General features: G+C 47.1%; 2 pseudogenes; both read left to right on the top strand.

The window, feature by feature from the left end:
• The first annotated feature begins 41,417 nt into the window (after positions 1-41,417).
• On the top strand, positions 41,418-41,977 carry LOC149355936 (uncharacterized; annotated as a pseudogene).
• Positions 41,978-64,097: 22,120 nt separating this feature from the next.
• Positions 64,098-84,280, top strand: LOC149355935 (sterile alpha motif domain-containing protein 3-like; annotated as a pseudogene).
• Positions 84,281-141,999: the final 57,719 nt, after the last annotated feature.

The following is a 141,999-nucleotide window of genomic DNA, read 5'->3' as shown; positions in this document are numbered from 1 at the left end:
GCACACGCTCTGGTACCTGTCGGATAAATAACTTTTGATCAGGGTCAACGCCGGGCCTGTAATACCATAGCTTTCGAGTTTAGAAAAAAGAATGCAGTGATTAATATTATCGAAGGCTTTGGTATAGTCTATGAAGACAGCGCCGGCTATCATACCGCTGTCAAGTTGTGTTTTGATCCAGTCAGAAAAATATAATAGGGCACTTTCCGTTGAATGACCACGTCTAAAACCGAATTGAAAAGGAGACAAGATATTAAATTTGGCGTAATAGGAATGTATTTGTATTTCTAGTAGCTTTTCTACAACCTTGCTTAAGAAGGGAAGTATAGAAATAGGGCGGTAATTCTGCATTTGTGATCGGTCGCCTTTCTTAAATATTGGAACTATCTTAGCCCGTTTTAATTGAGTAGGGAAAACTCCTGTTTCAAAGATGACATTGATAACGTGACAAAGAGGCTCGCAAATTAGGTGCTTGACACTTTTAATATGGGAAGAATGTATATTGTCTAATCCAGCACCTGTGTTATTTAGGTTGCTTATTACACCTAAAACTTCCTGAGGCGTGCATGCTCTTAGAAAGAAGGACTGTGGCTGACGTGATAGAACAGGAACTTCAACGCTTTGAACTGTTTCAGAGGATGAAAAATATTCACAAAACGCATTGGCTATTGGTAAGGGGTCGCGCAGAGCTGAATCATCTTTCTCGATAGTCTTAATAGATTGTTGACTAGGTCTCGTGTTTATGAATTGATTAATCAGTTCCCACTTTCTTTTCGCATTACTACTGCTTTCGATAAGCTTGGCTTCAAAAAACTTTTTTTGCATTTTTAAGAGACTGGTTTATTTGTTCAGATAGAATCTTGTAGCGATGTAAAAGACTCGTATTAAATGGCTGTCGTTTTGTTTTTCTATATAAGTTCTCTTTTTTCCTCAATGATTCCAGTATATGTGGGGAAACCCAGGGACAGCGAGGTGCGCGATATCTTTTGGTCGTTATATGTCTTGTACAGGATGTAACTGCAGCTGTTATGAGACTTGAGAACATATCAATGGCCTGTTCAGCGTCTGAGCTTGAAAAAATTGCTGAGAAATCTGCCCGTGTTAATTCATCACTGTAAGCCTGCATATCTAGTTTCGTCTGAACATAATTAGTTTTGTAGTCATGAAGGGAGGTAAAGTAAAAAAACACCGGATAGTGGTCAGTGATGTTGACCTCTGCGACTCCAACATTCGGCGAAAGCTCAACATTAGATAGAATAGTGTCCAACAAAGTATATGGATTATGCGGCACGCATCGGGTCGGTATGTTTACAAGAGACTCAAAGCCAAATCCACTAAAGCAGTTAATGAACTCTTCATAACCTGGGCATGTACCATCAAGTAAATTAATATTGAAGTCACCCAATATTAGCGCGTTCTTGTTTTCGATAGATATTTTTTCAAGCGTAGCAGAGAAAGAGTCGCAAAAGTCAACAGTTGAACAGGAAGGGGAGCGATAGACAGTGCCCACAATTATTTTCTTTTTGTTGTACTGAGGCAAAAAATTTTCAATTTCCAGCCACAAGGACTCACACTTATTCACGTTAATGCTTAAATCATCCCGCCTATTGTATGAGAGGGAGGATGAAACGTACATGGCAACGCCCCCGTGGGGACTGCTACTGCGATGGAGAAATTCAGCATTGTAACCTTGTAAGCAGAACAGTTTTTCGTCTTCTGGGTGAAGCCAAGTTTCCGAAAAACAGATGATTGAAAAGTGATGGTTTGTTAACTGTAGGAAGGTAGCAACCTCATCGAAATGTTTCCTTAGGCTCCGGACATTAAAATGTAGAGCCGAAGTAAGATTGTTTCCGCCTAGTTTATTTGTCAAATCTGAAGTTGAAAAATAATGCATTCACTAGACGGCTGATGCGGTTGAAGTTTCAGAAAAAACCTGCAAATCCTTCTCGGATGTTATCCTGAACACAGTGCTCTCTGTTGACTGACGGGCTCTGATGACACAATTGTTCGTCCAAAGGAACATCCATTTTTTTTCTTTTTTTAGTTTCAGCGCCGCTCCAAACAGCCTTTTGTTAGATGGTGTGAGGTGTTCATTTACATACACAACATTTTCATGCAGGGCCGAGTAACCAAGACTTTTCGTTGTCAGCCGCGTCTTCCGAGCCTTAGCGAAGAACTCATTTCGCTTTTCGCGGGAACGAAAACGTGCTATCAGATTCTTCTCGTCAGAACGCGTAGGAACCCGATGCACAACTTCAAAATCCTCAGTCCCAACAGCACAGCTGATCTCGTCGCCCACTTTCTGCATTATCTGGATGCAGTCCTCACCTTGTGTCAGTGGGATGCCTTTTATCTCAAGATTGTTAAGACTGGAATACTGCTCTAGCTCAGCCACACGGTGAGCGAGCTGCTTGTTGCTATCAGCAAGCTGCTTGTTGCTATCAGCAAGCGTTTTGCACTGGGCGTCGATGTCAGCTCGCGCGGTTTTTAGTTCTTCAAATGTTTGATTCATAAAAGTCATGCTTGACCTGAAACTTTCAATCTCAGCTTTTAATAGAGCCGAAATCGAAAAGAACATTACGGGTATTGGAGTTGAGGGTTCAGGACAGGAGTGCCGCTGAGCGAAGAGGTTCGTAGATGGCGAAAGGAGAATAGGTTTATTTATATTTTTACATCATGGTGGTTAGAAGTGAGACGATTCTGCCGCATTCGTTGTCGAGTTTTATACTGTCCTCGTTCCCTAAATTCCCTAGGTTGAGGACGCCCACGCCGGGATGGGAGGGGCCTAGAGCACAAACTTGTGCTGACAAACTCACCACTGCACTTATGGTCACGCCCCCTTCAAATGTGGAGTCTGAGGGAAAGCAGGTTTCCGGCGAGGTAGCGTCGACTGCGGTGGGCGAGGGTTTCCGGCCAGCCGAAGGTTCCCGGGTCATCGACATCTGCTGTTCATTAAATGACACTCGCCGCTCGAGGCCGGAACGCGAGGTCACGAAAAGGCCGAAAGTGGTTCCTCGTGCTTGGAGATGTTCGCGAGGGTCGGAGATGATGCCCGCAAGCTTGTCGCGGTGCTTGGCTCGTCAAAGAGCCACAGGAAACGAAGCCCTTTGATCCCCGGCACGGTCACGGCAAATGGGGAAGATAACGTTCGTCTCCCCGAGGCGGCGGCGGCGGCGTTCTACACATGCAGACCATTCGGAAAGGGCGTCTTGTTTTGCTTAAACTTCAGCCCCTTCGTTTTGGTCCTGCACTCCAACCGGGCAAACTCCGTAATTGAAGTCAGCTGTCACCTGGGTCCTCTCCGTGCGTGCGGTCCATGGCGGCAGGCCCGAAAGTAATCACACTCAAGTTGCTCGCAGCCATACACAGTAGAAGCAGGCGTGCTGGCGGCCACCCGGCGCGACTTGTTGTCGTCGTTCCTAATACGGGTCTAATTAGTGCTACCCGAATATTACTCCATCCAATGTTCTGATGTCATGCCTATGCTGGGAACCCAAGGAAGGTTGTCACCAGAGAAATAATTATGCACTTTTTCTTTATATCATTTGTTAGCACACGGAGATGAAGTACCGTGCACGACACGTCTACCCGGAATCATCGCCTGTTATCAGCACCTTGACGCAGGCATTTTTTAATTTCATTTACTTTCAAATTGTCTCGCGCGTTTCAGGAGTTTTTGAGACGGATGCAAGAAACTAGGACGCTAGACTTAGCTTTACGGTGTTTGCAGACTGTTTACGCACGCTGCGAGTCAGCGAGACAAAAACTGTACCACTTGAATAGAGAAACGCGGACACAAGCGCCTTCCAGCCGGGACAAGTGCAATATGAACTTGTAGTGCGTGAATATGAGGACGGGTGAAGTAGAGGACATGGGCTTTAGGTGAACTTTTTGTACTATTTTTATAACATAATTCCAGCAGGTTATCACAGTGCGGCACGGTACATCGCACCGGTTACTTATTTGTTTCAACGGATATCTTTCTTTCAGTGCGATGAAGACAACACTCGCACACTTATCTTTGTTTTTGTTTCCAACCTCCACAATACCACGAGTTACTTGTTATTTTTTCCTCCTTTCGATTTTGCATTCCTTGAAAGCCGAATGGCACCAATCCGGCGTGGACTACGAACAGTGTTCGGCAAGTTCCATTATTTTCAGGTTTTTATTGTTCTGTTCGCTTCTCAAACAGCTTTCCGTCTGACCTATATAGAATTTTACCTTGACAGTGGAAGGGAATACAAAACCCCTACTGCTGATTCCACACGTTCTTTTTGGTAATTTGTTTTGAAAGTCCCTTTACCGATAGCAAAATGATCAGTCATACTGCGCACGTTTGTAAGTTCATTAGTCCTTGAAAACAACACCTTAAAGGGCACCTGAAGAGGTTTTATAAATCGAAGAGTTTAAACGCGCTGAATTTGTGAAACTTGCAGGTAAAGCATGCGAAATCTTATTGCGCTAGCAGTTGAAGTGGTGACGTTATGCGTACTTAAGCTGTGTTGGCATTCAGGCTTCTCTGCAGTGCAGAGGCACAGCCAGAAGCCGCAATGATGACGTCACGTACGGCAGCGCTCAGTTTCTAGCGAAGAAGCGGTTTTTTCGAGGAAGAACACGAATACCCGCAGGCAACGGAAAATTAGCCTGAGGTGAAAGTCCTACAGAAAAACCATCCCTTACCAGAATCCAAATCTTTTCGTAATCACGCCAGCAAAACACTTCAGAAATGACTTTTAGGCTTTCGGAGTTGTCACCTCTAAAATGGGAACCTTTCCGGCTCTCTTTCTAAAGTAGCATCTTTAAAATCCTTACAGCGAAGTTCAGTGATAAGGATAATTCGACCCTTATTGCATTCCTTGCCATGAATCAAGACAAATTGTATGTTTTTCAGCAATTTCCCTTCATAAAAGTGTAAGGTCAAGTTAGAACCCTTACGTACCATGCAAAAAAAAAAGATCAGAGGACACTTAAGCTTCGTATTGAGAGAAGACACGATAGCGTATTTCTAATTTATTCCTTTTTCTAATTTGTGGACGATTACCAGTCCACATCACAATTACCGTTGACGGTCTTCAATTCCAATCGCCTATAGTCTATCTCTTATCACCCTTCTCTGCCTATGCGTTGCGTGCCCGTCTGTCACGCAGAGGACCGGGGTTCAAAACCGAATGGCGGCTATATTCATTTAAGGATTTACATATCTATATTCTGGAAATTTTTCTGACGGACGCAGGACGACGGCCGACGCCCGGTTCTCAGAAGAAGCTCCTCGCGCTACTGCGTAATAACTGAACGGAAATTTGTTTCACACAAAATTGTACGGCACATTTAGAATCTGTGACAGAATAACCTGCTTTGGAAGCGGACGTTCGCAACTGCCGTGAGCAAGAACCTGCATTTTCACTCTGCAACGACGTCGCTATTGCATCACGACGAAAAGAAGGCGCCGACCAAAAGAAAGCATGGGATGACGCTTCGGCTCCCCCGCGGGAGCCTTGTTCGCAATGAGGCATAACGTAGCTGCGTCGTTTATTTATACACGCCGCATGAGCGAACCCAGGCACCTGGCGTAGATTGGGGGCAAATTTCCGTCATTCCGATTAAGCGTATGCGCTGTCATATGAATAATCAGCGATTCCTGATAGAGCCGTGATTTCTTGTCCCTTTCTTTTGCGATCATACGTGCGATCATACGTTGTGTGCGGCGGACATCGAATGCTCGGCATTTTGATCTACGCGCCAGTTTTTGACGTCACTCTGGTGATCACGTATTCTTCGCTGAAAGTCACCTCACTCGCTGATGTACACAGATGGGCAGTCCGCACATGGGATCGAATACACAACACATGGGAACTTTTCCTTCTTCAGCTTGTCTTTGACTTGCACAAGCTGACTCCTCAGTTTTCGAGCTGGAATATGCGCGGTCTTTACATTGTAGGACTAATATGCGAGCCAAACGTTCGCTGATGCCAGGAACATAGGGAATCGCGGCTAGTTTCTGTGTAGCGGGATTATCTTGGACCCTGGGACGTCCCATTTGGCGATGTACAGAGTCGATGACGTGTACAGGATAGCCACAGGTGGATACGTCACGCCGTACATGCACATCTTCAGCAATCCGGTCTTCTCCTCTGGAACACATTTCTTTTCGTCGGAGGAGCGATGACACCACAGAACGTTTCTGGCAATCATGGTGAACCGATTTAAAATGGAGGTAACGGCCGGTGTGCGTGGGTTTTCAGTAAACGGTGAAATTTAGACGTGAGGACTGTCTGGAAACGAGAATATCTAAAAACGGGAGGCGGCCGTCCATTTCCTCCTCAACAGGGCTAGACACGACGCTACGTTTTGTTGAAAACCCGGTTGGCTGCATTCAAGGCGCACCATAAGTTACACCTCGCCTGCAAAAGCCAAGGTTTGATTGCCCGTTCCTTACTACTGCATCCGCCCGTTTGTTCAAGGTTTGGCTTCAGTGTAGTCGACAGCTTCTACAGCGGAACGATAGCTTCTACATGCCAGGATCCTGGAATGCAAAGACAAAATACAGAAAACTTGAAAACGATGCGTTTTTCGCGAAACTACGATTAGAATTCAACTGCCGGGAAGAATTCATTAGCATACAGCTGCATGGAAACTTCCAGCTGGCCTTCGTTCGCTGCAAGGTAAGCTTGCTCACGAGAACAAGTTGGAGAGGCTGTGGCTGAGCCGAGGAGAAAGTTCTTCGGATGCCCCGAAAGCGTTTGTGAGGAACCTTTCCTCCTATCAGCCGAACAGGGCGGAAATGTCTGTGTTGAGCCTGGGCCTGAATTTCAACACTGGCACCGCCCCCGACACCAGGAAGGTTATGCGTGCTGCAGAATGCTTTGAACCAGGTTGACCCGTCGCAACGAGACGAAGCCCGCACACGCGTGGTGAGCGTGCTTTCCAAGCTACATTTGCATTCATCGGTCTCTCCCCTTACGCGCCAAGAAAAAGAAGCTATTACAAGCCTCCGCACCAATCCAGACATTCCAATACTTCCGGCCCACAAGAAAAATGCCACTGTGCTTTTAGATATGTGCGACCCCAAAATGAAAATGCTGACCCTCCTGGAAGACGGTAGCGCTTGCGCTCATCTCGCTCGAGATCCGACGGCCAAGGTGCAGAGAGAACTACAGGAATTGCTGGCCGATGTCTTTCGATTAGTGTCCCCGCAGCACAGGTCGCTGTATTTCTACCTGTTATGTCACAATGGCTAAGCCCCGGCGATGTACGGGCTACCAAAGATTCACAAGCCTGACGTCCCTCTGCGCCCTATTGTGGGTTTTACACGTTCGCCGCTTGAGAATCTGTCCAAGTTTCTGTAGAGAGTTATTTCCGCTATTATTATTTCCAAGCTATTCCCGCTACAGAGAAACTAGCAGCGATTCCCTATGTTCCTGGCATCAGCGAACCTTTGGCGCGCAAACTACGGTCCTACGATGTAAATACCCGCATGTTCCAGCTCGAAAACTGCAGAGTCAGCTTGTGCAAGACAAAGACAAGCAGAACAATGAAAAGTTCCCAGGTGTTGTGTATTCTATCCCATGTGCGGGCTACCCATCTGTGTACACCGGCGAGTCAGGTGACTTTCAGCGAAGAATACGTGATCACCCGAGTGAAGTGAAAAACCGGCGCGCAGATTAAAATGCTGAGCATTCGGTGTCCTCCGCACACAACATAAACTGGGCAGAAGCACGTGTGATCGCAAAAGAAAGGGACAGGAAATCACGGCTCTATCAGGAATCGCTGATTATTCATATGACAGCGCATACGCGTAATCGGAATGACGGAAATTTGCCCCCAATCTACGCCAGGTGCCTGGGTTCGCTCATGAGGCGTGTATAAATAAACGACGCAGCTACGTTATGCCTCAGTGCGAACAAGGCTCCCGTGGGGGAGCCGAAACGACATCCCATCTTTTCTTTTGGTCGGCGCATTCTATTCGTCGTGTACCATCCCGACCAGACGGCGTTTCCGCCAGACACTAGAAATTATTGCATCATGGCAGAGCTATTCGAGAGTTGTCCAGAGCTGCATTCGAGCTCGCGATGAGCGCAGTGCGGCAGAGAACATTTTTAGTAAGCCTTGCAGGCAAGGCAGAAGCGGCAGCAATAAACAATGCTGCTTAAATAGGTGTAGCTGTCACTGCAAAGCTTATACATAGTCAATGCTGAAAACGTAGACAAGCGGACAAGTAGGCTGAGTATTAGATCGTCAAGAGCAGGCTGTGTTTTGGGATAAATTCCGACATCAAAAAGAGGAAAAAAATAACACTCACACTTTGCTCGCTAAGCTAATTGGATACAATGCGACTTGAAAGAACCCATACACCTCCACAACCACCGGCTCCAGTGAAACGTGCCAGGTGGCAGGTTGATTTCTTAAGCAAGCACGCGCCAACTCCGCGATTACAAAGGCAAGACCTTGTCGCAAATACTACTTTGTGGCGTCTATCTTCGTTACCACTCAATTTCCGGTTACTGTTCATACAATAACCCGAGGAATTCTGTGATGAATGTAGTTCCTTGGCGCTTTACCTTCTGCTTCCACGGGCCGATGGGTGGGTAGATCTAGGTCATGATCCCACCCGCACAAATAATTGAATTCTATCACGAAAAAAAATGGGGGCCATGCAGCTTTGAAACAATATTTTGCCTGTGGTTTAAAACCACTCCGCAGCCATTTATTGAATCCGCCGTATGTGGGCGTTTCTAAATTGTCTACGTGGTGGTTTAGGGGGCGAAGATATTTCCGCAGTCACAGAACCAACCTTTGCGAGCAAATCACAGCTCAGTAGTTAAGACAGAAGGGGGCTCCTTTTGGGCGCTAAACCAAAACACAGTTTGACAGACCTGGCAGTTGATGAGAAACAAAAAAAAAATATGACCATGAAGTAACTCGATGACAAATTATCCTTGAACACAGGATTGAGAAATTACACATACTGCACCGCCGAAGCCAAACTAGGGCCGCAACCGCTGGCTTTCAGACTGAAAATAATTTTCAACTTACACAACGTGAATTCCCCTTCATTGATGGTCTGCCGGGCCCTCCCACAGCCGCACTTGCAGTTAATGCCGCTGGAGACACTGTGCGATGGGCCTCAGCCTTGGATGGCTAAGGCTGAACCATTTAAAATGAGCGGGGGCTCATGCCACTTACAGCCATGACTCATGAAATTTCATGTCTTGTTTTTGGCCACCATATAGATAACATTCGCTGAGTTATTTCTCCCCGCTTAAAATCTGTTTTTCCTTCACTGTCCTTAAATCGCAATGCTTTGAACAAATCCGCCCCGCTGCTTTCAAGCGTATGGTGAAGCAATTTGCAGAAAAGTATACCAAAGTCCCAAATATCAAGTAACCTTTTTCAAAATATGTGGCGCCCTCTGGGGAGTGGCGAAAATTTATCTGCGACTGGCTGAAAACAAACGCTCGTGGGAGACGCAGGTGTGACCTTGTTCCATGGGGAGCCAGAAGCGCCTGAGAAGTGGTGTTTGCCTGACAGCTGTCTCCATCTGTCCATGCACCTGTTGCAAACATGAACGGTGCATGGGCAGCAGGAGCCGGCGGTTTGATTCTCAACCAGTGGAGCAAGAGGAGAAGAGGCACGGAAGCCCAGGGCGGCCTTATGAAAAAGGCGCACTCCGACACCACCCTATCCTGCACAGTAGCATGGACACTGCATTCAAATCGTAAGGCCGGAGGAATCGGGAAACATACACAGTCCCAGCTTAATTACCGGGCGAATGCAATTATCAAGCGCAAGCATGCGAAGCAAATAGAGATACCCTTCGCCGGGATTTAAGGCACCTCCTGCCACAGTCAACGCGAAATTTACTTTCCTCCTGCTAGACTACAAACCCCGAAGAATATTGAAGCACAGCTCAGCACTCGTGACTACGAAGACAAAAACCCAGAGTAGAAGAACGCGTGCAAAAGCTGATTTCGCAGGAGGGGATACGTCGTTGCACAATTTGCAAAAGAAAAATGGACAAAGTGCAGGAAAACGATATGCAAGCATCGGTTCCCAGTCTTTTAAGCCGCAGATGACCAATGGCGAGGCCCAGTTAAAGGCCGCTGATTTGATAGAGCTGCCAAGGGAAGGCGTGCGCTTTCTTCGCAGCGGACGCGATAAGACGGCGCTCGCGTAAAAGTAGCGCTGCCGTGTTTTAAACTGTGGCGACAGGTCATCTTCCCATGCAGTGCCTTGTAACGAGGATGTCAACTGTCGCTCCGAACTAAAAACGCAGATTTACTGGTTAGTTCTCAGCTTACCAAAATAAAGCAGGTGAAAAGACTAGTGCAAAGAGCTAGAACAGAACCATCGTATACAAGAAAGATGTCAATAATTTCAGTTAGTTAGTTTGGATAAAAAAATAAGTGTTCAAACGGAAGCCAGTTTCTGGACATTGTCGGAAGCAAGCGGTCGAGGAGTTGCCGTCGACAGTCTTGCTTGCGGTGCCCTCTTGTCCGTTGCAGTGCGCCTAGTGAACAAGCTGCTCCGGCAGAAATAAAACTATTTTGAAATTTTCATGCAGTCTAAACAACGCATAGCACCGTCAAATTGTTTATTTGCAAAAAATTTGCAAAACTAGTGCGATGATGACACAGCTCGACAAAATTGAAATATCTCCCGTTGGGCTGCATTGGGCCATGACGAAAAAATAGCTGCTAAGCTAGCTGAATCGACAGGACATGGCCAAACGTCGCTATGGGGACTGAGCAGTATCGCGAAGCAGCACAACCACTCCGAACCGCACTCGAGAGAACCCTGCCTGGGCATCATCAAAGTAGGCGGAGCTATTCGCGGAAAATCAGTGGGCTCGGCAGACCAGGCAGCGGCATGTGGCCTTACGCACCCTTCTTCTGACTAACCCAGGTTTTCCTGCTTGGTCATGCCGGAGCGGACTATCAGCAGAACTTTCATCAAGAGCCTGATGACATCACGAATCTGGCTACGTGCGTCACGCCTACAGCGCCGCCGCATCAGCATGTGACCTCACCGGACATCCCTTTAAATAGCCGACCGCAAGAATTCCACTTCAGTGGGCTCGGCAGACCAGGCAGCGGCATGTGGCCTTACGCACCCTTCTTCTGTCTAACCCAGGTTTTGCTGCTTGGTCATGCCGGAGCGGACTATCAGCACAACTTTCATCAAGAGCCTGATGACATCACGAATCTGGCTACGTGCGTCTCGCCTACAGCGCCGCCGCATCAGCATGTGACCTCACCGGACATCCCTTTAAATAGCCGACCGCATGAATTCCACTTCAGTGGGCTCGGCAGACCAGGCAGCGGCATGTGGCCTTACGCACCCTTCTTCTGTCTAACCCAGGTTGGTGCCTATTATTGTACATTTAAAAGTGATTGCCGTGGTATCCTGCTTCTGCCTTGCCCCCAGCAGTGCATTCGTATCGCATGTGATGTATACCTGATGTGCGAGTTGATGTTGTGTGGCGACGTCGAACTTAATCCTGGCCCCGAGACAGACTCTGACAGTATGAGCACGCAAGAGATGTTGAAGCAACTGATTCTGGGACAGCAAAAATTGACAGGCGAAATGGCAGCATTAAGGACGCATAACGCAAAGATGGAAAAAATATTGTGCGAATTCACTCAACAGCTGGTTCTATTAAAAGACCAATCAGCGCGTGTAGAAAACCTGGAAAGAACAGTCACCTTCCTACGCGAAAAAATTATTGACTTGGAAGACAGAAGTAGGCGTTCCAACTTAGTTGTGTTTGGGGTAGAAGAAGACAGCGATGAAACAGAATCTGTCCTTAGGGAGAAAGTTATTTCTGAGGTTTTTCAAGAGAAGCTTGGTGTGACACGCAACTCAGTCGCCAGAATCCACCGTATTGGCAAAGCTGGGAAAAAGTGACCCGTCATATTGTTCTTCCAGGACTTTAATGAAAAACAAGAAGTAATGCGGAATGTCCGTAAGCTTAAAGGAACCAAATATTCGGTACAAAATGACTATTCACGTGACACGCTCAGAATAAGAAAACTTTTATGGGATAGTACAAAAATTGATAGGGATCAAGGCAAGAAGCCTATTCTGGTGCATGAAAAACTAAAAATGGACGGGCAAATTTTCGCGTGGGATGAGGCCAACAATTGCAGAATCAAGATACGAAATGAGCCGAGTAAAGAGTGACTCGCATCACCGCTTGTCAAGGAACTCAAGCTTCTTAACATAAATGCGCGCAGCGTGGTAAATAAAAGCGATCATCTTGAATCCATAATTCTAGGGTATCAGCCACACATTGTTGTAATCACAGAGACTTGGTTGCACGAAGGAATTGATGATGAAGATGTTTTCCCTCCCCTTTACCGGGTGTTCCGTCGGGACAGATCTACCAGAGGAGGTGGTGTTGCCGTACTCGTAAAACATGGCATCGACACTTCTTTCCTAACTCAAATTGAAAACCATGAAAGCCTCGCGTTAAAACTTTCTTGTTGGGGACGGTCCTTTCTAGTAATTGCAGTTTATATAGCTCCCAAATCACCCCCGCAGTTTCTACGTGAACTGTCTGATTTCATGAATGATTTTCATCATGACAGAATCTTATTAATTGGTGATTTAAACCTTCCATCAATTAACTGGGACAAGCCCTTTCTTAATCCCGATCATGCTGCTCATGAAGAGCACACATTTAATATTATGTTGAGACATGACTTGCAGCAAGTAGTGAGGCAGCCAACACGTGTACAAGGTTGTACTTCTTCTGTACTTGACCTTATCTTTGTAAGCCGATCTATTAGTGACTACCATGTTTCAATTGAGCAGGGAATTTCAGATCATGATTTGGTCCATTGTTCTTTCCCAGTCCATACTGTTTGCAAAAAGCCTGTGGCCAAAGTCTGCTATATAAAGGACTTCTCGCGTGCGAAAGATGAGAGCGTGTTGGATTATTTAGATTTTTGCCTCAGCAGTTTCCGAGGCAGTAATGCTGATGAGCTATGGAATAAATTTAAAACACTATGCACTCACTGCCTTGAAAACTTTGTCCCTAATAAAATAATAAAATCACGCAAAGCCTCTCCCTGGATCACACGTGAAGTTCTGCAATTGAAAAGAAAACTGAAACGTTTGAAACGTGGTGGCGCCAGTCGTTCCATTATTCAGACTTTTCAACTATCTCTTAATGCAGCTGTGAGGACCGCTAAACGCCATTACTTTGAATACAGACTGCCTAATTTCATTCGAACTTCACCTGAAAAATTTTGGAACCACTTATGTCAAAAGAAAAAACCTATTGACCGAATAATGCACGACGGCAAGCCTATCACAGATAAAAACGATATTGCTACGCAATTTAACCGCTACTTCCACAGTGTCTTTGCTAATGCAAGTGGTGAACACGGTCCTTTTAAAACGCCCTGTACTATGCCTTTTGTTACGATATCAAGACCTGGCATTGTTGAATTGCTCCTAAACCTGAAAACTAAAGCGTCGCCAGGCCCTGATAAAATTCCGAACGCTTTCTTGCGCCGGTATGCCGAAAAGCTTTCCGAGTTTCTGGTTGTTATTTTTCGCGCATCTTTGTCATCAGCTGTGATTCCTTCAGAGTGGAGAACTGCACGTGTTGTTCCTGTTCTAAAGAAAGGGGACGCATCACTGATATCAAATTATCGTCCCATCTCTCTCACTTCAACCTGTTGCAAATTACTAGAACACATAATAACCAAGTTCATCATCGGTTTTCTTGACGATAACAATATCCTTTCTAATGTTCAACACGGGTTTAGGAAGGGCTATTCTACTGTAACGCAACTAACATCGGTTGTTCATAGTTTCGCATCTGTACTTGATAAAACCGGCCAGGCTGATATTATTTTCATGGATTTTAGTAAAGCATTTGACCTCGTCTCCCATTTTAAATTAATTGACAAGCTTAAACAAGTTGGTCTTCCTAACTTTATAGTTAACTGGGTTTCAGCTTACTTATCTAACCGACAGCAGTTTGTTAGTATTGACGACCATTATTCACACAGCCTGCCTGTCTCTTCTGGTGTTCCCCAAGGAAGTGTCCTCGGTCCCCTGTTATTTTTAATATATGTGAATGACATTGTAAAAGTAGTTACTCATCCCGTTCAAATCCGGCTGTTTGCAGATGACTGTGTTTTGTTTAATGTAATTACATGTCGTGAAGACCAACTATTACTCAATTTAAACCTAAACAATATTATGGATTGGTGCAACCAGTGGGACATGAAACTTAACGCTCAGAAAACCGTATTTATGAGATTAACCAAGAAAAAAACCAGCCTTTTATACCCTTACGCTCTTCCATCATTTCCACTTTCGGAGGTAACTGAATATAAATATCTTGGCGTGACGATAACTAATAATCTAAGCTGGAACAAACACATAAGTAACGTATGCGCATCAGGGTTTCGTAAACTTTGTGTCCTCAAGCACAAACTGAAGAATGCTCCTGCGGACTTGAAATTTTTAGCCTATTCATCATTAATCAGACCCAAGTTAGAATACGCTTGCATTGTCTGGGACCCATTTACTAAAACTAACATTCAAGCGCTTGAAATGATCCAGCGCAAGGCCATTCGATTCATCGTTTCAAAATACCGTTCAACCGACTCACCTACTGCCATAATGCGAGCAAACCGAATTCAAACATTGCAGGTAAGACGTAAAATACTCAGATTAAAATTTCTTTTCCTTCTCAAACATAACAAGTTGTCAATGTGCCCGGATCCTTACGTCAAGCCATTTTCCGCTCCACGACCAACAAGACATCGCCACTCTGATTCACTAACTCCATTCACCGCCAGAACTAACCTATTTAAATACTCCTTCTTCCCCCGCACCGTAACTGAATGGAATGCTTTACCTTTAACAGCACTATGTGACATTGACTCCATTGAAGAAATAGAAGATTGACGCCATCTAACTTATTTGCTTTGCGTTTCGAATTTTCTTTCAGTGTTTTATTTTGTATATTCATTTTGCACTGTATTGCCCCTCCTGCTAGGGCCCAGAAGGGCCTGCAGTATTCTGTAAATAAATAATAAAATAAATTGAATTAGATTGTAGATCGCGGAGTTTGGACGTCCCGAACAGATTGGCTACGATGAACCCCGTAGTGGAGGGCCCCCGGTTTAATTTAGAGCACCTGGGATTGTTTGACGTGGGTTGTTTGAACAGCAGCAGAACTCGAAAGCTACTTAGCCAAAGGGGTTGGTACCCTGTAGAAAATTGTGCTCAAAGGGCGAGTGCCGGAAGGACAAAGAAAAGACGCACGTGATTTCGTAATGGGACTGCAAACAAGCCGGACTCTTAATGCGGACAAGACTTGAGGTGCTGTAATGAATACATCACGACTGCAGATTTCATTTAAGCACAGTGACTTAAGTGCATAAATTTCAAATCCATTGAGAATTTTTCTTTTTTTGTGAAAACGAGAAGGTGTTGCATCACGGTATTTGAGAAGGGAGGAGTGGGGACGCACCAAGTTCTCAGCAAGGGCGCCAGGCAAAAGCAAAAAGGAACAAAGGCACAAAGGCCGCTAGCTTTTGAACCAAGTCACGCCCCTGGGCATCGGTTTTCGACAGCGAGGGTCACAGCTTCGTCACTGCGCTGACGGGAGTTTTAGCGGGCATAGCTGGCGCTGTTTCATCGCTTACGATGAGCGCATTCCAGATATCGGAAGGAATAATTATGAAACTATACCAACTGCGGCGAAAACATGCCGCCGAAGCAATGTTGCGACGGCTACTCTAGCACGATACGGTGAAGGGTGCCGTTTCAGCGTAGCGGGAAATTGACCTCCAACCAGGCCTAATGGAGCCGTCCTACAGCCAGTAAAAACGGCAGCGCTATAACCAAGGAAACGAAACAGCGATACTCACTTTTCTGACGATTCGGTTGCCGCATCAGCCAGTCTGAATGTGTATTATCTCACGCATTTTCGAGTTCAGACTAGAGCACTGCACGGGCCACAATCTGAGGCCCAAGCCCGGCCCGGGCCCGAGACCTGAAGCCCGAGCCCGCCCCAGGCCCGCGGCTTCAAGCCCCGGCCCGGCCCAGGCCCGCTAAATTATCGCTGTAGCGAGCCCGGCCCGGCCCTTGAATCCCGGAGTGAGGCCCAGCCCGGGCCCGGCCCGGCCCGTATCACAGTAACGCTTGAGGTGTACTGCTTTCTCTGGGCAAGCAGACTGCGACTAGATCGATAAGGAACTCGCCCATAAAGGTTCTGAAACCACAGTTTGGGTTGAAGAAAGTTGGTTCTTTTTAACCCAGAAGGAAGTGATTAACAGTAGCGCTCGCCAGGCCTGTCTTTTGGGCAGTGATCTCGTGTACGTGCACAAAGATAAACTCGGAAGTTCCGAGAGCCAAATAAAATGGGCTGCATACGAGCGTAATACAGTACTTTTCATTCCCCCATGATTTTAATCAGTTATATTTTGCCGCCAGCGAAGTATAAACATTAAAGCTGGCTAGCAAGCAGTGGGATGCCATTTTTTTAGTGAACGCGATCACTCAGGTTGAACTCATAGCCGAACTGGCCGTCTTTCAGCAGAAACGAAAAGCTAAAAGGCTTGAGTATTTCGCGGTGTGTATTTGAAGACTATAAGCATCCTAACTTATATGTTCTTCCCGAACGCATTTCTAATAGTTTATAGGTATGTTTTGGGATGACGAACGATCAATGGCCAATTAAGGCAGGTTGAATTTTACTTTTACTGGTGGACCAAAAGATAACGCGGGAACCACGTGATAACTTATAGGGCAGAACACTTGTCATGACAACAAGGCTCTTGAAGAAGCGAGGAGGGATAGATGTGGTTATGAGATGAGATCTACAAACTCTCGCAAGCTTTTGTGGCTATCTAATTTACGAGATCTTCCGGCCAGCTGATCAAAAAGAAAACCAAACGCGCTTTAGTTTGTGAATTTTCTCCCATGAGAAAGATATAGCTAAAAATAAAAGCTATGTTTTGGGGGCTCTGAAAGACTCCAAAGCAAAGGGCTCCGGATCATTTCGACCACCTGGGTTTCTTCAACGAGCAATGATACTACAAAGTACATGGCTGTCATGCTTCCCACCTAAATAAAAATGCGGCCGCCGAGGCTAGGAGCAAACCCTGGTTCACCGGCTCCGTAGTCAAGAAATTTGACGGCTAAGCCACCGCGGCGCGGAAATAGGGAAATAAATAAGTCAATGAATAAAGCTTAGTTTTTTCTCAGCGCGTACTATAACCCATAGCTCATCCGTGTCGCTGCTCCAATGCCGCAGTTGTGTACTTCACTCTGCAATAGTGAATGAATAGTCGGACATCAGCCGTTTCTGTACAAACCGAAGGCCGGCTAGGGTCCGCAGCTTTAAGCCCGAGCCCCGCCCGGGCGGCCCGCATCTTCAGGGCCGGGCCCGGCCCAGGCCCGGCAAAACAAATCATGTCCCGGCCCGCGGGCCGGGCCCGGGCTTTCGGGCCGGCCCGAGCCCGTGCAGTGCACTAGTTCAGACACGTCAAGGGGAGATGCGACACGACCTCTGAAGTGAGAATATAACGGATGACAGGGTGGTTTGTCACCCGTGCCCGAATTCATCACATGATTACTTTGGGCGAATCAATGCGCTTGACCGCAAGCGCTTACTCTCGCTGGAATAAACAAGCCCCGTTACTGCTCTTGTTTCGGTTTCGAGAGCGACAGGTTCACCGACGCCCGCTCTTTGTCTGTAAATCTCGAAAACGTTTATAATGTGCTTTGTCTATTGGTTTAAAAAATTCAGACGCTTCTGTGCAGCCTTCATTCAAACAGCGCGCATGTCAGCAAGCCAAATATTCAAACAAAGCGCACTATTTGGCGCGAAAACATTTGTTACAGCATTCTTGTTTTTGCAAGTGGTCTGCTGTTTTCCACAAGCTGCCTCTGTATCGTGTTTTTATCTATTGAAACTACTTAGTATTCCTTGGACCTCCACAAACAACTATCCCACTGCCTAATTTTGTACTGATTTGAAGGGGGAAAAAACGGAAGAACTATGGGGACGCTTCAGCGGTCCAGTTTTAGCGGCGCGTCAGTCCCAAGCTAGCAACGTTGCGTCTCGAGCACGCCGCGGCGGCTGCGCACTATTCAGTGCTTGACAACGGTGGGGCTCGTGCAAAGCCTGTTTCACGATAAAAAGTGCTACCATGGTGAGTGGCGACAACGTGAGCTTTGCGTAATAGGGCTCTCGACATTCGCGTGACTTGGCGACGAGGGCGGCTATGTCACAGCGTTCTGGTGCGCCGAGATACGCTGTTAGAGAGTTTTAGAATTGGGGGCCCAAGCGGCTTGGGGCCCCAAGAGAATTGCCGGTCGCAAGTGCGCATGCGCAGAACCCAAGCCAGTCTTGGGCTCTAGCATTCGCGTTAAGCCAAGACCCAAAAATCGAAAACTAGTGTGGGCCCCTAAGCCGTCTTGGGTCACCCTCGCGAGTGACGAGAAATCGCGAGATAGCCAGGAGAGAGAATTAAGAGAGCAGATGACAATTCGTCGATGTTTTCCTTCGCAAAACGGAACATTCTCCGAAAGACGTCGTCTTCAATGCTTCCGACGTCGAGCCATCTTTTGCGGGACGTATAATGCCGCTAGCCTCGTCTTCGGTAAATCGCTTCTGGCAACGGTAGAAATAGATCTTCGATGTCAGCCCAACTCAAATCAGTGTACAGCAGATGATCGCAGAGCAAACTTGCTGTCCTTCGACTGATTTGTGCCATTTTACACAGGTGAACTCGCAGCTTTGAAGTGAACCACCAAAAAACGCCATTTAAGAGCACTTGGCTGCGATTGGCATTGCTTGACCTAAAATAGATTACTTAATTCGCAGTACTAACAAAACGATTACGTTTGTGAGATTTCATTGCTCGCTCTTGCTCAAAAATGATGATGATGTCCTCAGGCTTAATGCATTATGTTCGTTTTCACTTGCATGAAAAGCTTTTCTTCTTTCTTGCTTTCAAACACCTTTCTATTTTCCCCACTGCGACGTAACAAACGCTAGAACCAACGCTGTCTGCGTTTGACCCAATTCTCAAACTCTGCTGCTCCTCAAAACCCAAGAGCAACAGCGCAACGCGGCTTGATGGCCCTGAGTCTTGGGTCCCCAATTCTAAAACTCGCTATTGGTTGGCAGACGCAAGCAAATGTATTATCGCAAACTCAAAACGCAACAGGCTACTAGCGGGCTTCAAAATTCAGTGATTGCGATCACTTTCTTTATTCGAAAAGTTAAACAGCGCACTTTGTCCGGCGCTATTGAAATACAGCTCCATGGAGAAGTATACAATTGTGCCAAATGAAACGCACAATCGACTTTTCCTCACGAAATTTTATTCAGAAGACGCCTTGTCACGTCCATCATAACTTGTAGCGTGCACGCGACTGTACCGTTAGCAACTCCGGCGCGTAGAAGACGCAGTTATCGTGACACCAAGCGCCGCCTGCAGGTTTTTTTTTTCAAGAAATGCTTCGGCGTGGCAGACCAGGACAACACGTAGAATAACACCACAGAGCGCCAAATAAAAACTGATTTTATTGAAGCCCGCGTCAACGAATATATGCTTTGCGCTCATCAACGACAAAAGAAAAAAGAAAACATGCAGTGGAGACAGCATTAGGCACAAAATGATCAGCACCCATGGTACGTGTGACACACGCGAACATCGTCATGCCCCAAATCTAATCATTCTGATAGGAATTCTAATTCTCTCTTGAGAAGCGTCACTGATGGATTGCTCACGCATGTGTTTGTCCCCGAACGAAGGATGACTGCTGCTTCAAAAATTTCTCTTTGAAGCTTGTCTTTTCTGCGGCCTAAAGTAACTGTACCGCTGAAGAGTCGGAAGCAGCCACATTCTTTGCAGGGCGCCGGCAGGTGCTCCGCAGTGCTGTTCTTGAGAGAGTTTGAGTGTTCTCTTAGTCTGTCATTTATGCACCTGCCGGTTTGTCCAACATAAAACTGACCACAGGTGAACTTCATTTTGTAGATCACGCCTACTGCACATGGGATGAAAGGATTTTGGTGTTTTTCGCCGCAGACTATTCTTTCTGATTGCACCCTGCCGACCATCGGGCATAGTGTTGACAGTTTACAAGGTGCCGTAAAAACCATGCTGACACCATGCTTCGTAGACACCTTTTTAAGGTTGTGTGAAACCTTGTGTATGTATGGAACAACCTCAAATTTCTTTTCTCTTGAAGGTTTTTGTGATGTGGCCGCTCTGCCTGGGTTCTTCAACTTTTTGAATGATGATTCCGCGGCTCCCACCATTAGGGATGACTTGTAGCCGGCCATGCGAAGACGCTCTGTTTGAGTTGTAAAACTGTCGGTAACTTTGTGCTCGCAAGATTTTAGAAGGGCGGATTTAAATAGGGAAACCACAAGACTGCGTTTTACAAGTTTTGAATGGCAGGAATTGAGGGGCAATGGAGCCTTCTTACACCGCGGTAGATACTGCCAACAAATGTGCTCTTTGTTATGAAAAGATAACCTTAAATCCAAAAATTGAATGCTCTGCGAAGATGGCAACTCAGAGGTGAAACGGAGGGAATTTGACAGGCTAGAAAAAACAGACAGAATGTCCCCGGCTATATCTTAAAGAACGTCTGCTTGGGATATCTTTCAAATAACCAAAAAATCATCTACATATCTTAAAACTTTCACGACGCAACCGTGTGTCAAATTGAGCGCAAGCTGGCGGTCAAACTTAGCAAGGAATATCTCAGAAAGAACAGGGGCAACACAGGACCCAATGCAAATTCCTGTTCTCTGTACATAAAATCTGTCTTCAAATTTGACAATAGTCGACTCAAGATAAAATTTTAGAAGCTCTGGAAAAGATTCAATGGAGACACCACAAGTGTTCCGAAAGGCAACAGCACCCGACTGTTCTATCAACTCCCTTACAGCAACGAAAAGATCACCATGCGAAATTGAATAAAAAAGTTCCTCCACATCCACCGAAAAGGCAGAATTGGCCCTTGGAGCACGTTCTTTGAGAATGTCAACCACACAATTAGAGCTGGAAACTTTGAACGGATCTTCTGGTTTAAGTTGACTCAGATGGGGCTGCAAAAACTTGCTGACGAGCAACAGCCAACTGTCCCGCTCCGTTACAATCGTCCTGAACGGACAAGTCTTTGTGGGTTTTGGCGGTAAAAAAGATGGTTAATCCCTCAGGTTCGCATTTAGAAACCTTAGTTGCGAGGGTCTGCACATTCAGCTCACCCAGGAGAGAGACGGCGCGTTGCTTCGCCTTGGACGGCAAAGATTAGTTTTCTTGTTTTCTTCTTTTTTCTTCAAACGAAAATCTATTTACAAGGGTACACTACGCACAATGCTCTAGGACCCATAGCCAGAGGCTAGTTTCGGGTACATCACAATAATGTACATTTTAAATGCGGCACGCGAAAACGATACATTGCGTTCATGAAGTAAAAGTCACATTCTCAACAATTTAGAGATAAACAAAAGCAAGTTTTGCTTTGGGACGTTAAACCCCACAAACCAAACCAAACCAAAAGCAAGCGTACACAATACACACATCCCCACAAAACAAAAAACAATACACCATAACTGCGCATCTTCATCAGGAACGTTTTCAAAGATTGAACAGAGTTTCTTTTCAATTTAATATCGTCAGGTATACCATTCCAAATCAAAACACCACTCAACTTTATTAGTCTGCCCGTAACTATTGCGACACACTGGTAAGTTGAAATGTTTGGCGCTAGCCGCCCTAGTTTCCCTTTTAGGTCTTATAAATATGCTATGCGGAAGTGGGTCATTAATTAGTAAGATTTGGTGAATTGTCTGCGCTACCTTTAAAGTGAATATGGAGTGAAAAGGCAGAGTACGGGTTGCCTTAAAGAGCGGTTGGCTAGAGTCAGATAATTTTGAAGTAATAATTTTTACCGCTCTCTTCTGTAATCGGATTACAGGTTCGAGATATGTAGGATACGTGTTACCCCATGACTCTATGCAATACATTAGTTGGCTCTGTATAAAAGCAAAACAAAGCGAAGGATTGACAAATCGAACCACTCTCGCGCTTGCAATAAAACATGACATCCATAAGCTAACTATGTGCAAACCTGTTTTACTTGAATTTTGCAGTGCATGTCAGAGTAAAACTGTACATCAAGATATTTGAAATTATTTACTCTTTGTAGTGGCATGCTATTTAAATACTATGCAACATCCTTGTAGTTTAGCTTTTTTCCCCTTGAACTAAATACAGTCCATTTAGTTTTCTGAATGTTGACGGAGAGATTATCGTACTTTGCCGAATATTTCGTTCGCGCTCCTTCGACCGGCATCTCTACGTCATCAGCAGAAAATTTCTTTCAGTGCCTATTTTACCTGCAGTCTAGCCAGAGGCTCCCAGCGACGGGCAGCGTAGTCTTCGCGACCGTGGCGCCGCAGCCAACTTGTGAGGTCGTCTTGTGTGCTCGGTGCGAGGGTGATGCTTTTGTGATGGTCTTATGGGTTCTACGGCATAATGTACGCTCAGTGCAACCATGACGACACCCTGCATCTGCGCTGCACGAGTGGTTATCGGGAGGATAAAAGCAGCTCAGACCCACATTGATTTTTCGTTCCGAGCGATGCAGTACTTCTCGGCGCATAGAACAGAGCAATTCCGCGTCTAGACAGGAACCTTTCAGCGAAGTCGAGAGTGTGTGATCTTCACTTTCATCACCAAGACGTCCTGAAAATGTTCGTTCGCCCAACTGAGAGAAAACTAGAAATTCCTCGAGTAAACTAGCGCCTGGAGTAAAATGTCCTTCCACAGGTTTTCCCGAATTCGCCGTCGTATTTGTCAAAGCCGCAAGAAAAAAAGGCTCAGGGAGAGGCGGGAAAACGGTAGAGTAGCGCCAAAAGCCCACGAAGAACATTACGATGACAGCGCTGACTTTCAAGAATCTCAATACAGGCATTCTTTTTTCTGAGTTTCCCTGCATATATTTGCCAACTAGTGCTAAACAGAAACGTCTCCAGTTGCCTCCCCGCTGGCGAGTGATACGACGACCACATTTCAAGCCTTTCTTTGAAACTTGCAGAGAGCACTTTGCGAATTAAAAAAAAAAATCTCTGCCTCTCCCGTAACCGAGAGTAGAGTAAGCATGAAATGTTTACGGGCATAACACATTGGTTGTAGATGGTACTAGTCAAAATCTTGAAATGGGTCTAATGTTCACCACACCACACTCTTCTTGTTGCGTCGAAGCGATCGCCTGCAATAGAGCGGACTTAAGTAGGCTGCCGCGAACCGTGGCGGCCTTGTCGCCTTCGGGAGCGGTCGCATAATCATGGCGTTCTCGGCAGGGGCGAGCAGTCTTCTGTTTTGGCGTATCACTCGCAAAGCGATCGGTTTCCGCAAGGCGTTTTCGTTTCATCAGGCTCCATTGCTCGGCTTAAGCAAGCAGCTGTGACGGTGGTGGTATTGGAATGCAGGACGATGCAAAAGCGTACGCGGACACGATGATACGCAGGCCTGACAAGAATGTATATGCAGCGCGTCTCAAGGCCATGCGGCCGGTCTTGCTTGCCGGACATGCTTGAGTGTGGGACCGCAGCGCCATCCTTGGGGATGGCGCGGGAGCAGTTTTTCAGCCAAAAGCCCTTCTCGCCCTGGAGCTCCCCTCTTACTCTCGTCTTGTCTCGTTAAATCTCTTACGGTGCCCGGATGTTGGCTCTCGGTCCCGGCGTGACGTCACCACACTGCCGACAACGGGAGCTAAAAGCATTTCATGCTTAAGGGTTTTCGTAAGCAGTGACATGTTGGCTACAACAAGCGCCTACTGTCATGCAGCGACAGCTTTCTCGGGTGTCAAGGTTCTCTCGCCGGGTGACCTGGCGGCTTTCTTGAAAAAAGTTGATAAGGAAGCGAGCCAAGTCGTTGTAGCGTTGCCGTGAAAATGCCGCAAAATTGTGCGCACAGTACATGACCTTGCATAATAAAAGAATGATGCGCCCAAAGCTAGTCTAATTAGTATCTCGTCCACATGTTATGCATGATTTCTGTGCAGACGAACTTGGGCTAAGTTTGCACGCTGAATAAAAAATTGTAAGACGAGCACTCGGCGGTACTCTCCAAACCTTTTGCAAAAATGTATTTTAGATGAAACAGAGCGAGCGCCTGCTTTTGAAAATGCAAAAAAAACGATACAACCCAGCCAGAGGTAAGAGGCAAAGGTGAACGCTTGCGCTCTTACTGTCGCTTCCTTCTGGCGTCATCTTTTCCTTTTGATCCAGTTTCGGACTCCTAAGTTGCACGAACTCATCCAGCAGCAAAATATTTTATTGCTGTATCATTCAAAACTACAGTGTAAACAAGATTTACCCGAAAACATACATAGCCTTTAATACTCCTCACCCTAAAAATATACTCCCGCGTTAAGGAGTAAAAATGTTCACAGTCGCCTGTTTTACTTCTTGAAGTAAATGGAGGAGCAAAAATGTTTTCATGACCCTATTTTACTGCTATTCTGAACAGAAGTAAATGTCGTTAGATACTCCTCTCAGCCACAAAGGAGTTAAAGAACTATTTCTTTTCGCCGGCATGCATGCGCATTGACGACTGTCGGCATAGCTGGTAATGCTGACTGGGCCAACGGCATGCACGACGGTAACTTGAGGCCTGAGACAGCGGCGGCGCCTGAGCGTTCGTCCTGTGCCATCGCGGCCAACGGCGGGTCGCAACGGGCGCTATCCATAGCCAAGCGGCCTAAGAACAAAGCACCGACGGCGCTGCGCTGGCTGCGTTCTTGCGCGCTGGCTGCTCGACAGCAGTTTTCGACGTGTGTTGTTGCCAATGGGAGTGCAATCAAGTTCTTGAAGCCTTCTTCAAGTTGTTGACAAGGGACATAGTTTTATAGAAATGATTAGTTATTCCAGTGAAGAGAACAAGCTGAAAACATGCGGCAATGTGGTCAGGCAGCGAAGCATCGGCGGTGCGCTGGCCTTTCACCAGTTTGCAGGAGTGTTGTGTTGCTAACGGGCGGCCTGTCCCGTTTTTGAAGCCAACTTGTTCCCGTTGTTGACAACGGACTTCGTTCTGTGCGAGTAAGTGGCTATTAGAGTGAAGAGAACAAGCAGGAAATGTGCGGCAATGTGTTAAGTGCCAGTCCGTTGGTTGACAACACAAGGACTCCACATGCAGCGAAAGTAATGCGCAGCTGACGAGAAATAAACAGATATTGCCGCTTCGGCACCTACCACCATGGCTAACTGTGTCGAGGAAACTACAGGTACCCGCGCAGTTTTTCGGAACACTGAAGAGGTGGATTATCGCGTTGGTGATTTTTTTTTACTTTGTGAAGAGGTGCGGAGAAAGGATTGTTAGCTGCCCTATCGGTCACCGTAGCCGTACGCAGAAAGTTCCTGTCACCAGTGTTCTAGAACTCAAATACAGAGCACTTCCGTGGTCATTTGCTTGTCGGGTTTTCAGTCTTCGTCAGTCGGGTTTTCAGTAGGGTTTTCAATCAGTGCTGTTCACGAAACGTGTGAGGAAATTGATGCTTGCGCGGTGGAGAAACGTGCGTAGAGCGAGTCACCGCTTTGATTATGCACTTCTTTCAATGTGCAGTTTTCCTACGTGTGCTCTGCCCTGTGCGTGTGAATGCCAAGCGAATGCGAGTACCTTATGCCTTGCACTTTGTGGCATGTGAAAGTGTGAAGATCCACCGCTTGTGAAATTATGTGGCACCGATCGCATCTTACCATGCTCCGTTTCGTTTAGCCCACCTTCGAAAATGCAGCTTTCATTTTCCTAGCTTTTACTAACTGCTAACAGGGAGATGTGTAATGTGTAATCCAGGGGCTAAAGAATGGATACCCCAAGTTAAACCCTGTATGTTTGTATGCAAATATAGCAGCTACACAAATGCATCACTCTTTACTGCATGCATTACAAGCAGCATACAATATGTGCATGCTGCCATATGATATAGGCACATGGAGGCCCTCATGAGGGGACTTCGTATTTTTGAAGGTATGCTGCCTTATTAATGGTTGTATGTACTGGCAGCTACCAGGCTGCTGTGGCCATTGCTAAAAATTCATGTATATAGTGAAATTTACTATTTGCAACAATAGTACTTTTATTACCACTAGCAAAAACAGTACGTATGTCCCTCATCGTCATAGCGCAAATACAGCTTCAGAACTGTAAATTATACTTCAAATGTTATTACAAACTACATCTTTGTTATATGACATCTCCAATTTCACTATGTGATGGAATCAGAACCTCAAGGTATAAATGCAAACTCCCGCAGGGGAACCTTGTGTAACGAGGTGTTGGTGCTTGGCGCCACCACGGACCCTTAGCCCCCCTACCGAAGCTGTCATCCGTACCGTGGCGATAGGTTGAAAGGTGGAGGGAAGAAACTTTGAACGGTGGCGGTCGAGGAAGTGGTCAATCCTCGGCCGATGGGCTCCTCGTCTGTCTACAAGGCGGGGAGTCCCGGGACCTTCCACTGTGTATAAGGGTGAATCAGAGGCGACAAAGTATTGGGAACCCTCAGTCAGTACATGCCGTATGAAAAAATCTGCAAAAAAATCAGATCGGCCCCCGGAAAGGGGCCGCACCAATGTGAAGAAACTGAGTCCACAGAAGCCAGAAACGTTTGCGAAGTTTTTTATGCTTCACTCAAACACTAATGTACCGGTAGCCAACCTATCTGCATTTGTCATCGCCAACACCCTAAAAAGTTGTGTAGGCAAAGACTACAAAGCAAAAAAGCAACGAACCGGAGATCTCCTTGTAGAAATAAACACAAAAGAACAGAGCACCAAACTGATGTCCTTACAGAATCATGGAGAAATGAGCGTACAGGTAACCCCGCACCGCACCCTGAACCACTAAAAGGCGTCATATCTGAATATGAACTCCTACAGAGTACCGATGCGGAAATGGAAGAAGAACTAGCCGAACAGGGAGTAATAGCAGCCCGACGAATAACCATCCGGAGAAACAATGCTGAAATCAAGACCAAACATATTGTACTAACTTTCAATAGCACAACTCTGCCTGACTCCATCCACGCCGCATACCTCCATTGTAAAGTCCGCCCATACATACCGAATCCGAGACTATTTTAAAGTGCCAGCGCTTTGGACACAGCATGTTGGCTTGCCGGGGTAAACCCACTTGTGTCACATGCGCAGAAGACGCACATACAGAGGAAAGATGCGAACGCACACCATAATGCATCAACTGCAATGGCGCACATGGCGCGTACTCCAGGTCGTGCCCAGTCTGGAAAACAGAAAAACAAATCATAACTTTGAAGACCACAGAAAACCTGTCCTACCTTGAAGCAAAAATACTCGTCTCTTTCCAACACAAAGGGACATACTCTGAAGCGGTGACGCGGGGACCGCCGCCGCCATCAGTTTCTGTCCGCACACAGGTCGATCCGAAGGACCTGTGGTCGACAAACAAGTCCCCACCACAGAAGTCTGTGACACAGTCCACAGGGCTGAAAATTTCGCGGGAAGACCACGCGATCCTCGCCGGAGGCCCTCAGGGCCCACTTTCAGCAGTGGCATCCTCGGCGACAGACACCCAGAACAGCTCTGCTGAACTGGACCTGTCGCCCCACCCCTCTAAGAAGGCAACTGCTGAAGCAAGAGACTCTGCCCCTGGAGCAGAGCCTGGTTCAGTGGTGCCAACAAAAAAGACGAATGCGAAGGCCACGGGCCATCGCAAACAAGAAGCATCCTCCACGTCCACCGTGGAGGAGATGGATGTCAGCGAAAGTCCGCTGACATCTAAAACACACGCATCCGCGGATTCTCCGCGGAAATCCGGCGCCACGAAAGTGGCGATGGATACAACTCCTGGTTCGCCACCGCTGCAGCGGCGGCGAGACTCCCTAGAGAAAAAAAGGAAAACCACGAATCACTGCTCCTGAGAATAAGTAACTTCCCCAATCCCCAACTTATCACAATGGCATATCTAATAAAATGGAACTGTAGAGGTCTACACAGAAACTACACAGACATAACCGATATGCTCAAAACAATGGCACCTATAGCTGTGTACCTGCAGGAAACGAACCTTGGGCCACAGCACACAAACATCCTAAAAAGATATTGTTACGTATTCAGTTGGCACTGAGCACGTCTGGGACGTCTTTTCGAGAGGTTTGATCACGGGGCGGAGAGCTCAAAACCAGCCAGGCCGACCAACTTCGTTTTTCCTCTAATCCCCGATCTCCTCCGCTTTGTCGTCGACACAAAGCACGTTACAATATAATATTTTCCGGAAAGACCGAGTGCAAGCTAGCGGACTCTCGGGAGGCGTCGCTATCATTACGCAAAGCGATGTCCCTACAAGAGCGGTATCATTAAAGAAGAACTTAGAAGCGGTCGCAGTAAACATCATTAGCCATAAAACAATAACAATATGCTCTGTGTACATACCACCACACAACACAATAGCCATGCATGACCTAGAAGAACTTCTGGAACAGTTGCCAGAGCCATATGTAATAATAGGGGATTTTAACGCACACTCCTCATTCTGGGGAAGTGAGCATACTGATTCCAGGGGTCAGCTCATCGAGGATTTTATTCTTTCGAATAACATATGTTTAATGAATACGCGAAAAGCTACGTACTGCTGCCCCAGCTCTGGAAAAACGACCTGCCTCGATTTAGCATTTGCATCACCATCTGTTTTTAATGATTTTATTTGGGATGTTTTAGATGACCCCCGGTGAAGTGATCACTTACCTACGGTTTTGAAACTAACATCAGCTACATTCATCCTCCCTACGAAGCCACGGCGATGAAAAATTCACCTCGCCAATTGGGCAGTTTTCAGAACGAAGGCCACACTAGAAAAAGAATATGCCGAAACCCTTACTATAGAAGAACTAAATGAAAAATTTGTCACATGCTTAATATCTGCAGCAATAGAAGCCATCCCACAAACGTCTGAAACTGCACGAAAAACACAGTTTGGTGGTCAAATGAATGCTCATTGGCTAAAAAGCAGCAAAAGGAGGATTGGGGCAACCTTCGCAGATATCCCACTGCAGGAAACCTGCTCATCTTCAAAAGAGCTAGAGATAAAGCACGATACATCAGACGCAACACAGAAAGGGCATCATGGCAACAGTACATATCCTCAATAAACAGCTCAATATCATCAAAGAAAATGTGGGAGCAAGTGCGGAAATTCACAGGAAATTTTACTCCATTCACATTTCCAATGCTAACAACACCCGGTACTCAAACAACATTAGAAGGGCAGGCCAACATATTGGGTGAGCATATTTCCACAGTTTCAAGCTCATCCAACTACACACACACATTTCAAAAGCACAAAACAATAGTAGAAAAACAAAGCCTGCCGTTTGGAACATGCATACATGAAGACTACAATCAGCTTATTACCATGCAGGAACGATACACAGTACTAACATCCGGTAAAATGACAGCACCAGGCCCAGACGATATACATTATGCCATGCTTGCTCACCTCTCTGAGACTGCCATAGAGGCTCTCCTAAAATTTTTCAATAAAACATGGATGAGTGGATAAATCCCCCAAGCATGGAAAGAAGCAATCATAGTACCCTTCCTAAAACCAGGGAAACCACAAACTAGTCCCACCAGTTACAGGCCAATAGCACTCACTAGCTGTATAGCAAAATCATTCGAAAGCATTCTAAACATCAGACTAACCTTCATACTTCAGTCCCAGCAACTTTTAGATACGATGTCTGTTAGAAAAGTATCCGACCTTTGGCCGAAGAAAAAAAAACTGGCATAACTGGAGCGTTGAAACCTTGATCATCTTCAAAGTAGTCTCCTTTGGACTCCACACACTCCTCCCAGCGGTGCTGCCGCAGATGGAAGTATTCCGAAAAGGCCTCTTTCGGAATGGAGTTTAGCTTAGCTGTCGTTGCAGCCATATTGTCCTCTCTTGACTGAAATCGCGCTCCTTTCAATGGCCTCTTGATTTTGGGAAACAGCCAGAAGTCGCAGGGGGCCATATCAGAAGAGTAAGGAGCCTGTTGAACTTCATGAGTCTGGTTTTTCGCCTAAAAAGTCTGAATCAAGTGCGAAGATTGTGCTGGAGCATTGTCGTGATGGATGCGCCATTTCGCTGTTGACTTCAACTCCGGCCTCTTGCGCCGTACAGCATCACGTAGGCGACGATGGGGATCTCTGTAGTACTCTTTGGTCATTGTTTGATTGACCCTGTGGGGTGCGGACTCGTGGTGCGCCACACAGTGGGAGTCAAAGAAAGCAGTTAGCATCACTTTGACGTTGCTGCGCATTTGGCAGGCCTTCTTTGGTCTTGTTGACGTGGAATGCTCCCACTGTGACGACACAGATTTGGTTTTTGGGTCGCACCCGTACATCCAAGACTCCTGACTAGTGATTATGGTGTTGATGAAGTCGGAGTCATTGTTTGTGGAATCCGGCATGTCCTGTGAGACTTCAACACGTAGCTGCTTTTGCTCCACCGTGAGCAGTTTCGGCGTGAATTTCGCCGCAACTCTCTTCATGGCGAAATCTTCGGTGATAATGAAATGTGTAGAAAAAGTGCTGATGTCCACCTCTTCCGCAATTTCTCGGATAGTCACACGACGGTACTTCATCACCACAGCGTTCGCTTCGGCAATGACCTGGTCATTTCGGCATGTTGATGGCCGACCGGAGCGTGGCTCGCTCTCCACCGATGTGTGGCCGTCTTTAAACCAGTTGTTCCACTTCTTAATCTGTGTGCTGCTCATAGCATTGTCACCGAAATCCGCCTGAATATTCCGAATGGTTTCCACTTGGCTGTCGCCCAGTTTCAGGCAAAATTTGAAGCATTAGCGCTGCTCCTGTTCCTCCGCCATTTTCCTTGCAATAAAAAACCGACGACAGCACTGCACACTGCCTCACTCAAACGCTGCTTCCCAGCGACTGGCCCTGACGGCAGGCGGGAAAAAATTCGTGCATGCGCATGAGGGTTCAAGGTCGGCTGATGCAAGCCCGCTTGTTTCATATCCATCAGGTCTTCGCAAAACAAAATAAGGTCGGATACTTTTCTAACAGACCTCGTATACACCAGTGCGGTTTTAAAAGACATGTTCCACAACCGATCACCTTGTAAGCTTTGAGAACACAGTACGGGAAGCGTTCATCCACAACCAACACTGTACCGGGGTCTTCTTCGACCTGGAGAAGGCTTACGATACCACGTGGAGGTTCGGTATCCTCCGTGACCTAGCGGACCTAGGCATCCGCGGCAGGATGCTGAGCTGTTTGAGCGACTTCCTGACCAATCGAACGTTCAGAGTCCGCCTACGCGCAACCTTCTCCAAGACTTTTATCCAAGAAACTGGTGTGCCCCAAGGGTGCATCTTCAGCACGACCTTATTTGTCATCACAATGAACTCCATAGGAAAAGTAATCCCAAAATCCATAATGTACTCAGTTTACGTAGACGACCTCCGAATAGCATGCACGTCTTCCAGCATACTTACTTGTGAGCGCCAAATACAAATAACAATAAATAAACTGGCTACCTGGGCAGATAGAAACGGATTTAGATTTTCCCCTCAGAAAACAGTAGCGGTTCTGTTCTCTTTGAGACGAGGCCTACAGGCCGACCCCACACTATATTTAAACCAAGCCCCACTACCTGTCAAACAAGAGCATAAATTCCTAGGGATAACTTTCGATAAAAAGCTCACTTTCTTGCCACATATAAACAGCTTAATAAAAAAATCTTCCCAGGCCCTCAATGTGCTGAAACTACTATCACGAAAACGCTGGGGGTCTGATAGGGCATGCCTATTGCATATATATCGTTCTCTGGTTCGCTCTGAGTAAGACTATGGGTCCATAGTATATGGCTCAGCAAGACCGTCCTACATAAAACAACTGGATCCTGTCCACAATCTTGGTTTAAGGTTGTCTTCCGGTGCTTACAGAACTTCACCAATAGCAAGTCTGTATGTGGAAACTAATGAACGTTCCTTAGAAGATCGAAGAACTGCACTAACTGGTACATACTGTCAGTGGACAACGAAGAAGACAGTGCTGGGCTCGTGCACGGAGCGCGAAGAGGACGAAGTGTGATCTGTGCGCCGTTGACCGGCAGTGGTTCGATTGAGCTGCTGTGAGCTGCTGTCAGCATCCCTCAGTGACTACTTCTTGTGTGCCTACATTTACGTAACATCTCTTGGTGGAGGTGCGGGGTACGAGCCGCCATGCCGCTGACCCGACGAGCCGACGAGCCGACGAGCCGATCCATCGAGATAGCTACCGACGCGCCTGCCACGCCAACTGTCGTCCTAGCCCACCCTCGAGACCCGGGCACATTCTGCGGTACCGATGGCGTGGACGTCGAAGACTGGCTCTCGCTGTATGAGCGTGTGAGCACACACAACCGGTGGGACCCCACGATGAAGTTGGCCAACGTCATTTTCTACTTGACGGGCACTGCAAGGGTCTGGTTCGAGACACACGAGGAAGAACTGACCAGTTGGGACCTGTGCAAGCAGAAGCTTACCGAATTGTTCGGTAAGCCATTCGGACGTCAGCTGGCTGCGAAGAAGGAGCTTGCATGCCGCGCACAATCCTCAACAGAGTCATATGTGTCTTATATTCAGGACATTTTAGCCCTCTGCATGAAAGTTGATTCCGCCATGTCAGAGAGTGACAAAGTAGGTCACGTTCTCAAAGGAATTGCAGACGACGCCTTTAACTTGCTGGTGTACAAGGACTGTGGAACGGTTGACGCCATCTTAAAAGAATGCCGCCGCTTTGAACAAGCGAAAAGCCGCCGTATTTCCCCTCAGTTCACGCGGGGTTGCCGAACACGGCGGCAACGTCGTCCTGCGTCGACTCATCCCAACCGTGCTCCCTGCCAACATCCGACAGCCTGACACGACTTGTACGCCGAGAACTAGAGGCAGTGTCTCCCACAATTTCCCAATTATCGGTACCGGACAGTGCCCCTGCAGTATCCCTTATACAGGCTGTTGTCCGACAAGGATTCGCCAATCTCGGGATCCGACCTGTATGCTCCATTAGTTGCCCAGATGCTCGCAATGTGTCTCCCGTGCTCGGTGCCCGACATCCGTACCACACTCGCCGCAGCCGCAACCCGGATGAGTGGAGAACACCTGACGACAGGCCCATCTGTTTTAACTGCTCCCGAGTTGGTAACATCTCCCGACACTGCCGAAGCCGTCCGTCATCGACCTACCGCCGCTATCCTGATTCTTTCTATCCCCGCCGCTCGTCGTCGCCCCATGAACCACAGCTCGCAAGCTCCGACGCTCAGGCCCCTCCAACTAACCGCTCGTCGTCTCCTTACCGTCGTCGATCTCCGTCGCCCGAAACTCGACGCCCATCATCTCCTGGCCCGTATGCTCGATCCCGTTCGGAAAACTGATGGCTGCAGCGTCTGGAGGTGATGCTGCTCCGACGACCGACCTTGGAAATCCTCCTTTGACTCTACAAGCCCGACGGAATATACTTAGCGTAGACGTGGACGGGATCCCTGTTACCGCTCTCATCGACACGGGAGCGCACGTCTCCGTTATGAATGCCTCTCTACGCCGTCGCCTAAGGAAAGTGCTCACTCCTGCCCACTCCGCTGTTGTTCGTCTCGCCGATGGCGGTACTTCCGCTGTCGTTGGAATGTGCACAGCCCGTGTGTCAATCGCCGGCCGCCATACTTCGGTTCTCTTCACTGTCCTCGAACACTGCCCTCATGACCTCATCCTTGGCCTTGACTTTCTTTCCGAACATTCTGCCCTCATTGATTGCGCCACAAGTGTCGTTCAGCTCGCCCTACCTTTCAACGAGGAGCCACCGGCTCCAGTTGTCCATCGCCTATGTACCGTGGATTTTGTCCGCCTGAACCCCGAAGCCGTCACTTACGTATCATTCTCTTCCGTCCCACCAGTTCCCGATGGCCAATACATCGTTACTCCAACCCTTGATGTGCCTCTCACACGGAGTGTTGCCCTTGCATATACAGTGGTCACTATGTTTGCCAATCGAGCGTCCCTTCCGATCCTCAACTTTTCATCGCACGTTCAGCCGCTTCCCCAAGGCATGTCGCTCGCCACGCTGTGCCCTGCTTCCGACTGCGTTGTATCAGCTGTCACCGGCTGTGTACCTCCCTCGCCGAAATGCACCGAGTCCGATGTCCTACCATCTGACCAATACGCAAAAATGATTGCCCCTGACCTCTTACCAGCACAAACTCACGACCTCAGGTGTCTTCTTTCCTCATTTCACGACATCTTTGACTTCGACAACCGCCCTTTGGCTCGGACCTCTGTGGTTACGCGTCGCATTAACACCGGTGATGCCGCTCCTATCCACAGACGTCCGTATAGGGTCTCCAGTACAGAACGGAACATCATTCAGCAGGAGGTGGACAAAATGCTTACCAAAGACATTATAGAGCCCTCGTCGAGTCCTTGGGCCTCACCAGTTGTCCTAGTTAAAAAAAGACGGGAGCTGGCGCTTTTGCGTTGATTACCGGCACCTTAACCGCATCACGAAAAAGGACGTGTATCCTCTCCCCAGAATTGACGACGCTTTGGATTGCCTTCACGGAGCCAAATTTTTCTCTTCCATCGACCTTCGATCCGGCTATTGGCAAATTGCTGTGGATGACCAAGACCGTGAAAAGACTGCATGCGTCACACCAGACGGCTTATATCAGTTCAAAGTTATGCCGTTCGGTCTCTGCAATGCGCCAGCTACCTTCGAGAGAATGATGGACTCCTTGCTTCGAGGATTTAAATGGGTTACATGCCTGTGTTACCTAGACGACGTCGTGGTTTTTTTCGCCCTCATTTTCCACGCACCTCGAACGACTGACGAGCATTCTTTCTGTCTTCCGTAAAGCCGGGCTGCAGCTCAACTCGTCGAAATGCCAATTCGCTCGTCGCCAACTGACCATCCTTGGACATCTGGTCGATGCCTCGGGTGTCCGCCCGCACCCTGCTAAAGTTCAAGCTGTCAAAGACTCCCTCTTCCGCAATCGTCCAGGGACGTCCGCAGCTTTGTAAGCCTGTGCTCTTATTTCCGACGTTTCATCAAAAATTTTGCTGGCATCGCACGTCCCCTCACCGACCTCCTTAAGAAAGACAGCCCTTTTACCTGGGGCCCTGCCCAAGGAGAGGCCTTTTCTTCCTTAATCTAATTGCTCACTTCCCCTCCTATATTGGCCCATTTCGACCCGTCGGCACCCACTGAAGTTCGCACAGACGCCAGCGGATATGGTATCGGCGCTGTGCTCGCCCAACGTCACCAAGGTCAAGACCGTGTCATTGCGTACGCCAGCCGTCTTCTTTCCACCGCCGAGCGCAATTACTCCATAACGGAGCGCGAGTGCCTCGCCCTTGTTTGGGCGGTCGCTAAATTTCGACCCTACCTGTTTGGCCGCCTTTTCTCTGTTGTGACGGACCACCATGCTCTTTGCTGGCTTTCTTCGCTGAAGGACCCCACAGGTCGGCTTGGTCGTTGGGCATTGCGCCTGCAAGAGTACTCTTACACCGTTGTTTACAAGTCCGGGCGCCTACATCAAGACGCTGACTGCCTGTCTCGTCACCCTGTGGAGCCGCCAGATCCTGGAGACAATGACCTCGGTCCGTGCTTATTCGCTATCTCTGATCTGCTTAACATCGCGGCCGAGCAACGGCAAGATTCCTCCTTGCGTCCCCTTATTGACCGTCTCACCTGTGCCAACCCCGATCCTTCGCTCCAACTCTTTGTCCTTCAGGATGACATCCTCTACCGCCGCAACCTTCGCCCTGACGGCCCTCCGCTCCTGCTCGTCGTTCCTCAGCGTCTCCGCTCGTCTGTCCTCGCGGAACTACACGACCTGCCCACCGCGGGACACCTCGGTGTCTCCCGCACGTACGATCGGGTCCGACGCCGCTTCTTTTGGCCCGGCCTTTACTGTAGTGTTCGCCGTTACGTTGCCAGCTGTGACCTCTGTCAACGAAGGAAGCGGCCCTCCACTTTGCCTGCCGGCCTTCTGCAGCCTATCGACGTACCTCTGGAACCCTTTCATCGTGTCGGACTAGATCTCCTCGGACCTTTTCCTACGTCCAGTTCCGGCAACCGTTGGATCGCCGTCGCGACTGACTACGCCACTCGGTACGCTATCACACGTGCCTTACCAACCAGTTGCGCCACCGATGTCGCCGATTTCCTGTTGCAAAATGTCATCCTTCATCACGGTGCCCCACGCCAATTGCTGACGGACCGCGGCCGCTACTTTTTGTCCCGGGTGGTTGACGACATACTCCGGTCCTGTTCCACGCAGCATAGACTCACTACAGCGTACCATCCTCAAACGAATGGGCTTACCGAGCGCCTGAATAGGACCCTCACTGACATGCTATCCATGTACGTCGCACCCGACCATCGTGATTGGGACATTGCCTTGCCCTATGTAACATTTGCTTACAATTCATCGCGGCATGACACCACGGGCTATTCGCCTTTCTATCTTTTGTATGGCTGGCATCCTGCGTTGCCACTGGATACACTCCTGCCGTTTTCTTCGGCCTCGACCACGGAGTACGCACGTGACGCCATCGCTCAAGCAACCTCGGCCCGCGAAATCGCCCGCGACCGTCTCACCGCCTCCCAGGCCTACCAGAAGTCAGTTTACGACCGCCGACATCGCCAAGTCCACTACACGCCAGGATCACTCGTCCTCGTTTGGTATCCCTCTCGCCGTGTCGGCCTTTCAGAAAAGCTCCTACATCAGTATAAGGGCCCTTATCGCGTGCTCCGTCAGGTGACCGACGTGACTTATGAGATTGCCCCCCTCGACCCTCCGTCGTCATCCACACCCCCTACCACTGACGTTGTTCACGTGGTTCGCCTCAAGCCATACCGTGCACCTGCTCCGTCTTCCACTTAGCATCGGGACGATGCTTTCGCCGCCGGGAGTTGTGTCAGTGGACAACGAAGAAGACAGTGCTGGGCTCGTGCACGGAGCGCGAAGAGGACGAAGTGTGATCTGTGCGCCGTTGACCGGCAGTGGTTCGATTGAGCTGCTGTGAGCTGCTGTCAGCATCCCTCAGTGACTACTTCTTGTGTGCCTACATTTACGTAACAATACATCATCAAAATCCTTTCTCAGCCCAAACATCTTTGTTACCCAATTGTCACGAAATGCCCGTCCCGAATACTCTTCAGCAACAAGCCCCATGCGATTAAGCCGTTGCTCTTGCGCTTCGAAGAAAAATGTCAAACTCTGAACATACTAAACGAAATCAAAAATATTGCCCCAAGACACGAAGCGCTACCACCGTGGTACACTCTCCCCACACTGTGTGACGTCACACTAACACGCCTCAGGAAAACCTGTACACCACACGACCATATAATACAAGAATATCTAGCACTACAACAAAAATACAGAAATTATACTGCCTTTTATACTGATCGGCCAAAAACTCATGCTCATGTAGGAAGCGCAGTAATACAAGGAAAAAATGAAAATGCAGTACGACTGCCCTCATGTGCTACAGTTTTCACCGCAGAGTGTTATGCCATATGTGTTGCAGTACAGAAAATAACAAATGAAAACATCAAAAACAGCATCATTTATACAGTTTCACTGAGCGTCCTTACAGCATTAAACTCCAAAAATGCCACGGAGCCACTGATTGGAAGCATCATACACAATATAGTAAAGGTCACAACGCGAAAACATGTTATAAAATTCTGCTGGGTTCCCAGTCACGTTGGCATTAGGAACAATGAGAGAGCCGACATGTGTGCTGCACAAACCAGAACCATGGAAATAAAACATGTGAATTTGCCTCCTAGGGATTACATGAAGTTAGTACATAGCAAACTAAGAGCCAAGTGGCAAGCTTCTTGGGAAAATGAAGGAAACAACAAGCTGCATACCATAAAGCCCATTTTAAAAGAATGGAAATCATGCCGCCATAAAGAGCGTTTTATCGAAGTAATTTTATGTCGTTTACGCTTAGGCCACACACACATCACCCATAACTTCTTATTAACAAAAAAAGACAAACCTGTGTGTGAAATGTGTGGTGAAGAGCTCACAGTAAATCACATTTTAATTTCTTGTTCGGATCTCGAAGCACTTAGAAAAAAAAATTACGGTATTTTACAATGAACACATTCCATTTCATCCCGCATTGCTTTTAGGCGAACAAACACTTGTAGAGTTTTCACTTGTTTGTAAGTTTCTGAAGAAAGTCTTTTAAATCTATTATAATGTAACCTCTATACACTTGACATAACATCATCTAACCTTGTGTTTGGCGCATGATAGCCATAGTTGCTTATGCGCCATAAAACCTCATATAACTAACTAACTAGAAAGAAAAACCACAACCAATGCAGCAAAACATGGAATGAAAGCATTCACAACATATCACTGGGACTCCTGTGTAAAGAAGTCATATCTGGGGCAAATGTAAGAAAAGCTTTGCAGTTCATACAGATGGAGGGGATCAAAAAATTCATCAAGGTGCTGCATGCTTTCAATTATCAGACTGTGGCCTGAGAAGTCAACACAATAAGCATGAAAATGGTCATCAAAATACTTTGTCCTTAACACTGAAGCATAAACAAAATGTGCTGCATTACAGATTGCTATCAATGTTACCTGAGCAAACAGAGGGAGGTCATTTTCATGTATAACTAAGGGAATGACACAGCCGACGGAGAGTTTCCTTTCATCAACTGTGAGCGATGAAACTGTGTGTACATCCATGTCTACTAGGCTGAGCTCCTGTAGTCTATCCTTTAAGAGGCCGGGCAGGGAGTTGAAATCACACTTTCTCTTACCAACTGTAAGTATTGATTGACATAGTTCTGTTAAAGAATACATCAGATGCATTTGGTGGGGCTGGCGAAGTGTTGCACAGATGCTCTTGAAGTTTCCAGTCTTTTTCACAATCGATTTAAAAAATTGATGCTTAGCCTCAAAACGCATGCATGACTGTTTTATAAGTGGCCCATACAAGAGCAGCAGCCTAGGCTAATGAATAAGGTAATGCATTTTAGGAATCACATTCACGTCAGGGAAAACTTCCCTGAATGCACTGTAAAAATCCTCAATAAGGACTTGCAAGAATGCAGCTGCACTACGGCTGACCTGTGATGCAGCAACAATATCTACAACAGTCCTCAGTGCAAGGTATACGCTGTATGCGGCATTTCCTTTTGACACACAATCACCAACCAGGAGTGAAAAGAAACGGAAAAAGCAGAGTTTTTCAGCAGCTGATCCTTTGAGTGCAGCGCTTCGAAACACTGCTTGACGAGAAATAGGAGGAAGCTTGCTTCTTTTTTCAGCCCCTCTGAAGGGAAAACAGAGAAGCCTCTCATTCAACTCATCCAAACTCAGAACACGATCAGAGATGATGCGATGAATCATGTTTAAGCACAAACGGGATGACACCTTCATATAAATCATGCATAACATCGGGTGGCAGCCCTTGCGTGACATCAAAGGAGTTGATTGAGTTAAAGCAGCCTTCACCTGTAATGCCATACACACTTGACAAGCTTTCATCTGCCTGTACCAGTTTAACATGATGTGCATGTGTTACCTTGTTCCTTAGAACAAACTCTTCCTCGTGCCATTTCTCATTAATACCTTGCTTGCTCGCCATGCAAAACCAGCAGATCAGCCCCGAAGAAAAGCACTGACGAAAACCACCAACCTGGTGGCTTGATAAATTATCACCACACACAAATAAAATTGAACCTTTAACAGTTTCTTCATTCAACTGTGTACCAGTTGACTCCAGTAGGTGCAGGTCAGCTAGCAGTGGCTGAATTATATGATGGAGGCCATATTTAGCAACAAGAGAAGATTTGGCAAGTAGAACAAGGTACATAGCATTTAATTTGGACAGGTACTTGGGCTGTATGTTCAGGATTGACATATACCCAGCCAGAAGTTTATGCTTCCCACGCTTGCTGTTCAGTGGATTGCAAATTTCAAAGTCATCAAAATAAAGCTGGAGAACTAATGCTTCGTCATTCATAGATTTGAAGATCCGGTAGTTTTTATAATACTCCCCATCAAAGGCATCCTGAAGAAGGCCACTGCTAGCTTTTTTTTAAAAAAAAAAGGTCACACACTTGCAACAGTTTTCACAGTGTCAAGCAATGATACGTACTGGTATGTTTCTTTTTTGTCCTTATCTGAACACACCACTGTTTTCGGGGCAACAAAACTACATGAAGCTTTCCAATACTTTTCACGGCCTGCCCTGGTTGTAAACTTGAAAATTTCAGTCATGTCAGCTGCACCTAGCTCTGCTCTATAGTCTTGCACAAAATTCACAATGTCATTTGCTATTTCATTTACCACACTCAATGGCAACTGTCGGCCTTCTTGCCACTTTAGTAGCAAAGATGAAAGGTGCATAGCGCATTCCGTATTTGGATCAGATAAGCCAACACTTGCATGATTTGTTACATGCACATCCACTGGCTCTGGAACATTGTTTCCACAGGATGTCACATCATCTCTTGTGTCCTGTAGGTTATCGGACAGTGATGGTGGAGAACTTGCAACTGTTGTCTTCATAGAAGAGGCAAACAGATGTTGGTTGCACCGGGTAACGTGCGCCCGGAAGGACCTGTAGAGTCTGTAAGAATTTGTGCAGCCTTCCAAGCTGCAGTTTCAATTCCCTTCAGAGCCATGCCATGAGCTGAAGTGCCGAAAAAGAGTGGACAAAGATGGTGCCCTGTGGCAACACTTTCTGCAGCTGTATGTTCTTCTGCACTGCATCTGAAAGCCAAAAAATGCAAGTGTTTGGTATCTGTCATTTCAGCTGGTGCCGCAGCAAGAACGCAGAAAATTTGCAATGGCAGTAAATTCAAAAATCCTACAAGGCTTTGGCAAGAATTATGTAATGCAAAATAAATAGTTGTGGTTACAGGTTTTCATGCATATTCTCCAGGAATGGGATTGAACTCAAAACAAATTTACACTGCGAGTATACTACAGTGCCAGAGGGAAAAGCCTTTGTCCTATGTAGGAGTTCAAGACAGAAAGGAAAGCTATTGGAGGAAGTAGACAGCAGACGCCAGCACACTGAATTCTGCAAAACATGTTTGGTTCATGTCAAGGCAGCCACAGCTGGCCATAGCCAAGCCAAGCTCAGCCTAACGGGGAGCCAAGCAGATGATGGCCGTATTAAGTAGCCATGTAATCTTGGTATATATTAAGAAATAACTATTGTTTACATGGTGCGAAAAGCGCAATCTTGCGAGATGAAGAAGGAAGCGTAAAAGCAAGCAATGCAGAAGAAGAAATCAACGAAGACGAAACTGGAAAATAAACGTGAACGAGGCCAACACTAATTTTGAAACCATGGTGGACAGTGGTCTGATGCCAATGAAACCAATCGACTTGCGATCGCTGTCACAAAATCCATGGGAAGACTCACTACACAGATACGAGTCATATGCCACAGCGGTACAGCTCCACAAGAAGCTGCCAGAAGTGCAAATGGCAAATTTCATGGCTGTTATTGAACCGGATGTGCAAGTAGCATTCTGACTCTCTCTAAGCAAGGAAGAAAAACCTTGAAGTAGCCAAGCAAAGGTTCAAACAGCACTTCACTCCAAAGATAAGCCACACTACGAACACTACAAGTTCAACTAGATGGAGCGAAAGGAACTGCGCCCTTCATCGAGTTCCCGACAGCGGCCAAACTGCAGACAAAGAAATGCCAGTTCGGAGACCTGTCCGATGAGCTGCTCAGAGATGGCACCATTATCAGTATATCGAACGATGATGTGCGAGAGAGGCTGCTGAGCAATCCTACCATACACCTTCAGAAACCCATCAGCGTATGCAGGGCAAGTGAGCAAGAATCGATGCAACTGAAACAAATCACTTGCAAGGATACGGGGATGGTTGATGCAATCCAAGAATAAAAATGCGAGCTGAAGAATGACTGTCAAAGAGGACCACACCGAAATAAGTACTGACTACCAAGATATGCCAGCAAATTATGTGCAGGATACCACAAGCCTAGAGTATGCCAAACATATTTGCAAGCAGTGTCACAAGTGCCAAAAGATAGAATGCTTAGCAACAGTCAGCCGAACAGGCAGAAGATAAGCGCAGTATCACATGCACTCCATTGATGACAAAGAAGACACCGAGCTGTGCATGTCGGAGGTAAAGACAAAAGAAAGCAAGACGAAATTAAGTTCAGCGATAGTGCCACAGTCACGATCAAGTTGGACACAGGCGTACAGTGCATTGTACGACCACTGAAAAAGTGCTACCAATGGGTGTTCACTTACATCCATCTACTTCCAGAAGAATTCGACATACAGCAACTGCAATATGCAAGTGATGGGTGAAGCCAAAGGAACCTGTGCAGTAATGGAATGAAGAGCTAAGCTAAAATTTTAGTTGTCGATATTGATGCCATACCAGTGCTACAACAGAACGCCTGCGAGTTATTCAATCTGCTGTAGAGAGTGTATACATAAAAGGCAAGACAAATCGAAATTTCCGAAGCCTTTCACTATGACGCCCCTTATAGCCTGAGTCGCGTTGGGACATTAAACCCATCATAAACCTAAACCTCAATGTAACATCTTCCAAGCCATCAGATGCTTCAGAAATTTTTAGTATGAAATGGACATAAAAGAAGGTAGCAAAAGATTAGTAAACGAACCCTCCCCCTCCCCCCAGAAGGATCCCTTAACGTCTGATTGATGAATTCAAGAAAGGTGATAAGCATGGAACAGAAGGGAATCATCGAAAAAAATCACAGAACCGGCTGCTAAGAGTCTGCATCAGTTCAGATGAAATGAACAAAGTGCTGCTAAAGAGAAATTATCTGCTAAAGACACTGGCCAAAGAAGCCCTGAAAGGAACACCAACACTGGCATACTATGTCAGAGGGCTATGATGCTTTCAGTGGATGCAGTTCTGCTGCAAGAAGGAAAGCCCATTACTTATGCATCAGCCTCAGTGACCGAGCCCCAGCAGAAGTATCACCAAACTGAAAAAGAAGCACTGGCAATCTGACATGGATGTAAGAAATTTTAATAGTATACAGTGCACTTAACCGAAGACTTTACACAGTTTTGAAAAATAAACTTGAGTTAGAAGAGCGCTTTTTTCAGCATGGCATTGTCAGCGGTATGGTACATCAGCATGCAGCTAACACTTGCTAACTAGCTGGCTGGTTAATTAATATTGAATAGTATTGAATTTATCTCACCGTAACTAATATCCATGTCAGTTTTCAGAACTTTGAAAATGCTCGGCGCTGTGGCCCAACAAATTCTGGCTACATCACGCCGAAATGCATGCGCTTTCAAGAAGCTTCCAAGCAAAGCAACCTCTCCAGTGCACATAACTCGTTGAAATAGCCAAAATTCATTGGGCCACAGCATCGACGGTGACCGTATTTTCGAAATTCTAAAAACTGATATGTTTATTACATACCATGGGTTACACGCCTCTCAATGATTAAGGAGCCTAACTAACAGTAATAGTTAAAACTTTACTGAATATTAGCTAACCAGCCTGCTAGCACGTTTTAGCTGCATTCTGATGTACTGCACTGCTGACAATGCTATGTAAAAAAAAAGTTCTGTTCTATCTAAAAACCTATTTTTAAAAATTCTGTAAAGTCTTGGAAACACCCTATATATATGGCAGACCACTGACCATTGACCTCAAACAGATTGAAAGCACTGCCAAACAACAAAACACTAAGCAAGGCAAAGGCTAGACATGCAGCAGTATGCACCTACAATCGTTTATAAGAGAGGTCAAAAGATTACAACAGCAAAGGAACAACCAAAGAGTGCACGAAGAACCCCCAGGTCATGGAAGTTGACCCAGTAGCACCAAATGCATGGGAGGTTTTCAAGAAAGAGGTTGAAATGGACAAAGGCTTATGAGAGGTCATAAGAATGATCGCAAAAGGGTGGCCAAACAATTCCAAAGGCTCTGATGGAACCAGCAAAGCTGTATTGGTCACTCAGGGGCGAGCTTGCAGTTACAAAGGCGTGTTTCCGGTCAGTGATTCCGAAGTCCTGGAGGAACAGAGTCCTCAAACTAATACATACAGGACATATTGGCATAAACAGTTGCCTCAAGAAAGCCAGGAAAACTATATATACTGACCTGGTATGACAGTTGATATAAAGAACTGTGTGGAAAGGTGCCCAGCATGCCAAGAAACTAACAAGGAGCCACCATGCGAGCCCGTGCTCATGAAGGAAATACCAAGCTTTCCTTGGGAAAGAGTTGCATCAGACTTATTTCCCTTCGAAGGCAAACCCATTGTGTTCTCATAACAGCTACACTGGTTGTCCAGGCTTTAAGAGTCCTCATGCTGAATCATTGTAAGAAGTCGTCAGTGTCATAATGGTTGGCCACTAATGGAGTTCCCAAGATACTAGAAACCGAAGATGGGGTATTGTTGTTAATGTTTAAGTGGTTTGTTTAATAAATTAAAAACAGAAGTAAAAAAATTGCTAGCTGTGGCATCTGTCATCGACACCTGAAGCACTGAGCTGCAGCTAGCTTGAGTAAAAGGACAGGCAGAAAAGAATGAAGGGGAAAGAGTGGAGTGATAAGGGAGAAAGGATAGGAGGGGTCATGTTACGCAGCAGAAGAGTTCAAGAAGTGCAGCAACAACTGAGGTGAGGATTTAAACATGTACAGGCGCCCAAATCTTTAACTGGCGTGCGCGAGCGGCGACTTTTCTGTGCGTCAGCACCATATGACGGGGCGAAGTTGGAAACAGGATGAGGCTAAGCGCATGCTCACAAAGCACGCTCGGCTGTGCCCGTCGTCTGCCAGGCTGTTCCTTCTTAAGGACGTCACCCCTTATTATCGCGTTTCGACGAGCAGGCAGCGTGAGTAGACGAATGGTTTTGCTCGCATTTTACGTTCCGAAGAACAGCGTTGTAGCAACCAAGCGAGGAAATAAAACTCAAAGATAGGCCGAACACTCCCAATCATGCGATAAGCCGGAGAACATATATCGTTCATGTGTTACTTGCTGACGCGAAAGCTTTTTTTTATCCGCACGAAGGGCGCTTATCAACACTCTGCATGCTTTATGCTTCAGCGTGGCGACGAAACTAAAAGGCCATTGTGAAACTGAAGTGAAGCTGTTCTGCAGCCGTGCTCGCAGCAGTTCGGAACAGTTATCATGATGCCACTCCGTGTATGTCAAACGACAAGACTCCGAATTATAGGGATGTCATTGGGCGGCTCATCGCAGAACGAGATGCTAAAGCAACTGGAGTGGCTGGGGCTTCAGTGGGCAGAATCATACGTGCCTACTGGGACGAAGGTCGGATCGAAGATGCTCCTCGCTACCTCACCAGGAAAAGAAAAGAAGACTTGCAGATTGTTGCCTGAGCTAGTGATAACTCTTTCATAACGATAATGACCCATGTTCTCCATTCATAATGATAACAACCCCTGTTCCCCGGCTTAACGCATGATTGGGCGTGTTCGGCATATCTTTCAGTTTTATTTCCTCGCTTCGTTGCTACAACGCTGTTCTTCGGAACGTAAAATGCGAGCAAAACCATTGGCCTACTCACGCTGCCTGCTCGTCGAAACGCGATAAGAAGGGGTGACGTCCTTAAGAAGGAACAGCCTAGCAGACGACGGCCCCAGCTGAGCGGGCTTTGTGAGCATGCCCTTAGCCTCATCCTATTTCCAACTTCGCTCCGTCATATGGCGCTGATGAACAGAAAAGTCGCCGCTCGCGCACGCCAGCTAAAGATTTGGGCGCCTGTACAACTTCACTGAACACTGTGAAAATGCACTGAAGTACACAGTCGCCCACTGTTAAGCGCGTACGCTGCGTTGCGTTGGTGAAAACAGCTCCGTCTATAGTTCGACGCACTGCAGCGGCCAACGCAACCGGCGGCTGCCAGCGTGCCCCGACGGGCCCGGCGCAGATTTGTCTCACGACTGCTACGGGTTGCTGTCGCCAATGTGACGTAGTGCGCGCGCGCGTCGGACTATAAACGCGCCTTTAGTACGAACACGGCGCGTTGCAGACGCGCAGGGGCCACGAAGCGGTGCTTCGTGTTGTCTGCCACAGCGCAGGAGCGTATCGTCACAGTAATAAGCAAGCGCGGCGTGCTCACGCGCAGTAACAGATGACACGAAGCAAGGCAGCCATAGCTGGCCAAAGCCAAGCCCAGCCTGACGAGGAGCCAAGCAGACTACGGCCTTATAAAGTTACGTACGCAGCCATGTAACTTCAATATCTATCAATAAAATAACTGTTGCTTACGAAGGAGCTGGCACTGCAGCGCGCCTGATAGTGGGGACTGTGAAGTACGTCTCTGTAATGCTAAATCTCTTATCGCGAGTCGTTGCAACAGAGGGGTTTAGCATGCAGGTTAGCACGATGGCACTGCGGTTAAATAAACTTACCTTGACCGCAGATGCGGCTGTAAATTATCGCAGAATAGCAGAACGACGAACCAGTGTGCGGATTCCTCGAAGACTTGCTGGGTGTGCGTTGCTGCAACGAGAGTCGGAAACCGAGCTCTTCGTGCTCGGACAGACGGTACTCCCGGACGCTCACGGCGGGAATTTATATGTTGGCTGTTCTAAAGAGCGTAGGCACGCCCTGTTGTCAGTACGACGAAGCGTGCCTCTAATTTTAGAAACAGTTGCAACGCAAATAATAGTACAGCATATTTCGAGAACAGCAGCAGTCTTTGAGATAGTTTTAGCCGGTTTCAGCGGCATTTCGAAGCAAAGGCACGCAGGCGCACACGGAGCAAGCGCAATGCGGTGTGCAGGCAATTTTCAGAACATCCACAGCGTAAGATCGGCCGGCGCCGGCTGCGCTTGCTGGTTGCATGTGCTGGAGCTATTGCATTAATTAACTTTTCATGGTGGGACTCATATTAACGACTTAACCTTGAACTATCATCGTAACCTAGTATAACATCTGATAGCCGCTTTTTAGCTCTAAAACGCAACTTTCAACTGCTCCTAAGCCATGCCAAATGTACAGTAGGGGACAAAAGTCTCCGGACCACGTGTTCCTCTAACGAAGCCGATAGCTCTGCTATTATTCGGTGGCTGGAGACCATACTTGTGGAGGCGAAAGTTAAATTTTTGTTCTTTCATCTCCACAAGTGTGGTCTCCAACCGCTGTCTGATAGTAGAGCTATAAGCTTCGTTTGAGGAACACGTGGTCCGGAGACTTTTGTCCCCGACTATACTTTAAATATTTTGAAGGCTTCCAAGATTTCTCGTTAGAAACGCAGATAGACGAGAAATCTTGGAAGCCTTCAAAATCAAGCAGTTAGGAACTGAATGCATCCGCGACAGCTCCGTTAGATTCACGGCAAAAGAGTACAGTTTCATGAATGGGACATAGGTTGCCACATGCAATCTTTGGTCGCTTAATCAACTTTGCTTTTGTTGTTCTGTTATCATTTGTGGTTGCTCTTGTGCGCCCTGTTCTGATGTTGGCGATGCACCAAGTAAATTATTTGCAGTTGTGTTTCCAGCGTTGTCATGTGTTCTTCTCCTGCTTCTGAACGCGTCCTTTCCACTGGTTTTCGACTTACCATGCACCAACTGGCCGAACAAGCTTCACTTCTTCAATATCCGAAGGAGTGAAGACACAAGACCTTTGCTGGTGTGTTTTGTTCTTTCTAAATAATGCGCTAAATATTACATTGATCACACAAGTTAAAAAGTCCCCTCTACGGCTGCGCCAGTTGAAATCCTCTCTTAAGATCTCGTAGAAGGGAACTGCTGTTGAAGATGATAATTGTAGGATGCTTGACGTCTTGCAGATTCGTATTGCTCAATCACATTGCAAGAGGACACTTCTGGAGAGGTTAACTTTCTATAACATTTAAAAGCACAAAGGAAGATACAAGCAAGGAGAAAACATATTGTTACGGGGAAATACTATATACAATTATTTACAAGCCGTAGGTGAATAGTTCCTAGCAGGGAGCACCAACGCGAACAAAAAACACCATCAACCTCTTCTTCTTCGTTCGTCCCTTTCGTGCAGGAGTTCACTTCGTCTTCCACTTCGTCGTAACATGACCCCCGGCGGCACAAGCGCCGTCCCGGCGCTAGGCCGATGATAGAGGAGCTGCGTGGTAGGGCTTGAGGCGCGTAACGTGAACAATATCGGTGGGTGCTCTACATGATGAGGATGCAGGTGTATGAGGAGCAACTTCATACGTGACGTCAGTGACCTGACGCACAACACGATAAGGACCATGGTAGGGAGACAAAAGTTTCTCAGAAAGACCGACGCGGCGGGAAGGGGACCACAGAAGAACGAGCGACCCCGGTTCGTACGTGACATGGCGATGGTGATTATCATACAGAGACTTCTGTGCTTGCTGGGACGCTTGTAGCCGAGTACGGGTGATTTGGCGAGCGTCTGCAGCTTGAGCAATGGCGTCACGGGCATAGGCGGTGACTGGACGGTCAGCAGATGGGACGAGTGTATCCAAAGGCAGGACGGCGTGTCTCCCGTACAAGAGATAGAAAGGACAGTAACCAGTTGTGCCATGCCGCGAGGTGTTGTAAGCGAACGTGACGTAGGACAAGGCGAGATCCCAGTCTTTGTGGTCGGGGGAGACGTACATAGACAACATGTCTGCCAATGTTCGGTTCAAACGCTCAGTTAGTCCGTTGGTCTGTGGGTGGTATGCTGTGGCAATCTTATCCTTGGTGGAACATGAACGCCGGATGTCGTCAACAACTCTGGACAGGAAATAGCGTCCGCGGTCTGTGAGTAGCTGACGAGGGGCACCATGTTGCAGAATGAGATTGTGCAAAAGAAAGTCTGCCACATCGGTCGCGCAGATCGTAGGCAATGCACGGGTGATCGCATACCGAGTGGCATAGTCTGTGGCTACTGCCACCCACCTATTTCCGGATGCTGAGGTCGGGAATGGTCCAAGGAGGTCGAGCCCTACACGGTGGAACGGTTCCACAGGCACGTCTATAGGATGCAGAAGACCAGGAGGTGGTGACGTAATGCCGCACTGTACGGTATAATCCAGGCCAAAAGAAACGGCGCCGTATCCGGTCGTAAGTTCGTGCCACACCAAGGTGGCCAGCGGCAGGCAGGTCATGGAGTTCTGCAAATATAGAAGACCGCAGCTGCTGAGGAATGACTAGAAGGAGGGAGGGCCCGTCAGGACGGAAGTTGCGGTGATAGAGGATGTCATTTTCGGTAACGAAGAGCTGCAGGGACCGCTTCGAGCTTCCAGAGATGAGGCCCTCGATGATGGTTTGCAAATAACGGTCTTTGCGCTGCTCCTCGGCGATGCTGTGTAGATCAGAAATGCCAAACAGGGAAAGGATATCGTCAGTGTCACTGAGAGCAGGTGGCTTGACAGGGTACCGAGACAGGCAATCAGCGTCTTGATGGAGACGCCCAGACTTGTACACGACAGTTTACAAATACTCCTGAAGGCGTAGCACCCAGCGGCCAAGACGCCCGGAAGGGTCTTTCAGCGAGGACAGCCAGCATAGGGCGTGGTGGTCCGTGACAACAGAAAAAGGACGCCCGAACAAGTATGGCCGGAATTTAGCAACAGCCCAAACCAGGGCGAGGCACTCACGTTCGGTAATGGAGTAATTTCGCTCGGCAGGTGACAGCAGGCGGCTAGCATACGCAACCACGCGGTACGGGCCCCGGGAGCGTTGAGCAAGCACGGCTCCGATCCCGTAGCCACAGGCGTCCGTGCGGAGTTCAGTAGAGGCCGCGGGATCAAAATGTGCCAGAATTGGGGATGATGTCAGCAGGCGGACAAGCGTGGAAAACGCATGCTGTTGATCAGTGCCCCATGTAAAGTCTGTCGGTCTTCAGGAGGTCAGTGAGGGGACGAGCGATAAGAGCAAAATCCTGAATAAAACGGCGAAAGTAGGAACACAGCCCAAGAAAACTGCGCACGTCTTTCTGGGAATGTAGACGAGGGAAGTGTTGCACCGCTGCAATTTTAGCTGGATCAGGATGTACACCGAAGGCGTCGACGAGATGTCCAAGAATGGTGAGTTGCCGGTGGCCGAAGTGGCATTTCGACGAGTTGAGCTGTAGCCCAGCCGAACGAAAGACAGTCAGTATACTCCTGAGACGGGCAAGGTGCGAGGCAAATGTGGGCGAGAAGACAACAACATCGTCAAGGTAGCACATACACGTAGTCCACTTAAATCCGCAAAGTAGTGAGTCCATCATCCGTTCAAAAGTAGCTGGTGCATTACAAAGGCCGAATGGCATGACTTTGAACTGGTATAAACCGTCAGGTATGACAAAAGCTGTTTTTTCGCGGTCCAGCTCGTCAACGGTGATTTGCCAATAACCGGAACGAAGATCAATGGAAGAAAAGTATTGAGATCCGTGGAGGCAGTCGAGAGCGTCATCGATCCTAGGGAGTGGGTACACGTCTCTTCTTGTGATGCGGTTCAGGTGGCGATAGTCGACGCAGAAACGCCAACTGCCGTCTTTCTTTTTAACAAGGACGACCGGAGAGGCCCAAGGACTGGACGACGGTTCGATCATGTCCTTAGCGAGCATCTTTTCGACTTCCTGTTCTATCACTTGGCGTTCGGAACTGGACACCCTATAAGGCCGGCGGTGCAGAGGAGCGGCATCACCGGTGTTGATACGATGTTTCACAATAGTCGTACGAGCCAAAGGGCGGTCATTGAAATCAAATATGTCCTGAAAAGATGCCAGAAGATGGGTAAGCGCCTCTGCTTGGTCGGAAGAGAGATCGGAAGCGATCATAATGGCAAAGTGGTCAGGTCTCGAAAGAGCTGTGACATGATTGGCCGGAGAGGACGATACACAGTTTGTGTTTGCGGAGATCACGTAGTCGTCGGTGGGGGACACCGTGGCGTGGCACATGCCTTGAGGAAGCATCTGGACGTGCGTACTGAAGTTGAGAACAGGTAGACATGCGCTGTTTGCCGAGACTGACAACTGTATGGGCAAGGGCAACATTCTTTGTGACGGGCAAATCAAGGACAGGAGTGATGATATACTGGCCGTTAGGAAAAGGTGGAACAGATTTAAACAATACGTAAGTAGCGGCTTCAGGTGGCAAGCGGATGAACTCGGCAGTACAGAGACGGTGCACAACTGGGGCAGGTGGGTCTGAGAGGAACGGTAGGTCCAACTCAACAACACTTGTAGCACAGTCTATAAGGGCTACGTGCTCACCAAGGAAATCAAGGCCGAGTATGATGTCATGAGGGCTGTTCCGACCCGGGTAGCATGGCCGGAGACCGGTTATGGGACGAGGAGTATGGGAGACTGGGTTTAGAGGAAGGTAACGAAACCTTTATACACTTATTTACATTATTTACATAGAGCGGGACTGAGAATGGCTCTCAGTGGAAGGGGATCGTCTTCGACAACCGAAGTCGACTGGAGCTAGCAGGCTTCTTTCGGCTACACTCACGGCCGAGTTAAATATCGTTCGGATTCCCCAGATCCCTGGCTGGGGAATAATGTTCGACGAGCACTGTCCAATCGGATGGACCGAAGGGGATGTTCGTGTTACCACCCACGGCACGGCAGGTGCGGGCTGTTCCCCTCTCTCGCAGCTGGGTCGATGGGAAAGGGGAGATGCTGACTCATCCAGCCCGGCTGGAAAGGAATCTCCCGAAGTCTTTCAGCAGGTGAATGAACTTGCTTCCCCGCCGATTGTCCAGAACGCGAGTCGGGGACACAGAAGTCTTCAATTAACCGCCAGCGTGACCGGCGCCGCCACGTCGCCTCCGCATCCACGGTGGTTGCTCGGACAATAGCTCCTGGGCATCGCCTGCCTTCGTCGCCGCTGCCAGTCACCTGGGGCCGAATCCACGAAAGAGTTCGCTTTGGAACGCGTTCGCTTTGCCGTGACGGCATTTTGACGTTGACATCGGCGGGAGAAGGGTGGGAGGAACACTGCGGGAGGACAAGGGGGCAGGCAACAGCCAATCGGCTTTGTTGGGCGGTCCCATCTCGGTTGCTTGTATTTTTAAAAGGGGCCATATGCTAACTTCTTTGCGTTTTTAACCTCTAAATGAATGCCTTTGTCTACAATACTGCAAATTTAGTACTCAGAGCCTATGAATAAGCATATAATTTATTTTGAGACGACACACGACCAATTGCACACCGATCGTCGACGCACCCGACGACGCCGGGGATGAGACCACGGTCCAAAAACTCTGCCTTGGCGCGGGACTTCTCCTCGCAAGTCGAAGGAAACGACACCCAGTTTTTCTCCGTGCCGACACGCACGATTGCCTGAGCGACGGCCAAAATCGTCCGGCTCACAGACGACTGTGGGAGCCGTATAGTTGCCTCGCTGCCGACTGCCGCCTGGAAGCCCCCGGTAGCGAAGAACCGTAGGGCACAGAGTACTTAGCGCTCTGTTGTGAGCGCACTTTTCCTCGTTGGTCCAAGGTGGGGTTTGAGCTCTTCACATAGCTGGCGTACAAGTAGCTTCGACAGCCTGAAGTGCCTTCGGAAAGCATCGTCAGGCATGTCGAAAGGATTGTCATGCACGCGCGACCGCCGAGGCCGCCGATCACTTTCGGTGAGCACCGCAAACAACAGCGGGGCGGCGGGAGGTACCCGCATGTCTCTCCTCGCGCTGAAGCGAACGCCACTTTCAGAGTTCCGCACACAGCGACCGAACACGTTCTTTCACTTGATTGACATGTCTCGTGACGTAAACAAAATCCGTGTTCCCGCCTCCCTGAAGTGACGTCACTACCAGCGGTGACGACACGCGACCAATGGAGCGAGGTGGCAAGAGAGAAAGCGAACGCGTTCCAAAGCGAACTCTTTCGTGGATTCGGCCCCTGCACTCCGCTTCCGCTGGGGTTGCTGCTGACATTGGCTGCTGACATTCCTGCAGCTGACAATGGCCCTTGCCTTCTCTGCTACACTAATCCGCTGAGGCTCGGAGGGGGGCATTCCAAGCACCCACTTCACCACCGCCGTCGCGAGGTTGTCGGCCTCGTCGATTGTTCACGATTGCTGCTTGATCGGGCCCACGTGGTCAGAAGTACGGTCACAACAGGGCAATGATTCAGAACGGTAAAGAGCACGGTGGTTTGTCGGTCAGAAATCGTGGCACGAGCAGCACACAGGCCGAGGACTGGGGACGTTGTGCCATCGGCAACTCGAACAACGGCTGTAGGAGCAGGCGTCAGTACTTTGCGAAGGCGGCGTCGTAGGTCGGAACTCATCACAGAAATGTGGGCGCCCGTGTCAACCAGAGCAGAGACGGCAACGCCATCGACTTGTATGGTCGGTAAATTGCGCGGGGCACGAAGAACTAAGCGAGGATTTTGGGCCCGGGTCGTCACCGCAGCATCACCTCTAGACGCTGCAGAAACTAGTTTTCCGCCTGTGATCGTCCGTAGGGGCCCGGAGAGGAAGCGCGTGGTCGTTGCGGCGAACGGGACTGGCGGCGTTGTGGGGATGGTGAGCGGCTGAAGCGGGGCGGCGAGACGTCGGTGGTGGGGCTTGATGGGACCAAGGGTCGCGAGAAAGAGCTTGAGTCTGCAGCGTCGGGGCGATAAGGTGGGGTCGAGTAACGGGTCCGCTGGGAGGAATACCATCGACTACGGCAATGACGGGCGATGTGGCCGACACGGGAACAGGTGAAACAGATGGGCCTGTCGTCAGGCGTACGCCACTCGGAGGGGTTGCGCGGTCGAGGAGCGGTGTAAACGGGCCGGACAGGGTAGAGAGGAGGGACTTCGGGTACATGGGAGGGATGAAGAGCGGCGACAGAGTTTAAACCTAAGTTAGCAATTTTCTGGCGCACGACGGCTTGAATAAGTGGAAGGTGCAGGGGCTGGTTGGCTACCGATGTTGGTAAAGGAGCCGGAGCAATGGCTTCAAGCTCACGGCGCACAATACGGGTCACGGTCTCAGGCGAGGTCGGCTGGTTACGAGAACAAAGATCTTGGCAGGACGAAGACGCAGCCGTGTTGGGCAGGCGTGCGATATGCTGACTGATCCGTCGGCTTTTGGCGTCCTCGAAGCGGCGGCATTCTTTTATGATGTCTGCAATCTTGTCACAGTTTTTGTAAACGAGCAGATTGAAGGCGTCGTCTGCGATGCCCTTGAGCACATGTCCAACTTTGTCAGCCTCACTCATCTCTGTATCTACTGTATAGCACAGAGCCAACACATCCTGAATATAGGAGACGTAGGACTCCGTGGATGACTGGGCGCGGCTTGCGAGATCTTTTTGCGGCAAGCTGCCGGCGGAGCGCTTTGCCGAAAAGGTCGATAAGTTTCTATTCACAGTCATCCCAACTGGTCAATGTCTCTTCGTTGGTATCGTACCACTTGAGCGCCGTGCCCTTAAGGTAAAAAACGACGTTCGCAAGCATGAAAGTTTGGTCCCACCGGTTGTTAGCGCTGCACCGTTCATACTTGCGAAGCCAAGTCTCGACGTCAGCGTCGTCGTCCCCAGAGAAGGGTTCAGGATCACGAGGGTGTGTGAGGACGACGGAGGACACCAATGCTGCCGAATCTGGATGAGTTGTTTCCGTCATTGTCGGCCGTGGAAGGTAGGTTGGGGGTGGAAGTTTGACGTCTCCTGTAATCCCCCGCCATTCGGCGCCCCCTTCTTCCGCTGGGTTCACTGACCCTTTCTGTGCGGTTGTGCGGAGGGCCCAAGAAAAAGGACGTAATGGGCATTCCAATAACGCGACCGGATGCGGCAAACAAAATACAGCACCACGAACTTCACTACACAGTAGTGACAAATATATCTACTGTTGTTCAAAATGCCGATAGTATTCAACAAGTGCTTCTCTAACATCTGCACCATTTGCAGTCACGACATCAGAGGAATGTGCAGGCTGTACATGCGCAGTTTCATCAATTTCTACTTCGTGCAACCACTGTTTTTCCACAAAGTCATTAAAATGCTCACAAATATTGTGGAGCACACAACATGCCCTCATTATCCTTGGCACATTCTTGATGTTAGCATCCATTCTTTTAGAAAGGAGCCTGAATCTTGCTTTCAGCCTCCGAAATGCGTTTTCCACAATTCTTCTAGACTTGGATAGGTGGTAGTTGTAGCTTCTGTGCCCATCGCAGGTATCCAGGCTTCTGAAAGGCTTCATCAAATTCTGTGTCAGAGGAAATGCCTGATCGCACAGGATCAAAGGTGGCACGATGACTCCGTTTATGGCGGCAGTTGGCGCAGTGAATATGGGTGACCCAACAATCGTGGCCAACGTCGAGTTTTGGTAAACATATGAGTCGTGACACCGCCCCGGCGATCCAGCGTTCACGAACCGGAAACTGTACTTGTGATCCACAAGGGCCAGTAGAATGATACTGTACCTGCAAAGCAGAATATTTTATTAACATACAGCAAACTGCAATCACAAAGGTCATCAAATATGCGCTATCATGAGAACATCAATGGAGGAGGAATATGTTTAAAAGAAGTAACCAGGCAGCGCACATGGGGTGCTTTAAATTGCTTCCTAATGTCACAAGATGCATCCATACCTTTGTTTCATGCTTCCACATCAGCAGCTCATATGTTTGTTCTATGCTATCCAAAGCATTAAAATAATTACCGCCACACATACACTTAGAAAACTCCTCCAATTCGCAACTGCTATATGTTTTCGAAATGAAAAGCACAATATGCAACTATGAAAAAATGGACATCTCTCATTCACAACTGCTATGAGTTTTTTTTTGCAGGTGGCAATGAGCACAGTATGTGAAAAATAAAAACGTGGCATCTCCAATGTATGACTCCTAAGTTTACTTTTGCTGGTGGCAAGCAGCACAGTACACGAACTATGAAAACATAGTGGACGACTCCTGCATGGCCCTTTCAATATTGTCGGAACTCGTTGACTACTTACCATCCCTTGTAGTTGTAATAGTCACTGGCATGCTCCTTCGGTGGCGACACTGGAATATGACAACCATCCAACGCTCCAACGGCTTGCGGGAACCCACACACAGCTTCAAACTCCCTTATGTGAGCAAGCATGTCGGCCGCAGTGGGCATTTTCACCCACTCATCTTCTAGCGTAGCCACGGCAGTCTCGCAAAATTCCCTGTACACTTTGTTCACTGTTGAACGTCCAATGCCGAAGACGTCAGCGACGGCTCTGTCCTCTGCGCACGAGCAGAGCTTGTACAAGGCGACTGCGACGCGTTTTTCTACGGGGATGGGCTCGCGAATGTTGGTAACTTGTCGCTCCATTGCTGGCCGGCAAACGTCGACAAGATACCGAAAGCTGGTCTCCGACACGCGAAAAGACTGCCGGAAGTGCCGGCTACCTAAACCTGGCAGCGTGTCTTCGAACCAGCGCTCGTTACGTGGGTATGCCCAGACCTGTCGCCGCACTGTGCGCCGGGACGAGGCCAGTGCTATTAGCAAAGCGTTGTTCGCCAAGAGACGCCGTCTTATTGCGCGCCGCCATCGCCTTGCTAGCGCAAGGTCTGCGGTCGATGACGAAACCGCAGTCATTGCAAGAGCGATTTCAAACTTCCTCTCGACGTCGCGTGGGTCGTCACTCATCTTGACGGAGATCGCCGAACACAAGGCACAGAGAAAAACGTGAACAGAATCGCAACGATCGCAAGGCCAAAGAAAACAGAGGAAAAGAAGCAAAGGGAAGAGCCGAAGAACCAAGCCGAGCCAGTTGAGCTCAGTGTGGCCAGCGCTGTGATGTTATGCTCTGTGCTGGGCAGGTCATGTCATTATTGCAGTTGAAATTGCGTTGATTCAGCATAATCATGATATAAAACAAGTTTCTTTATGATAATATGTTACACTGCTGTATTTTCATGTGCACTGAAGTCTGCAATTTTAATCCAGTTTTTCACCGATGAGGGCGCTAAAATCGTTTTCCAAAGGTCGTTCCGCGACCGTGTAGCACGGGCGAACTCCCTTGAAGTAGTGCTCCTTTGGTAGCGTAATGGAGCTTTAGTCCAAAATACCTTTACAGTGCCCGTGTGACAGGGGTATTAGACTCAACTCTGGCACATATGAGAAACTCTGCAGTTTTGAGCTGAGTAGAGCATAGTCCGGGTCGTTAACACTGCTGTCACGATCTTTCGCGCAAACACAGGCGGCAGTTCGAGGCGCGCGCTGGCGTACACTGCTGTAAATGTGCTGATTTACTTCAACGCTCAAGAGAAGGGAACGTTCATTTCAAGCACCACTGTGAGCGAACTTCTAATGGAACTTATAACTCCCTTCCTTTTTGCAAAGCTTGCCTTCCTACGCAAAGAGATCAATCTATTCCTCAAAACAAAACAAACCGCTCAAGTTTGTTTTTTTTGGCTGCCTTTATGCAATTCATGAGAATTCAATACTTTTTTTCCTTTTTCAGAGGAGGAGACAGGACAAAAAGCCGTGACAACGGCTCGATGCGGGTCCTGCCAGCTTACATATTGGCATTCATATACAGATACGGCTATATGCCACAGCTTCACAGGTCAAAAAAAAAGGAAAACGAACAAGTATTTTCAACATTTTAAGCAGTTATTGGGGATACAGCAGGTATCCAAAATGAATGCCAGTGGACATGAATAAACAGTAGTAAATGAAAAAAAATTATGTGGGAACGACTAAAGCATAGTAGGTAAAGACGACAAAAACAAATTAATTAGAATTTGGATTACAAAAAAGGACCAAACGGCTCTTGCTCCAACCGATTTAACAAAGAGGAGAACGTGTTAACTATTCCTTGCAGTAGTTTGCTCGTGGTGTGGGCACATTCCACATTTCACTATGACAGTGAGAAGATTCTTTTATTTCCAGCTTCACGATTTCCGCTAAGATGTTATCGCTGGTTTTAGCAGTGCTGGAAGTCGCACTGTTTACTTGCATAAAGCAGAGGTACAGTGTAGCAGAGGTATTTACAGAATGTCACGGGTTTTTCGCTGAGAAATACGTCATGGAAAGTTTAATGCTGATGTCACACGTACTCAGCAGTTTCAGTGCCACGGCCGCTAGCAGGCGTCGCGCTCTTCATGCATATATCACTGCCGGCACAGTGATGTTCTCCTGTTTTCCCTGTGAGCGGCGGAGGTCAAAATAGTTCGTTTACAGCGCTCATAAAAGCAACGATTTTGCCACCCGCACGCGGACCACAGAAACGGTAGAATGTCGCTCCAAAACGGTAGAAAACGAGTTGCGTCACATCATGCCTGTACGATAAAGCAGGACACTGTGTAGTTACTTCAAAATAACGCGCAATATGTACCGTACACACTCGTGCAAGAGCCCATTTAAAAAATATATTTTGACTAGGTGCGGCTTTTAGTTTTCTATTCAATTTCCGACTCCAATGGAACCCTATACAGGGAGCCCCGACGGCCGGTATTACAAATTGATGAACACTTTATGAGGCCAACTTAATATAATTCTGGATGAATAAAAACATACGGACGCCTAATACATGACAGGGTTTAAACAGCGCCGATTCAATACTCCTGAGCGGCGAAGCATCCATGTGTTAACAATAGAGCGGCGAAGTCGTCGTATCGCAGGCAGCTCTCATCCTCTAGGCGTCTGCTAATTTCCCATGGGGGACAAAGTCATGCACACAGAAAACGCAGCTGCTGTTTGCAAACTTTTTTTTTCCCTTCAGATCAGCGGCTGGGATATTTTCTTGTTTGAAGAGGGGGGCGGGGGCATATACACGAGTGTATGCGGTATAGTGTACTTTTAAGTGCCATGCACCCGCCTGCGATGGAGAGCGGGTTGTTCCAGCGATTACCGCACCTAGCAGCACGAAGTGCTTGATACTGCGTGAGGCATGCGATTTCTCCGAAGTAATGCATGTATTTCTGTACAGCAAACGCTAAGAAAGTGAGAAAATTCCAACGATTTAAGCTGGTCTGCTGACTGCAACGGCACGGCATTCCAGCGACTCAACTCCAGCGACTCAAATGGTGGTTTAAAGCAAGGATGTTCGGATTGGTGGAAGCGTGAGAATGTGCAAACATTTCAGTGGCTAAGGTTGGAGTTGTTGAATGCAGCGTCATGTGATGGAGTCGCCGTACTGCTCGTGGGGCGACAGCGTAAGGGCGAAAATTCCAGTGACCCCGGTTCGGGACGTTTGATGTAAGCAGCGTGGTGAAAGCTCTGTCGAGTGGCGGTTTAAAGGGAACTGAGGTCAGTTAAAGTGGCTGGTAACGTGAGAACGGGTGAAAATTCCAGTGAAACGGCTTGGGAGTAGTGGTGTTTTTTTATTTTGCATTGAATATGGAAGGTAAAAGAATTTTTGCTATCCCCGGCATCTGCCGTCGCTGCTGGAAGCACCTGAGCTGGGGCAGCGGAAATAAAGGATAGCAGGCCGCGTGTAGAAGAGAAAAGAAAGAAGGGTGGCTTGGGGTTGCTGAGCGAAACAGCATGGCAAAAGCAGAGTCAAAGTTGGGGTTTAAAAGGAAGTTGTCAGTGGCTGTTATATACGTGCACAGGTGCGACGTTCATGGTAGTGCCTTTTAAAGTCTTCTGGGTAGTAGGGAACAATAGGGGACAGAATTTGCGCCCCCATCCCTCACGCCATTTGGGGGGGGGGGGGGGCACTACACCTGCCCCTGCCCTCTCCTCTGTTCTCTCCTGGTGACTGCTAGAGTGGGAAAGTACGAAAATTACAGCGCCACGGCTTGGGGTTGTTGAACGAAACGTCATGGTGAAAGGAGAAAGTCATGCCAAAGTGGTGGCGTCGCCATATTGTTCATGCACTCGTCCCGATGCGAGAGAAAGTGAGAAAACGCGTGACTCTGCGCGGTGTTGTTGCAGCTGCATGAAGTACGAAAATGGTGGAAAGCCCGTACTGAACCTGTTCGCAACAGACCAATGAGAAGTGTTCTGACATCTGCCTGAACCCGATAGTAATTTAAGTTTGGTATAAAATGCCAAAGCGTGCGGCGTGTGCGCCTCACTCTTGCTACGTCTGGCGACCTGACTCAGTAAGCTTCACGCATTGCTTGGTACTACTAGGCCTGCACGTATTTTGAACACCATGGCAGCTAATGTAGTGTCTTGTCGCTCTGGAAAGTGGGGAACGGAAAAAGGTATCTCTGTCTGATGGCACTTACGAGGAACTGACGAATGCGCTGACCGTATTTACAGCGATCAACGACAGCACATTGGTAAGTGCACTTTCTTTGCCGCTCTACATCTTGAGCTTGAGCGTATAGAGGTGAACAGACATGTCCACAGCACTCGAGTGTAGCGTGCCGCGGAGAAAATTAAGTGAAATATCGGCACTTAACGCCGCTGCTTTGTCAGGGGCAATGCGCTCGTGCCTGCAGGGTTTGTACGTTTGTTCGGCGGCATTTGAGTGTAAGTATTCTCTCTAGAACACAGGATCTGCTCAAAAAAAAAAGCTTTGTAGACAAGCGTGCTCACCTCTGTACAGCGACATGTAACAAAGTAGCGCTTGTCCGGTCCTCCTCTCGTCATTTGTAGTTACCGCGCTGTGCTTTCTGTGTAACAACTTTTTTTTTGTGAGTTTGTGAACATCCATCTGCACCAAGTTTGTAGACAGCGATGCTGTTCACAAAAGAACAATATTCTCACTTTGTGATCCGCAGTCATTTTGCTCCACAAATGATTAGCCTGAAGAGTGGAAAAACTATTGTTCATAATGTGTGCCTTCAAGCCTAATAATTCCGCTATTCACCTCAATTTTGCCTAAATGCACCTCAAGTAACCTTAATTTTCCTAACTCTGATGAACTTCTGCAGTCTGTTGAGCGAAAAAGTGTGACTTTTGGGTCAAAGTGGAGGGCAGTCTTTTTTGATATTTTGTGACAGTCAGTTATAATGCACAGTCGCGGACTTTTCCGAGTTGAAACTGTTCTGTCGTGTCGCGCAACGAAAATAGAAATGTTTGGTGTCGTTATGGGTGAGGGCAAAAGTAAGGTATACTGTACTTGCATATGCATACAACATCCATTACATTTTGCAAGGTTACGCGTCTGAAGACTGACCATACGGACCATTAATTAAGACTGACTTTGTCCATGTTTGTCTGTCCGCGAATGCACAATGTAACATAGCACAGCAACCTTTCCTTCTAAAAACGAATTTGGGCGACTAAGATCAGGAGGTGTTGAGGGTGCAACTGCAGTCTATCAGCCCGATGGTTGGATCGGTCAGTGCTATAAAAATTTTTCGTCCGGACATTCTTGAAATGTAACAGGGGCCTTTGCAACAAGGTTCGGCTACTTCAAGTTGAAAGGCAGAAGTGGTTTCTCATCAGCAGGCGCCATCACATTTACTAGCAAAACAAATGTCAACACATGTGGTATCAGCCCTTTCATTCAGTGTGCATACGTCGGATCTTGCTTTCGCACTGAATGGCCTACCCTTCCCTGTTGAAAACAACTGAATAATCATCGACAGTGTGGAAGACACTCTTCACTTTCCCGTTTTTTAGGCTGCTGAAAAGCAATACGAGTGCGGCGCCTTTCATTGAAAATCGGAGAAAAATTCTCTCTGCCAAACCGCTGGCTTGGTAGCGCTCGAATTTCGCACAAAGGTGGAATTTATGGTAACTTTTGCGTTATGCCATGTTTAGGTGAGGTGCTTCCATGAATCGGTGAGAATTAAAAATTCTACACTATGTGGCGATGGTGGCGATGCCGGACCAAAACATACTGTTTCGATCGATGGAACGCCGGACGAATCCGACCAGTAGGGTGTGGCCAGAGGTATGTAGGACGGACCTAGAGCATTCTTTTCCCGAGTATGTCGGGCGGATTCTAGTTGCGCTCCTCGGAATTACCGCCTATTGGAGGATAGGTATAATGGTTCAAGAACATATATGCTCACTGCCCGGAATAGGTCGACTGGTGATCGGTGCATCCGCATACTTCGAGAGCACCCTGCAATGAACTGCTTACATGTCTACTACACACAATACAAGCACCAAGACGGATCCTCAGGTTGCACCCCAGCAAACCAAAAACCTCTCAGAGACGTCTAGCTAGACGTCTCTGAGAGGTTTTTGGTTTGCTGGGACCGTTTGCAGTACGTCGCTTGGTTGCATCGTGCGAAATGCAAAATTACTCCTGGATATTTGCAAGCCAACATATATGGCCTCATGAGCTTTTCTGTCGTGTGCTGAAGTCAGCTTCCTGAACTTGAGGCGATTGATGTGGCGAGCCGGTTGCGGGGAGCCGGTTGCGGGGAGCCGATTGAGCGACAGCCAGATATACAGGGTGTCCCAGCTAACTTGGAACAAGGTTTATAAAAAAACTAAGCATTCTTCAGAATTGAAATCGTGCGCATGTTGTTAAGGTTTATCAAAAGTTACAGTACCTTTTTTTTGCTCCTTCTACTTGAATAATTAGTCGAGATAAATCTTTTTAAAGAAAGCTTGAAACGTTCCGGCATCAATAGGAAAGTGGTGGAGCTCCACAAATACCGTCCAACCCAGGCACTTCCAACGAGATAGACTTAGCGTGGCCGTTTTTATTCGGGAAAAACGAAAGCCCGCGGAGTTTAAAAAATACCACGTGACAGCTCGCTCCGTGCGCCCGGATGCGCCCCGATTACAGCGCTCTCACCCGTGCTTTGTAAGAAACATCACCCGCTTCGCGCCTTTCGTGCTGCCCAAGACAGGGCTTCGCGATGTGCTTGGTTCCAAGATAATCGCCAGTGGGTACGGGCGGGAGTTGAAAGAAAGCGCGGCTCCCGTTTCTGCGGTAATAACTGCACACTCACGTTAGCAGAATGCAAGCTGAGGAACGATGACAATCTCATGAGTTTGAATTTGGGATCAAGATCCCAACAAGTAAACAAGCATATAACAAGCCTGATAACGTCGTGTGAATTACGCCGAAAAACAAGAGCCGCGCTTTCTTTCCATTGCCGCCCGTACCCACTGGTGCTTATCTTGGAACCAAGCACATCGCGAAGCCCTGTCTTGGGCAGCACGAAAGACCCGAAGCGGGTGATGTTTCTTACAAAGCACGGATGAGAGCTCTGTACTCGCGCGCATCCGGGCGCATGGAGCGCGCTATCACGTGGTATTCTTTAAACTCCGTGGGATTCCGTTTTTCCCGAATAAAAACAGCCACGCTAAGTCTATCTCGTTGGAAGCGCCTGGGTTGGACAATGTTTGTGGAGCTCCACAACTTTCCTATTGACGCCTGAACGTTTCAAGCTATATTTAAAAAGTAAATTTATTTATCTCGACTAATTGTTCAAATAGGAGGAGCGAAAAAATGGTACTGTAACTTTAGATAAACCTTAACAACATCCACGCGATTTCAGTTCTGAGAAGCGCTTAGTTCTTTTATAGATCTTGGTCCAAGTTAGCTGGAACACCCTGTGTAAGAATGGGCGAACTTCTCTTTTCAGCTTCTCGAAAGTATCGAATGTAGCGTGCACCTTGCAATGCAGAAGCTTTGCACATAAGATCGCGTAACGAGCAGCATTGGCGCATATACAGGGTGTTTCACGTAACATGAACCAGAGATTTAAAAACAGTGGCTCACCGGAGCTGGGCGGAACGAACGACATATTGTTTCCCGCCGTGTGACGCTCTTCAGGGAATATTTTTTTAATTCTGCTTAATTAGCCGAGATTAAGTATGCAAATTTGGTATTATTCACTTTCGGGTCACGTGCGTTCCCTTAAGTTGTAGAGGGGGTTCAGAAAGAACCGATCCAGTTTTTTGCAGCAATGCATTTCCGAAGCCAATTATGAAAAAAAGCTACGTGACTGAGCTCATGTGCTACCATATTCCAGCACTCCCAACCGTGTTTTGAATGAACTAAACGTGAGCGCTGACCATTCCCAAGTGAGCGGCCACCGCTCAGTTCGACAGGCTGCAAAATTATAGAAAAAATGGTGGCTACCTTAAAATAGGCGACTCCACTGCTTTCCCTTCCTTTTTTGTTTTGCCTATGCGATGGTTCAGTAGAACTCCGTCTGAATTGGTTGTCGAAGGCTGCTTATCACTTATCGCAGATCACGGCGCGCGCTTTCCGCGTTCAGGTAGAATGTGCTCTTGCAATTTCAAGACAATGCCGAGAGCGGCGCCGGCCGCTCACTTCGAGACGGTGAGCGTGCACGCTTCGTTCACTCAGGACGCGCTTGGCAGCGCTACAATACGGTAGCGCAACAGCGCAATCACGTGGTTTTTTTCATATTTCGCGGGCTTTCTTGAAATTCTGGAAAAATGAGCCACGTAGAAATGTCGTACTACAAAAAACTGGATCAGTTGTTTAGTAACCCCCCCTGCAATACAACGAAACACAAGTGATCCTATGGTGAATATTAAATTTTTTTTTGCATAATTAATCGATGGTAACAAATTAAGTGCAATTTAAAAAAATACTCCGAGGAGCGCCACAAGACGGAAAACAATATGCATTTAGTTTCAACCAGTTCTGATGCGTCACTTCTTTTTTAATCCGTGGTTCAGGTTACGCGAAACACCCTGTATGCACTGGACGCGGCATTAGTCATGGACCTGGAGTCAGCCGTACCTTTAACGAGAATGAACGAGGTCCGGCCGACGTATTAGTCATTTCAGTAAATACATTTGCATCCCTTTTGTACAGGCACTAGCGAGTGCCACCTTGCATAGTAAAGTGGTGAACTATTTATTTGTTTTGTACTTGGCCCTCCCCGTTTCCCCCTTTTTAAACTTAATCCTGTTCCGATTCCTTTTTTTTTCCAGTAAAGGCTGTTTTTTATGTTGTAAGCTATACTCCAGTCTTCTCTTGCTCGTCTTTACAGCTGATGTAATTTTTTCTCACTACCCCTAGAAACCAAAACTGCTGGAACGCTATGTCCTCTCTGATATTTGCTTGTATAGTCTTATAGTCTACCATAATATGTTTAATGTTTTCTAACTGCTCCCGCATGCTTCACAAATAATATTGCCTTGTTCACACTTGCTTCTCTATTGCCTGGTTCTAAGGCGACCAGATCTAGCCTCAAATAGAAGGTCTACCCTTTCAGATTTCATTCTTACCAGCTCTGTGTTCACACACTGAATCTTTTGTTTCTACTTTTTGCCTCCACTTAGCAGTCTCAGTTTTTTATTTTTTTTCTGGTGCTCTCATAACCTCCTTTTCCCTGTTGTTACTTGTGTAGCATGTCGTATGCTTTCTAGTCCTTTTCCTCCATCACATGTCCGCATATTCTCACAATGATACTTCAGTTATGGATCCCTTTCATAGAAAATCAAGTTTGTAGTAACGCGTGAAACGATCACAAAAATGAACAAGGGAGGGGAAAACCTCAGGTTGCTTGAGCCAACGTTTCGACAAGGGGACCTGTCTTCGTCTGGGCAAAGCGTTCATCATTGGCAGGGATTAAATAGGGCCTTCGCTCCGAGGACGAAGGCCCCGGGGGTGGGGAAGGAAAGTGGTGTGAGAGGGGATATGTGTCAGGAAGGGGAGGGAGGTGAATCTTGATTCTTTAAGCTGCAATAGTGGAAAAACTTATATCCAGGGGGTGTGTAATGAACAAAGGCTTTGAAGGGGCTGCGACGGGGGGTTGGCGCTGGATGGACCTGAAAACCTCAGATAAGATGAAGTGTACCTCACGCTACTTGAATTGGTACTAACACTCAACTACTTTGAATTCGATTCTTCTTACTACCTTCAAGTATTTGGAACAAGCATGGGCACTCCCTTCGCACCCACTTAAGCGAACATTTTTATGGGGCTACTAGAATCTCAACTTCTAAATTCATTTCTAAAAAAACCACTTATATACCTGCGTTACATAGACGACATTTTCATGATATGGGAGCATGGCGCTGAGACCCTAAAGACATTCGTCACACATTTCAATTCATGCCACTCTAGCATTAAATTCACCTTCAACTCCTCGAAAACGCAAGTCAATTTCCTTGACACCACTGTCCGTTTAGAAAATAGCAAGCTCAAAACCACACTTTACAGGAAGCCCAGTGACCGACAACAATACTTAGATTTCACTAGCCATCATCCAAGACACTGCAAACAAGGTATATTCGTAGGACAGGCAACGAGACTAAGAAGAATATGTAGCGACGACGACGACTACCTGAAACACCTACACTCGCTAAAAAACACACTAATCACCAGAAACCATCCACAGACAACCCTCAATAATGCGTTCCAACGAGCAACCACTTTGAAACGAGATGTAGTTCTTAAAAAACGAACAAAAGCTAACAGTCAACGACCTCCTGCACTTATAACGAAATACTCAAACGCGCTTCCAAACATAAACAATATCCTGCGGAAATACCACCCCATTTTAACTGGTAACGACCGTCTCAAGAAAATATTTCCCGACGCACCAAGAGTAACATACAGACGCAACACAAACCTGAAGGACATCCTGGTGCATGCTAGGCTCGGTAAGAAACCACCACCGACAGTAACTTCATGCTCTCGACCTAGATGCAAGACATGCAAACATTTACAAAGGGACACTACGGTTCAAAGTACGGCAAACGATTTCAGTTTCGATATAAACACTAGTTTTGACTGCACATCGTCCAATATTATCTACATGCTCCAGTGCTCCTTCTGCCAGAAACAATATATCGGGGAAACCGGGCAAACAATGAGTGCCAGAATAAACGGGCACCGGGCTGACACAACACGGAATGAACAGAAGGCAGTGTCGACCCATTTTAATCAACGCCATCACAAATTCGACGAACTCAAATTGTGCATTCTTCAGTCAGGCTTCAAATCGACTAGGGACAGAAAATACAGAGAAGCATTCCTAATCCACAAATTTAAAACACTGCAACCAACAGGGATTAACATGTCCAGAGGAAACCTGGAATCTCTCAGGTACATTCCAGGGTTTGCATAATTTTATATTAACAAATGTCTTGCACGTGCTCAGACCATTTCCTAGAACCGCGCATAAGTATATTATCTTTTCAGGAGGACACAGGGGCGGGATGGGGGCACGGGCGTGGAAGTGGACAGGGACAAGGGCTTGTCCCTGTCTGCTTCTATGTCCGGGTCTTTTGTTGCGCCCCTGTGTCCTCCTGAAAAGTTATGAACCAACAGGCCCAAATACAAGTACTTCTGAGTATACTATCGCTCTTTGCACCCTTCCCACGTCATATCTTCCACCACATTTCCGGCCTTCTCACCCTCTCCCTTTGTTCACTTTTTTTTCTTTCTCCTAATCCCCTACTGCCAGTTCTCGGAAACCATGACATTCCTGTTACCCCCTCCGCCCCCACCTTTTGGCTTTCTCTGAACTCGGGCCATTCCCCCCCCCACCTGCCTTTTCATTCCTTGGGAATGCCCCCCTCCCCCCATTTCTTTCTCCTTCCAGGGTCAGCCTATTTTGTTTGCCTTGTTCTCATTTCCCTGTACCACGCTGACTAATCCTCTTATCTGAGTTTTTCAGGTCCATCCAGCGCCAACCCCCCGTCGCAGCCCCTTCAAAGCCTTTGTTCATTACACACCTCCTGGATATAAGTTTTTCCACTATTGCAGCTTAAAGAATCAAGATTCACCTCCCTCCCCTTCCTGACACATATCCCCTCTCACACCACTTTCCTTCCCCACCCCGGGGGCCTTCCTCCTCGGAGCGAAGGCCCTATTTAATCCCTGCCAATTATGAACGCTTTGCCCAGACGAAGACAAGTCCCCTTGTCGAAACGTTGGCTCAAGCAACCTGAGGTTTTCCCCTCCCTTGTTCATTTTTGTGATCGCAAAGGATCATCATCCACACCCTCTCTCTGCGTGAAACGATAGTAAGCTATGCGTACAGTTGTAATAAATCCTGCACTAGAACCATGCATCTTGGTGAATGGAGTGCAAGGAGTGAAACGGGGGACATAGAGAAATGAAATGAACATCAGTTATCTAGATAGCAGTTGACACTGTTATGTTATTCAGGACCTCTGGTTCCCACTTGCCTGTGAGAATAGTGGTATCATTTTGTTCACAATTCATCACTGCACATTCTACCAACAAAGTTTCGTGCACTGCCTAGAGATGTATTTCACTCAAAATCACGGGACGCAGTCTCTTCACTGTTGGCTACCGATTCATTTATGCTCCCTGTCAAACTCAAGTGCCGAGCAAAAAAAAGGATGTTACCTCGTCGTACCTCGACATTATGGGTGTTTGCACTGCAAAAGACATTCTGAAAATCAGACCGGCTGTTATTGATCACCTTCAAAAATGGCTTAAAGGTATCGTCTATAAGAACGTCTTTTTTTTTGCTCGGGGCTTGAGTTTGACAGGGAGCATTAATGAATCTGTAGCCACGGACAGCACCCCATGATTTTAAGTTAAATACACCTCTAGGAGATGCATGAAACTTTGTTGGTAGATAGCGCAGTTATGAATTGTGAATGAAATGATACCAGTAGTCTCACAGGCAAGTGGGACAGAGGTCTTGCACCGTGTAACAGTGTCAACTCCTGTGAATATAACTGATGTTCGTTTCATGCCTATGCCGTTTCTTTTGTTTTTTTGCATAGCATTCCCCAAGATATACTGCTCTAGTGCAGGATGTGTTACATATCTCGCGCATTACCATGAAAAGAGTGCATAACTCAAGTAGCATTGCGAGAATATAGTTCTTGCATGAGCTTACCGCACACAGAGTACGTAATTCATTGCATGATCAAACTGTTCTTTTTTCAGATCCAGATGTATGATGCAGAATTGGAAGACTTCATCGACCTTGAGCCTGGTGGACCTATTAGCAATAAAGCTAAAATCAGGGTCACAAGGAAGGTGACACCTCCCATAGATGTGAGTACTACACTGGCATGAACAGTGCGAGGCTGTGAGGTAGCAACTGATATGAAATGCATTACTTCATATAAAACAAAGTTAGAACAGTGGCTTTACTGTAGTGCACACACTGCATGGGCTAAGTGACAGCTATAAAATGGGATGTGGAAACCAGAACAGGACCACTACAGTGCAGGCAAAGAACAAAAATTATAGATGCCAGATAGAGGATACACCTGTGCTTGTTAGCACTTCTAGAGAGTAGTCATTGTGCCTTTGAAGTGAAAACCAACAGTGCTAGCCTTCAGACTCCCTCAACTATAGGCACCAAAATTATGCGTACTTATTAGGTACAATAAGGCCACAAAAAAACGCACAAGCACTTTTAGCTGTAGAGTACAACAAACCTGATTCATGTTTCTAGGTAAAGGTTCTACTGAAGTACATATTCAAATCAAAAAGCCGTTGTTAAAGAACACCTTGTTGCAAAGTAGAAAAGTATGGCATATGTTTCCGGCATATGTTTCATTCCGGCCTCCCTGTACAGGCGCGGACAAAAGTAAATGGAGCACGCAACTGTCTTCGAATATTTTCCACGCGTCACCTAATTGAAATTTCCAGGAGTGGTACGCGCATGCTGGTAGCGGAGGTGGGTGAGCTTTCTTGTAGACAAACAATGCTTCTTCATTACCAATGGAGAAAGCGTGATTGCATTTCGAACGCAATAGCGTGCTCCGTTTACTTATGGCCAAGCCTGTACATTCCATGAGAAATCAATCACTGCAGCAATGAAACTGGAAGGCACTGTTTCAGCATATCATGTGTGCCTTTTTTCAATACAGAGTACACGTGACAGTGCATCCAGCAGCCCATTGCAGACCATTTCTGCAGAGGTGGTTGATGCAAGGTGAGCATACATTTTCAAGAGCTGTGACTTATCCTGCTAGTGTGCCACCAAGAACCAAGCATCATGGAATATTAGAAAGCCCACATAATGCCTCATACAAGGCTTATCACCTTGTCAGGCATGTGCTCTATGTAGGATGTTGTTTGTTAACACCTTTTCACACTTAGTTCATTAAAATTGGATGTGGAGGGCTTGAAAAGCTACAGACCAATCATCTTTACTGCCCACTGTCTACAAGGTATTCACATAGGTGATCAGAAATAAAACCTGAGCAACCATAGACTTCAATCAACCAAGCGATCATGCTGGCTTTTGTAAAGGCTACCCGAAAATATACTCTATTCATACCATCAATGAGCTGATAAGAGAAATGCACAAATATAACCAGCCACTATACGTATCCTTGACAGATGATTAGGAAGCATTTGAGTCAGTAGAAATGTCAGCTGTCATGCTGGAATTGTGAAATTGAGGTGTAGAAGAGGCACATGTAAAGGTGATAGAAAATATCTGGTAGATGCACAGCCATCGCCCTTCTGCATGAAGAAAGTGATGAAATAATTGCTATTAGGAAAAGGGTTGGGCAGATAGACATGATCTGTACAGCAGTATTCACCGCTTGTGTACAGGAGGTATTCAGAGAACCATACTGGGAGGAGTTCAGGATACAAGTTAATGGAGAATACCTTATTATTACCTGATTTGCTGATGATATTGCTTCACTAAGTAAATTGGGTAATAAATTGCAAAACACGATGAGGACCTGAACAGGCAAATCAGGATCAGTGCTCCAAAAATTAACAGGAACAAACCTTTGATACTCTCGGAAGGGCACAACAGTTCAAGATGGGCAGCAAAGCATTGCAAGTTGTGAGGGAATACGTCTACTTAGGACACATAGTAAAAGCTGACCCAAACCACAAGAGTGAAATAACTAGGAAAAGGTTGGGGTGGAGAGCACTTGACAGGAGGAGGAGGAAGAGAAATTAAAAAAGGAAAGGCAAGCCATTCATATCTGAATGGAAGCTTACCGGTATCTCTCAAGAGGAAAGTATATAACATCTCTATCTTACCGATACTCACCTATAGGGCAGTAACAAGGAGAATTCTGAAAGGGTCTGGACTTAAATCAAGAACAATACAGCGAACTATGGGAAGGAAAATGATAGGTGTTATATTAAGAAAACATAAGAGAGCACAATGGGTCAGGGAATAAAATTAGAGTTAATAATATCCTACTCAAAATCAAGAAAAGATGGGCATGGGTAGATCATGTAACGCGGAGGCAATATAGCCGATGGTCCCTTAAGGTAAGAGTGGATTCCAAGAGGAAGTAAGTGCAGCAGGGTCATCAGAGTCAGGTGGGAAGATGAGATTAGCAAGTTTGCAGGTGTAAGGTGGCCGCAGCTGGCACAGGGCAAAGTTACCTGGAGGAATGTGGGAGAGGCCATTGTCCTACTTTTGGACGTAGTTAGGCTGATGGTGGTGGTAGTGGTGTTGGTGGTGGTGTTTTAATAATCTGTGCATTTCTCCATAACCTGATTGTAGTGTTCTCTTCACAGAGTGTCTAGTTCTCAGTAACAATGGTAAAACACCAATCAAAGAACGGTGTTGGGTCAGGCAAGGCAAAAAGATTTTTCCACTACTAGCTGTTCACCACGCATTTGCAAGAGGTATTCAGGGCGTCGGACTGGAAGCAGCTAGAAATAAAGGTTATTGGAGAACCCATTAATAATCTCCAATTTGCTGATGGCACTGCCCTGCTGAGTAACTCTGGGGAAGAATTGCTATGCGAAATGGAGGACTTAAGCATGCAAAACATAGCGGTAATGCTCAACACTCTGGGAACAGAACAGTTTGTGATGTGCAGTGATATAGTGGAAGTGGTGAAAAAGCACATCTTACCAGAATAAGTAATGACTGGTGATCCAGGCCACAGGAATGAAATTGGAAAAGAAGTTACGAGCAGTAGTGCATTTAGAACCCCAGCCTGCCTGGCGCATTCCATTATTGCTTGTGAATGGAAACTTAAAATATTTCCAATCACTGTCTCATTGATCATTACACAATCACTGCAGCATAAAGGTTTACTGGCAACCTGGTTCTCATTACACATGCTAATGTACCTTCTTTTGTGATACTAGCTCCGATTTCTATCAAAGCTGTGGTACTGCTTCACCTCACCTTGTATTGCTGTATGCTGCATTTCAGGCATAGTTCAGCACAGCTGCTACCTATTGCTGGTGAAACATTGGTGCTGTTGGTTACAAGGCTCCTTTATCATGTGTAAAGAGCAAGCAGTCACTTCACCATCACCCTGTCTTTTGTAGAGCGCATTTTCTATACAGCATTTACAACAGCACCCGCAAAATATGTTGGTATCTAGGATATATAAAACAATCCTGTATTATTCTCAGTGACTGCAAGTACTGTCACCAGCAAGGGTGGCAAGACATGGAACTGTTTTCGAAGGCTGTCTTGAGGCCATCATTTAAAGGCTTGGGCAATGTAATGGAAAGGTTCATTAGTATGTCATGCAGTGAAGGTTGTTAAGTGTAAGAGCACTTGCTGCTGGGCTAGTTGGTTTTGGTTCATAATTAAATAGTTTTAGGCACAAAAAACAGACAAGACACATAGGTAGGTGACAGGTGACTGTTGTGAATTGTGTGCCACATGTGTCAAACTTGATGTATATCAAAAATAACTGACTTGTATGTATCCTTCACTGTGTTGCAGTGGCAGCATTGTGCACGACGTGAATGCCATACCATTTGAGGACAGATTCGATTATATGGGATTTACCTTGCCGTCCTTGGCACCATATGAGGATGTCCTCAAGCGGCAGACACCAATCAGTGGCCACGTCAGACGGTTTATCATTGATAAACTGTTTCAGGAATGTTTTAAGCGGGCATGGTATGTGGTGCTTCAAACTATTCCTTGGCATTTCTTGCTGCTCTGCTAGCATTGTTGCAGTGTGATGTCTTTAAATACTGTCAGCAAAAATTGTGAACTACCATTTACTGCATGCAAATCACAGCAGTATTTATCGCTATAGCCTGTAGTACTCTTATTTCCACTTAACATAGTGCAACATTTCACCTCTGTTCTAGGTACCCATCCCGCACACTGTACCGTGTTGCTGCCGAAAAGCTTCTACAAAAATATCCGCATCTAGTTGATCGAGTTGGGAACGGAAGTGGTTTGGTGAGCACACATAGTTTGTGAGTTTTCTTTGATGAAATTTAACTGTACTGCAACACTTGAAGAGAGTTTGGTTTCAATTATTTGGTGGCCCATATTAGTGTGTGATAATGAAGCTTGAGGCGAGCACTCTTTGAGGGCAGTATGAGCATGGGAAGCTTGATCAGTAATGCCCACTTAACACGGATAGTTTCGATAGATGCTGAACCTTTTGCCAATACATTCGCTTGCTCCAAAAATGCTCAGGTCATGTACTGTACGTGTTGTACTTAAAAGCAACGTACAAGTGTCTTTTCCATGTGACACCACAATCAACCATGCACTCGTCAGAAAATAATTTGTGCAAATCGATAATAGCGCCATCAGTACAAATCCATAGAGGCAAGCTCTACCCACATTCATTTCTTTGGTGAGCAAAACTGATTCATCTGTTTTTATCTGAATGCAATACACATTTGCAGAAAACTAACTGCAGAGTGTCACATTTTGGTCCTGTACCTTCTTGCCAGTGCAATACTAAAAGCACTCATGAGCAAACCTTTGGTTATCATGTTTCCATAGGCACCTGATGTTGGCACGGGTTGCATGCTTGCAAGATTAGGGTGATACACGTTCCTTGAATCCCTACTTGTCTAAACACTTTTTTTTAGATCCTTTGTGTCCAATTTTTTTTAAAGGAATCATGGGTGCTAGGCCTGTGAAACAAATTTAAAAATATGAGGAGGAAAACAGAGACGATCACAGAAGAGATGCTGGCAAAAAAAAGAAAGCACTCGGGCGCAGCTGCAAAAAGGGGGGGTGAAAAAGACACGGAGGCAGCGAACAAGAAATTATGCCGCCTCTTCGTGAGTTTTTGCTTCTGCTTGTTTCCTGTTAGAAATTTCCAGCTAATAGTATGTTACTATGTTTCGATTGTGTCGGTGCTGACTCTCAGGGCTGGCGGCAAAGTCCACTTTATTACACATGCGAGTAGGGTGGTTTTGGGGGATCCTGACCACTTTGCTAGCTTGGTAATAACTAAAAATGATAATACTCTGCTTTATGCAAGATGAACTACTCTTTTACCTGCTGTTTCTTGTAACCTTCAGACACTGAATTTCTTTATGCTCAGTGTGCTATGTTAACATTTGCATTATTATTTCACGTACCTTCACGAGGCAGTTCAGCCATTTAATATCTATGCACATATCCTGGCCACTGTGGCTGCATTGTGGTGGAGGCGAAACGCAAAAATTTCCACATGCTTTGCAATGCCACTCCAATACCAGATGGTCTAAATTAGTCCAGAGCCCTTCACTACAGAGTCCCACATAGCCCATGAGTTGCCTCAGGATGAAACAACTCTGAGTGCCGAAATTTCCAGCCCTCTACTACAGTCTAAAATGGCACATGTGCAGCTTTGAGGCATGCCGCAGTTCAGTATATAGCCACTCCGATTTACCATGTTTATTCCTGCCTATCAATGTATCCTGTGGTGCATCTGGACCTACAATAGAAAGGTTTGCTTTGAAAGTGGGGCTACTAATAGCTAAACAGCAAATATTTTATGATGTTCATTTAAAGACTGCATGGTAATAATAAAGTAGTGATGGTACAGAAGAGTGGCCATCTAAAAAATGGGGATCCTATAAAAGTGGTGTAGCGGCTAAGGTGTTCCGCTGGATCTATTCTTTGGCGGATTTTGATGGCGATAAAATGCAGAAAAGTCCACGCACTATGGTTTCTGTGCATGTTAGAACCCTAGGCAGTTCAAATTAATCAAGAATCTTGCTGTACGGTGTGCCTTTTTTTCTTCCCCACCATAGTAGAGCTATGTGCCTGAAAGCCACTCCCTTTGCTTCGGCTTTTAAAAGCTGGTACAACTCAGAAAATGGTTGGTTGGTAGGTTGGTTGGTTGATGGGGTTTAACGTCCCAAAGCAACTCGGGCTATCAGGGACGCCGTAGTGAAGGGCTCCGGAAATTTCGACCACCTGGGGTTCTTTAACGTGCACTGACATCGTGCAGTGCAGTGCACATTAAAGAATCCCAGGTGGTCAAAATTTCCGGAGCCCTTCCTGCCATCTAACTATTATGAAAAATGTTCCTGTAAGTATTTATTGAAATGGAAAGTAGTAAGGAACTTTTGTGTGATGCATTTGCCTTTAGTTTACGGAAAAGTTATTAGCGGGTAGTAAGGTGGGAAGAAGATGAATGCGATTTTGTGACATGAATTGAAAAAAGCAATTCCAGATTGCCTTTAAAGTGCTCATACTGACCCCACTTTATTGGAGTAACTCGTTCTTTTCATTACAGGACTGCAGCCACCTTTTTGTTTACGGAGAAACAATGGAGTCACTCGAAAGCCACAATGAGTGGCTTAGAGAAAACCTGGCTGCAGGCAGCAGTGAACTGCGACCAGGCTTGCTGGCTACGGCTCAGAGGCGCCATCAGGAGCTCCGGACTATGAGCATATCAGATGCTTTGCTCCTCTTTCCTTTCCTGACAACTCAAGCATCGGTACGTTCAGCATTTTATTATATTGTGCATTGATTTAAATGCGCTCTTTTCTTTTTTAGCTCTTGATGGAGTTTGATATCCTATTCAAGAGAAGCATTGCTGATGCCATAAAGGGTGGTTTTACGTCGCTGCGCAAGATCCTCGTGGAAGCATGAAGCCGCAGCATTGGCCCAGCAAGGAGATGGTAACTACAATAACACAATTCAATTATTTTCGTTGCACTTTTATTCTAAAAGACAAGATGACATGAAAGGGTGCATGTGAATCTTTTCAGAAGTGCCACCTTGGAAATGCATGCCAATGCAGGTTTCCATGCTGGCCAGTTACGGCAAAAGGCAATGTGTAGGGTTTATATCAGGTGTCCGAGCTAGCTTGCCAAGGTTTAAAATTACACCGCAGCATTATAGATGGAGGCAACTTCAACCTGTACTTTGTTCAATGAATAGTTAAATAAACTGAAAAAAAAATTGCGCCCATTGTGTTCTCGGCAAATTACAGTGCCAAATTGTAGACCTGACAAAAACCGTCTAATTCATCAGTTTTTTTTTTCATGAGTGCTACTGCTGGTGGGAGCGTGATGAAAAACTGTAGCGGAACACTGTGGTCCCCCACAAAGATGCCTCGATAGCTGCACTGTCCGACAGCAAAAGCACTGTGTGCACTGTGAATCGCTAGTTGGCATCTGCGGTCTACAAACTTCCTCTGCTTTGATTACTGACCTTTTTCCTTTTAAGCCCAATCCTCTAAAAGTATCGCATGAACTGCTCCGTCATTAAGTATGCACACAATTACCGGAATTTCCAGCCTCGCAGTACGTTTTCAGCTTCTGAACATGATTATCCCAACATCAGTGATAAACCACTGTATGGGGGGTATTCACTTGAGCCTCAATGGCCGCCATGTTAGTGTACATGGAGAACGACGAAAGGCAGCACACCGTGTGTAATTGGCTTTTCGCCATTCGCTCTGTCCTGCACCACTGAAGCTGCGTGCCTTACATCAATTAGCCATGCATCACAACATGCATGGCCCGAGTATTCGCCAATATTTTAGCTCCTTTATGCTCAGCTCAATGTACAAGTGCCGATGTCTAAATTTTTCTCCCCTATATGTGCCAAAGGCATTGAACAGCTGCCAAAGAAGTGTGTGAAGACACAGTGCTCACTTCATTGGCAACTAGTCATTAAATGATTACAGAAATCTAATTTTAAATGTATATTTTGTTCTTCGTAATGATGCGTTTGACATTAGAATACCAGTCACCCCATATATTCTTCTAGAACCACTAAATAAATTCTAATTGAATTTTTTCTTGATACTGTTTTGGCTTCAACAACCAAACAACGGCTGTGAAGCGTACGAAGTGTTCAGGTCACATGAGGCATAAAAAATTCTGCGATATAACCACTGATATGCCGATTGGTCTCATTCCAGCACTTGAACCAGGCTGGCTTAAGTATTGTAGTGAATTAAATCTACATCCACGATTATACTGTACTTTTTTATGCCTCACGTGACCTCTAAGACTAGTCACAGACACCGTTCAGTTGTTGAAACTGAAACCGTAACAGCATCATAAGAAACTTAATGACAAATTGTTTAGTGATTTTGGGGAACATGACAGGGTGATCCACATATACTAATGTCTAACCCATCATTCGAAAGAAAAAAACAAGCAGGCAAAAGTCATACTTGGGCAAGTCAGTATCAGTGATCCGTGGCATGAGGGGTAGCATAAACCAAGACTATGGACAGTGAATGGATACGCATACCACAGCTGTTAACACGTGTTTCAAAGGATGAGGCTTAGAGTGGGAAAGGATGTCAACACAATTGCAGTTGCACCAGCTGGAGTCCTCTTTACTGGCTAGGTGAGATACACATTGCACACAGGAGAGAAGTTCATGCGGAGACCTCCAAGTCTCCCTTTCAAACCTGGGACACACGGCCAAAACATGCACGACGTTCTGTGGAAGCGTGACACCTTCAGATATGTATACTTTGTTGTCTTTTCTGGATCTCTTAAACGGCCAGAGAGAGCAAAGTTCCTTGACCTGGGAATTCCACAGGATTTCAGTTGTTTGGACGGCCAGTAGAAGATTCTCTCGAAGTTGACACTTTGCAGCATTAGGTTACAGGGCACAGCTAAAAGATTTTTCAGGAGGCGTGCGTAATAATGCCATTCAGACTTTACAATTTTGCATACCTTTCGGTAGTGGCCTGTGTAAGGGTTGTAACTGATGGAAAGTTGTCAGACGCCCTGAGGTATAATACTGAAGAGATACAGAAGGCAATAGAATGTGCTGTGTGGTGACAGCAGTGAGGGACGCGGTCACGCACGGGTCTTAGAAAACATGAGAAAAAGACACCCGAAGAACTAGATATATAAATGACCCAAAGGTGGAAATCTGGGCGAGTCTCTATCAGTGATCCATGGCATGAGGGCTAGGGCAAACCAATACGACAAAAAAGAAAGAACGCATACGCACACCACAGGTGCTAACATGGACTTTTGAAGGACGAGGCTTACAGTGGGAAAGAACGCCGATGCCATCAGAGGTGACATCAACGTTTTTATGCCACCTCTGATAGAATAATAGAGCACATTCTATTGCCTTCCGTATCCGTTTCAGTATCCTACCTCAGGGCGTCCGACAACTTTTCATCAGTTACAACCCTTACACGGCCACTACCGAAAGGTATGCAAAATTGTAAAGTCTAAATGGCATCATTACGCATGCCTCCTGAGAAATCGTTTAGCCGTACCCTGTAACAACTGAAATCCTCTGGCATTTCCAGCTCAAGGAACTTTGCTCCCTCTGGCCGTTTAAGAGGTTCAGAAAAGACAACAAAGTATACATCTTTGAAGGTGCCACGCTTCCACAGAACGTCGAGCATGTTTTGGCCCTGTGTCCCAGGTTTGCAAGGGAGACTTTGGAGGTCTTCGCATGAACTGCTCTCCTGCGTGCAACATGTATCTCGCCTTGCCAGTAAAGAGGATTCCAGTCGGTGCAACTGCAATGGCGTAGATGTCCTTTCCCAATCTAAGCTTCATCCTTCAAAACACCGTTATCGGCTATGGTATGTGTTCCTGTTCTTTGTTCGTTGTCTTGGTTTGCACTACCCCTTATGCAATGGGTCACCAAAAATTCGGTCACCGTCTCATGCTCCAAAAATATTTGCAGTATACCGAATATAAGACTCTGTATAGCTCGAGGGCTAAGAATCCGTCCGTCGAATCTTGTCCGTCGTCTTGTGTGACTGGTTTTTTTTCGTTTACAATGTACCAACTGGCCCGCATTTCAACCCTTCTGCGGCTAAGAATTCTCAAGCATAAAACCAGTACACCGCACATAACTACACTTTAGCACTTGCTTAAATCAAGTGAGATCTCTGAAAGATTCTAATAGACTGAGTGCATCATTACAGTCACGGCAGCTGTCGGGGAACTATAGTCAGGTCCAACTGAAGAACGCGGTGGCCAATGCTCCTGAAAGGAGTCCGTCCGGCCAAGAGCACTGACCATTTCTCATGACATAGCGATTAATCTCCTAGTGTGACACTCCAATGGCTGGCAGGTAGCTCTATAGCATTTTATTTACTGCAACGTCTTGACAATCCCTCGACACCATTAACTGGAGGACCGCCTTTGAAGAGTATCTGCCGCTGCATTAGTGAGCTGTATGCGACTATAGGCGCTATTTAAGACGGCGTGCAAAGTGCCAATTGTCGCAGTATGGCACGGTCAAACTGCACAATTGTATACTTAATAGGCATTGCAAGAAGCTGCAGTTACCTCTATCATTGATTCACTGATTGCTGGATGCAATCTTGTTTCCTGCAGACAGAACGAGTCGTTTTCTAGTACCCCTTCGTTACTCTAGCTTCAGCAGTAGGATGTCTTGTGTTTTGCGTCTGCACATATCGCGCTTTACACTAGTAGTAATCTTCAAGACAACAGACCGAAATTCTCGAGACCCGTGTACAGTGCGATGTCAGTGCACGATAAACAAACCCAGGTGGTCGAAATTTATGGAGCCCTTCACTACGGCGTCCCTCATAGCCTGAGTTGCTTTGCGACGTTAAAGGGACACTGAGGTCAGGACAATAGACACGATATTCGTCGCGAGCCAGCACTTCCATTTACTCAGCTATTTCTTCATAAAAAAAAAATTCTTACTAACCTGAAGAGTAAGGGAGCGCGCTGCACATCCACATTCGTCTGCCGCTGGCACCGTCGCTTTGCCACGCTGCAGGGGGAGTTTGCGCTATCTATTGACACGTACAAAACAAGCTTACCGCCGCATAAATTTGCTCTGTTATCTACGCTGGCATCACTAAAAGTACAGCCGAGAGCACGCTTAACACGAACGCTCGAGTGCGCGCCCTGCACTGACATTACAGCTGCTGAGCGCTGGGCGCTCTGTTTCGGACCACGCTACACGGTGTGTTTGCGGCAGCTGGTGCTGTTGTTGTTGTTGTGACTGAGAGAAGGATGAAAAGGAAATTGCACGGGCCTGCCTACTGGCTCGAGCCAAGCCAGCACCGCTGCCACGTGCAGATAGAGGAGAGTTAAAAGATCAGATGAAAGAGAAAAAGGAAAGAAAAGACGCGCGTCGCAGCAACAACTGCGTCCGCTGGAGCGGACGCTGCTCAAAAAAGAGACAAGCGGCCGAAGCCACGCTCGCCGATGCGAGGACAGATACAGTACCGACAGCTGGTGCTCTGCTTCCACCCTAACATAGTCTCAGACCAAGTGGCCGTGGCCTGGAGGCGCTAATGTCAGTGGAAGACACGCGCTCGAGCGTTCGTGTTGAGTCCGGTTCACGCTTCGCAGACCAGCAACGCTTGCTGCTTTCGCACACCACTCCACACACAACAGCCCTCCTCTATGGTCTGCATCATAGAGGAAAGAAAGAACATAGCCTGCATGTAAACACCCGCACTATCTCGTGCACCCGCGCCGCCCGCGCTGCCCATGTGAACGCGGCGAACGCGGCTGCTGCTGATGATGATATGGCGCCCCTCTGTAACACGACCTACTGTGCTCTGTAATAGGCAGTCACCTTTCGTCGAAACAAATTTTCATTTTTTTATAGTTCGCATCTCATAGCTGGGATTTTTAGTTAAAAAAAAGTTAAAAAAGGGGGGGGGGGAAGCTGGTGCCTCAACTATCCTGAAGCAGGACCTGTCGCGTTGCTCTTCATTGGTAGCGATGTGCCCTCTCTGGGCGTTGCTTTACGCATTGCGCTACTTAAAAGAGCGCAGACACCTAATTCTGGTGGCACATTTTCTCCTATTCTTAATTATATATAATCAAATTATTCTCTCGTGCTGTTTCAGTTTCGGTTACAACCACTGTGACGTCAAAGTTGCGTTTATGTAACGAGAGGCATGCAAAAATTGCGATGTGATTGCTGCTGCTTGATTCGTTGTCATTCTAGCTGTTGGATCAGGCTGGATTTAGGCTAGTGCGGGTTCTTTAACAAAGCAGCGATTATATCGCAGTTTTTTTTAAGCGTTGCGTGATCCAAACACTTCTTCGACGCAACAGACGGCATTCGGCTGTTGAAACCGAAACAGCATGAGAGAGAGAGAAATTCGATTATAAATTATTTATCGATCGTAGGCGAATACCACATGGTAATCCATGTATACTATTGCACTGCGCATCACTAGAGAGAAAAAAAACCACGCACCGAAAAGTTAGGTGTCTGTACTCCAATGTTCTCCTGTACTTTCAAAGTTCTTTCCTTCCTCCATGCCTATGACCATGCGGCCATGCATATTCACTTTATCGACCATGCGGGATGCAGTATAGTACGCTCACTCACCCCGACAGCACCGATAGAGCAGTGGTATCAAGCGTGTAATTTGTGGACGGAGCCGCGCTCGATGGTGTCGTGAATGAAAGTGGGCGCTCGCAGAATATTAAAACTAATACCTGCGACCTGGCCGTGTTGTGCGGAAAACAGCGGGCGCACTGTTTCTGCAACCTACTCGCCGGACGGCGTTCTGCGTCAGTTATCTCGCAACTGGAGTCTCTGCATTCCGACGCATGGCTTCGTTTCTGAAATTGGTGACTCTTCGAATCGACCTATGACTAAAAGCGTTTCTACCGGCATACCGATACCGCGAGCCAGTGCGCCTACTGTTTCCTGCACTGAACGTGCGCGCGAGAGAGAGGACTTTATTCACACCGGCATGGACCTCGGGGCAGGGGCTCAGCCAAGGGGCGCGACCAGGGCAGATGTTACTTTTGATTTTGCCCCGCACGCCCATTCCAGTGTTTTCCTTATCACAGTAACGACACCATCCAGCGCGGCTACATACCAGAACTCCACGTTTCAGAGCACTGCTGTAGTGGCGAACAGCCACGTGCGATTATTTTCTTATTTCGTGGATTCCTTTTTTCATGCGGAAAAAAATATAGCATACATAAAAATGAGCCTATGATTTAGAAGCATTTTGGAATGTGCTCTGATTTGGCCCTGCAATTTTCATCCAAAACACAATAGCTGAAAAGTTTTCTCATTTAATAATTTATTCAATTGAACATCATACAAAGGTTCCTTCAACGTAGAGTGCAAAACAACATGGTTGTGATTGTCTCCACCTATTGTGCCTCGGTATATTGTTAATTTGGCTGTATTTAGCTAGTACAGCTGATATATTTTTGATCATGGACACCTGAGCCATAATTAACAAATGACATTTAGCTTTTCTGTGTGCCCTGTTCTCACCTTATTAGTTTACAGTCAGTCTGTACCTTGGTCTTGAATTTGTCGCAGTGTGAGATCTTCTGCCAGGCATTTCTTTCGCGAAAATGATGCATGTTGCATTTGCACTTTGTTGGTTGGAAATTTCAACCTGCCGTCTGACAAGTTCTTCATGACTGTTTCTGCAGAAAATGACCTGCTAGTGCTGCTCACTGTCACCATGACACGGCTGAAGGAACCAATTGAGGTAGTCTTAACTGAAGTAAGTGTCTGATCTATTGGTTTAGTTTCATGCCAATAATAAAGATATATGGCAACACAATGCGATGTAACAGTGATAGTGTAGTGGCAGCAGCGAGTTCACCGCCAACGTGCCACCTGTTCTGCGTCCACTGCAAACATCGTACTGGCCGTGGCTCTACAAAAGCAACCAGCAGTCGTCTCCGCCCTTTCTGTGTGCTCTGCACACTAAGACTGACTAGCCAGACTACCGTTATGGTGATTAGTAGTGCGCAGTGCCTTGCACTGTCAAGACTATGTGGCCATGACACTTTCTGTGCGGGAGCAATTGTTTCATGTTTCTGGCGTTAAATTTAGTAGCAGTGGATTTAAAAATGTCACCAGGTTCAGTGCTAGTTTTGCTGCATTTCTGGAATAAGTGCCAAGAATGGAAGCTAAGCTAAGTAAGCTGTTCTCCCGGCTCTTGCATGACAGTTTTGACAACTTGACTAAACATGACTATTCCAGCCCTAGTGCAATCACCAAATCATGCTATCTACCTGCGTTCTTTTGTCCTCATTAGTGCACCTCTCAAGAATGTCGCTCTTCATATGTACTTGCTGCTTGGTTTCCGTAATCAGCTTTCACCCTGAGGCCTTTAGCGCAGCATAATTATTTGCTTGCAGCTAATGCTACAAGCAAAACTTTTAACTACGTCTATCTGAATGAAATAGCCTAATTTCTTGCTGCGAACATTGCTTCGAGCCTAAAGGTGTGTAATTGATTATGTGTGGTTTTGCTTCAATCTTCATTACAGAAGGAGCCTCCTTTGACTCCATGCCTCATCAAGACTAACGGCAGAATAAGCCTCTATGTTGATAAGCAACACCTTTTTGAGGTGTTATCCCTGCATGCAGGGATGGCATCTCTCTTCGCATCTTTTCGGGTATTCCACATTGAATACTCCCAAAAGGCGCATAGAATGTTAACCTTTATGGAGCACGCCTTCCTGGACTTAAAGCACACAAAGCCGCGTATCAAGTCACTGGACCTAATAAACATGTGTAAGGGTCTTGGAGGTGGCTCTCCATAAATGTATCAAGAGTTTGCTGCAAATCCTTAAGTTGTAAATAATGTTGTGAATAGTGTTGTAAATAGTGTTGTAAATAGTGTTGTAAACAGCGTTGTAAACAGCGTTGTAAATAGCGTTGTAAATAGTATTGTAAATAGTATTGTAAATAGTGTTGTAAACAGCATTGTAAATAGTATTGTAAACAGTTCTGTAAGTAATTAAAGATTATTTCAGCTCAGTGCCTGCAATTAGATTTAAGCATTCACTCGAGTTCTGTGCCCCCTCAAGGAGTGAAATATACTTATGTTGCATCATGAATGCAACTTTATAACAGGAAATTTTCTCCAAAAAAACCTTGCAGAAACTCCTTCAAAGGAGCGGAAACACTCCTGAAAAGCTCTCTAAAAGGAGCATTTATTACTGCTATTTGGTGCCATTTTAAAGTAAAAATTTACTCCTCTGAACACCAAACATACCTGTCCATATGTGAGAGTACAGCTGGTACTAAAAGGAGCATTAATACTCCTTGATGATCAAAACATTTACTCCAAAAAGAACCCTTCTTGTAAGAGGAGTAAAATTTGTACTCCTTTGAACACCGAAGATACCTCTCCGTACGTAAGAGTAAAGCAGGTACTGAAGGGAGTAAATGATCGCAACATTTACTCCCAAAAGAACCCCCCTCCTAAGAGGAGGAAAAATTTTACTCCTCAGTGAACACCAAAAATACTTCTCCGTACGTAGGAGTATCGCAAATAGTCCTTTTTTTGAGGGGTAACTGAAACTCCTTTTCGAGAGTGCGCTACGCGATTGGCCATTTACTCCTTTCTGGGTGTTTTTCCGTTTGCAGTGTACCGCTATCGGTGACCAATAGGTTTACTATCGGTGGCCGCAAACTTAGCCAGATTGACGTCAAAGATACTCAACGCACTACCTACAGCCGTGGCTCAGTACTGTCGTCCCACTACTAGCCCTGAGATCGCGGGTTTAGTTCCCGGTCGCATATAGGGGAGGCAAATGCGAAGGACGCGGGTGTGCTGCGCTAAAGTGGAAACTTCGGGACAAAGCGCCAAAATGTTTGCCGTATCAGCGAGGGAAATTAACATTAAAACTGTGTCCCTTGGCCCCGGTTCACCAGCCTCCAACAAACTTTTTTTTCCGCCGAAGGAAATTAGGATCATAGCTTATATTCTATGGAATGAAGCGGTAAAATAAGGCTGCCATGCGCCGAAACCACTTCTCGGCGATGCCGACGACGCTAAGCACTTGGAGCCTGGTACAGTCGCGAGTAAAAAAGATTACCACACATGACGGAACACCGGAGCGCCGGAATGGCAACGCGTGGCGCTGCGGGTGGCGAAGAGGCTGATAACGAGCGTGCCGGGCCGTTCCCATTCTACAGTATTAGGGGGGTTCAGCGGACTGTCACGGACTAGCAAAATTACTGGCTAAAAGCTGCGCTATCATCTATTGTTCCCGCGAACTCCTTTTGACAACCCATCGCGGAGATAAAAAAAAGAGTAATAAAAAGAAGTCATCTTTGCTCATGATAACCGAGCCAAAATAAATGCCGCATGCGCAGTCACCTATAGGGTCGGCACTTCGGCGCTCGGGCGGTGCACGCTTCAGAAAGCTTATTTCCTGCCGTCCCCCCCTAGGCTGCAAACATGGAAACGGCCCGATAGGCAGGTGTGCGAACCGCAGCGCCGCGTGGTGAGATATCACAATTCTGATCGCCAATGTGCTATTTTATTCTCGCGACTGTACGACGCCACTGCCAGCTGACAACGGGGCAGAAAAACGTGGAACTTTCTGTGCATGGCTCGAATGGGGATTGGAAACTAACCTAGTTCTTGTAAGATTGGCTCCTGCCAACTCGATGTCATGTGGTCTCATGACGTCACACAACTCGCCGACCAATGAGTGGGCGCTCATGTTACCTGCCAGATGCATGCGCGTGATTTTTCCCTCAACACCGACGCCGGATTTTTTGGTGGACAGGCTTCTAACCCTGTCGCGTTAAATTCAAATGCCACCTAAATAGCAAACCGAAGCTGTGAACTCTAAAGCAGTTTCGACCTGCAGCTTAAATAAATGCAGCTTTTCTTTTTTTTAGATATTATTGGTGCATCCGAGCAATGCCTGCATTTTTATTATTTAGCACTTCGTTCATTCTACCTGGAAATGAGGAGTTAACGAAATGAGCACATCTCTTCTTAAAAAATGTTAACACGCTCCAAAAAACACCAAAAGTATTTAGATTCATTTGCTTCCAGGAAAAAGCCCGATATAAGCCAAATTACTTAAGCAGAGAGGGACCAATATTCAGAACCAGTAAGTCCATTCGGGAATGTTGGTTATTTCACCTACTAAACGGCTGACAGCTCAAGGGCTTAACCCAGCAAAAGTTCGTTATAGAAGAGGAAAAGAATTACGAAAGTTTTTGATTCCTCTTAATTTCAAACCCTATATGCTTCGTCTTTTCAGCCGTTTGTATAAAAAGCCGAGAGTTTCAACTATGCAACGTTTTCAAAGGAGGATGCATAGCAAAACGGATTTTTAGATATATGATTTCGGTTTCCACGCCGCTGACTGGAAACGACCACCACGCCGCCTACGGTCAAAACCGCCACGGGGCACACCACCTCGAGCGAGCGATCCGATCAGTTTTTCGCGGGAATCGGCGGCGGTGTTATGCACGTGATCGCGCAAGCCACGCCGAGCTGCTAGACAAGATAAGGGCTGGGAACGCCTTCCACGCGGGAGTATTGCTGCGCGAGCGCTGCTGCAGTGCAGTTGGCGTAGTCTTTGTTTTAGCGGTTTTAGCAGCCATGGCTGCCTGGGCCATACGCCGAGGTGTTCATATAGACAGTGCCTGACGCAGCAGCGTCGTGTCTCTGCTACGCAGCGGCGGTGCACCCACATCTCCGAGATGGGCAGGAAGGAGCACTGCATGGCGTGAGTACTTGCGGCCTGCAGAGCGTCGGTATGTATGACGTGTAGCGCGCGAAATAGTGCTATTATTGCTGCGTTGTATTGTTCTTTTTGCCGCGGTTTTCCCGGTGTTGTAGAGCTGCGGTATTCTTTAGCACGCGCTCTCACCTCAGCGTCGGTCAGTGCGCTGTGTTATACAGTCATGCACAAAATATTGCGGAATTGCCGGAGCGGCGTTTTGATGCTCCCTCTGCGCCAATAGGCGATGCAGTGTCCGCGTCGAAGCTGTGCTCGCCGATGACTAGGCGCATGCACGTTCTATATTCGTCCGCTTGCCTGTCTGATAGCTCGTTTCGCGTGAGTAGCTGGATTTTCTGAGCTTGGCCGCGAGTGGCCGCTTTTCGCCGCTTGCGCTCGTCAGCCGCCATATGGCCGCCGTACTCGGCGCACTCTGGCCGGCGACAGCGATGGCGGTGCGCATTCACGGCGCCTGTCGCATTTATGTAACTTGTTTTTTTATGGGGACAAATAAAGCGCTGTTTTTTCCTTTCTTTCACTAATCGTATGGAACTTCTTGCTTAAGTGGGAGGACGGGTTCGTTCTGCTGCGTGTTAAAACCACATTTTGACGTACCTCAAAGGCCTGCGTGCATCGTAACCATTTCATAAATATTCTGCCGCTGTAAAGTGCAAAGAAAGGAAGGAATTCTTTGGCAACAAATTTATTGCCACAAAAGAAAAAAAGTGAACATAAACAAGACCGCAATCCAGGCGTCCATCTCAGAAGCCGATTTCTACTATTTTGAGAAGCCACCGTCAGCTGAAGTCACGCTTATGAAACACCGCAGCATCTATTTTTAGAAAGGCCTGTAAAGCGCGAAGCCTTCCCTGCTCTGTCTTGATGGCTGCCTGTTAATTATGCGCTTTGCCATTCCCAAAGTGTGACTTCCGTTGGTTAAGCCCCATACATTTCCGATGGTGTCCGTCTCGCCCTCCAGTGACCGTGCTAGCTGCCGCACGCCAGGACTTGCTGGAACAGCCCTCACTTTCTGCGAAGTGTGCACAGGACCTTTGTCCCGCTAAAATAGACAGCATTTATCCCAGAATAGTCCGCCAAGGACGCAGGGCAGGAGACATCCTCAATATTGTTCACGTAACAAGGCAAGGGTTCGTCGTTTGTCACTAGAAGTTGGAGCCCCCTCATTTACTTGCGGCCCAAACAGCAGCTCCTTAAAAAAAAAAAGGTTACATAAATGCGACGGGCGCCGTGAATGCGCACCGTCATCGCTGTCGCCGGGCCGCGCACCGAGTACGGCGGCCATGTGGCGGCTGACGAGCGCAAGCGGCGAAAAGCGGCCGCCCGCGCCAAGCTCAGAAAATCCAGCTACTCACGCGAAACGAGCTATCAGACAGGCAAGCGGACGAATATAGGACGCGCATGCCCCTAGTCATCGGCCAGCGGAGCCTTGACGCAGCATTCTAGGCACTATAATGCGGCCACTCCACCAAGATGGATGTAGAATGGTGGCGAAGGCTGGGCCCAAAAACGGTTTAGCGCGGCTGCAGCACAGCCACTTTGGGGGGCCGAAACACTTCTATAATGAAATTCAAAAGCACAAATAAATATGCTATAAAACAACAAAAACAAATTAATATTCTAATGCCACGTTTCATAAAATTGGTAGATTATTTCAGCAAAACATTACGCAGATTTTTGTAATTTTTTGCGGCGCTCTTGTTGCGCTCCTTGATGAGTGTGCGGTGCATTTGCAGCGCGACTTTGCAGGCCTTGTTTCGGTGCCCGGCCACAGTGGCAGCGGGAGCTTACGAAGCGATTTCTTATCTCCAGTTGTCTGCTATGGAGCGCCTTGGAAAGCGTGCAAATTAAGCCCACCGGTCTCGAAATGGCTCCTTTAAGCAGTTTTTGTCGTCCTTGTTCGTCGCTTCTCTGTCACCGTTTGGCAAGATCTGCACCCCGCGGCACCGCTGCAGTAGTTTTATTGGTTCTATCGTTTCCTTCGGTGTACGGCCAGTGCGAAACCTTTTCCCAAGTCTTCGCGCTCATCGTTTCAAGCGCTTAGCTCTGCATTTCAAGATGAGCTTGCGGCATGTGAAGAAACCTCGCTCCGTGGCACATTGTGACAGCGTGGGTTGTACCGTGGATGTCTTACAAAGACTATACAGCGCTTCCCTCTGGACTTTCGCAGGTGAGCTCTTGCCGTTGTCTGCTCTAAAACGCTTTTGTCGGGCTTTTCGCGCCTATTCGTAGCTGTAGCAGTTTCATATGCACTTGACATCATGTTATCGGGATATTTAAGTAAACTGCAGGGCACGCACTTGCAGTCATAAGTTGTGCAAAAGACACCCATGAGTTGTCTTATTTATAGCTAGTTTCGTGCAGCCGACTGTCACCAACGTGAACTTGCTACCGGGCTCTCATGAGCAACCACGTGCTCTCTACTTGCCGCATGGTCAATTTAAAACCACATGCGCTGCCTAACAGCTTGGAGCATGAGATTAATGCGTTTTGCAGCACCGTGAAGCCAATTTGAGGATCCCCCCGCAACTGACAGTATCGAAATTCAACCATGTGTATGTGCGCCGCATTGACTGTGCCTTAACTGAATTCAGCCAGCAGTAGTTATTGCCGTTTTACGTATACATGACCGTCAGTGTAGTTTTAAACTCATTTCGCTGCATCGCTCTCGTCACTCTTTGGGTAGAGAAAAGCAGCTAGCCGCGTGGTATCACGCGAGCGTAACCGCACTCTGAGGCGCGGAGGCTTGGCGCGAGCATTTTCTGCCATATTTATAACGTACTGCATTTAGGTGAAACGAATCATGGCGTATTGACGTTTGGAGTATATGGTATTCATTTGGGTGCAGTTTTATAACGTGAATGCTGCATCATGCCCAGGTGCAAAACGTGGGCGCAGTTCTGCCGCAACCTCAGCCTGGAGAAGACGCCGTGCCAGCTGCGAAACCTGGGGTGGTATTCTCCCGGTGTCGCCTTTTGCGACATGTCGCATTCGCTCTTCACTGATTGGCTCGAGCCGCGGTGACGGCGGCGTGACGACACGGACCCGCCTTCCTGCTACGTCATCGTGACGTCGCCCCAATTTACTGCGCTTAGTCGAACAACGGAATGCGCTGAAGCGATTCGCGCTGGCGACGGGCTACCGTTAGCGTACGAACGCAATCGGCAGTTGAGGCTTTTGCGCCCTTGGCGTGAAAACATGGCGACGTCCTTTCAAGCGAGAGCCGCCCGCTTCAGCGAATTCAGCAGTCCTTGCGATTCCGGTCGGTATGTTTACCGGCAACTACTGGTGTTGTTACTTTTCGCTATGACTTACCTTGCTTCGACGATAAAGTTTAAGGTGCAATTCAGCCTAGTTTTTTAGATACGCTCTCGATTCTGGAGCGCCCAAGCCTAATGGGACCTCCAGCTACACTGCTACCGTCTGCAACTGCCCGAAACGCAGCCGAAACCTAGCACAACCGTCCGGAACGAAAGAAAAATAGATTTGGAGATTTTTCGCGGTGTTTTATAGACTTAAATGAAGTAAAGTGAGTTTATATTAAATTTGCAAATGTTTTTTTGAACATTAGACGTGATGTGATGGCAAATATTCTTGCTATAAAATATACGAAACTACAGCTGCTAGTGGATCAGCAGTGGTAAATTGTCGCTTCTCGGAGTGAATGAATGCACCGCAGACGGAAGTGCCGGCGGCTTTTTCCGTTTCTTCGAGCATCTGTAAGCACTTTTTTAGGGCCCGCCCATATGCGACATGTCGCAAAAGGCGACACCGGCACAATACCACCCCTGAGGGCTTCTTCCAAGCACTTCGAACTGTTTGTGTACCTGCGGCCAGGATGGCTGCGTCTCGATGCTGTGCCTACTCGAGGAAGGAGTGGCTGTGTTAAAAGTCCTTGCACTTCACTTTAAATTGCACTTCATGTAAGTTTTAGTTCGATCAGAATTGCTTCAAATTACTTCGGTTAGCGATAAGGAGGTCTCTAGGTTGCGCAGGCCCTATATATGGTGTAATGCTCTAGCGTTGAGCAGCTTTGTTGATGCTAATACTTGTTTTTAACATTGTCATGCAGGTGTAAACATAGCTCCTATATTCTTTGAGTTGAAGAAATAAAATGTGAAGAGTAATCCCAATGTGCTGCATGGTCTATGTGCTCATGCGCCTACTTATGTCATGTCGTGTTTGCCTCAATGGAAGCTGTCGTAGCATTGTTTTCAGGGTGTTTCACGTAACTTGAACCAAGAATTTAAAAAAGGGGTAAACCGCAGCCCGCTGAAACCAACTTCATATTGTTCGCCATCACGTGGCGCTCCTCAGAATATTTTTGTAATTGCGCTTAATTATTTAAGATGAATTAAGCAAATTTTCAAATATTCATTTTTGTGCCAAGACCGTTACGTTAGGTTGTAGAGCAGGTTTATAAACAACCGATCCGCCGCCGCGGTGGCTCAGCGGTTATGGTGCTCGGCTGCTGACCCAAAAGACGCGGGTTCGTTCCCGGCCGCGGCGGCTAGAATTTCTTTGGAGGAGAAATTCTAGAGGCCCGTGCACTGTGCGATGTCAGTGCACGTTAAAGAACCCCAGGTGGTCGAAATTTCCGAAGCCCTCCACTACGGCGTCTCTCATAGCCTTAGTCGCTTTGGGGACGTTAAACCCCATAAACCAAACCAAACCAAACAACCGATCCAGATTATTGCAGCATCGTATCTCCTGCGGGGTCCTTTATTCCAGTCATTTAAAGAAAGCCCGCGAAATATGAAAAAGCACAACGTGACTACGCTCGTGCGCTACCAAATTGCAGCGCTCTCAACGGCATTTCAAGCAAACCGAGCGTGCCCGCTGACCGTGGCGAAGTGAACGGCCGCCGAGCCGCTGCGGAAAGTGCTCACGCACTTTCAAGCCGCTGCGAAGAGCGGCGGCCGTTCACTTCGCCGCGGTCAGCGGGCACGCTCCGTTTGGTCGAAACGCCGTTGAGAGCGCTGCAATTTGGTAGCGCAAGCAGCGCACGAGCATAATCACGTGGTGCTTTTTCATATTTCGCGGGCTTTTTTTAAATGCCGGAAAAAAGGACCCCATAGGAGATACCATGCTGCAATAAACTAGATCGGTTGTTTATAAACCTGCTCTACAACCTAACGTAACGGTCTTGGCACTAAAATGAATATTTGAAAATATGCTTAATTCGTCTTTGTTAATTAACTAATTAAGCACAATTACAAACTATTCTGAGGAGCGCCACATGCTGGCGAACAATGTGTCGTTGGTTTCAGCGGGCTGCGGTTTACCGCTTTTTTTTTTAATCCTTGGTTCAAGTTACGCGAAACACCCTGTATACTTTTCAATTTCCTACCTGGCAACGTTCATGGAACTTCAGGGCTTTTTCCTATCCGCACTGTGACCATTCAGATTAATAGCCAGCCTAAAAAACTACTGCTTCAGCTGCCTGTGACGTGCATTTTTTGTTGGTGTGCTTTATCAATATTTGTTTGGTTGCTGTAATAAACCATGAACGTCAAAACCATACTTGCCGTGCACTGTATTTCAAACTGTGCAACTTGAGCCTGTGCTTTGTGCATGATTCATTGATGTACTCAAAAGCACTGGCACCAGTACTGGCACCAAGGTTTCTACTACGAATCATGCATGCTTAGCCAGCGTCTGAAAGTTTTGCTCCCTTTCTATGCTCCCTTGTTTGCCAGTCACTTTCATTGGGTTCCCAATTGCACATTAATAAGGCCATAACTAGCAGCAACTCGAGCACATTTCACTGGCAAAGCTTGGTGCGCGCTGAAAGGCGACCTTCAGGAGATAACGGTTCGAAAATGAGGGTTCTATAAAGACCACCTTATTATTCGCGCCAAAAGCATACCAATGCGTGACGTCATTCAACGTCACTCATACGTAGGTTGTCCCCCAAAATAGGGGCGCTGGGGTGCCCCATGTGCCGTCAGTTTTTTGGACCAATGGGCGTCTATGGAGCCTTCGCAACCATGGCATATCTACCTTAATCGACGCGCCTTGCCAGCAGCTGATTTCGTGGACTCAAGCTACGGTTGAGAGCAGCACAGCGGACGGACGGATGGATGGATGGATGGATGGATGGGAGCGCCCCCTTTGGAACGGGGTGGTGGCAATTGCCACCATGCTCCGCTTTTCTTTCTTCATATTTTTAATTTACTGTGTTGGCAATTCTCATAAAGATTCGCCATCATCTTTAGCTATGATTTCCTACAATTCTAAACATATGCCACATCTCTGCTTTTCAGCCACCAATCCTCCAATCGCTTTTTGCTGACTTCCACTGCAGATTTATTTGCATGACCATAGTTATCTTTAAACCCTAGGGCCTCCGAAAGAGTGACTGTGCCTGCATCGACATACGGAAGGATACCATCACATTTGATTATCAGGTGTTCAATTGTTTCCACAGATCGACCACACTGTGCACATATGTCATCTTCTTTGTTAAGTTTCTTTTTGTAGCTGCGCGTTCTAAGACACCCTGACCTAGCTTCAAAAAGTAGGGCACTGCCTCTTGAGTTATCATAGAAAAATTCTTTCCTGATCTGCCTTTTCCAGTATCGATATATTCTACACTATCCCCGCAGGGGCACCTTGTGTAACGAGGTGTTGGTGCTTGGCGCCGCCACGGACCCTTAGCCCCCATACCGAAGCTGTCATTCATACCGTGGCGATAGGTTGAAAGGTGGAGGGAAGAAACCTTGAACGGTGGCGGTCGAGGAAATGGTCAATCCTCGGCCAATGGGCTCCTCGTCTGTCTACCAGGCGGGGAGTCCCGGGACCTTCCTATGTGTATAAGGGTGAATCAGAGGCGACAGAGTATAAGGAACCCTTAGCCAGTACATGCCGTAAGGAAAAATTTGCAAAAAAATCTGATCGGCCCCAAAAAGGGGTCGCACCGATGCGAAAAAATTGATGCCACAGAAACCAGAAACGTTTCCAAAGTTTTTCATGGTTCACTCAAATACAGATGAACCTGTAGCAAACTTGTCTGCATTTGTTATCGCCAACACCCTAAAAAGGTGTGTAGGCAAAGAGTACAAAGCAAAAAAGCAGCGAACCGGAGATCTCCTTTTAGAAATAAACACAAAAGAACAGAGCACCAAACTGATGTCGTTACAGAATCTTGGAGAAACGAGTGTACAGGTAACCCCGCACCGCACCCTGAACCACTCGAAGAGCGTCATATCTGAATATGAACTCCTACAGAGTACCGATGCGGAAATGGAAGAACTATCTGAACAAGGTGTATTAGCATCCCGACGAATAACAATCCGGAGAAACAATGTTGAAATCAAGACAAAACACATTGTCTTAACTTTCAATACCACAACTCTGCCTGACTCCATCCACGCCGCATACCTCCATCGTAAAGTCCGCCCATATACGAGGTCTGTTAGAAAAGTATCCGACTTTATTTTTTTTTTGCGAACACCTGATGGATATGAAACAAGCGCGCTTACAGCAGCCGTCCTTGAACCCTCGTGCGCATGCACGAATTTTTTCCCGCCTGCCGATAGCGTCAGTCGCTGGGAAGCAGCGTTTGAGTGAGGCAGTGCGCAGTGCTCTCGTCGGTTTTTTGTTGCAAGGAAAATGGCGGAGCGAGAGGAGCAGCGCTACTACCTCAAATGTCGCCAGAAACTTGGCGATAGCCAAGTGGAAACCATTCGAAATGTTCAGACGGCTTTCGGTGATGATGCTATGAGCAGCACACAGATTAAGCAGTGGTGCAACTGGTTTAAAGACGGCCGCACATCTGTGGAGAGAGAGCCACGCTCCGGTCGGCCATCAACATGCCTAAACTACCAGGTAATTGCCGAAGTGAACGCTGTGGTGATGCGGGACTGTTGTGACTATCCGAGAAATTGCGGAAGAGGTGGAGATCAGCAATTTTTCTGCACATTCCATTATCACCGAAGATTTGGCCATGGAGAGAGTTGCGGCGAAATTCGTGCCGAAGCTGCTGACTGTGGAGAAAAAGCCGCTTCGTGTTGAAGTCTCACAAGAGATGCTGGATTCCACAAACAGTTACCCTGACTTCACCGACGTCTGTAATCACTAGTTACGAGTCTTTGGTGTACGGGTACGACCCGGAAACCAAATCCCAGTCGTCACAGAGGACGCATTCCACGTCACCAAGACCAAAGAAGGCCCGCGAAGTGCGCAACAATAAAGTGATGCTGACTGCTTTTTTGACTCCCTCTGTGTGGAACACCAGGAGTACGCACCCCACAGGATCAAAGAATGACTAAAGAGTACTACAGGGATGTCCTCCATCGCCTAGTTGGTGCTGTGGGGCGCAAGAGACCGGAATTGAGGTCAACAAGAAATTGGCGCATCCCTCGCGGCATTGCTCCTGCACATTCTTCGCATTTTATTCAGACTTTTCTGGCGAAAAACCAGACTTCTGTAGTTCAACAGGCTCCTTACTCTCCTGATATGTCCCCCTACGACTTCTGGCTCTTTCCTAAAATCGAGGCCATTGAAAGGAGCGCGATTTCAGAAAAGTAAGGACATTATGGCTGCAACGACAGCAGAGCTAAATTACATTCCGAAAAGGGCCTTTTCGGAATACTTCCAACAATGGCAGCACCACTGGGAGATGTATATGGAGCCCCAAGGAGACTACTTTGAAGGTTATTAGGTTTCCAACGCTCCAGTTATGCCAGTTTATTTTCTTCGGCCAAAGGTCGGATACTTTTCTCACAGACCTCGTATACCAAATCCGAGACAATGTTTCAAGTGCCAGCGCTTTGGACACAGCATGTTGGCTTGCCGAGGTAAACCTACTTGTGTCACATGCGCAGAAGACGCACATACAGAAGAAAGATGCGAACGCACACCAAAATGCGTCAACTGCAATGGCGCACATGGCGCGTACTCCAGGTCGTGCCCAGTCTGGAAAACAGGAAAACAAATCATAACTTTGAAGACCACAGAAAACCTGTCCTACCTTGAAGCAAAAAAACGCGTCTCTTTCCAACAGAAAGGGACACACTCTGAAGCGGTGACGCGGGTACCGCCGCCGCCTTCAGTTTCCGTCGGCACACAGGTCTATCCAGTGGACCTGGTGTCAACACCCAAGTCCCCACCACAGAAGTCGGTGGTACAGTTCACAGGGCTGAAACTTTCGCGAGAAGACCACGCGATCCTCCCTGGAGGCCCTCAGGCCCCACTTTCAGCACCGGCATCCTCGGCCACAGACACCCAGAACAGCTCTGCTGAACTGGACCTGTCGCCCCACCCCTCTAAGAAGGCACCTGCTGGCCCAAGAGACTCTGCCCCTGGAGCAGAGCCTGGTTCAGTGGTGCCAACAAAAAAGACGACCTCGAAGGCCACGGGCCATCGCAAACAAGCAGCATCCTCCACGTCCACCGTGGAGGAGATGGATGTCAGCGAATGTCCGCTGACATCTAAAACACACGCATCCGGTGATTCTCCGCGGAAATCCGGCGCCACGAAAGTGGCGATGGATACAACTCCTGGTTCGCCCCCGCTGCAGCGGCGGCGAGACTCCCTAGAGAAAAAAAGGGAAACCACGAATCACTGCTCCTGAGAATAAGTAACTTTGACCAATCCCCAACTTATCACAATGGCGTATCTAATACAATGGAACTGTAGAGGTCTACACAGAAACTACACAGACATAACCGATATGCTCAAACAATCGCACCTACAGCTGTGTGCCTGCAAGAAACGAACCTTGGGCCACAGCACACAAACATCTTAAAAATATATATTTTCCGGAAAGACCGAGTACAAGCTAGCCGACTCTCAGGAGGCGTCGCTATAATTACGCAAAGCGATGTCCCTGCAAGAGAGGTATCATTAAAGACGAACTTCGATGCGGTCGCAGTAAACATCATTAGCCATAAAACAATAACAATATGCTCTGTGTACATACCACCACACAACACAATAGCCATGCATGACCTAGAAGAACTTCTGAAACAGTTTCCAGAGACATATGTAATAATAGGGGATTTTAACGCACACTCCTCATTCTGGGGAAGTGAGCATACAGATTCCAGGGGTCAGCTCATCGAGGATTTTATTCTTTCGAATAACATATGTTTAATGAATACGGGAAAAGCTACGTACTGCTGCCCCAGCTCTGGAAAAGTGACCTGCCTCGATTTAGCATTTGCATCACCATCTGTTTTTAATGATTTTATTTGGGATGTTTTAGATGACCCCCGGGGAAGTGATCACTAACCTACGGTTTTAAAACTAACATCAGCTACATTCATCCTCCCTACGAAGTCACGGCGATGGAAAATTCGCCTCGCCGATTGGGCACTTTTCAGAACGAAGGCCAAACTAGAAAAAGAATATGCCGAAACCCTTACTATAGAAGAACTAAACGAAAAATTTGTCACATGCTTAATATCTGCGGTAATAGAAGCCATCCCACAAACGTCTGAAATTGCACGAAAAACACATAAAGTTTGATGGTCAAATGACTGCTCATTGGCTAAAAAGCAGCAAAACAAGGCTTGGGGCAACCTTCGCAGATATCCCACTGCAGGAAACTTGCTCATCTTCAAAAGGGCTAGAGCCAAAGCATGATACATTAGACGCAATGCAGAAAGGGGATCAAGGCAACAGTACATATCTTCCATAGACAGCTCAATATCATCAAAGAAAATGTGGGAGCAGGTGCGGAAATTCACAGGAAATTTTACTCCATTCACATTTCCAATGCTAACAACACCCGGTACTCAAACAACGTAAGAAGAGCAGACCAACATATTGGGTGAGCATTTTTCCACAGTTTCAAGCTCATCCAACTACACACACACATTTCAACAGCACAAAACAACAGTAGAAAAACAAAAACTGCCCTTTGAAACATGCATACATGAAAACTACAATCAGCTTATTACAATGCAGGAACAAAACACAGTACTAACATCTGGTAAAAGGACAGCACCAGGCCCAGACAATATACATTATGCCATGCTTGCTCACCTGTCTGAGATTGCCATAGAGGCTCTATTAAAATGTTTCAATGAAATATGGAGTGGAGAAATCCCCCAAGCATGGAAAGAAGCAATAATAGTACCTGTCCTAAAATCAGGGAAATCACAAACTAGTCCTACCAGTTACAGGCCAATAGCATTCACTAGCTGTATAGCAAAATCATTCGAAAGCATTCTAAATATCAGACTAACTTTCATACTTCAGTCCCAGCAACTTTTAGATATACACCAGCGCGGTTTTAAAAAGACATGTTCCACAACCGATCACCTCGTTCGCTTTCAGAACACAGTTCGGGAAGCGTACATCCACAACCAACACTGTATCGGGGTCTTCTTCGACCTGGAGAAGGCTTACGATACCACGTGGAGGTTCGGTATCCTCCGTGACCTAGCGGACCTAGGTATCCGCGGCAGGATGCTGGGCTGTTTGAGCGACTTCCTAAGCAACCGTACATTCAGAGTCCGCCTAGGTGCAACCTTCTCCGACAATTTTATTCAAGAAACTGGCGTACCCCAGGGGTGCATCCTCAGCACGACCTTATTCATCATCAAAATGAACTGCATAGGAAAAGTAATCCCAAAATCCATAATGTACTCAGTTTACGTAGACGACCTCCAAATAGCATGCACATCTTCAAGCATACCTACCTGTGAGCGACAGATACAAATAACAATAAATAAACTCGCTACCTGGGCAGATAGAAACGGATTTAGATTTTCCCCTCAGGAAAGAGTAGCGGTTCTGTTCTCTTTGAGACGAGGCCTACAGGCCGACCCCACACTATATTTAAACCAAACCCCACTACCGGTCAAACAAGAGCATAAATTCCTAGGGATAACTTTCGATAAAAAGCTCACTTTCTTGCCACATATAAACAGCTTGAAGAAAAAGTTTCCCAGGCCATTAGTGTACTGAAACTACTGTCAAGAAAACGCTGGGGGTCTGATAGGGCTTCCCTGTTACATATATATCGTTCCCTGGTTCGCTCTAAGTTAGACTATGGGTCCATAGTATATGGCTCAGCAAGACCGTCCTACATAAAACGACTGGATTCTATCCACAATCTTGCTTTAAGGTTGTCTTCCGGTGCTTACAGAACTTCACCAATAGCAAGTCTGTATGTGGAAACGAATGAACCTTCCTTAGAAGATCGAAGAACTGCACTAACTTCTACATACATCCTCAATATCCTTTCTCAGCCCAAGCATCTGTGTTACCCAATTGTCACGAAATGCCCATCCCGAATGCTCTTCAACAACAAGCCTCATGCTATTAAGCCGTTGCTCTTGCGCTTCGAAGAAAAATGTCAAGCTCTGAACATACTAAATGAAATTAAAAATATTGCCCCAAGACACGAAGCGCTACCACCGTGGTACACTCTCCCCACAGTGTGGGACGTCACACTAACGTGCCTCAGGAAAACCTGTACACCACACGACCATATAATACAAGAATATCTAGTACTACAACAAAAATACAGAAATTATACTGCCTTTTATACTGATCGGTCAAAAACTCACGCTCATGTAGGAAGCGCAGTAATGCAAGGAAAAAATGAAAATGCAGTACGACTGCCCTCATGTGCTACAGTTTTCACCGCGGAGTGTTATGCTATTAGTGTTGCGCTACAGAAAATAACAAATGAAAACATCAAAAACAGCATCATTTATACAGGTTCACTGAGCGTCCTTACAGCATTAAACTCCATAAATGCCACGGAGCCACTGATTGGAAGCATCATACACAATATAGTAAAGGTCACAACACAAAAACATCTTATAAAATTCTGCTGGGTTTCCAGTCACATTGGCATTAGGGACAATGAGCGAGCCGACATGTGTGCTGCACAAACCAGAGCCATGGAAATAAAACATGTGAATTTGCCTCCTAGTGATTACATGAAGTTAGTGCATAGCAAACTAAGAGCCAAGTGGCAAGCTTCTTGGGAAAATGAAGGACACAACAAGCTGCATACCATAAAGCCCATTTTAAAAGAATGGAAGTCATGCCGCCATAAAGAGCGTTTTATCGAAGTAATTTTATGTCGTTTACGCATAGGTCACACACACATCACCCATAGCTTATTAGCAAAAAACGACAAACCTGTATGTGAAATGTGTGGTGAGGAGCTCACAGTTAATCACATTTTAATTTCTTGTTCGCATCTCGAAGAACTTAGAAAAAAAAATTTTACGGTATTTTACAATGAACACATTCCATTTCATACCGCATTGCTTTTAGGCGAGCAAACACTTGTCGAGTTTTCACTTGTTTGTAAGTTTCTAAAGAAAGCCGATGTTTTAAATCTATTATAATGTAACCTCTGTACACTTCACATAACATCATCTAACCTTGTGTTTGGCGCATGATAGCCATAGTTGCTTATGCGCCATGAAACCCCATATAACTATTCTACACTGTTTCTTTAACATTGAATTCATCCAATTTTTAACTTCCGCGTTTTTAACCTGTCGTTTAATGCTCTTTCTTTCTCTGTCCTCATGACCGGCATACTTACTGGTTAGTTTTCTAGTCCTTTTCCGCCACTGTGAGTCAACGCTCTTTCTGTATAAATATTTAAATACCTTAGTTGCCCACCTGTTATCATCCAATTTCCTCAGGCGTTGTTCATATAGTATTTTACTCTTAGCTTCCCGTGCTTCGAACGATGCCCAGCCCGTATCCCCTTGTACTGCCTCGTTTGTGGTTTTGCCGTGGGCACCTAGTGCTAATCTTCCAACAGCTCTCTGGTTTACGTCTAATCTCGACTGAACTTCTGCCCTTAAGCACAACCGTATTGCCGAAAGTAAGTCCCGGCACTATTATTCCTTTCCAAATACCTCTTAGTGCTTCATATTTGTTGTACCCACATAGTGCCGTATGTTTCATTATCCCGACGTCTCTTTGTCCTTTTCCCCTAACAGCCTTTTCATGCTTTTCCGTGTATATGTACCCTTCGTTTAGCCATATCCCGAGGTATTTGTATTCGGCCACTTTGGGTATTTCGCGCCCTTGTATTGTAAGCACTTGATCAGTTGTATCGTTAAAAATCATCACACCTGATTTAGTTGCGCTAAAACTGAATCCTAGAGCATCTCCTTCGTCTCCACAGCAATTAACCAAAGTTTGTAAATCTTTCTCGCTATCTGCTTACAGTACAATATCGTCCGCATACATTAAACCCTGGAGTCGCTGCTCAACTACATTTCCGCCTAATCTGTACGACAGATTATAACCCAGATTACTTTCTTCTAGCCTTCTTTCCATATTTATCACGTAAAGCATGAACAGCAGCGTTGATAGAGGACAACCTTGCCTTAATCCTTTGTGCACTCCCACAGTTGTGGTAGTTTTTTTCCCTCCCCGTGTAGTTTCAACTTCATTATCTCGGTAGATTGCCTGTAGAAAATCAATTACCTCATCACCGATACCTAAATCTTTCAATATGCTCCACACGAGTTCCCTCTTCTCGTTATCGTATGCACCGCTTATGTCCAGAAAGGCTAAAAACAGGGGTGCTATGCTTGAAGGCCCCCGAGTTTGCTGAAACTCGGAATCTTCCCGAGCTCTGGCGACGCCCTCAGATGAGTGAACTAATGTTAGCAAGTCAAAATCCCACCCTCGTCACACCTCCAACTTCATTGGGTTATCTTGATATATTCCGTGCTTTATCATCACATCGGCGCCACCTCATCGGCTTCTTGGGCGGTCTGCAAAGAACGGGTCACGTGAGCCAACCGCCGGTGCACTTTTCATTTGTGTGTCGCTCCACCAAGTGCATTGCGTGTGCAATTAGACAAACGAGGTTTGTTGAATTTTTTAATGCACTTCGTACACCTTTATAAGCATTTTACAGTGTGCAAGATTTGGATTTAAAGCGCTTTAGAGTGATTCATGCATTATTAAATTTTGCTTTGTACCGCGAGGGAACGCTACCAACGCTACGGTCCCGTCATCAGCTGACTGCCAATGGCGACGAGGTAGATAGCGTAAACGGCGCGGCGTAGGGCGTCAACAAACGGGCACTGCATTACTTAGACATGAAACCAAAGGTCGCCTCTGTTCCTTGGGTTCCTACGTGAGCTGTGATCGTGTGCACCACGCAAGGCCGCAATTGTTTCCGGCGATTGTGCTTATAGATCGCATCGTGCAACGTGTGAAAACTGAAGTAGCAGTGTTGAAGAAACAACTGTTAGAAGCTCGGTGCTTCTTCATGTAACATCTGTGAGTGTGCTAACAGCCATTCTGTGGGAATGCGAACGTCACAGAGTTTACATACAGCGTGCACAAGGAAGACAGCCTGTACGCCTACGATGTTACAAGGAAGAGGCGCTGACGATGGATGATCACAGAGCAACACAATGAAGGCATCAGCAAACTAAAGATAAGTTTATTTGTATCGTATTTTATACTGCATTACGAAATCGCGTGGGCTAGATGAGATTTGTAATGACGATCTTTTAGAAGGCGTTAATAGACCCATGTCTCAAGTGAGCCCGCGAAAATTTGAAATCGACCGCGAAAATTTAAACGCGTTAGTCCGTGCTTAGAAGCAAAGCCACGCAAACGCGTAAGTCCGTGCTTAGAAGCAAAGCCACGCCTCCACCGTAGGCAATTGCTGTAGTAGTAGCATGGCAGAAAGCAGCTCTACACCACCTCCGGCGAAAAAGGCTAGGTCGGGACGGCATGCATCTGTTCGCCAGAAACTACAGCTGCTCGACTTTCTCGAGCAGCATCCCCGTTTGGCAAGACCGAGCAGCGACTTATCGACATCTTTTACGGGGTGCGAAAGAGAGCGGCTGTGGCGGGAAATTGCAGAGCTCCTCAATGAATTGGGGCCTGCAGTTAAAGATGCAGCAGGTTGGCGACGGTTTTGGTCGGAACTCGTCGCACAAACTAAAAAAGACATGAGCGTCGTGTCGGCCGCTACTACGTAAGTTAGACTGCTGTTGTTATTTGTAAACAAAAAACGACAGTTCCTTTGCCGTTCTGCGTTATGTGCGCAATGAAATTCACTTCATTCGTTGTAGTCCTTCACTGTGCCAGCATACAGTCGCGAGGCCGCGCTGTCACTTTTATTTTTAGCAACTTTTGTTCACTTTAAACGCACTGGAGTAAATGGATAGGTATACAGGCAGGAATAGTAGCAGTGGTGGGCGTGTAATAATTTTGCACGGGTAACTTTTCATCTAGGGATTGCTTTTGCATGACGTCCACTCATACGCGTTTTGTTCTCAATTTCAGTGGAACGGGTGGCGGAAAGCTGCCCAATATTGGGGGAAGGGTGCTTGGATTGATTGGCCTCGACTGTGTGGTGGGTTGCGGACCTTTACTGCTCTTGAAGGACCCTACACTGGTGAGTGCAGAACAGTGTGTGCAGCAATTTTAATGTGTAGTGTTCTTGCTGAGTGCACAGTGGTTTTCTTTGCCAGGCATCTAGGCACTTTCATGAAGCAGCCAGTAAAGAGAAATCCAACATCTGAATATCAGCGTAGACCAGTTCTGCCCGAATTAAACTAAAAGGTAGTCAACATGCTTCTTGAGAAGCTGCTTTGTATCAAAGGCTGGGAAACCTTGCTCCATATTTGAGGTTCTACTTGATGGCATTCAATAAGGCACCCTTAGCATGGTGTGTGTGCCCATCACGCACACGTGAGGTTTTCTGCATCTCCTTTTTGGGTTTGCCCATTTATTTGGCCCCTATCCTGTTCAACAGCATTATTTGGGCCTGGCATTGCACTTAATTCGATCAATCCACAAGGATGAGACTGACGCTAAGTCGTAATTACAACGTAATGAAAATGGCTTGACGAGGACGACGTGACGGTTATGATGTGACAGCACCAGTGTGAGGGCAGCAGTGCAATGCCTGACAGCATGGTGAGGCCAGCATGCAAATTAATGATTGCTGTTGCCACTTGTCCTTGCCATTTCTGTCATTGTTGTCTTTCCTGAAACAAGAACATTTCCCATCATGCAGGCTTCAGCTGAAGTTGTGTCGCCACCCAATTGTTACATATGTGTAAGTTCACCATGCAGGCATAGTGCATAGAGAGCATAAACTCTTCCATTTTCACTCACCTACAAAATGGCATATATAGGGATGAGAAAGCAATTAACGCATCGCTGCACAGCTTGCACTCAACAGAAAATTATGATCAAATGTAGCGCTTTAATACACTTTAAACAGATTGCTACATTTGCTTTTCTTCATGCATCTTATGCACTTCTTTTGACAATGTTTTGCAGGAGCCGCAGCCCTCGACCAGCCAGTCGAGCATCCAAGCAGTCCCACTGCAGCACTCGATATGAGGCGTGTCAAGGGAGTTGTGTATGAAACTTGTGCACAAGATTTCAGAGTCGGTCAATCAGAACTCACTGTTCTCTTTTCATTGCCAGCTAGTAGACGCATTCGCCCTGTTCTCTGACTAGCCATAAAGATCAAGCACCAGTGTTCGTGCTCTGTTCTCTTGCAAATTAACAGTGGACAGCAACTACTCTGCATGCAGCATACCATACTGTGTTGTGCAAACCTTTGTGGGCCATTGTTTTTGTAGAAGGACTTAGTGCCAAGACAGGCAGCACATAGAATGAGAACAGGACAAGCATACTGAGTGCTGTCTGTTTGCTGCAAGTCCTTTTACGAAACTAGCCCTCCGGCACGTATTACTAAAGGTTATCGTTTCTGCTCTTTATAACTACAGTGCCACAGGCTACAACCCATCGCAGTGATGCCTCCGCCCCCCAAAAGGCGAATATTTTAACAACCATAGCCAATGACCAGAAAAGGTTGGCGAGGCGGTGGAGGGTCATCGGACCGATATTGCACAGGCATGTATCATACTTACAACCAATCTGTAATCAAACTGTGTGTTTGGGTTTTGAAACCATAATTCAATTCAAGACCCTCAGACAACCTCGTGATCTTGTGCTTAATGGTGTGATACTACGTCAGCCTTCTTAACACCTTTACTGTTGCTCACATCTCTTGGCATAGTTGTGCCCGATGTGCATTAGTGTATCAATGACATCTAAAAGTGCAATGTGCACATTGTTCGGATATTTGTAACACATCACCTTGAGCAACCTGCATTTCTATAATTGGGAAAGTATTGCAAGCTCTGTCTATCCTTGTAAATAAGCTGACTTCTATACTATCCAGCACGGAAGCCAAATTTGGAAGATGAAGAATAATCTAGAAATAATAGGACAACAGGGAGTCGGTATATCTCAGTTGATGGCACAATTTCCGATAAAATTTCTTTTGACAGAGAGAGCAGTGCTTATCAAAACTATAGCTAACCTTGAGGCATCTCCCTAAATTCGCACGTATGTGTACTGTCTAGCATTGAAGAGGCTTGGTAGACTGGCAGAACATAATTGGCTGTTGTATCTGTCTCTACAAATGCAGTTACTTCCAGGTCTGATACATGTTTGATTCATTCTACAATTACCTATATTTTTCCCCACAATGTTTCACATGTCCAGGCTATGGACCGCCAGACGGCTGCGCTGACGTCAGCACTGCAGCAGCTTGCAGCAGCAGTGGCGACTGCAGGTGAACGCCAGGCACAAGCCATCGAAGGTTTGACGAAGTATTGAAAACTACACAAGACGGCCATCCCTGCTGTGGATGTGCTGCTGACTAAGCCTAGCCACAGGAAGAAAAATAAACAGAAATTTCGTTTTGTTCTCTTTATTGAAGATTATTTGATTCAACAGAGAGATTTACTGAATTGAAAATAATGAGACAATTCTAATATCCGCCTATGGGTCTAGGACAAAACTCACTCTATAATGCTCTTGAAAGCAGCGAATCACGGAAATGAAAAAAAAGTGGCAATGCAGCACACACTATTGGGAACAAGTGTCCAGTGCGCAATAACGAGAATACAAATCCGATAGCTCTGTTGTTAGCTGATCCAATCCAAGCTTTTGGACATGGTAGTTGAACTCATGCACTTGAATGTGGGGAACGGAATTACTTGTTTGTTGGCAGTCATGCCGCCTGTGTGCCTACAATGCTTTTCCTGCGTCCTGGGGAATTCTCTCCCTGACAGCACGTGTCATTGCACTGATTTCACTTTACTGTTTGTTCATTGTATTTTAAAGAAATGTAAATTAAAGATCAATGATATGAATAGAGGACACACTTAAAAAACCGCTAGCAACACAGCAGCAAATTCTTTAGCAGCTGTGCAACCTGATGACGCTTTCATCTACAGACTATGTTTTGAGTCCCCAAAAGCTACTGCGTGTGTTACTGAACGCTTTGTCATTACAAGATGCCATCTTGAGTTCAATTTACCACATCTTACTCTTTGGCAACATCACATTTTTGTCTGCATTTTCATGCAATGGGCTTTGGTGGGGCCCTCGAGGGGCTCATATGTAGTGCTATTTTCATACACAAAGAAAAGCAATCGTGCATTTTGTTCTCTTGTGTTGCAATACACTTAAAGAGCATCCACTATACTCTGTTACACCTGTTTGCTGTAAGGCCCTGCCCATAATCATGGCCGCTGCACAGAAACCCTGCACGACCAAACATTGGTCGGTTGCTAAAACTTATCCTGTTGCCTAAACAAGATGGTCATCACAAGAAAAAACCTCTAGAATTTTGATATCTGGATTGTTTAATAAACTCGAACATTAAAAAGCTGATTTAATTTCCAGTTCTGATCAGCTATTGGAGTAATACAGGATGCCACATACTATAGCCCAGTGTTAGCATCTGCTGTTTTCTTAAGTTGTACCCTACTGCAGCATCATGGGATGCCTTGAACTGAGCAGTGACTTTAATGGCATGCAGGCACACAAATCTGTGAGAAAGCCAAAGAGACGTGCCCTATACGCCACAGGAGGGGCTATAGGAAAGGAAGGTCAAACATTCAAAGAGCTGCCTGAAAGGGACGGGATCCAGTACGTACTTCCCATTCGGAGTGGACTGCAGACTATAGCGTGAAGATACTGTGTCAAGACAAAGCAAAGACAGCTTGGTCTTGGGTATAGGTTGTGATGGGAGCTTGTGTTTCGTCTAGTTAACGAATTACTCTGCACAGTAAACCTGTTGGCGATAGTCAAGTTTGACATTACAGGTGACAAAAAATAAAAGTTCATTTATAAAATAGTATTTCTTTTTTAACGGCCATGCATTTCTACAATATTTTTCTATAAGCTCATTTCTACCATTGATGAGGTTACATGAGCTGGCACATTATAGCCTTTCAGGAGTGAATTACATTCCAATGAAAGGACCATTTCTACCGACTGTTGCGTAAATCAGAGAAAATCGAAAAAAACATTCTCTCGGCCTAACCGCACGTTTGTTCGGGCTCAAATTTTGCACAGAGGTTGCATTTGGCGGTCAGTTTTGTTTTATACCACATTTAGGTGGGGTACTTGCCTGATTCGGTCAGAATTATTTGGAAATCCTCATTGTCTGCGGCGACGGAAAACCATAACAGAGAGACTTCGCAGCGCTCGTGACCGTGGCGCCACCTCGCAGTCACCGGAGAAACGAGCCCTCTACTGGGGAGGGCGGCGTAGGAGGACTTGGACTCGCATCAAAGTCACGGCCATGGCCTTCTCTTGATCGCTGTACGACCGCATTTTCGGTGATGTCTCGCGGTGCTTCGCAGCAGCAGCAGCAGACAGCACCAAGCAAAAATGATTTGCTCACCAATTTATGCCAATTTAGCACAGCTGGGTTTCTGCGGTTGGTACGAGATGGCGCTACAGGTACCACTGCTGAGAAGCCTTTCGGTTTTGGTTCCCCGTCGCCGCAGACGATGGGGATTTCCAAATAATTCTGACCGAATCAGGCAAGTACCCCACCTAAATGTGTTATAAAACAAAACTGACCGCGAAATGCAACCTCTGTGCGAAATTTGAGCCCAAAACAACATGCGGTTAGGCCGAGATAATTTTTTCGATTTTCTCTGATTTACGCAACACGCGATACAATTAAAGATTTTTGGAAGGAACATGACAGGTTTACACAGAATTTGACCTTCCCTGATAATCATGTAAACATTTGGGTCCTCACATATCTGCGTCATGAATCCATTATCCTTAAAGTATCAACCACCCTTACTTCGACTCATTCCAATCACCATGTACCATCATGTAAACAAGCAAGCATTCATGCTTACAGAACAAGTGAACAAAAAATGATACATGAGACGAGCTAGATCTACCGGAAGACATGGTGCCATAAATTTAACGAATCAGATTCCTGCAAACATGCTTAACCGACTATTTTATACACAAGGTTTTCTAGCTTTTACTGCATTTTGTGCATTCACGTCTGTGGAACTTGTACCTTGAATATGAAAGATTTGATAGTGCACAGGTCGTGTCCAGATATGTGGACAGCACCACAGCGATTCCTAGTGGTTGGGCATCCACCTCACAAGCGGGAGGTGCTGTGCTTGAACCCAGTGCCGCCTGATACCCTCTGATGATACCAGTGGTAACAAGCTTTCTCCTTGCCTAGTGCTTGGCTTATCTGCCATAAAATGCTTGAAAAATAGCTCTTTGACTTCACCTTGTGTAAATGGCACTTTCCGGCCTAACCTGTCCTTTCTCCATAGCCCACCATCACATATGTGGGCAGTGCATTAGAAATAGTTCATTGTAATCACAAAAACTGCGCATTTGAGTTGCAGCTGTACACTGAAGTCAGAAGCGAAGCTGGCTGCATAAACTGCCACCCATGCACGAGTGCAGAAGGCGCACACACACTGCTATACTCCGCGTTAGCAATTTTTGGCAGAGTAATGGAAGCTACAGAGGTGAAACATGCCTTCTTCCTACGTAGCGGAGTATAGTACCTGCTTGCAGTTATTAATTTCCACTTAAAACATAGCATATTTTTAACATTTCCTATTCAAGGAATATTTCTAACACAGCTGCCATCTTTTGATTTTTAACACTCAAGGAAACAAGTTTTCTTGATTAAAAAAGGAAACTTAGTTACAAGAAGCTTCAACGGGTGGCATCAACTGCTCCAGTGACAGAATGAAGACACCGTTGAGGGAGCAAAGCACCAGGTGACCAGGCCTTCCATCATGCGGCCAACCTTTCTGGCACACACACAGACACACTATGTGGCACGAAGACGCCGCATGCGACGCCTCACTTTGTTGAGGTAGCTGAGACGCTGAGGCCTGCCTTGCTGGAAAAGTCGCAACTTGGAGTCGCGCAAGGCCTTTCCTCGGGCAAATAGGAGGCGTCGAGCCTGCTGCGATAGAGGCGGAGTCGTAGATGGTGTGGGCGGCAGAATCAGCTGCTCATCGTCATCATCACAGTCATCACCACCTACCACAGCCTCACCAGCAGCAAGGCAGATGTTGTGCAAAATTGCACATGCCGTAACGATGTGACCGGCTCGTCCAGGCTCATGGTGCAGCGTGCGGTACTTCTGCAGGCACCTGAATCTTGTCTTCAGGACGCCAATGCAGCGTTCCACGACTGCGCGCATTGCTGCATGCACTCTTTTGTATTCTGCCTCTGGTGATGGCGATGATGGGTGACCTGCCACAGGAGTTAGGAGCCACGGCTCCAATGGGTAGCCACTGTCGCCTGCAGAGAAACAGCAGATAAGCTTGAGAAAGTTGGACACAAACGAGTAAGCACTACTGTAAAGGCAGTGTGCCCCCACATGCATATGAGCAGAGCACAAAAGTAGGAGTCTGTGCAAGTGCATGCAAGTGTAAACTGATATAATATGGATTGATGGAGCAGTGAGTAAAGCTACGAGCAGGTATCAGGGTGCTATTTGAATTATTCTTGTAAGGTGCTAACGAATATAAATATTTGTGTTGGCACATGCCAAACATATGCAAGCACGTGAGTGCCAGTTTGCTTCTCAGTTGGCAATATGTCTGCTGTCACGATCACAGCTGTTTAGGATATGAAAGAATTTGAAGAGGTTGAAACGTGGACCAGCTGACTAATATTCGACATGCTTCAAGCCACAGAAATACCGCAACACACTAGCGCAAAGGGACACTATAATGCAGTGAGCTACATTTATAACATTTTTAAGGCTGGTTGGTTTTATGCGGACTATGGGGGATATTGTAGTGAAGGGCTCTGGAATTTTAGACTACCTGGGGCTCTTTAAAATGCATTGACATCACACAGTGCATAAGCCTCTACCTTTTGCCTCCATCAAAACAGGACCACTGTAGCCAGGATCAAACCCACTTTTTGCAGGCAATCAGTCAAGCACCATAGCCACTGAGACAACGCAGCGGTTTGCAAGTTATGCAAGAGCAATGCAGGCAGATGAGTGCTTTAAAACTACCTCCACGCTTGCTGACATCACACAACACATAATTGCTTTTAGTTGCAATCTTATTTTAGTTTATAAATGCATGAAAATCTTACTAAAAATGTGTATTCTGAAATGGAACAACTTTCTCATAAAACAATCAAGGTTGCCATGGCAGACTTCAGTGGTGACCACCCAAAAGTTTTGTTTCTGTTTTGCCTAAAACTGTCATGCACATGTTCAATCTTCAGCAGTATATGGATTGAAGTGAACTGCCTTCAGATGCAAGAGAGAGACATCATGCGTGTTTGCCAAATTATGGACACATCTGTTATGGGCTAAATTTTTTACGCATCCCAGAATCCTCAGCAGTGTATGAAACGACCTGAGTCCTCTTCAGATGCAAGAGAACTCCATTTCATACATCAGTTGCAACATTGTGGAAGCTACACAAGTAGTCCGCAGCAGGGAGGCATGTTCCTACACGCTGATTTCATGGTTAAGGGGTCTAAGTGGTAACTCAGGAACTGGAAACTTGGGGGTGTACGTTTGATTCCCACTCTTGACACTCTTTTTTTGAACTGCACTACTTTGTATTTGTTTAAATAGCATTTGGTGGTTTAGTATCACTTTATTTTATCAGCTTTTTGTTCAGAACAGGTTCAAAACCACTCTCTTCAAACCAAACAATGGTGCACGGGCCTATTATGCATGATTCAGGCTGTCTGTAACTTTCATTTTCGCAGTTGCCAAGGACATTACTTTTTCCTGCGCCCCTCAGAAGTATCCTGGCATGTTATCCACTATACTGTGTCAGCAACAGATTAAGAGCAACAAACGATTGCACCGGATTGAGTTTTCAGTCAGACTTTGTCACTCTGCTGGGGAGAATGTCAGGACATCCCGGACAAATTTCTGCGAGGAACGGATTTTATTACAAGAGGTTTGGTTTGGTTTGGTTTATGGGGTTTAACGTCCCAAAGCAACTAAGGCTATGAGAGACGCCGTAGTGGAGGGCTCCGGAAATTTCGACCACCTGGGGTTCTTTAACGTGCACTGACATCGCACAGTACACGGGCCTCTAGAATTTCTCCTCCAAAGAAATTCCAGCCGCCGCGGCCGGGATCGAACCCGCGTCTTTTGGGTCAGCAGCCGAGCACCATAACCGCTGAGCCACCGCGGCGGCAGAAATTCTAGCCGCCGCGGCCGGGATCGAACCCGCGTCTTTTGGGTCAGCAGCCGAGCACTACTCCTTCGAGCACAAACAGTACACAGAAGGCAGAATCAATCGTTCTTTATTCTCCTTCTAACAGAAGACACGTACAAGCGCAAAAAAACACGGACAGAGAAAGAGACTTGGACAACACGAGCACTTAGTTCCAACTGAAGATTTATTGACACACAAGGCCAATTATATACACCTTGCTGCATGACGGCGAACTGATAGCCCTGCCGACATCACGTGGCTGCTCCCAAAACATTATTTCCTTTTTGGTCAGTGTGACAGATGGTGCGCTGACGCAGGATCCGTCAGCGCACCATCTGTCACACTGACCAAAAAGGAAATCATGTTTTTGGGAGCGGCCACGTGATGTCGGCAGGGCTATCAGTTCGCCGTCATGCAGCAAGGTGTATATAATTGGCCTTGTGTGTCAATAAATATTCAGTTGGAACTAAGTGCTCGTGTTGTCCAAGTCTCTTTCTCTGTCATGTCGGCAGGGCTATCAGTTCGCCGTCATGCAGCAAGGTGTATATAATTGGCCTTGTGTGTCAATAAATGTTCAGTTGGAACTAAGCGCTCGTGTTGTCCAAGTCTCTTTCTCTGTCCGTGTTTTTTTGCGCTTGTACGTGTCTTCTGTTAGAAGGAGAATAAAGAACGATTGATTCTGCCTTCTGTGTACTGTTTGTGCTCGAAGGAGTAACTAATCATCTCAATGTTGACATGGACAACGCACGAAATTGAGTACGGTTACTAATGTACAAGTGGTAACAAATCTTTCTGGAACACCGAAATCATAAGGCACCTAAATTTCCTCACTGCCTATTGAACATAAGCCATGAACTGAGCAGTGGACTATAAATACACTGCAGTTTGTGGCTGCATGCTTGCGCAGCTGAGCGATTAAGCTTTGTTGCAATTTCTGTGTTCCGAAAAGTTTTGCAGTCACCAGTACTAGGATCCCCTGTCATGCCGCAAGCATAGAAAATAAACATTCTTCGTTGCCTTTTGTTATTGCAGCAGACATTTATAATGTCCGTACAGTATGGCAAGTCCTCAAATAAAAAGAAATGTCCTGTATGAGTTGTGTGTATACAGGTGTGGAGCAAGTACGAAGCACCCTGAACGTCTCAATGCCCTGCTACACAATATGACATACTAGTAACTCTCAATAAGATGCAGACATATATGCAACAGGCCAAAATAGTAAGGCCACATTCCGGTTCTGCTACATGGTCCAATGAGAGTTAAGTTGAGATGCTGTAAGCTACAGGTGGGGTTAGCCTGGCGATTTCTGCCGACAATTGCTCCACCGTAGCGACGCCTACAATAACTAAATCGCATAATCCGACACTGAACTCACAAAGACAAATAATCACTCCTGCTGTCACCATGCGGAGACTAGGTCCGTGCCCAGTAAGTACTTTAAAAGAAGACGTGAAGCCTCTTTTCTACAAAATTGGTTCCCGCGCGGGAAAACAATGTCCTGAAGGGAGCTATGAGGGAGTCCTGCCTTCTTGAGAGAACTGAATAACACGCACCTTTCCGTGCTGTAAAGAGTACAGCACATTAAGCAATGTCCTCTATCACCGCACATGCCACGCATTGAAAATGACGGAGAAGACGCCAGACCCGTCTTAATCCACGCAGGAGTAGTACTCGAGCAGAGCCCGTGCGTATGAGAAGGCATACAATTAAATGGAATGGATTCTTCTACGGCTGGCCATACCTTTACAATACCCCGTTAACACATAATCTCCACACTGATTGCCACAAAAAGCACTGCAATAAACTCACGCACCAACACGGCAGTAAATGCAAGGAATTTCACTTTGAAGCAAGGTGCTTCGCCAGGGCATTTCTTACGGCCACCCCTGAAGGTTCCGCTTGACTGCTTGTGCAGACGGGCTGTGGCCCAATGAGACTGTGACCAGTCGACAACACTGTGGGCAGTCCACAATATGTAGAGAGCAGCAATGAGAGCACCGCTAGGCGCCTCAAGAGACCTGCCGCCTCACTTTTGCAGGAACTGATGGCTATGCATAAGGAGGCTGACAACCGCGCAGCCAAGGCTGCCAAAGAGAGCAGTGAGCTGAGAAAGCAGCTCTTAGAGCTCCAAAAGGAGAGTAATAATGTCCAAAGAGGCATGCTTGACATAATGAAGGCATATTTTGCACCCAGAGGGCCACAAGATTCAGAGAACCACTGATTTCATTAGGTCACACTTCATGCCCCAATAAAAGTCAGGGATGAAATATTGTCTGCTATGGAATAAGTGATGCTCTACCGGCTGTGACACAGCACAGCGTGTCAAAATTGTTACGCCTGAACATTTTTCAAACATTTTGGTGTATACTGCCCACATGAATACTGATGCCGCACTAACTAAACTATTTTCTAGTTAAGAATGCCCATCAATCTACCTTTACCCTGCAAGCATAATACAACAAATATTTGCTTAAGACATTATTACAACATACATGCCACATGCCAAGCTTTCACATTTATACAATGTGTAGCAAACTGGAAGCTTCCTGTGCCCTACAACGTCCTTTTGCACAACATGACATAGTGGTAGCACTTACTAATGTGCAGGCATAACATCCTTGACAAAAGTAATTGGGCTACGATAGTTTGTTTCTTAGCCACGCAGCGAAGCTGCCATCCTAAATCTGAGTAATGTGAAGACGCTGAATTCTCGTCCTTGCATTTTGACCCTGTAATGTTGGCCATGGCGGTCTTAGTAAGGAGAGTCGAGTCCCTGATGCTGTCCCACGGCCAAGAACCCTCTTATTCTGTGGACACAAAATATATATACACGAGATGACGTCATAAGAAGAGTGTACAAGGCAATCCCCAAAACCAAAACAAGAACTGAAACAAGCACGGAAAACACAAACCACAATACAACATACTCTCTTCCTTGCAAATAATGATTCAGAGATACATTGAAAATTGACACAACATATGTAAGGATTTAACACAAACAGGAAAAAACACACTCTGTCTGTACACACAAAGAAATGTACGCAGAAGCACACAAGACACTTTGGCACAAAGTGCTCGAGCCACAAGGGCTTACGAATAGTCCTCTTGGGCTTCTGTGCGGGTTCTGGATGGGGACTTTCGGACTGCAGGCCGAAGTTCCCTGGAGAAGGGTGTGTGTGGTCACCTTGTTGCTTGAAGGAGGGGTGGTGAGAATTCTGGCTGTCACCACTCTGGACACTGGCAGGCACAGACCACTGCTCAAAAAAAAGCGCCATTGGGTGAAGATTCTGCATCACCATACACTGAAGGGAGTGATGCACGTTCTGCGGAGACTCGCAGAGGAGGTTCACTACACATGTGCTGCCCGGACATGGTAGGAGAACTATGGTTATTGTTCAAGACTTGAGTTGTAGATGGCACTGGAAGACTCGAGTGCACAGGTGCTTGTGTATGGCTCCTGGTATTGTATGCAAGTGGCATCAAAAACAAGTCAAGCTCTTCCGGTTCTTGGAAACTGGATTGTTGGCTCGTGGCGAGTTTTGATGCATTCCACACCTTTCGATCTTCTAAGCAAAACGACGAAGGTCCTTGTTTTCTAATGATTTGTTGTGGTTTAGAGAAGGCTCCGTCAGTTTTGAAATGGATTGCGATGGAACAAAGGCACTATGAAAGAAAATCTAATGATGTCTAGTCGAGTTCTATGAGACCGACCATGGAGTAGTACTGACGCACCGAAAACACGACGGCTGCCTTGAACGCTGGTTTTGCGCTTGGAAATGCCTGGCATTGGGTGGCCTCATAGGCTGTTGTGGCATTGACGACGACGCATTATTTTGCGGAGGATAACTTGGACGAGTGTGCAGCAGATGGTACTGCCCATGTTGGTATTCTGCAGCCTGCTGTGCAGGTGGTTGCTGAGAAAAGATCGGCGCTGATACACTGATACACTCAGGTAAAGTTCAAATGTTTGCATCCATTGATTAAATGGAATTGGTGGATGACCCGGATGCTGAAGAAATGGGTCTGGTGCACGGACGCCAGTGAAAGACGAAAAAGCCATTTTGACAGATATTGGAAGTTTCCAGTGACTAACTGCGGGAAGACAGAGAGCACGGCAGTCAGTGCATGCGTATTTCCTCTTTTGTACCGGGACCACGTTTTTCTTTGTTTCCCTCGACGACGAGGCTTAACTAAGCTTTACGCAACATACTTGAGCCACGGAGACGAACAGTCATATTTGCGACTCAGCAGATGAATGCTCTTTGTTCAAATGCTACGCTTGAAAACTTCTGACAGTGAACGGAGAATGCGCACAAAGCCTGGCGTAGGGTAGCACACTTGAGCTGACAGCTCAACATGAAAGTTTCTTGCCTTTCTTGAAATGCTTCACTGAATGAAAATATGTTTTGCGCGGTGGATTCAGCCGAGACAGCATCCCAGCAGGCTGTGGCTCATCAGGGGACGACCTTGCTGGCGAAGACCACGCTAAGTGACAAAGTTGAAGAAAACTGGAAGAAAATGTGCAGTACCTTCGAAATATTGCATCTATGTCGATGGGGCTTCTTCGTGCAGTTTACATATCAAATAGTGGTAGGACGATTACTTCATAGGATGACGGATGTCATCGGATTATTACAAGATACTGGGGATACCATGCCCCTATTCTGTCAGGCCCATCCCATCCTCGTCGCCATTGTAATGTTGGCCGTGGCGGTCTTAGTAAGGAGAGTCGAGCCCCTGCTGCTGTCCCATAGTCAAGTGTCCCTCTCATTTGGCGGACACAGTATATATGTATATACACGAGATGACGTCACAAGACAAGAGTACGAGACAATCCACAAAACCGAAACAAAAACTGAAACAAGCACGGAAGACACATAAACCACGATACAACAGACCCCCTTCGGTCTTTAGGAATGTTGTAAAGGCTCCACTATGGATCACTCAAGACGGTTCACTCTGAAGCAAGGTGCTTCGCCAGGGCGTTTCTTACAGCCGCACCCGAAGGCTCCTGTTGACTGCTTGTGCAGGAGGGCTGTGGTCGTCGTCTGTCCTCGACGTGCACAGCATACAGCCAGTTGATGTCGCACCTGTCGTTGAGCTCTTCACACATGTTGTGGAGAACGCAGCAGCAGCGAATGACCTTGTTGACGTTGACTATGTCGCATTCTAGGCCCTTCAACAAAATTCGGAAACGAGCCTTGAGCTGCCCGAAGGCATTTTCGACTACACGCCTGGCACTCGACAGGTGGAAGTTGAATGCCTGCGCAGCACAATCGGAAGCACCATAATGAGGGTATGGCTTCATTATATTGTCTTGTAACGGAAAGGCTTGATCAGCCAGGAGGAGAGGACCAATCTTTACTCCTTCAATGGTTCTTGCTTCCCTCTTGAATATGTCGCTTTCCATAATTTTCGGCAGCTTGGACTGTTCAAACACGCCCGCGTCATGGTTCCTCCCAGGAGATCCGGTGTTTGTGTATAAAAACTTGTACCGGTGGTCAGCAACAGCCAGAAGTATGGTGCTGTACCAACCTTTATAGTTGTAGTAATCGATCGCATGATCGGTAGGTGGACACACTTCAATGTGGCAGCCATCCAGTGCTCCAATGACTTGAGGGAAGCCTGCCACTGCACCAAATTGTCGCAGGTGTTCGGCCACCTCGTGCGCCCTCGGCATTCTCACGAACCGAGGTTCTAGGAGCCGCACAACTAGTTCGCAAAACTCCTTAACAATTATGTTCACTGAGGAACGACTCACTCCAAAGACATTCGCTACAGTTCTTTCTTCAGCGGAGGTGGCAAGGCGATAGATGGCAATCGCCACACGTTTGTGTAGCGGTATTGCTCTCCGCATGTTAGTGTCGAGCCGCCTCATGCCCTCACAAACATTTAAAATGTATTGGAATGTACCTCTAGTCATCCGGAAATTCTCCCTGAAGCCACTCTCTGGGAGGTGCAGGAGCGTTTCTTCATACCACGACGTGCCGCGGGGATAGGCCCACACAGTGCGCTCACGGGAGCACAGCCTTGCAGCCAGAGCTTGGAGGCGCCGGCACGTACTCTCGGCTTGTTCCTGCTCGGCTTGCTTTTCCTCTAGTTCGCCTAGAATGGCCAGCTGCCGCAAACGCAGCTGCTGCACTTGCACTTGGTAAGTGGCGAAGACAGCCAAGAACTTCTTGTCTTCTTCAGTGTCCGGTGCAGGCCTGCTGTGAGCCATCGCGGTATGCACGACTTGCCGCTGACGCACAGCACATTCAAATACACTACATATAGTATAAAAAGCACTTGACACAAGAAAAAAATAGATAAAAATAAGAGTTGGAAATACACTTAATATACTAAAATACACTTAAGACACGGGAAAAAAGATTAACTGGAAGAGCACAGCACGGATTAACACAGCACGGAGCGACGAAGCGAAGCAGAAGGGGTGGATTGACTTGGTTTTTGCGTCGGCTGCGGAGTTGACTGCACACAATGTTGTAAGACTATTTTCATGTTCTGTTTGAATTTCAGCAACCTCCGGCAACAAACTTTGTTCCACAGACGACACCAAAGTTTATTAGTAAAAGAACTTCCTAGTCTTTTGTTTCCTTACAATTTTTTTATATTGCTGTCACAAAATGAGTCTTATAAATGTTTCTTAAGCAGCAGCCACGTGACCAGCGCCACTGCACAAACTGAGGACAGGTTTTCCCGTGTAACACCGCCGAACTGAGGTTCGCGACAGCCATGGTTAACTCCGCCTAACCATAGTTACGCGTAACAGTGGTTAAGCCGGCGGTGTAACTAGGATATAAGAAGTACTTGTGCTGGGCTTGTTGGTGCATATTCGTGAAAGACATGAGAGCGCAAAACGTTCCCTTAACCGTGTTGCCGTTTTGCGCTCTAATCTCTTTCTCCAACGACACTTCCTGGGCGTACGCGCCAAGCGTCGGCGCTCTTGGCATACGCCGGAACGGGCGCCGAAAAAGGGCATGCATCTCCATGTCCCTGGTGCTGGCTGGCTCCCCCTCTCGAGTCGAGGGAAAGAATTTCAAGCCGAGAAGAAAAGGGGTTGGAAGGCGCAGACAGGACGAATTAAACCGCGAAGAAAAGTTCGGAGAACACGAAGCCATGAAGAAAAGTCCCCGAGAGCCCCGCGGTCCTCCGATTGTTGTCAACCGGACCCCGCTTCCGACGTGTGCGCCAGCATCTGTCCGTGCTGGCGCACGGACAGATATCGGCGCCTCGCCGAGGTTCGCTGGCGTCTCCTGCAATGCGCATACCGGTTCTGGCGTACGTCAAGAGCGCCGACGCTGAGCGCGTACGCCCAGGAAGTGTCGTTGGAGTTGGGGCTTAAACTAGACGCCAAGCACTCGAGCAGGGCTTTTGCGTACCACACCTTGCATCTTTTGTGTAGGACGACGAGTCTTCGGGACAGTGGAGGAGGTGCCTGATAATGGTGTCCGGCTGGTAGCCAGTTTCCACCGCTTCCTTTCCGAGAATGACCAAGGTTTTGCTGACGCCTTTTACGTACGGATTGCATACGCGTTTTTGCTCCTGGCGTGTACTTAGCCTACGCGTTGAATTGTTTTCGTTCCGTGCTTTTCTATAAGGATGTTTTCTTTTGTTGACGAGTTTTAATGGTGCAAGGGCAGCCTTGCACCAAAGAGCGCCATGGAACAGTCTTTTCTTCTGCATAAGGTTAGGTCAAAGAATTTTTTCCAATAAATTCACCTAAGAGAAACCACGAGAAAATTTGTATGCATTGGAAACCGATAAGTACCCGGCGTCACTGGGAACCGAACAACCAAACCGCCCGCGAAGCGCATGCGCAAAGCACTGCTGTCGCTGATTTTAAAATAAATAAGGAAGAATTGGGAATCGCTTTCAACCTAAACTTGCTTGAATTTCACCGTACCCTTCCGACACAACTCTTTGACAAATTTCCTCTCAAAAAGGCTATGACAACGCGACACAAGATTCGCAGAATTAAATGGATGACGAATAGGGAGGGGCGATGGTGTTAAAGGGCAACTCCGGCGATTTTTCGATGTGCATCGATTGAAATGAAATTTTAAGTCTGTATTCCTTATGATAGTCTGATGCATCACGTAAAATTTCGTCCCTGAAACCTGCGCAGTTTTTCCTCAAGCGAATTTTGAAGACAAGCGCTCCTCGACGCGAGCGGCACCCACTGATCGAGCAACTTCTACAGGCCACCCTGTTCTGTGACGTCACTGGCGGGGCGGCGTGTCAAGCTGGTTGGGCGCGCGCTGGCGCTGGCGGTGCAGGGGAAAACTGAAAATCGAATTTGAGGAAAGTAAATGACGCAGTAATGGACACCCGAACCGCGACGTAAGGGAGGAGTGAAAGAAGAAAGGAAGAAAGAGGTCCGTATTTGAGCTCTCCGGAATTATTTCGACCACTGTGCTATTTCGCACCATCTCAACGTGCCTGATGTGATGTGTACGCCAGAGTGATGGGTCACGGCAACTTCTGTTGGGCTGTGGGGTGCACAAATTCTTGATCTGTGACAACGGGCGTGATCTAGCGTAGGTTTCCTAGCGATAAGAACCTTTGCGACAAGTTGGTGAGAGCTGTCCGCCGTGTAAACGGGTCTCCGAGGAAGCATTCCCGCTTGTGCTCGGAACATTTCGCGCCAGATTGCTATGAAGACAGCGTGTACTTCAAAGAGAGCTTTGGACTCGCTAAGGCTTCGTTCAACAGGCGCTTGAAGGCATATTCTGTGCCAACGTTATTCTAGTACGACCGTCTATCGCAGCGGCCAGCTGAACGAAGCGCGGCCGTGAAGAAGAAGCGGTATGTTGGATTGTAGAACTGTAGCTGGCGTGAACTCACTTCCAAAAGCTCGCCGTCGAGACAAAGCTTCTCAGAGAGGACTGTTGGTGATGCATGCCCCTGTAAGGACGTTGTGCACCGCGGCAACGTTCCGGCAGCAGATTATTTCATCAGGGGTAGGCCGGCACTAGCCACACGAACAGCTGTCGGCGGGAGCACCTCATTAACTTTTGTTCTGACCATTCTGTCACAAATGCATGCACGAGAAATGACTCAAGTAATCACTTCTCCAAGTTCAGACCGTCTCCGTGCTGTAGGTGACGCGGCCTGTGGTGTGATTCTGCTGGCTCGCGCGGCGGTGGATCATACCTGAAAGGCGACTCGTCCAGCCCGAATCTTCTAAAGACTCGCTGGTCTCGGAAAAGCTGTCCTCCGCGCTTTCAGTCATGTCGACAGAGCGGCTCAGGGTAGTTGATATCTTCGGGGGCTTCGTAGCGCGGCGAACCCGCTCGTGACGTCACCTCCCCAGTTTCGGTTTTGCGGTTTCGGTTTCGAGTGTTGCGTTTTTGCTGTTTAAAAATTATTTTACAGTTGCTTTTGAAAACCTTGTATCGTACACCTTACAGGAGGTCCTTAGGAACACAAAACAGCCATTAACTTAAAATGGCTGAAAAATCACCAGAGTTGCCCTTTAAGCCCGAAGAAGGATGTGAGCGGGGGCACAGGGAGAAATGGGCGTTATTTTCAAGAGGTACGTTGGTGACCTGTTGCGGGGGTAAGGGGGAGGAGAGAGCAAAGGGCAGTAGGGAGAGGGTTCTGTCTCCTGTTGTACCTTTGCGTGCGCCTTTCTTTTTTTCCCCCCTTTTACTTTTCCTCGAGCCGTGGACCGCAGGCCGAGGTTTCTTCTTAAGTGTGCTGTTTTTTTACTTCCGACGCTGAAGAACGACCAAGCTGGCGCGTCTGCCAAACCGGTCCTGCAAGGTCTCATGCATGAATGCATCCTTGCCGGCTCACGTAAAAAAGAAAAAAAAACCTTACAGCGGCTTATGTGTCACTCCTTGCGAAGGGTCAGTCCTGAAGCGGTGAAACATTTCTGAAAACTCACATCAGAGTTTTTTTAGAGAATCAGCTGCATTCTTTGACGTCCTGGTTACGCAGGACTGCCACTAGCTTTGTGAAGAGCGCAGTGCAAGGCACAAAGAGTGGCACAAAAAAGGCTTAACTCCATGTACGCGAAAACTCACGCGAACGCGACAGCGGCAAGCGACGAGCGATACCGTCGCGCGAAGCGAAATACCCGTGTCGCTTGTCGTGTCGCTCGGATCTGCACTCACAGAAAATTTCGATCGTCGCCCGGAAGTTGCCAACGCGATTAGCCAATAGCAGCTAATCTGGCAGCGTACGTCACTACCGAGCCTCTTGCCGGCTCTGGCAAAGATGGCGCTGGCTCTGGCCGGGAATCTTGCTTCACCACCGATTCGTCGTTGTCGCTACGCTGTGCCCCACGTTCACGGCGAACTAAATGCTCACGAAGGTTTCGCTTTCTCTGAACTTGCGTCAACCACAAAATTTTAGCGATAAAACACCCCAGAATTTCAGATTGCTTGTGTTTACTGTGCTGCTAGGCTTAGCGAGTATGCGTCGTTTGAGGCCAGAAAGCGCACGAGGTTCAAACAGGTGTGCGCCCCACGTTCAGGCAACATGGCGGCGCCCGTGACAATAACATAAAATGACATGCAATGACATACTATGACAAAGCTGTAAACACGTTTTATTTGACATTTTTCTGCCCAAAATTTTAATCCTTGCAAATAATGTGACTCTTGTTATAGCAGGTATTCACTGAGGCCGCGCTACCAGACGGAGCGAGCGTCGTCGCGGCAAGCGCGCCATGTTTGCGGTCGTTTCAGGCCAGCTCGCATAGTGTCACGGTGCGCCGTAAGGTACCCGGCCTCAACTGTTAGTGATCCGTAACATATTTGTACGTTGTTGAATACGTCAGCGACCACTTATCTTTGTGGAGAGCGTATTGTGCATGAATTTTGCAGCAGATTTCTTCTGCGCCGTGATATAACCGAGCTGCCTCAACTCGGCAGCAAAACTGGCTGGCTGCGCTGCACGCAAGAATGTACACGACTTGCAGCTGTTAATATCAGTTGATAACTGTCAGCTAGTCATGCAGGGCACATCGTGGATAAACAGGACGATTAATTACCGAAATTCCAAAGCTGCCGTCGCAGAAATTGATAATTTAAGCGCCTGTAGTCCGCGAACTGCTGATGCTTCTCAGACGGTCTTTCAGCAGAAAGGCAAAGCGTCATAGCTGCCTTATTTAGACAACAGAACGGTCAAACAAATACTGCCATGCGCTCACAGCACGAGCGGCAGACAAAGCGAGAATGTTTTGCAGTTTTGATTGTAGCTACGTAGCGCTGCTTCGTATGCACAAGACGTCTAGCGCTTTCGCAGCAACGCAGTGTGCAGCCATTCCGCTAGATTCAGCAGTAACACATCACTTTCAGCAGATAGAGATGACAAGTTAAGCTACAGCTAAGTGAACAGACCCTTCGAATTACTCACCTCTTCAAAAACAGCACTTCGGCCGTCGGCACCGCGGACGTCGGCACCCTCATCACGGCACTTGGAATCACCCGGTCAAGTAATTGCAACCTCTCATAGGTTTATATCCTTTAATTCCTTGGCCTGCCAGCAAACTTAAGCCGTGCACAAGGTGGGCCTCGATACCGGTAAATTCAACGCGCGGCAGCAGTCCTGTACGTCTCGCACTGCGCCGGCGCCTCCGCTTTCTTACGGACCGACCTTTTCACAAAGTGGAACCTTTTGAGCATGGCCGCTCTTTTCTGCTTCGCGCAGTTCCCGGAACACCCTCTCAGTAACGCGGTGTTACGGGCCGGACATTAATTATCTATGGCGAGACGCGAAATACACTCACATTTCACACAACACCGGCTATTTGACGCTGCAGCTGGCTGCGGCGGCCGCGCGCGCGACCACCAATATGGCGAATGCCGCGACGGCCGCTAGCGCCCCTTGCGGATGACGTCATGTGAATACCTGCTATAAAGGCAAACAGCTTTGCGGTGTATTATGCCAGCAACACTGATCGTCGTCTCCATTTCGCGTTCGCGTTGTCGCTATGCATGGAGCTTGGCCGGTGGGCGAAGGAGCGACAGCCAGCCGTCGTCGCCGCGCCGCCTCGTCGCGTCGCTTACTTTTTCACGTACATGGAGCTCAGTCTAAACAAATTTTGGTTGATTTGGCATGGCTACGGCAAATGCGAATTAGGTGTGTTAGCACTGCGGTTTCGATATTCGGATCCACTGCGCACGGCTGGAAGTTGATGCAGAAGATACCCAAAGCACAGCAGGAGAGACTGGTAGAGACTGGTAGTAGGACACGGGATGTTCGGCTGCGGCGATGTGAGAGCGAGTGCTGTGCTGCTGAGTCTGCTACTGTTTTCCTCTTGGTTTGTACATGGTTCATGTACATAGAACAAAAGGCGATGATGTAGTGGTCTGATGCAGTGGCCAGCAAAACTAATCTAATCGTGCCGTCCGGATTGGAAAACCCACTCGCGGCCGTAAGGTATTTTCTTTTCGTTAATTTTATTTAAGGTCAAGAAAACCCCAGACATACAGATGGTAGATGAGTCCTTTAGGGAGGACTCCCCGCTCCACATAAGTACCGACGGACCTCGGCGGACACTAAGATTGAAAGCCTCACCGCCGGATAAAAAAAAAATTCGATCGCATCAGGCCGCTCTTGTTCCGCCGCCATGCGGAGGCAACGGCAAGGTGTTCTCCGGCCGCCCGATGGAAACGCATCATCGTGCGGCTGTGGTTCTCGTCTGTTGACTTAATGAAGAAGACTGTACAAGAAAAGGCTCTACCTTAGAGCCTTTACTTCGTAAACAATTCATTACACAACCATTATGAACAGGCGAGACCTTTATGCGGCCACGTATTTGGTGAAAGCTTCGGAAACCACGTGTCCTCAGCCTGTGTGTCAAGAAACCAGTCGTATGGAGAGAGGTATCCATTTCTCTACAGATCATTTGTAGGTGACGAAAGCGATACAGCCGGAGGATCTGGTTGCGTGTTGCGTTCTCGAATATCTTGTTTACACTATCACAAGACAAATGTTAGAGTGGGCGATTAAAAGGAATGAAAAATAATAGTGCCCCGCCCGCACAGACGCCTGAACTTGCAAAGCATCACGTCCTGTGCCGATCCAACCCCTTCTAACCGCTGGTAAGGCTCCACCAGCGCTGGTGGAGGTCTATCGGTGGTCCAGCTCTTAGGCCTATATCAGATGTTAGGTGTGTGTGTGTGCGTGTGTGTGTGTGTGCGCGCGCACACACACAAAAGGAAGCGAAGAGTGTCAACAAAAAGTTGCATGAATGCAAGCGCTATTCCTAAGTAAGCGCATCAAACTCCAAAAGCACACGCTCCTATCGCCTTATGTCTACAAGAGACAAATTTAAGTCCTCGTCACACGAATTTGCTAAAGAGATATACTGTCTTCCGTCGTGACCGAGAGGGCGCGAGCAGACTTTCAGGAGGCGAAGCCATCATTGTGGAACCCGGAGTTGCAGCTCGAGAGCTCACACTGAAAACTAGGTTCTCAGCCGTAGCAGCCACTGTGGTTGCTTAGAAAACCATTACATTATGTTCCATATATCTTCAACCGCACCTCGAAGTAAGACAGCATCAATTAGAGAACCTTTTAGAACAGTTGCCAGAGCCATACGTCGTAGTGGGAGATTTTAACTCACACTCTTCTTTTTGGGGCAGAGATAAAACCGATAGCAGGTGTCATGTCGTTGAGGATTTTATACTATCTAATAATATTTGTCTACTAAACACAGGTTCGCCCACATATTGCTGTCCTAGCTCAGGAAAAATGAGTTTTAGATTTGTCTTAGTTCTCCATCTGTTTTTAGCGATTTTAAATGGGATGTTTTAGACAACCCCTACGGAAGCGATCATCTGCCTGTTGAAATCAGCCTGCCATCCTCACCATCAATCATCCCGAGCAAACCTCGCCGTTGGAAGTTACTCTTGGCTGACTGGGCACTGTTCAGAGAAAATTCCAGTCTAGAAAAAACTTTTTTCGGATGATCTGGGCGTTGACGAAATGAATAATATGTTCACAACCTGTATAATTACTGCAGCTCGGTTATATATTCCTCAGTTCTCGGGCGTAGTGAGACAGAATCATAAGACATGGTATTCAGAAGATAGTAAAACAGCAAAAAAAGAACAAAATAAAGCATGGGGAATTTTCCGTAGATACCCAACATACGAAAACCTTGTAAATTTCAAAAAGGCAAGAGCCAAAGCGAGGCATATCCGTAGAAACGCTGAAAAAACATCATGGAAAAACTACGTATCATCTATAGATAGTTCAATCACATCAAAGAAAATGTGGGAGCAAGTGCACAAAATAAATGGCAGCTATTCCCCCTTCACAATACCTTTTCTGACTGCCCCAGGTACACAAACAAGTTTTGAAGAACAGACAGACGTTCTAGCAGAACATTTTGCTACAATTTCTAGTTCAGCACATTACACAGAATCATTTTCAAAGTACAGAAACATGGCTGAAAAACAAAGACTTCCAACTAGTGGCACTTCGAATGAGCCGTATAATAACTTAATTACACTCGAATAAATCCATGCAGTACTGTCGGCCGGAAAAAAGACAGCACCCGGCCCTGATTAAATACATTACGAGATGTTGTCACACCTTCCCGAAGCTTCAGTAGAAGCACTTTTACAATTCTTCAACAAAATATGGAAACTGGGAAAAATACCAGATGCTTGGAAAGAAGCAGTTATTGTGCCATTCCTCAAACCCGAAAGCCCCCAACCTCTGCTGGTAGCTACAGACCCATAAGCCCTCACAAGTTGCCTCTCCAAATCTTTCGAAAGTGTATTGAATATTAGGTTAATGTTTATTCTCAAATCCCGTGATCTTCTTGACGTCCATCAATGTGGCTTTAAAAAAGGATGTTCAACAACTGACCATCGCGTCCGTCTTCAAAATACAGTACGCGAAGCATTCATACACAAACAGCATTGTCTGGCAGTCTTCTTTGACATGGAAAAAACTTACGACACTACCTGGAGGTTCGGGATTCTCCGCGACCTAGCAGATCTCGGTATTCGTGGAAGGATGCTTAACTGCTTGAAAGATTTCCTATCTAACCGTTCATTTCAAGCACGTCTGGGTTCAACACTTTCTAAAAAATTCTTTCAAGAGAATGGCGTACCACAAGGGTGTATTTTAAGTACTACGCTTTTTGTCGCAAAAATGAATACTATAGCAAAAATAATTCCTACGACCGTGATGTACTCGGTATATGTTGACGACCCTCAAATTGCATGCATTTCATCCAGCTTAACAACCTGTGAGAGACAGATACAACTCACACTAAATAGAATAGCAACTTGGGCAGACAGAAACGGGTTTAAGTTCTCTCCACAAAAAACAGTAGCAGTGCTTTTCTCGCTCAGAAGAGGATTGCAGAATGACCCCACCCTACACCTAAATGAAACAATTATGCCAATAAAGCAAGAACATAAATTTTTAGGCGTAACATTCGATAAGACACACATTCCTGTCGCACATTAACACACGGAAAAAGAAAGCCTCCAAATCTCTAAACATACTCAAGGTGCTCTCAAGGAAGCATTGGGGCTCTGATAGAACACGTCTGTTGCACATCTATCGTTCTTTGGTACGCTCCTCCTTAGATTATGGGTGCATTGTGTACGGTTCAGCAAGACCATCATACCTTAAAAAATTACTCAGTACACAACTCAGGCCTAGCCTCTCATGTGGCGCATACAGGATATCTCCCATAGCAAGCCTCTATGGGGAAACAAATGAACCCTCACTAGAAATCAGAAGAACTTCTTTAACGTGTGCATATATCTTTAAAGTAAGATCTCTACCAAAACACGTCTGCTGTCCAGTTGTAACGAGATGTCCTTCTAGAACAATATTCACCAACAAACCTCATGCAATCCGGCCACTGGTCTTGCGTTTCGAAGATATATGCCAGAACCTCAATATACAGGACACGTTGCCTGACATTGCCCAAGGACGGGATCCACTATCTCCATGGTACGATTTTCCTGAAGTTTGCGACTTCACTCTGACAGAGTTCCGTAAAAAACATACTCCGCAACAACATATCATACACGAATTCCTTGCACTCCAAGAAAAATATAGTAGGTCTACGGAATTTTATACTGACGGTTCAAAAACGGTACAATAAAAACTGATGGGAGCGTTGATCTGACATGTATTCTTGTGAAACAGCGCAACGGCACAAGGCCAGAGGACAAGAAAGGACGATACACAGCGCTGACTAACAACAGAATGTTTATTCAGTAAGCCATGCTTATAAAGGCGCCAGCGACACTGAACAACAGAAAAATACACAGAACCGTGACAGATATCCCTCCGACCAGGCACGTATTTGATAAGACAAGGCTAACACATGTGCAAAAATTCATGTTCTTTCTGCAAGATAGCGACTGAAGGGGTGCTTACACACCTCTGACCCAACTTCAAGATCTCAGAGGCTTCGATAACTTCTCTAGTCAGCTGATCTTTGTGTCTATCAACTATCCTGCTTTTGTCATACAGAGGCTGGCACGAACAATCACGACAGTGAACGCCGATGTGACGGGCAGCATTCTATACATCATTTTTGTGCTCCCTCGGCCTATCGTTCAAACAACAACCATTTTGTCCAACATAGGAACCACAACTCAAAGGGATCGAATAAACCAGATTCTCTACGCACTTCAATTTAACCTCATGCTTTTTTGCGCAGACGGGTTCACCTTCATTTGACTTTTTAGGGCCATTTACACGCGCGCAGAAACTTCTCAATTTCACAGGAGCTGAAAACACATCTACTCCGGCTCTCTTACCTGTTCTTTTCAAATTATGCGAGAGAAAATGAATGTACGGTATGACAGACACATTTTTTCTTCTGGTACTGCGGTCGACAGCGGCAGAAAGTTCCAACTTATTCAACATCCCCTCCGCTACTGCTGCTAAGACGTTGAGGGGGTATCCTGCAGTAACAAGCCTCTGAACCTGATAATAAAAACTTTTGGCAGTCCTGTGGGTGCAAGATTTCTTCATGGCGTTACTGAAGCAAGACGCTATAATCCCCCTTTTTACGAGCTTCGAATGAGAGGAACTGTGCGGAAGCAACGGCTTTTTGCTCCTGGGTTCAAAAGACCAGCACATATGTGCAACAGTGAAGTACAGGGTCAAGTCAAGAAATTTTATGCAGTCATCAACGGGTACTTCGTGTGTCACTTCAAGAGGCGCATGGACTTCAGAAAAAACTGAAAGAATGCCATTAACTTCTTGATCAAAATTCACCGCGTCAGATTTTATCAGAATCAGATAGTCATCTACAAAACGGAAAAATTTTCAGCATTTGAGCTAATGAGATGATTTTCAAGAGTCTTGTCAAGCATGGCTAAGTAAAAATCGCTGAGCAATAGAGCAATGCACGCTCCTATGCATGTCCCGTTCTTTTGAACAAGAACACGGCCATCAAATTCAGCGTAAGTGGACTCAAGGTACGTTTGTAAGATGGCCAAAAAGTTTTGTACGGAGATGCCGTAATTATTCTGAAAAGCAACAGCTCCGTACCTGTCAATTACTTCATTCATGCATTTTAGCAGTTCGTCATGTGGGATAGAATAATACAAGTCTTTGACGTCAGTTGAGAAGGCACGTAACCGTTTGTCCTGGTTATTCTTCAAAAAGTCAATTACATTGTCCGATTTTTGCACCTGATAAGGGTCGTCAATGGTTAAGAGAGCTAAGCTCTTTCGTAAAAACTTCCCCAGACACTTTTGCCACGCGCCATTCTCCGAAATAATCACACGTAAAGGCATGCCTAATTTATTAGTTTTTGCAGTAAAAACATGCTCAGGCTCAGTTTTTTGCACTTATCTACCGAGGAACACAGGGCTTCTAAATTGAGCTTCTTGCACAATTTTTTAGCCTTCGTTTAGGCTTTTACAAGGTAGGCAGTACCGCGCTCATTGAAAACCGAGTGAACCGCATCGCCTGCATTTTCATTAAAACAATCCCTGGGGAATACCGCAAAACCCCCTTCCTAGTCCGCGGTTAACAAAACCAAAGAATGATTCCGAAGGTAACTGACAGTCTTGGTAATCGGAAGGTATTTTGGTCGAGGCCTTGGCCGCAACACCACGTCCACTCCGTCCGAAAGGAAAGGCATCTATTGGCCTCCGGTTCCTTTGCTTGTCGGGAAACCCGTCTTACCATTTCCAGTTGCTCGGAAGGCTTCATCTTTGGTTCAACTGCGAACTTTGGGCCAAGATGTAGGACGCGCTACACGTCCTCCGGAAGAGGAACACCTTCTGGGTTATGGACTTCGTTGAGCGTCACTGTCGGTTTCTTGGGAAGGCACCCTAGAAGTAGCGGAAGCTGCTGTTGCCACATGAACTCTGTTGTGCTGCTGATGAGGCGACTAACACCATGCCACTGGGTCTTCCAACTACCTGGCGGGTTGGAACATTGCAGAATCAGCATCAGGTGGTCCTTGCAAAGCCTCACTTGTCGTTGCCATTCTGCTCTCAGGAACTTGCACATTCTTATACCATGGCTAACAGAAGGCAGAAAGCCCCCAAACAGTGCCAGCACTTCAGCAGGAAGAAGACGCTTTCGAATCCAAAAACCTAGCATTCGTGATTTGCACGACGCGTTGGCGATGACAGGAATGAAACGTGACGGTTCATAGAGACAAGACGAGGAAATAGAGCCCCTTGTACGACAAAAAAAACTGTACAATAAAAACAGATGGGCGCGTTGGTCTGACATGATTTCTTGTGAAACAGCGCAACGGCACAAGGCCAGAGGACAAGAAAGGACGATACACAGCGCTGACTAACAACAGAATGTTTATTCAGTAAGCCATGCTTATAAAGGCGCCAGCGACACTGAAAAACAGAAAAATACACAGAACCGTGACAGATATCCCTCCGACCAGGCACGTATTTGATAAGACAAGGCTAACACGTGTGCAAAAATTCATGTTCTTTCTGCAAGATAGCGACTGAAGGGGTGCTTACACACCTCTGACCCAACTTCAAGATCTCAGAGGCTTCGATAACTTCTCTAGTCAGCTGATCTTTGTGTCTATCAACTATCCTGCTTTTGTCATACAGAGGCTGGCACGAACAATCACGACAGTGAACGCCGATGTGACGGGCAGCATTCTTGACATCATTTTTGTGCTCCCTCAGCCTATCGTTCAACAACGACCAGTTGTGTGGTGGTTGTGGTGGTTCATATGTTGGACATATGTTGGACAGAATAACCAGGACAAACGGTTACGTGCCTTCTCAATTGACGTCAAAGACTTGTATTATTCTATCCCACATGACGAACTGCTAAAATGCATGAATGACGTAATTGACAGGTACGGAGCTGTTGCTTTTCAGAATGCTTCCGGCATCTCTGTACAAAACTTTTTGGCCCTCTTACAAACATACCTTGAGTCCACTTACACTGAATTTGATGACCGTGTTTTTATTCGAAAGAAAGGGTATGACAGACACAGACAAAGGGTATGCATAGGAGTGTGCATTGCTCCATTGCTCAGCGATTTTTACTTAGCCATGCTTCACAGGACTCTTGAAAATCATCTCATTAGCTCAAATGCTGAAAAAGTTTTCCGTTTTGTAGATGACTACCTGATTCTGATAAAATCTGACGCCGTGAATTTTGATCAAGAAGTTAATGGCATTCTTTCAGTTTTTTCTGAAGTCCTCGCGCCTCTTGACACACGAAGTGACACACGAAGTACCCGTTGATGACTGCATAAAATTTATTGACTTGACCCTGTACTGCACTGTTGCACATATCTGCTGGTCTTTTGAACCCAGGAGCAAAAAGCCGTTGCTTCCGCACAGTTGCTCTCATTCGGCGGCCGCCGCGGTGGCTCAGCGGTTATAGTGCTCGGCTGCTGACCCAAAAGACGCGGGTTCGATCCCGGCCGCGGCGGCTAGAATTTCTGCCGCCGCGGTGGCTTAGCGGTTATGGTACTCGGCTGCTGACCCGAAAGACGCGGGTTCGATCCCGGCCGCGGCGGCTGGAATTTCTTTGGAGGAGAAATTCTAGAGGCCCGTGTACTGTGCGATGTCAGTGCACGTTAAAGAACCCCAGGTGGTCGAAATTTCCGGAGCCCTTCACTACGGTGTCTCTCATAGCCTCAGTCGCATTGGGACGTTAAACCCCATAAACCAAACCAAACCTCTCATTCGAAGCTCGTAAAAAGGGGCATTATAGCGTCTTGCTTCAGTAACGCCATGAAGAAATCTTGCACCCACAGGACTGCCAATAGTTTTTATCATCAGGTTCAGAGGCTTGTTACTGCAGGATACCCCCTCAACGTCTTAGCAGCAGTAGCGGAGGGGATGTTGAATAAGTAGAAACTTTCTGCCGCTGTCGACCGCAGTACCAGAAGAAAAAACGTGTCTGTCATACCCTACATTCATGTTGTCTCGCATAATTTGAAAAGAATAGGTAAGAGAGCCGGAGTAAACGTTGTGTTTTCAGCTGCTGTGAAATTGTGAAGTTTGTGCGCGCGTGTAAATGGCCCCAAAAAGTCAAATGAAGGTGGACCCGTCTGCACAAAAAAGCATGAGGTTAAATTTGTGAAGTGCGTAGAGAATCTGGTTTATTCGATCCCTTTGAGTTGTGGTAGTTCATATGTTGGACAAACTGGTCGTTGTTTGAACGATAGGCTGAGGGAGCACAAAAATGATGTCAAGAATGCTGCCCGTCACATCGGCGTTCACTGTCGTGATTGTTCGTGCCAGCCTCTGTATGACAAAAGCAGGATAGTTGATAGACACAAAGATCAGCTGACTAGAGAAGTTATCGAAGCCTCTGAGATCTTGAAGTTGGGTCAGAGGTGTGTAAGCGCCCCTTCGGTTGCTATCTTGCAGAAAGAACATGAATTTTTGCACACGTGTTAGCCTTGTCTTATCAAATACGTGCCTGGTCGGAGGGATATTTGTCATGGTTCTATGTATCTTTCTGTTGTTCAGTGTCGCTGGCGCCTTTATAAGCATGGCTTACTGAATAAACATTCTGTTGTTAGTCAGCGCTGTGTATCGTCCTTTCTTGTCCTCTGGCCTTGTGCCGTTGCGCTGTTTCGCAAGAAATCAAAAACGGATATTTACGTAGGAAGTGCAATGGTGCGAGGGAATTGGAAAGAAACAGCAAGAGTTCCGCATTGTGCACATATTTTCACTGCCGAATGTTATGCCATTAGTGTAGCTGTAGAAAAAATAGTAAACGAGAACCTCAACAACAGTATCATTTATACAGAGTCCCTAAGCGTGCTTACCGCTCTTAAATCTACAAATGCAACCACTCCTATACTTGGTGACATCATACACAACTTAGTAATAGCCGCCGCGGTGGGTCAGTGGCTATGGTGCTCGGCTGCTGGCCCGAAAGACTCGGGTTCGATCCCGGCAGCGGCGGTTGAATTTCTTTTGAGGAGAAATTCGAGGCCCGTGTACTGTGCGATGTCAGTGCACGTTAAAGAACCCCAGGTGGTCGAAATTTCCGGAGCCCTCCACTACGGCGTCTCTCATAGCCTTAGTCGCTTTGAGACGTTAAACCCCATAAACCAACCAAACCAACCAACAACTTAGTAATAGCCACAGCACAAGGACAAAACATAAAACTGTTGGGTCCCGAGTCATGTCGAAATAAAAGGCAACTAGAGAGATCTTTGCGCTGCGCAAGCTCATGGCAAGGAAATAACGAAAGTAAATGTGCCCTTCAAGGATTGCGTGAACCTAGTACAGCGTAAATTAAGAGAAAAATGGCAGTCATCTTGGAATAATGAGGTAAATAACAAACTACACTTAGTAAAGCCGCGGCGGCTAGAATTTCTTTGGAGGAGAAATTCTAGAGGCCCGTGTACTGTGCGATGTCAGTGCACGTTAAAGAACCCCAGGTGGTCGAAATTTCCGGAGCCCTCCACTACGGCGTCTCTTATAGCCTTAGTCGCTTTGGGACGTTAAACTCCATAAACCAAACCAACCAAACCAAACACTTAGTAAAGCCAGTTTTAGGTGAGTGGAAGTCCTGCACCCACCAGGGACGTTTCAAAGAAGTTATTATCTGTCGTCTTCGTATAGGGCACACGCACCTCACACATAATTTCTTACTCACAGAACAAAACAAACCTCTTTGCGAAGAATGCGGAGATGAATTAACAATTAACCACATCTTATTCACTTGTGTGAAACTTGATAAAATAAAAAGAAAGTACTTCGTTCAATTTTATAATGAACATATTCCATTTCACCCAACACTGTTTTTAGGGGAAAATGTAATTGTAGACTGTTGTGTCCCCTTATTGCTTTTGTGTGTGTGCGCCCCCGCGTCCTCCTCCTAACGACATTTCGCATCCTCCTCCTAACGACCACTCAATCCTCCTCCTAACGACCACTCGCATCCTCCTCCTAACGACCGCTTGCCCCTCGTCGCACGCTGTCGCCGGATGCCCCCCCACGGTGCGCCCCCGCGCCCTCCTCCTGTTCTGGGAAGCCACTCCCTGCCGTGGACGCTTCTCCACTCCCTCCTTTCTTCGGGCGGCCAGTTCGGCTCCTGCCTCGGTCGACGCTGGTCGCACCCTCATCGGCTTTAAATAAACGAAGTCTTAAAGTACCGTGTGCGTCTTTCGCTGCATTCAACACAGCGACCGGACACGACAGTGGCGACGAGAAAGTGGATTCGACCCGCGCTACGCAACGCTATTGACAAGCCATGGCTACGCGAGGGTTTCCCAATCAGATACCAGAATTCAACGGCTCATCGTGGTCATCGTGGGTTGGACGCCTTCAGTTCTACTTTGAAGCTAACAACATCACAGACCCAGCCTTGAAGAGGGCCAACCTGCTGACGCTGTGCGGGGAGCAGACCTACGATACTGTCTGCGCCCTTATTCAGCCAAGCACACCAGCGGCAGTGTCTTACGACGACATCGTAAAAGCGCTGCAAAAGCACTACGACCCAAGGCCATCCGAGGTCTACAGCCGGGCTCGCTTCCAACGACGAGATCAACTGGGAGGAGAAACTGTGAGCGCCTACGTAGCCGCGCTCAAGAAGCTCGCTGCCGACTGCAATTTTGGAACGCTGTCGACAACAGCTACCGGGCAGGAGGGAGACGCAGCTTCTTCTGCTAACACCACCATGCTTCCCTTGGACGTGATGTTACGCGACAGATTTGTGTGCGGACTGAGTGACGAGTCACTGCAGCAGCGCCTGTTCGCTGAGAAGGACCTCACATTCAGCAAAGCTTACGACATCGCCGTTCGAGCGGAGAGCGCCGGTCACCAGCAGAGAGGGATTCGCCGGAACACCGAGCCGGTACACCAGACAAGCAACCAGGTGCGCAAGCCTTCTGTTGTTGTAAAATCGGTCAAAAAGGCACAACGCTGCTGGCGGTGTGACGACCAACACAACCCCCAGGGATGTCGATTCCAGTCAGCCACGTGTAATTTTTGCCACAAGCGAGGGCATATCGAAAGAGCATGCATTACGAAACGGAGACTTGCCAAGATAAAGTCACCTTCCCAGCCTAATCACAGCGTCAACGCCTCAGAGAATACGCCGCTATCTGATCTCCATGGAACAACATCAGCAACACCATCTGTGTTGTACAACCTGAACACCATGAATCTCGGCACGCGACCGAAGATTTTTACAGAAGTAAGCGTACATCACCAGCTGATTAAGTTCGAGGTGGACTCCGGCGCAGCCTGTACTCTGATCAGTGAGGACACGTTCCGAACTTCATGGCCATCTGACGCACCCGCCCTGCAACAAGACGACACGCACCTGCGAACGTGGTCAGGACAGAATCTGCCACTATTGGGCTCTGCCAACGTGCAGGTTAACTACAACGGCCAGACCCATACGCTACCTCTGCTTGTTGTGAAGGGCACAGGATCAAGCCTTCTAGGGAGAAATTGGTTTTCTCCACTAGGCGTGATGATATGCGGCAAACATCAAAACGCCGATGCGCTAAGCCGTCTGCCACTAGACGCAACTGTTGACGAACCATTTCCACCAGGAGACGTTCTGATGTTCGAAGCACTGCCAGAACCTCCGCTTACAGCAGGCACAGTTGCAGCATCTACGCAGAAGTGCGCAGCTCTCCGGCTAGTTTACACAGCTGTTCAACAAGGCAACGTGCATAAACTCAAAGGGGACAACTTCGACGCTTACCGCAGGCCAGCTACAGAGTTGAGCACCCATCGCGGCTGCATCATATTTGGGTCCCGAGTTGTGATGCCGAGAGAACTACGCGCACAAGCTATGTCTCTCATCCACGCCGGACATCGGGGCATCGTTGCAATGAAAAAGTGTGCCAGAAGCTACATGTGGTGGCCTGGCATTGACAACGACATCGAAACAGTGGTGCGAGAATGCAAGCCTTGCCAGAGCAGCCGGAGCGCCCCGCCGAAAGCTCCTGTCCCAGAATGGGAAAAGCCAGACACACCATGGCACACACTGCACATTGATTTTGCAGGACCAATTGAGGGCTGCACTTTCCTTGTGGTCGTAGATGCCTACACAAAGTGGCTTGAGATAAGGCAAATGGGACAGACGACTTCGGCAGCAGTCATTGACAACCTCCGATCACTATTTGCAACGTTCGGCCTGCCGCGCAAGGTAGTGTCGGACAACGGAACACCGTTTGTGTCTGCGGAGATCCTCAAGTTTTATCGCGACAACGGGATCTCATCAGTTACATCGGCCCCCTACCACCCAGCGACAAACGGACAAGCCGAGCGCTACGTAGCCGAGCTAAAACGCGCCCTTGAAAGAGATCAGACAGGCTCGCTGCAGCGCCGCCTTGCGCGCTTTCTCTTCAAGCAGCACACGACGGTTCAGAGCACAACAGGCGAGACCCCCTCGAAAATGATGTTCGAGCGTGAAATGCGAACCCAGCTCACAGCCATCCTCCCCGAGCCAAAGGCAGAGACGTTCCGGGAAGAAAAAGCAATTCCGCGCTGCGGCACGCTTAATGAGGGGCAGCGCGTCCTCGCCCGACAGTTTCTGAAAAAGCCACGCTGGGAGGAAGCTACAATTGTCAGACGCATAGGCCTGCGCTCTTGGCTCGTCAACATACATGGCACAGTAGCACGCCGACATCTCAACCAGCTGCGTAGATTTACGACGCCGTCTGAGAGCTGTCCGCCAGCGGAGAGAACACGTGCACCATTTTCTCACATAGCCTGGCACCTCTTCCCGGAAGAAGAGACTTCGCCCAGGACAGACCCAGGAGACACAGCGAACAACAGCCAGCCTACAAGTGTTTCTCCCCCGAGCGCACAAAGCCAGCGCGCCTCCACGCGTGAGCGCCGACCCCCTGCACGATACCAGGCAACTTTCTAAGGGGGAAGGAAGTGTTGTGTCCCCTTATTGCTTTTGTGTGTGTGCGCCCCCGCGTCCTCCTCCTAACGACAGTTCGCATCCTCCTCCTAACGACCACTCAATCCTCCTCCTAACGACCACTCGCATCCTCCTCCTAACGACCGCTTGCCCCTCGTCGCACGCTGTCGCCGGATGCCCCCCCACGGTGCGCCCCCGCGCCCTCCTCCTGTTCTGGGAAGCCACTCCCTGCCGTGGACGCTTCTCCACTCCCTCCTTTCTTCGGGCGGCCAGTTCGGCTCCTGCCTCGGTCGACGCTGGTCGCACCCTCATCGGCTTTAAATAAACGAATTCTTAAAGTACCGTGTGCGTCTTTCGCTGCATTCAACACAGCGACCGGACACGACATAGACATGTCTTGAGTTTTTAGCTTTTTAAGAGAAGCAGGATTTCTCGAGAATCTGTAAATTCTGACCAGCCGCTTTGCTGATATTTTGGTTGATCTCAGCCAATTTCTCATGCTTGAGAAGAATGGCTGAGCTTTTTATTTGGGTCGTTGGGAGCCTCGACATCCTTGCGCAACCAAGGATAGCTGCTGAAGTTACCCAACCCTCTTTTAAGCTTTTACTAGCAGCCATTTAAAAATCTCTTCTACGTGAGCACTAGGTAGTACCTACATCTTGGGACCTCTACACCACCGATGATTTTTCACATGAATAGCCGCCGCGGTGGCTCAGTGGCTATGGTGCTCGGCTGCTGTCCCGAAAGACGCGGGTTCGATCCCGGCCGCGGCGGTTGAATTTCTTTGGAGGAGAAATTCGAGGCCCGTGTACTGTGCGATGTCAGTGCACGTTAAAGAACCCCAGGTGGTCGAAATTCCCGGAGCCCTCCACTATGGCGTCTCTCAAAGCCTTAGTCGCTTCGGGACGTTAAACCCCATAAACTAAACTAAACTGATTTTTCACATCTCCATACAAATCAGCGCAGACATTTTTCATACATACCTTGTGCTTGGAGCATGATGGCCTTAGTCGCCTATGTCCCATAAAACACAACAAACAAACAAACAAACAAAACTAAAATAACTTATTTTTTAACTATGATGAAGATCTTTCGACAACTACCGCCCTCCGATCATAGCAGCTAACCACAAAGTTGCATCTTCCTTCTCGATCTCGACTACAACATCTAACATCTAACTACAACAAAGTAACATCACAGCTAACTGATGCTGCAAAATGTAGCGACTAAAGTTCCCATGCAGATTACTCTCACGGAAGCACAACACCATGGCTAAACGTACCGCATGTTGACGGGGCGCCATACTCGTGATGTTGGATCCCATCGTGTCGTGAATGTGCTCTCTTCGCTGAATACCACACGTTTCCAGCCATCCACAGACCAGTCAGCATGCTTTTAAGTGAACTGGAGCCGTTTAGCCTTGTTTTCCGCTCGCAGGAGTGGCTTTCTAGCGGCCGTTCTGCTTCTAAGTCCTGCCTCATAGAGGTGTCGCTTAACGGTTCTGGCCGATGCACTAAGTCCGAGCTCAGCCCTCACTTGCTGGACTGAACTTGTCGGCTGGTCTGCCACGGCTGCTACAATCTGCAAGTCTTGGTCAGGTGTAGTCACCCGGCGACGGGGCTGTCGAGGGGCACCCTCAATGAGTCGTTCGTCTCTGTAAGCTTGAATGATGCGGTTGACCGTTGCAAGATGATTGTTCGCCATAGCTGCAATAGCGCGCTGAGAATATCCCCTTAAAGACAAATCTACGATCTGTCGTCTTTTTTCTTCTGGTACTCTCGGCATTGTGCTTCAGTCGTGAGTGAAGAAGGGAATGAAGCACTACCGACCAAATAGAACCCTGTTATCGCGCAGCGATAAAAATGTTTCATACAACTGCGAATTGCAGATGACGACGCATATACGGTTCCTACTATAGGTAACAAAGCGGGGACTTTCAGCGTCATGCTTACGCTTCGAGCCAAAAGCGGTATAAAGCACAACTGATACGCGGACCCTCTGTCGCACAGCGATAAGAAGAGAATAATTCATCATTTAGTGCCCGTTTCCAGAGGAAGCAGTGCTGTGTTGATAGTAGGGGTGATACCAAGCACCCTCAGATATTGGAACTTGTTTTAATGGCTCAAGTAAATGACTTCTACTCCGCTGGAAATCACAAGGCGAGCTGACTGCATTCGATTCGCAGTCTAATTCGCTGTGATGTCATAACCGCCTTCGGAGTTGCAATGTGTACTCAGCGGCATGCTACAACGTTTTAAAGGTTTCTCCTCTCTGATAATTGGGCGCAGTGATTGTCCGGAATGAACTGAACTAAAAATTCGATTGCACCGCTTTTTGATCTCTTTGCATGAAGATTTCAAAGAAAATGTTTGCAAATAAGCAGCAATTTACGGCGGTTATTAGGCGAGTTAATCCCTAGCGCATGAAGGACGCGGTGCGGGTAGCATCATTATCATCACCAGCCTGACAATGTCTACTGGAGGGCAACGGCCTCTACCACATTTCTCTAACCTGGTCCTGTGCTAGCTGCAGCCATGTAAACCCGGAAACCTCTTACTCACATCCGCCCACCAAACTTCGTGCCGCCCCTTGCTGCGCTTGCCTACTCTTGGAAGTCAGTCTGCTACCCTCAATTACCAGCGGTTACCTTGCCTTCCGATTACATACTCTGCCCATGCTCATTTCTGCATTTTAATTTCAACTAAGCTGTCGTTAACTCGCGTCTATCGCCGACCCACTGTGCTCTCTTCTCGTCCCTTGAGGCTACACCTACCATTTTCCTTTCCACAGCTCTCTGCGTCGTCCTACGTTTGAGTTGAACCCTTTTAGTAACCCTCCAGTTTTGTGCCTCTTGTGTAAGTGCCGATAAGATGCCGCTGCTACATACTTTTCTTTTCAGGGGTTCTGGTAAACTGTCATTAATGATCTGAGAATGCCTGCCAAATGCACTCCAGCCCATTCTTATACGTCTAGTTACTTCAGTTTTATGGTCCGGATGTGTGGACACTACTTGCCTTTGGTGGATGTATTCACTTACTACACCCAGTGCCTCGCTACCTATCGTGAACCGCTATTTTCTTCTGCAACTATTCAAGGTTACTTTATTTTTCGCATATTGTTTTTTAGACCCACCATTCTCCTCTGCCGGTCTAAGTCAGCGATCGTGGTTTGCAAGTAGGTGCGCTGTGTTACTAAGCAAGGCGATGTCGTCAGCGAATTACAGGTTAAAGGTATTCTCTGCTTACTCTTATCCCCAACTGTATCCCCGACAATCATCACATTGCAGCGCCCAACTTTGAGGTAATAAAAACAATCATGTGAGTCCGGGGAATAGCCTTGCTGATCGCCACCAAGGAGCTGAGCAGCTGAGTTGTCGAAGTGTCCGCAGAGCTTGTGCATCTCATTTACACATGGGCCAAGTTTTACACGAGAGGAAGGAAGGGAGGAAGGAAGGAAGGAAGGAAGAAGGAAAGGAGGAAGTGAGGAAAGGAAGGAAGAAAGGAGGAAAGAAAGGATGGAAGGAAAGGAGGAAAGGAGAGAAGGAAAGAAGGAAAGGAAAGAAGGGGAGGAAAGGGGGGCGGAAAGGGGGAGGAAAGGAGGAACACGAACAGGAGCAAACGCCACCGATAAATCACGCGCCACACAGAACCAAGCGCGGTTGCTGCGCTTCTTGTTGGGAGTGCAGTTATACAGGGGAAGGAAGAAAAAATAGTTAGGCTACCTGAGTGCGCATCAGTTTTCACAGCAGAAAGTTACGCCATTGCTGTCGCAGTTAAAGAAATAATCACCAAAAATATACAAAATAGTGTCATCTACACCGACTGACTCAGCGTAATTACAGCACTAAACTCCAGAAGTGCAGCTCAGCCCATAATAGAAGACATAATGCATAACATAATTAAAGCAGACACACAAAGACTTGTAATAAAGTTTTGCTGGGTCCCTAGTCACATGGGAATCGAGGAACGAGAGCGCTGACGGTTGTGCCGCACGTGTTCGTAATATACAAATAAAGCAAGTAGATATACCTTATAAAGACTGCATGAAACTTGTAAAAAATAAACTTAGAGGAAAATGGCAGGCCTCATGGGACAATGAAGATAACAAGCTACATTTAGTAAAACCTGTCCTTGGTGAATGGAAGACCTGCGGGCACCAGGAACGTTTTATCGAAGTAATTTTATGCCGTCTGCGCATTGGACACACACACATTACACACAGCCTCCTGCTTGCAAAACAAGAAAAACCAGTGTGCGAAAAATGCTTAGACGAACATACAATTAATCACATTTCGTTCTCATGTGTTAAAATTGAAAAAATAAGCAAAAAGCACTTCACCCAATTTTACAATGAACACATTCCTTTTCACCCTGCACTGGTTTTAAGCGACAATGCAATTCTTGAAATATCGTGTGTTTTCAGCTCTTTAAGAGAAGCAGGTTTTCTCGACAGACGAAATTTTTACCCAGAGCTTTACTTCACTTTTTATACACCTCAGCCGTCGTCTCGTTCTCGAGAAGAATGCTGAGGTTTTTACTTGATTGGTTGGGAGCCTGGGGATCCTTGCCCAGCCAAGGATTGCCACTGAGGTTACTCGACCTTCTTTAAAGGTTTGAATACGAACATCTTAAAAATTTTTATTCAGCATTAGTGTTGTAGCGATTAATATTTTAGGCTCTTAGATGCTTATGCGCCACTAAACCCAACACAACACAACACAACGCATAGCGGCGCGCAGCGCAAAGTTAGGTGGAAGGATGACGTTAAGAAGTTTGCGTGGGTAAGGTTGTCGCAGGTGGCACAGAGTAGAGTTAAGGCCGGAATACATGAAGCGTTTTTACCGCGGCGAGTCGTCGATTTTCGCCCGACGGCGCAGATTTAACGCCCGGCGTCGAGAAAAACGCCCGCCGCCGCCGCCGATCAGGACCGGCTAGATTTAGACGCGCGGCGTCCGGTGAGACCGGAAGCGGCGGCTGAAGCGAGCCAATAGCAGCGCAGAAAGCCCGCTTTTCCGGTCCTCTGCCTGCCGCCGCCAACATGGCCGCCATAGCCGTCAAGCTGCGCCGTGTTTTTGGCACGGAAATGTTTTTGTCGTGAAAATAAACGCTTCATCAGACTTGAAATGTCGCTTTCTTTAGAGAACACAGCCGAATCTTGGATCGGAATGCCTGCGCTCTCTCCCTGAAGCGACTGTGTTGAAGAAAACCGCAGCCGCTGGTGTCCGCGGCTGAGCGGCCTTCCAAAGGTACGCGACGGCATGCATTCGAGCACGCAAATCTTTATAGATACTTCAGCCCGCGTGCTAAAATTTCTACAATGGTGTCGGAGTGAAACTTTCCTGATTTTAATAGAATTGTCAGCATCGCGGTTCTCACAGACCTCCTTGCACAGTGGTATTTGCCACTGGTGATCACATTTGCTTTCGCGTCGAGGGATACGCGGCGGCGCGCCGCCGCTTCAACGCTCCTTGTATCTCCAGCCGGGCGTCGCGCCGTCGCGACGTTTTCTGCCGCGCGAATGTCGTCGAAAAAAACGTCACATGTATCCGGGCTTTTATCTGGACAAATACGGGACAGGCATTCGCCCTTCATTGGGTGTAATCCGGGTGGGGATGATGACTTCGCTGCTAAACCTAAGGAGTGGGCCCAAAACCGCTGTTCATGTGAAATGATATGCAAGAAGAGTAAATCTCACGGCCGCCATCGACTCTCCAAACACGGAGTCGCTGGTTCCAGCAGGTAGTGAATGTCGATTCGTCCCTAACGATGACGTGTTGCCAGTCCTCAGCGCTCCATGTTTCGTGCCGATGCGCAAATTCCAGAC

Source organism: Amblyomma mixtum, chromosome 3 (assembly GCF_055824585.1).
Source record: "Amblyomma mixtum isolate Tamu chromosome 3, ASM5582458v1, whole genome shotgun sequence".
Lineage (NCBI taxonomy): Eukaryota > Metazoa > Arthropoda > Arachnida > Ixodida > Ixodidae > Amblyomma > Amblyomma mixtum.
The sequence above is the reverse complement of the archived record's forward strand: the minus strand, read 5'-3'. Positions and strand labels throughout refer to the sequence as shown.